General features: G+C 40.8%; 1 protein-coding gene across 3 annotated transcripts; it reads right to left on the bottom strand.

Annotated features, from left to right (window-relative positions):
- Nucleotides 1–56,705: 56,705 nt before the first annotated feature.
- Nucleotides 56,706–125,349, bottom strand: GPAT3 (glycerol-3-phosphate acyltransferase 3). Of its 3 annotated transcripts, none has more exons than XM_054484459.2 (13): nt 125,084–125,349; nt 124,210–124,469; nt 116,391–116,457; nt 80,673–80,943; nt 75,174–75,248; nt 74,225–74,314; nt 72,233–72,326; nt 67,573–67,688; nt 65,626–65,681; nt 65,025–65,110; nt 64,346–64,474; nt 63,801–63,880; nt 56,706–57,905 (listed from the first exon to the last, which is right to left on the bottom strand). In XM_054484459.2, the coding sequence occupies exons 1-13, from the start codon at nt 125,238–125,240 to the stop codon at nt 57,806–57,808; spliced, it is 1,581 nt and encodes a 526-aa protein (XP_054340434.1). In that variant the 5' UTR covers nt 125,241–125,349; the 3' UTR covers nt 56,706–57,805. The 3 variants fall into 3 exon arrangements, with proteins under 3 accessions (XP_054340434.1, XP_054340435.1, XP_054340436.1); XM_054484460.2 differs by lacking the exon at nt 125,084–125,349 and adding an exon at nt 124,767–125,057; XM_054484461.2 differs by lacking the exon at nt 125,084–125,349 and adding an exon at nt 124,618–124,758.
- Nucleotides 125,350–144,179: the final 18,830 nt, after the last annotated feature.

The raw sequence follows: 144,179 nt of genomic DNA, 5'->3' as shown, positions 1-144,179 counted from the left end.
ATGTTGACCTTTCTTGATTTAACCACAAGTATCAACTAAAGATTCTACACCACCCTAAGCACCTTGCCTGACCTAGTTCATGGACATTGTAAGATAATATTAGTTGCATGCTGTATCATGATTCCAGAAAGGTTAAAATAATAGTGGAGCACAATGTGAACCTTTAAAAACAGTGAAATACAGCAATATTTTCTCCTTAAATCAACTCTTTATTTTACTTAATAAATTTCTTTATAAAACTTTTTTTCAATCACAGTCCTAGAAACCAGTATCACTAGCATAAATAAAAGGAAACTGTGTAAATAAATGCAATGAGAATAAAGACATAAATTTAAATTCTAGCTAATATAATTAATCAAAGTGTACATTTTTATTTATGCCCCCTTCTGGTGTGTATATTATACTTCAATACAAAAAGCAGTCTAAGAAATTATTCTAGCCCCCAAGGCTTTGAGCCTGAAGCCTACACTTGCTTCATTTAAAAGGGAGACGAGCAATTTTCAAGGGTTAAAAACACACTAGCACCAAAATGAAACTTTATCCTTGACTGAATCAGAAAGACTTGAGAAGAAATTGAAAAGGAAATAATTTTCACTCTACGTGATTCAATGTTATGTAATGTCACGTTCATATGCCACCACCTAAAATGTTCTCCCCCACACCGCTAGTCCCACAGTGCCACTCAGTAACTAAGAGACACTGGAAAACTACCATTAACCCCTTTCGAATAAGTTTACAGAATTCATAAACTGTCATTTTGGAGTGCCAAGTAAAGGACCCTAGGCAATGGGTGAGAGGAAAGGTAAGTTCTGAGAGGTCTGTGAGGAAGGGGAAGCCCAAGCATAGAGGGACATCACAGAGAAAGCAGCCTGGGGGAAGGCACCAAAGAGAGCCAGCAGGAGGGCCCTGAACTGCCAGGAAGAGGCCACCTAAGTGCCCTGTGCATACGGGAAAGAGATGTCCTGGGGTGGGTCTGCGGGAAAAGGAGACAATTGAAGGCTAATTGGGAAGAATAGAAAACAAATCTTGCCAACTGAGCAATTCTGACATCACACCAGAATTCCCATTGAAATGGGCACCTGTTTATTAGAACTCTTACAGAAACATTGCCCTTCCACCGAGTTAAGGTACCGAGGGTTCTATGACAACACAGGTAAATAGTGTATACATAGGGACCCTGAGTTATTATGCTAAGGATTTGAGAGAAAACTAGCACTCAGTTCTGGTATTTAACCACTGTTAGTTTAGGGTTTGGGGATATTTTTTGTTGTTGTTGTTTTTCGTCTAACTCTCTTAATTCCAATATATACCAACTCCCTCCTATACAAAGAACAATTAGCCAGAATGGTTTTCACAATAATCTTTCTTATACACTAGCTGCCTCTTTTCCAAAAAGGAGCAAGCCCACTTCCTTTAACCTAAGGATATGGCTACTTAGACAGAGATCACTTAAAAGGCAAATTCTAGGCATTCTGAGTCAGTACGATCAGGAAGTTGGTACTCTTAACCAAGATAACATAAAAATGGAGAATTTAACTTTTTATCGCAGCCATTGGAATTCCTTACTTACTTTTTGTTTCATTCATCATTTTGTGATTCTCTTTTAATATACAGGGACCAAAATTGGTAATTATATTCTAAATAATGGTTGATCAATGCCAAGTATTCAAGAACATATCCTTGCCCTTTTCATGTCATACTCCTGTTAATCCATCTCTCAATAATGTTCCCTTTTTTAAATAACAGCGTTACTAACTGCTGACTCATATTCAATTTATGGTCCACAATACTTCAGCCAATTCTTTTCGTACCCTTGAATGCAAATCATCAGAGCCTGCACATTTACAGATCTCACTTATTTAAATTATCTCCCTCCAAGTCTTCGTTTTCCCTTTTCATTTTCCTAAAGTATGCATTACCCATTTCCAGAGCCCATTCACTTGATCATGCAGAAAGGTTTTTAAAAAAGACATTGAATGCCCTGTGGCCTTTTGATGTCATCAGTGAGTCTCTTTCTTTCCTATCTAATTAAAGGACAACACTCCATTCTAGTCTTTTCTTGTTCCTGATAGAGTAGAAAAAAAAAAGAAATACTCTATTTCGTCTTTGGAAGTTGCATCTCATTTCCTGCTTTAGTAATTCTGACCTTACTTCTATAAACCTTTCTACAGGTATTTGTCCTTGAAGCTTCAGCTTTTTCTAGAATTTTTTTCTATTTCAGAAGCTTATGTAGTTCTTTGACAAATCAATTGGATTTTTTCTGTCTTCTCAACTTTTTTAGACATGTATGTGAACCTATTCTTCCTTCGTACCCTTGACAAAGTTCTGATGACGTACTTTAAGAAATCTAATCTCATGTCTAAGTAATTAGTTAAAAAGGAGATGAAAGGAAGGAGCCCAAGTGAGCAGAAATTTTGCTAACAAAACATATCATTATAACATAAAACGTGAACCCTAATGTAAACTATGGTCTTTGGGTGACAATGATGTCTCAGTGTAGGTTCATCAGTGGTAAGAAATGTACCACTTTATTTGGAGACACAGGAAGCAGTAAATGCTATGCAGGTGCAGGTACAGGGGATACGTAGGAAATCTCTGTACCTTCCTCTCATTTGGCTGTGACCTAAAACTGCTCTAAAAAATAAAGTCTATTACAAAAAGAAAAAGAGAAATGGCATGTTGCTTTTTAACAACATGCCACTGGGATTTTTTTTAACACTGAAGAATATACAGTTACTTTTACTTGGAATATTTTCTTCCTTTAAATCCTCAATATTTCCTTTTTCTAGAATATCTCAGAAAGTTATTCCAACATTATCTCCATCTAGCCAATGCAGAATTTGTTCTCGCCACACTTTTTCCTGCTTTTAAACTAAATTCCTCTACTTACCCAAGTCCATTTCTTCCTATAATGTCCACAACATAGCAGGAATAAAAACCAGATTGTCACTATTTTTAATGTAAATCCAAATTTTATTGAGTATCATTCCACAGCCACTTTTCAACACCCCCACAGCCAGTGCTCTAGTGCAGATGATCAGCTAACTCCAACAGCCCTCAATTGTTTGTTTATTTATTGATTGATTTTTGGGACAGAGTCTTGCTCTGTCGCCCAGGATGGAGTGCAAGTGGTATAATCTCCGCTCACTGTAACCTCTGTCTCCTGAGTTCAAGCAATTCTCCTGCCTCAGTCTCCCAAGTAACTGGGATTACAGTCACCCGCCACCACACCCAACTAATTTTTGTATTTTTAGTAGATAAAGCGTTTTGCCATGTTGGCCAGGCTTGTCTCGAACTCCTCACCTCAGGTGATCCACGCCCCTCGGCCTCCCAAAGTGCTAGGATTACAGGCATGAGCCACCGCACCCAGCCAAGCCCCTAACTGTTGACTTGCTTCTACTTTACCTCACCTGCAGTGTATTTTCCATACAGTAGCAGAGAGATCCTTTCAACATATAAATTAGATCATGTTGAGCCCCTGCTGTTAGTACTCTATTGGCTTTTCATCACACAGTTACCTCCAAAAAAAGCCAAATTCCTTATCATGGCCTATCTTCCCCCCACCCCCACCCCCCAGCCATGCCCCTTCCTGCTGTTGCTTATTAAGTGGTGATTAGGGCCATGCTCATCTTGGTACCAGCGCCATTGCACTTGCTCCCCATTCCTGGAACACTCTCTTTCACATCATTGTCTGCTTAAATGTCATCCCTTACTACCTTGTGCTGCTTTATTTTTCTTCATTCCAATGACCAAACCTGACATCATATTTATTACATATGTATGTATTTATTGAATACATCTCCCTACTAGAATGTAAGTCCTGTGAGGACTTACAGGGATTTTGCCTGTTTTGTTCTCTGCTTATTTCCAGCCACTGAAACAGCTCCTGGGATGCAAGTGCTCAAAAATAATTTTGGAATGGGTAAGTGATGAAATAATTGCTGGTCTTTTTTACCTAGTAATCTATCACATTCCTTTAGGCACACAAATTACACAATGGTTTAACAATTACTTGATGAGAACAGAATGCTTGGAACTCACGTCTTTGCTCCTCAGAAGTCTCATACAAAAGAAAAGTATTTGACTTTATAATTATAATGCAGTCTGGAAATTCCTATCATGAAATACTATTCTGGGTCATTCGTTGCAGGCTCACTGGGAAAAATAATTTGCAGTTTATAATTTGTGGAGGAAAGTTTTGCTTTGCCTACTGCTCTTTGTAAACGTCAGAAAAGATAGCATTGATGAGGGTTCAGGAGAGGTGAGAAATGCTAAGGAAATAGTCATTCTGGGTTGAATGACGAGATCTAGGAATGCATGAGAAGTGTGCTAAGTGCTTGAAGAGAAGCCTAGAGTAAGAAAGCTCCTGGGAGAATGTGTTCCTTCTGCTGCGGCCACAGCAGCAAGGAAAGAGAAAACCAAGTTATAATCACCACGTGAATCTCATTTAAAATCAGATCTGGTCTGGAATAAAACCCTCAGGAGGAAAATAATTAACTATGATATCCAGGAACTGTTTTCATAAGCATTCTTATTTTTAAAATGTTAAATCAAAATGCTTTTCTTCCAAATGAGAAAACCCCTATTACATTTCCCATTGTTTCATCACAATTAAAAATGAACATGTGATCCATTTAGCAATTATGCATTCATGCATTTCATCATTCATTTAAAAAATAGTCAAACATTTGTTGCACACTTGCTATGTCTATGGTGCTAGAAAAACAGCATTAATTATGGCAGGGGGTTGGGGGCAAGAAGTGGTTGAAAGATGTCGTCCCTGACCTCACAGAAATTGCAGGCCATTGTATTGGTCAAATAGGCTTCAAACATGACTGCTGTCTGCTGCTCTTGTTAAAAAGAGAGTTGGTTATGATCCAAGCATCCAGCAGCAACCAAAGAGTCCAAGGAAAAACAATTCGGGCGCTTATTTGACCATGGCCACAAGAAAAGTGATGATTCTCTAAGTGTATTACAAAATAAACGGCTCCATTAAATTCAATGTTATTAAATATGCTTGTATGTGAGAGAGAATATGAGTTGTTATTTATTTCTTAATGGGGTTTTAATGGGTATGGGTTTTACAAACAGTTTTAAAAGACTGGGACTACATTTTCCAATGATATTCCAACATTTAAGTTAAGTTGCCTTCGCTCTCTAAGCATACTTGGTATTAGCAAAGGGCTGGACTTTACTAAAGTCCTAATAATTCAGGTTCTGTGTTATGGTTAACTGAAATTAGTCAGAGGATCAAGATAAGGTGAATGTTGTGTAGTTTCTGATTACAAACACTTATATTCTGTTCTTCCACTTACATACAACAGCACGCAGAACAGAAAAGAAGAACTGACACCATCCCAATCTTTTAATTTTCCACTGGGTAAACTATAGTAGTAGAAATCGTAGATGGATTTGCTCAACATCCACTCCAACACGTCTGGCACGCCTTCTGCACTGCAGAAGCTAGAAAAATACAAACCACATTTTTCCTAACTTATCTGAAGATGCACTTGAGCAAGACCCCAATTCAAGCTAGTGTAAGTGGGAAGGGAGATATTTATCTTGCTAGCGCAGCTTTAGCAGGCAAATCATGGCTCCAGAGTCCATCATGTTGGAGCCAGTTTCCTGATCCCTAGATTTCAGCCTGGGTGATATGTTTCTGAGCCAGCAGTGGAAGCAGTGATTTCCTGATTCCAGATGCACAGCTAAGGTAACATAACCCTGTACCCAACAATAGGCCCCATGACCTCCTGATCCTCCAACTTCCTGATTGTGCCCAGTTTGAGTTCCTTTGCCAGGCGGGGTTTGAATTGTCCTTCTGTTAGTAGCTGGGGGAGGGCCAGCCTGGGACCTGCTCCTCCAGTCCTTCCACCCTCATTCCATGATTTAATCTTCTTCTGCATGAAATAACTGAAGTGGTTTCTCCTGCATGCCACTGAACGCTGACTGACAGGACCTCTGAGCACAATTCTACCCCAGGGTTAACTGTCAAAACCAGGCTGCCTCTGCCTTCTCCATGTCTATAGAAAACCTTCCCTGAGTCTTATCTAAACAAGACATTGTGTGGCATTTTAAGGTTTTTTATTTTATGCTACTTTAATGACTCCTTTAAAAGAACATAAAATTCCTTTTATGTCTCTTTGTCCTCTCTTCTCCTCCATTTTTGGTCAGCCTCCATTTCCTGGGTCATGGTGAGCTCCTTGAAGTAGATCTGTTAATGCAGGGGTAATAAAAACAAGACGTGCCTAGAAAATATTGGAAGGGGATAGGGTAGGGCAGGATGGAAGTGAGAAATTCCATTTTTACTTTGGTACAAATTATTTTGTTGAAAAATTGTGCCTGAAAAAACATGAAAATCTAGGATTCCATACTTACTTTTAAGACAGAACATTAGGGATAATGTAGTCAAGCCTTCCAAAGTTGACTAAAAGAATGAGATATTTAGTTCTTCTTTGCAATTTTTAAGCCAACTATCACCTTCCAGCATGTAGAGAGAAATAATAGTAATAATGATAATAATAATAATAATAATAGCTTCTATTTACTGGGAGTTAAGGCTACACAAGACTATATGACTTACGCCACCCCTCAGTCATCATTTACTTTCTATAGATGAAAAAACCAAGGCCAGGAGAGAATAAGTAAATTGCCCAGGGTTTTAACTCTAAAAACAGTCCTTCTGGTAGGTTCATTTAATCCTTCATTACATTTCTCTCTGCGTGCTTCAAAGGGACTCTGCTTCCCCAGGAACCAGGTAGGGGGCTAGAGTAGGAGATGTAGCTGTGAATAGATTAGACACAGTTCTACATCATGCCCACTTCAAGCAGAGGACAGCTGGTCATGCCCACTGCCATTGCTTGAGAAACCTTATGTGACCAGTTCTCAAGGCATCAGGGACCATCTCTTTTAAAGAACAATTTGCTTTGATTCTAACCTTTTCCCTTTTGCTTTTCATGCCTGAGTTTGCAACCTAGCACTGCTACCTATTGGCGATGTAGCCATGGGAGAGTGATTTCAACTCCCTGTATCCCAGTTTCCTCATCTTGAGAGTGAGTGTAATAAAATGACCTATGTCATAGGGGTTATGGTAGGATTTGGGTGGCACAGCACCATCTATTACAAAGGGATTTGACCTTCAAATATATAATTGTAAGCAAAGCATTTAGAAGAGTGCTGGCACACAGTACCACTCAATAAATGTTGCTTATTGTTGTAATTATTCTTACTGTTATTATGACTGTAGCACGATACAACCTTAGAAGTACAGAGTACTTACTATTTACCAGAGTATGAAAAAAAGGAACACTCTTCTCAGAATGGAAAAAAAAAAAAAAAAAAACAACTGTAGCTCATTCATTTTAGTCTGACTTGGTTTAAGTTTGGTAGCATGGCCCTGTAACCAACAGTGGGCCCTGTGACCTCCTGATTCTCCAACTTCTGGAGAAGGCATATTCCTCCTAACAGCTTACTTAAGCTTCATTTGAGGATTGGGCTTATAAAGCCTGCTTGCTACTTCACTTAAGCTTTAAACCAAGGCAGTCCCTTATGGGCAAATGTGTGGGTTACTATAGTTTGCTTTGAAAATCCACACTGATGTCTATTTCCCCAAGTCAGCAGTACTTCAGTACATTTTACTAGTCTCTCAAAAGATAAGTCCTTTTGTAATAGACAGTGCTGTGCCACCCAAATCCCAGCTTCAGGGCTGGAGAAGTCATTCCCACTGCTGCTGGGCACCCTGCCCTCCAACAACCCTCAGCTCTCAGCCCTTTGGGAACTGCCCTCAGCTGGCTAAAGACAACCATCTCAGCCAAGATCTTGCCCACTTTCCAGGGTCATTGAATGCAGATTGACCCTGGGAAGTGGGCAAGACCTTGGTTGAGATGGTTGTCTTTAGCCAGCTGAGGGCTGTTCCCAATCTGCATTCAATGACTGGTGGATATAGGAGTATAAAACTCTAGCCTCCAAGCCCAAGTGGGGACAACTCCAAAGGGCTGGGCCAGCTGCAAAGCTCCTAGGAGGTCAGCCACATCACAGCTCAACTTCTTCTTCTGCCCAATCCTTCCCCAGTAGGCGTTCATCCCAAAAGCATTAACTTTGGGGTTTGTGGACAAAAACTTAGCCTTTTGGGATTGACGCCTACTGGGGAAGGATTGGGCAGAAGGAGAAGTTGAGCTGTGATGTGGCTGGCTACTTCCCAAAGAATCCAACCCACGACATTCATTCTGTGGCTGTGAACTCCAAGTTTGCTACATGTCAAAACTGCTCTTCTCAAAACTACCAACCACAATTCAACTGTACCCACATCTCAACTGTAAATATTGAGCAGTTCCCCAGCTCCTGGGCTTCCCCTTCAGTAGAATGGTCCATAGTGAGTTATATTGGAATAGCGACTTTGTCAGCTTTTTTCTAGCTCTTTGTTTTATTTTGTTCATCCATCTGTGCATTTGAGGTAGAATGTGTTCAAGGCATGTTCCTCCTAACAACTTACTTGAGCTTCATTTGAGGATTAGGCTCATGAGGCTGGTTCCTACCTCACTTAAGGGGAGTCCTCGCCCATGAGGCTCCCTAGCACCTTATGCAAATAGACTTCTGTCAGGCCCCTTGAACCCCAGCTGTAAACACAGCTGACGTTCACATGGCTTGTCCAGGACACTTGATTTACTATTAACTGCTTAATGTTGTTTTCTGGGAGGAGGCAAGCATAAATATTTGCCTTATTCTTTTTTTTTTTTTTTTTTTTTTGAGACGTAGTCTCACTCTGTCCCCCAGGCTGGAGTGCAGTGGCGCGATCTCGGCGCTCACTGCAAGCTCCGCCTCCAGGGTTCATGCCATTCTCCTGCCTCAGCCTCCCAAGTAGCTGGGACTACAGGCGCCCGCCACCACGCCCGGCTAATTTTTTGTATTTTTAGTAGAGACGGGGTTTCACTGTGTTAGCCAGGATGATCTCGATCTCCTGACTTCGTGATCTGCCCGCCTCGGCTTCCCAAAGTGCTGGGATTACAGGTGTGAGCCACTGCGCCCAGCCAGTATTGGCCTTCTAACAGAGAAGAGTCAAACTCAGCCCAGTTGGAAGTTGTCATTTTAAAAAGACTGAACAAGGCGGGGCACAGTGGCTCAATGCCTATAATCCCAGCATTTAGGGAGGCCGCCACGGGCGGATCACAAGGTCAGGAGTTCGAGACTAGCCTGGCCTACATAGTGAAACCCCATCTCTACTAAAAATACAAAAATTAGACTGGCATGGTGGCATGCGCCTGTAGTCCCAGCTACTCGGGAGGCTGAGGCAGGAGAATCGCTTCAACCTGGGAGGCAGAGGTTGTGGTGAGCCAGAATCATGCCACTGCACTCCAGCCTGGGCAACAGAGTGAGATTCCATCTCAAAAAATAAATAAATAAATAAATAATAAAAATAAAAAGACTGAACGATTGCTAGTTTTCTTTGAAACCAAAAGAATTGTCTTAGCAGCAGAATTCATCCCTATGAGGGTGAATTCAGGACATTTACTGTCTGACTGGTGTATAATTTCCGGCTTCCTAATAAGGAGGACATGACATAAATTTGCTTTGCAGCCCAGGGCAGGTACTTCAAATGTGTCTTTCTTCTCCTTGAGCACAGACTTAGCCTTAGTGGTATCTGCTTCTTGCTCTCATCACTACCAGAGCCCTTGAGGAGGATTAATCCCCAATACTAGGATGACTTTACCTAGTGCAGAAAAGTCAGTGGAACGGCTGCCGAAGAGGAAAGAGCAAAACAAATCGGGTGGTGTGGGTTTGTGGACAAGGGTGATTCTGTTTCAGCTGCTCCCATTGTCGGTCACTCTTTCACGTGTCCCGATTGCTATCCACGGCTCTCATTCCAAGTGCAGTGAGCAGGCCTCCCACTTTCCATCCTGATTCTCAGCCCAGAAGAGCAGATGGCACAGGGTGCACCTATGCCCATGAAGGAGAGGAAAAACTATATCCCAGGGGAAACCCAGGCCCCCTCTCAGAAAAATAATAAGCCTGTTACTTCTGAAGAAATCCTGGATCAGCCGTTTTAAACATAGGTCAAATTTTAATCCTAAGAGATTTATCAAATGGATATTTTATGCCTTAAATCTATGCATCCACTAGAAAATGGCTCTTATAATTACAGTACATATCAATAAAAGAATGATTTTAGTTCAGGGGGAAAAATGATTGCATAAACTGACAAGAGAAAGAACTCACACATGTTAATCCATCACAGCAATCGAGTGAAATGCCTATCCTATTATGGATAATGATAATATGCATAGCTACTATGTATTGGGCACCTGTACCAGGAATTACGCTAAATTGTTTTACATCATTTCATTTAATCCTGATGACTAAACTACAGTGAAGGAATTGTGCCCCGGATTACAGATAAGAAAATGGGATTTTAGAGGGAGGAAGTAGACTGCCCCAGATTACACAATAGAGAGTAGTGGGAAAAGGATTCCAATCGGGACTGCCTGGCTCTGCCCTTAACCTCTACTTACTGGCCATTGCCAGCTTTTCACACCTTTGTGACAAAAACCAGGATAGAGGTTCTGCACTGAGCCATTCTCTCTCCTTCTGTTAGTAACAACATCAGGGCCTGCCTGTCCTGAAACTAAACCAAGGGACTCCACGGTTTGGTTCCTGAGGCTTCCTGTCTAAAGGCATGCACAGGCTGGGCACAGTGGCTCACGCCTGTAATCCCAGCACTTTGGAAGGCCAAGGCAGACAGATCACCTGAGATCAGGAGTTCGAGACGAGCCTGGCCAACATGGTGAAACCCCGTCTCTACTAAAAATATCAAAAAATTAGCCAGGCATGTTGGTGCGCACATATAGTCCCAGCTACTTGGGAAGCTGAGGCACGAGAATTGCTTGAACATGGAAGGCGGAGGTTGCAGTAGGCTGAGACTGCACCACTGCACAGCCTGGGTGACAGAGCAAAACTCCATCTCATAAATAAATAAATAAATAAATAAATAATAAAATCCATGCACTCTACCACCCTGGCTTCTCTTCACTGTGGTCAAATTCATAGTTCTCTTTCCTCGCATTCAAATCTGCTTGAACCTGGACCCATTCTCAGATGTTACAGACGTTGTTTCCTCAAGCTACTACACAGTCTTGGTACTGAAGACAAATATATTAGAGATGCCAACTTGCTTCCATCTTCAAAGTTTTCAATAAAGCTTTCGATAAAGCCCAAGATTCATCTTGAATGCAGTGGACAAACTACTTCTGACTAAGGGCTTACTCATATATTTTTGTCTTCTGAGATACATAAGAAACACTGAGCTATTTGCATGGCATTACTGAGCTTTAGATACTTTTGTATTAATTTTTTTGAGACAGTCTCACTCTGTCATCCAGGCACTCTGTCATGCCAGAACTAAACTGTGACATGATCTTGGCTCACTGCAGACTCAAACTCCCAGACTCAAGTGATCCTCCCACCTTAGCCTCGAAGCAGGCGGGACCACAGCCATGGCCACCATGCCCAGCTAAAAGGGTGTTTTATTTTCAATTCAAAACGAAATGCCAGAGAGCAGCTTATTCATTTGGAAAGGACCATTCCTTCCTTTGATTCTCCCAGCCTATGTAAGGGCTCCAGTAGCTCTTAGCTTGGGTCACCTCGACCTGCAGCTATCTGAGGACTTGATTCGCCAGTTAGTCCAAGGAGAAAACTCTCTGAGAAGAAGAGATTTGTTTTGCTGATCTTCTGTTCTTAGAGGCCCTTTATGTCCTCAAAAAAAACAGTTGTTGAGTTTAATTTTACCTGTAATTCACACTGAAACAAAGTCCAAAGAAAACCCATCTAATAGAGTGATCCACTCATCCTGGTTTGCCAGGGACTTTCCCAGGTTGGGCACTGAAAGTTTTATGTCCTGGGAGCATCCTCAGTTTGGGGCAAACCAGGAAATTGGTCCCCTCTGGCATATGTATACCGACTTAAAAGTCAGCCTCCTACCCAGGAAAAAAACAAAAAATATCTTACATAAACATTTGGCCTTTTCCAAAAACCAAAATGGAACCTAATATGACAGCTTTGGAGACACTGTAAGCTACACAATAAACTTAAAAAGAAAACAAGATTTTATCCCTAAAGATATTTCTTTTCTACACTCTCTTAAAGAACTTTATAATTACATCACAACTATCAAAAGATACAAGAGAAGGGGTCAGATGATGGCAGGAAGAGGCCAGATCCTCAGTGTGTGTTTCAGCTCTTAGAACTCCAAGTTAATGTGAACTAAATTGTACCTGTGTCATTTCAGCAGCATACTGTTGCACATGGTTTTTGGTTTTAAGTCAATGTTTCTTAAGGGCCAAAGGGTTAAGAAGAGGTTGCAGGCACAATTGGAGAACCTAAAAACCAGATATCATTCTTGAGAGACTATAATAGCCTGGTGATCAGTTCAAGAAAATCACAGTCATTCAAGATGATGTCTTACATGCACTGGCTTCTCTGTAAAATGAATTTACCTTTTCATTATTATTTACTGAGTGAGCCAGTATTTCATTTGTATGGATTTTATCCAGCAACTGGGGGGGAAGAAAACACAGAAAATCTAATAAAAAAATGAAGCTGCTGTACAATATTTGGAGTCTGTATCCTGCCTTTGTAGGTCATGTTGCTGTTTTTATGATGTTCATTTTAGAAAATGAAAAATATGTATACATACAGAGATATGCATTTTATGTATTTCAATTGACAGCAGATTTGACCTGACAAGTGTGGAGACATACTTATGAGGAATGACAGCAACCAAATAGTGGCAAAAATAAAATCACAACCTCACAAGCAGGTTGGCCTCATAGGTTTGTCATTTCAGTAATAATGTGAAATCTTGTCTGCCCAGCACAGACGTTTCAGCTCCACCATCTCGGGATGGGTGGTGGAATACAATACAGTTAGATTTGGCACTGGGTGCCATTCCGCATGGAGAAAGTTGAACTTTTAGAAAGCATGTTCATTAGCAAGTATCCTCCTCTTAAAAGGGACCTTCACTAAACCTTCAACCTTTCCATTTCTCATCATCTGTTGTTAACTCCTGGGAGGCAGGAAGCTTCACAATCAAGCATATTGTTTATAGTATCACTGCATTGTGCTGCACGGTACCATCCAGGCCAGAGTTCACTCAAAAGCCTTTAGAAATTAAAATATCTTGTGCAATAATTTTCCAACTGGACCCTGGTATATCATCACGTGACAGATAGCAGACCCTGAAGAAAATCAAAATATTTTACCCCCAAATATATACATATATATAGAGAGAGAGAGAGAGAAAAAATATATATATAATATATATTTCTCAAATATATATATATGTAATATATATATTTCTCAAAAATATATATAGAGAGAGAAAGAGACAGAGTCTCACTCTGTCACCCAGGCTGGAGTGCAATAGCATGATCTCAGCTCACTACGACTGCTGCCTCCCGGGTTCAAGCAATTCTCCTGCCTCAGTGATCCCTAGTAGCTGGGATCACAGATGCGTGCCACCATGCCCAGCTAATTTTTTGTATTTTTAGTAGAGAAGGGGTTTCACCATGTTGGCAGGCTGGTCTTGAACTCCTGACCTCAAGTGATCTGCCCACCTCAGCCTCCCAAAGTTCTGGGATTACAAGTGTGAGACACCGCGCCCAGCCCCGAAACATATTTATTTGACATATTTTGAAATACCCCTGCAAAGCCATCTTTTGTGGGAAAAGTTTGCATCTTTAGAGAATCTCCATTAATGCAGCCAGACCTTCCTTTTCCAGGCCTTCTAGGCTCAGCTGACTTCAAGTCTTTAGACAAAGCTGAAGTCTTTCAACCACGTGCCAATCGGAAAAGTCTTTGAATCCACCTGCGGCCTGTAAGCACCACCCTCTATTCAAGATTTCTCACCTTTTTGGGCCAAACCAATACATACCTCCCATGTATTGATTTTATGTCTTTGCCCATAACTCCTGGTCTCCCTAAAATGTATAAAACCAAACTGTAACCCAACCACCTCAGGCACACTTTCTCAGGACCTCTTGATACAGTTCCCCAGGCCACAGTCACTCATATTGGCTCAGAATATACCTCTTTAAGTGTTTTACAGAGTGTTTCATGAACAGGAATATTCATTCCCATTCTATCTCTGATTGTTAATACTTGACCACATTTTGTTTCCCCAACTCTTCGGCTGCTCTGACAGTGGTAGAAAGTTCACCTGTCGAGCATTGCTTACAGTATCCAAATACAGGAAGTGGCATTCCCTTTTCATCAGTGAAGCATCTGGGTGTCTCTACCAATATCCAGAGCCATAGGAGCAGCTCCAAACCTTCTGGGTCCTCCAGGAGAGAGTCCACAGTCACTCATCCAGTGCTCAGAGCCTGCCAGAGTAGAGGTATCAGCTGGGTCATCCATCAGCAGGATAGGAGGTGCAAGAGGCGTCAGCTTGTTTCCACACAGGCTATTACAACATCTCCAGGCCCCATATTCATTGCAGATTGCCCCTAATTTGAGAACTCAAGGTAAATCTTAAATCTTTGCTTGAGCTGAAAACCAAAATTCAAGCTAAAATTAACAGTAAAACCTGCAGTAATTCTGAATAATGATGGTCTCTGTGACAATACAGCACCAGAAATTAAATACTAAAAACCTATTTGAAACAACAGTTCTGTGGCCCACTTTGATGGACACAAAATAACACTTTTGTTGTTTGTATGAAGTAACATTAAAGAGGAAAAGGGGAATACAAAATGGCATTGTTAGGACAATGTAATAGATTGGTTATCATGATGCAGAATATTTATATGTACATTAGTAAAGATAGAAGATTATTTTGAGTAATAAAGTGGCTTAATAATTATTTTTGGTAAATCTGTTTACACTTGGAAAGAAATTTGAATGGAAGAGAGAGAGATGTGCAGAAAGAGTTAATATAATTTTAAATGGAACTGCTTTTAAACAAGTGACTCTGTGCTGCTGTCCCACAAAACGCTCCCTTAGAAACCTCTGGCATCCCTCAGGGTCAAATGTGCATAACTTAGTGACCATTTCATCCTCTAAATCTGTAGGTGCCATCCAAGTCACACATTACACTATCACCTTTAACTTTGTCCTTCTTCACTCTGCCTAGACCAGAGCAGGCTTTTAGAGAATCAAAAGTACAGCCCCACTGGAAATGAGTAAAACCCTACCCCCCAAATAAATGTTTGGTCAGATGGTGTTATCCATCAGAGCTGAATGGACATGAGGCCAGCCAAGAGAAGATTCTGGGCTGTATGTTAATGCTGACCTTCTCTGGAGCAACGTGTTCTCTTTAGCTTCCACACATGTCTAATCGCTAGGGAGTTGTCTAGCTACATGAATTTTTCACATTTGTCAGCTAAATCAGCGCTCCAAATGCACAATGCAGCACTTAGAAACATTATGTGAATTTATTAAATTCTCTGGAGGACTTTGGGTCCATAAAGCAGTAAATTGATTACAGAGAACTGAGGCCATAATATTTTCATCAGCAGCAAAAGCTGCCGTGCTCCCATATTGTGTGTGGCATATGAAGAGAAACTGTTCCTCACTTCACTTGAGCTGGCAGGCTGAGAATCACACAGGAAACAAGGGGAAGGCTCTGGAATGCATCAAAATGATGCGTCATTTAATCAGTTTCTTTCAGAATGCCAGCTTTCAGGTATGCCTCTTATAAGAAAACTAAGGAAAAATATAAATAGCCTCTTCCTGCTTTGGATTTGCCTAGGAATGCTTTCAGAATTAGCCCTCATGATCATAGCTGTTCATTGACTTTACCATGAAAGAGCATATTGACATTATTATCAAAATGAGGGGCATTAGTAGCAGGCCAGGAGGAGATGATGGGTCTATGTTGATGACATGGCTTGGATACTAAACATGCTTACATGTGGTTTGATGATCACATAACTGATGACCAATATCCCCTCCAAAGAAGGAAGGGAGAATCCCAGCACTTTCTGGGATGCCCACCACTCCAGGAATTATTATAGGTGCTTTTCCATAGATTATCCTATTTCAAACTTTGCAACAATCTTAAGAGCTGGGAATGATAATTACTGTTTTTAAGTGAGAAAGCCAAGGCTTAGTAAATTGCCCAAAATCACAGGGCTGAAAAATTAGGTTGGAATCCAAACCAGGACTGTGTGTTTCCAAAGACACCCTTCTTCTTTGACCCCATTTCAACATCTTTGATGTTCTTGTCTTCTAAAAGTTTTCACTTCTCCAGAAAGTAATTGGATAGCTTTCTGCTGCTGCATGGGAAAACTTTTGTCATCTCAAATGTTTCTGGAGGGAGAGGAAGGGGTAAATCTGGGGGCAGTCATGTTAGTGTCCTGGCACTAGAGCTGTCATTTTAGAACCTGCTAGAAGACCAGAATATTCTAGGCTAGTCCTAGAATATTATTTTGGCCATTTCACTGTGTCTTTGAGCCTTCTTCAGGCATCCTGGAAAAGGGAGTGATTATGACATTTACGTATGATTAATGATAATCTTTTTTAAATCTATTAATTGGATTTTGATAAACATCTAAAATGACCATAGTTCTTCCCTCTGCATTGAAAAGAGTGATGCAAGAGGAATAACCAGTGTGTTGGCAATTCTTACTTCTTGGTTGCCTCCAGACTAAACAAGGTCTTCGTATAGAGGAGCAGAGACCTTGCTACAGGAAGACCACGAAGGCAGGGAGCAACCACTCCTCTCCTTGCACCACAGCTCTTGGACTGAGTTCTTTGGCTGTGATGGAAAAGAAGCAGTGTCTCTATAAGGCCTAAAAACCCCTGGCTAAAGGCTAACCTCGAAGGGAGGGCTCTGTCTTACTAAAATTTGTGGATTCCCAGTGCTTGGCAGACTGCCTGGTACACAGTAGACCCCCAATAAGTGTTTATTAGATTCAATTGAAATATTAAGACAGCTCAGCAGTTTGTCAAGTTATAAATACAGGAGTATGAGAATTACATTGTGAGCTGTTTTTAAATATAGTAATTTGTGAGCATAATTGTATTTCATATGTGGTAATTCACAAAGTTAAGCCCAGCACTTCCCAGTTCATCTTAAAGCTATCTGTTCAAGCAACTCTTGTCTCTATAACAAAAACTATCCACTATCCATTATATCTGAATTTTTCTCAGCATATGTGCCCATCCAGAATAGTCTTTCAAAACTGCAATTATCCAGGCCACACTGGAGCATATCATCAACTTGGAATTAGCCATTTTTTTCTATTTTATTATTTCTTCCCCATATTGGCTGCAGTTGTATGAATTACAGATTTTTATCTCCCTCAGACTTTTTTGCTTATGGAGTGGGGTGACTGATTTTGGCGCTTTCTCTTTTATTGCCTCTCTGACGTTAAAAATTCTATCAATCGTTCAGAAACTAATCTAATTCATTTGGAGAATAATGTGAACTCTACAGAATCCAAAGCCATAAAGCTTCTAATGCTACGTGAAACAGCACCACCTACTGGCAATGTTGTCACATTACATCATCATATCCTCAACCCTGAAATCCATCTCTCTCTCTCCTGTTGAGAAACTTTGACAAGTAACTTCACAAACAGAACCTATTTAAAATACTTCGAATAGAACAAATCTCTTACTCTGTTTTACCTTCATGGAAACTATTCCTTGCTAACAATTTTTGCTAGGAAAGGAAAATATCTGATCTCCCTTTTTCTAAGACCATAAAGTTGTAAAAGGCAAGTTTCCTCCAAACTTAACATCAGGTGGGTCCAAACCATGCACTTCATGTCTCTGTGTTAAACGGGTTCAGCAGTACAATTCTTCGTATAGCAAATGTACGTTCTTACAAAACACCAAAACTAGCTTTAAAAATAATTGCATATGATTTTTTCACTGTGACCATTTATTCATTCCTGACCACAGCATTCATTCAACAAGTAATTTTTTTGTTTTTTTTTTTTTTTTTGAGATGGAGTCTCACTCTGTTGCCCAGGCTGGAGTGCAGTGGTGTGATCTCAGCTCACTGCAACCTCCACCTCCTGGGTTCAAGCGATTCTCTTGCCTCAGCCTCCCAAGTAGCTGGGATTACAGACACGTGCCACCACGCCAGGCTAAAATATATATATATATTTTGTGTATTTTTTGTGGAGACAGGGTTTCACCATGTTGGCCAGGCTGATCTTGAACTCCTGACCTCAAGTGATTTGCCTGCCTCTGCCTCCCAAATTGCTGGGGTTAGAGGCGGGAGCCCCTGCACCTGGCTACATTTAACAAATATTTACTGATCACCTAGGCTTGAGAATACCACAGTGAGCAGCATGCATCTGGTCCCTGCCCGCATAGAGCTTACAGCTGAGGTGACAGAATAAACCCATCCAATGCTGGATTTGACTAAGGAAACAGCTGTGGAATCACAGAGCAAGGGTACTAGCATAGCCAACGTGAATTCAGAGACAAACTTATCGCTGGCACTGTGAGTGTCCCAACCATTCCCCAGGACACACTGAGAGTTACTTGGCACTTCGGTAGATTGTTCTCATCTTACTCTTGGTTTCCTGCATCAAACACCTGCATTTCTCTGGCTGAGGACTTCTGCTAGCCACAAAATAGGCAAGCTAAAAGTACCAGGGAATTAAGCAACCCTCAGCCAGTGAGGGACAGGAGTTGGTGGATAGACACCCTAGCTCCCTTGCCCTTCAATAGATAATCCTGAAGTGTATTCCACTCAGGCTCTTAGAAAGTCCCCGGCCAGGTGCAGTGGCTCACACCTGTAATCCCACCACTTTGGGAGGCCAAGGCGGGCAGATCATGAGGTCAGGAGTTTGAGACCAGTCTGGCCAACATAGTGAACCCCGTCTCTACAAAAAATACAAAAATTAGCTGGGTGTGGTGGTGTGTGCCTGTAATCCTAGCTACTCAAGAGGATGAGACAGGAGAACCACATGAACCGGGAGGCGGAGGTTGCAGTGAGCCGAGATTGCGCCACTGCACTCCAGCCCAGGTGACAGTGCGAGACTCGGGAAAGAAAGAAGAAAAGAGAAGAGAAGGGAAAGAGAAAGAGAGAGAGAAGGAAGGAGGAATGAAGAAAGGAAGGAAGGAAGGAAGGAAAGAAGGAAGGAAGGAAAGGAAGGAAAGGAAGGAAAGGAAGGAAAGAAAGTCCCCAGTAGAATGTGCACAATTCATTGTTAACAGGACTGCTGGGATTTCAACAGGCTTGGTAAATGACATCCATCTTTCTCACAAATGTTGTGAGGCAATTAAGAAATCTGACCAAAGAATAAGGCAGCTAGGAGAGTAGACATCACATTGTTAATATTGAAAAATGGGGCTACGTCTCTAGGCAAGTAGATCACATTGCACTCAAGAATTAAACTGCTGGTCTTTTTAAATTTTTGTTTATTTTTTTGAGACCTGGTTATAAGACTGGCTAATTTTTGTATTTTTCATAGAGATGGGGTTTCACCATGTTGCCCAGGCTGGTCTCAAACTCCTGAGCTCAAGCAATCCATTTCCCTCAGCTTCCCAAAGCGCTGAGATTACAGGCCTGAGCCACCACACCCAGCCACTGCTTATCTTTTGAATCCCAAGTAGCACGGACTGGGGCAAGCCTCTGAAAAACAGGGCCTGCCTGGTGCATTTATGACAAGGAGGATCAGAGTGGAATGCAAGCTTCCAGAAGACAGGCTCCTCCCAAGAGAAAAAGGGAAGAGGCTGAGCTATTTGGTCACAGTTATTCCTTCCACATTCGCCAGTCAGATAAGTGACTTATCCTCCAGAAAGGAGCAAGGAAGGGGCACAAAAACACCAAGGAAGGGACCTAGAGAAGACACTATGTCTGAGCCTAAGAGGAACACATATCATCCAGAAATTCCAGACTAGTGGAGCTCCTTCCACAAGAATAAAACCTCAACAGTGGGAAAAAGGGTCCCCACCACCACACACTCCATCCCATGTCAAAACTTTAAGAGAGTTTTGCTAGTCCAGTGATTCCCTCATACCACCATTCAACATAGTAAATAAAAACAACATCTTTTGTAATTTCCATGCTGTCAACACTCTTTCTGAGTGACGTTGGTCCCCAATTAAGAGAGCAGTAATCAATTATATGAACAAATAATAATCAATTATATGAACAATAATCAAGTCTCTATAGCATTAATAAATGGATTTTAGCCATGTAGTGCCTATTTTTAAAAGGCACTTAAGAAAGGCTTCACTTTTTTCTAATTATTCTTTCAACATGTATATAGACCTTACTATATGCTAATACTGTGACATATTTATTTAACACTCACAATGACCTTACAAGTTGAGTACTAGTACAAGTTGAGTACCACTACTTAAATGAGAAAACTAAGAAAGCTAAGACTCTTACTGAAGGTCACAGAGCTAATAAGAGTGAAGCCAGGACTAAACATTGGTGACTTTTTTTTTTTTTTTTTTTTTTTTTGAGACAGAGTTTCGCTCTTGTTGCCCAGGCTAGAGTGCAATGGTGCAATCTCGACTTACCACAACCTCCGCCTCCCAGGTTCAAGTGATTCTCTTGCCTCAGCCTCCCGAGTAGCTGAGATTACAGGCGCCCACCACCACGCCCAGCTAATTTTGTATTTTTAGTAGGGACAAGGTTTCTCCATGTTGGTCAGGCTGGTCTCGAACTCCTGACCTCAGGTGATCCGCTTGCCTCAGCTTCCCAAAGTGCTGGGATTACAGGTGTGAGCCACTGCACCCAGCCCACCTTGGTGACACTTATGTCAAAACTTATGCTCTGAAGTACTATCCAGTCCTTCCCTCTAATCATTAAGCTAGATGTTTGTCTTAGGAAGTCATTCAATGTGTTTTAAATTAGAAATGCCAGTAGGATAACCAGTTAGTGAATAAAGCAAATTGATTCAAATATTCTGCTTCATGAGTAATTGGCCCTCAAATGCACAAACCAAAATTTGCTAGAACAAAAGGCCACATAAACTAGGAAAAGGAAGAAAATGGTTCCATCATTTTTGACAAACTGTTGCCAAGTATCTTCCAACTTAAAATTGGTCCTAATAATAACTCTAACTCTTTGAGGTTCTATTTATCCCTATTCTCTGTATCAATGAGATTCTCTTATTTCTGTGGTTTCAATTTTTCATAAATACCACCTGTAAAATACGTACAATTCTGTAAACACGGTACAAATAGAACATACATGCAATTCATACTGCAATTATAGCCCCTTACTGCTTAGTTATTTGCTCATGTCTTTAAGTTCAGAGAAATGAGGGACATACTCCTAGCACCTAAAATGATGTCTGACAAATGTTAGGGGCTCATATAAACACTTACTCAAAATACTGATTTAAATGAATAAATAGCTTTCAAGTGTTTGACTCAATAAAAGAAGACACAGGATTTGTCTCTTTTGGAAATCTTAAAAGGTATGTTAAGTGAATCCGAAATAGATTAAATAACTGGCTTTGTGGTCAAGTTTTTTTCTTAATGGAAATAGATTATTGGACCTGGAATAGACACTACCTCTGAACCTAAGAGGAACACACATCATCCAGAAATCCTAGACGTGGTGTTGAACACATCAATTCAGTGTATCTTTAATTCCTCCTGGGAAGAAAATGAGTTTGTACTGTGTCTACTCAGGAAAGTTACAGCATTTAGGCACTTTGGGAACTGCACGCATGGGGAGAAGGGTATGGATGTGTTCTGCTGTCTCAGTAGCAGAATGCAGTAGGTTGTGGTTGCTCTTTTTTGTTTGCTCATTTGCCCAGCAAGCCTTCCCACTCTCTTCCTAAGGTAACATATTCTGCCTCTTCTTCTCCATCCCCCAACCACCGAGGATGATCACCCAACTCAAGCTGGCTGTTCATGGTGTCCCATTCCCCAGAAAACATGATTGGTACAAGGCTTGGCATGAGACCCAATCAGGCCAGGGTCCTTCCTTGAGATTCTTCTGCTTGTAGCTAGCTGAGTCATAATGTGGAAAATTATTCAAAATCTGCATTTCTGATAACAACCTTCCTTGAAGCAAGATGGAATAAAACCAAAGGCCCTGGTTCTTACAGCAATTCCTTCTTCTGTGAGAAAACCCCTTCTTGCTGAAGCCAGTTTGAAATAGGTTTCTGTCACCTGAAGCTGAAAAAGACATGACTAATATACCAAGTCTTTGCCATAGTAGTTTTATGCCAAGTCTTTACATAGTAGGATAATGTAACCTCCCTTTGTGACATTGTTTCTATGGAGAAATGTATTCAAGCCTCAACAGCCCAAAAGCCGTCATGAACTTTGTACACGGTCTCCAGCAAGTTGAGGATGAGTTGAATTCAATGCATTCATAATGCTGACCACAAGATGGCGCCTAAGGCATTCTTTCAAAGGCCACTCATGCCCTACGTAAAGAATCCTAGATTCTATTAAGTTGCAAAATCCTTCCATTCTAAATTATTCCATAAGCACTCTGGTAGTTACAATGTAGCCTTCAGAGTATCATGCACATAATGGTCTTCAGTGAATGGTCAAATCACCAAAACACTGAACAAATATGAAAAGATGATGTCTGGAATTTTCTTACAGGATAACAAATCAACCAGCAACATGTTCAGGAAATTTAGTCAAATAAAAATGCTCTATGACAGCTGAGATCAGCAAACCCCTATTATGCATTCATTAAATTAACCTGATTATCCTCCCTGTCTTCAAGGGCAAACAGAACTTTACACTATTTTTAAGTTGTTTTCCCTATTGACAACTTAAGGTCACAAGTTCATGTCCCTGTCTCTCAACCAGGTTTAATGTCCATCAACTGGCCCAAGAAGTCTCCTCAAAGCTTGCCTTCAGTTTCCAGATACAACCTACAACACATAAAGTCAAAACCAAAATACGTTACATCTTACAGATTCTTTGAATTACGTTTTAAGGTGAGCTCATGAAAATGGAAGGAAAACGCCTCTTGGGTAAAGTACAAGGCTCCTACTACCATAATAAGTTTTGTGAACTTTCTTTATGAAGAAAAGTTTTTCCCTCTTGTCTCTCCTTTGGTAGTAAAACACCATCACATGTTACATTCTATTCAAAGCCAGCAATTTTCCTTTTGAGCACTTGGCACACGTTTTGTAATTATATATTTGTACTTAATTGTTTATTTTTCTATCCTCCACAGTTATCTATCTCCATGAGGGAGGAACTATATTTTGTACTACTATGTACTTAGCACCAACAGCAATGACCAGCACTCAATAAATATTTATGTAGGCACCCAATAAAGTTATTGAATGAATAAACAAATGAGAGTGTCAAAAGTATGTCAATACAGAGAATTACTATAAAACAAGTGCAACTATTTATCAAGATACAATCCATGTCTTGATAAATAATGGAAGGTACAGAAAACAGTCTCACATGCCAACACTTTTGGGTTGGTAGAAAAGCCTTAGTCAGTCTATTAGTCTGTTCTTGCATTGCTATAAAGAAATACCTGACAGTGGGTAATTTATAAAGAAAGAGGTTTCACTTGCTCCTGGCTCTGCAGGCTGTATAGGAAGCAAGACGGGGAGGTCTCAGGAAACTTACAATCATGGCAAAAGGCAGAGGGGAAGCAGCATGTCTTACATGGCCAGATGAGGAGGAAGACACTGGGAGGTGCGACACACTTTTCAACAACCAGATCTCATAAGAACTCATTCCCTATCATAAGAACAGCACCCAGGGGAAATCCACCCCCATGTTTCACTCACCTCCCACCAGGCCCCACCTCCAACACTGGGAATTGCAATTCAACACAAGATTTGAGCAGGGACACAGACCCTAACCATATTGGTCAGAGAGCCCAGGATCACTGGTATCCAACTCATCTCCAGCATATCCTCTCCTCTAACTAATACAGAGGCTGACTATGAACTTCTGGATCTATTTCTATCCCCACCAGAGTTCTTCCTAAACTCTTGGCCATACATAGATGAAACCTACCCCAGTCTCCAACCCTAAACAGGGTTCTTGTCCAGTCAACATATTTCTAGCCACCCTCTCATTTGTCTTTTTCTCTCCTTGTTCTATTCACTGTTTCCTGGTCATCTCTGTCAGATTTTCCTATTTTGATTAACTGTTTAGCCAAGTTCCAGCTTGTCTTCTGTCTAAAATGTCCTTTTTTCCCACAAATTAGTATACATGCAGAAATATCTGCATAGAAGATGAAAACTGCCCACAACAAAGGGGACATTGAACAACGCTTTACTGCCTCTGTACCTGTTAGGGTAATTTAACTTTAAGGAACAAAAATTAACTCTGGCTGATTTAAACTAGAAAGTAACAGAAGTAATTCATAGAATCAAAATTTTTAAAAAGGCTAAAAGCAGTGGCTCACACCTGTAATCCCAGCACTTTTGGAGGCGTAGGCAGGTGGATTGCTTGAGCTCAGGAGTTCAAAACCAGCTTGGGTAACATAGCAAGAGCCTATCTCTACGAAAACAAAAACAAAAAATTAGCTGGACATGGTGGCGCACACCTGTGGTCCCAGCTACTCGGGAGGCTGAAGCAGGATGATGGCCTGAGCCCAGGAGGTCTGGGGTGCAGTGAGTGGAGATCGCACCACTGCACCCCAGCCTGGGCAACAGAGCGAGACCCTGTTTCAAAAAAAAAAAAAAAGAAAGAAAATGAAAGGAAAGGAAAAAAAAAAGGCATAGAAGCAGGCTTCAGGGAGGATAGAAATAACCACTAATGAACACGTTCTCTCTTCAAGATGCCTTCCACAAAGGCAATGAGTTCAGTCCATGTTCAGTCCTTATGGACAATTCACTCCAGGTGCCAGTTTCACAGAGAGTATCTGATTGGCCTAGAGTAGATCATTGGACCAACCCTTGACTGGAGGTGGGTCACCTAGATTGACAGGCATCCTGTACAGTGCAGATACAACGACGTCATGGGGCAGAATTGCTATCCCACCCTGCACTGTCTGCCTTCACATTAAGTGAGCGGGGCATAAATTTTACCTTGTTTAATCCACCGTCATTTTAGGTCTCCGCCGCTTGCAGACGAATCCCAACAGATGCACCCATCTGAACCTTACTTATGGTTAGAACACAAGCAAGGATAGAAGCCAGCTGTGTCGAGGGGAAAGTAATCCCTCCTCATGGAAATCAGGAGAGGAAAAGAGGCATTCTTCTCTAATTAGTAATAATTTCTGCCTGATCTGGCATAGGTATTGAATAATACCTACTTCATTCATTCTCTAGGGCCTAAGGACCATGGAATTCAAAGGATCCATTGTCTCGCGCGTCCGTGTGAAGAGACCGCCAAACAGGCTTTGTGTGAGCAACAAGGCTGTTTATTTCACCTGGATGCAGGCGGGCTGAGTCCGAAAAGAGAGTCAGCAAAGGGTGGTGGGAATATCACTAGTTCTTACAGGTTTTGGGATAGGCAGTGGAGTTAGGAGCAATGTTTTGCGGGCAGGGGGTGGATCTCACAAAGTACATTCTCAAGGGTGGGGAGAATTACAAAGAACCTTCTTAGGGGTGGGGGAGATTACAAAGAACCTTCTTAAGGGTGGGGGAGATTACAAAGTACATTGATCAGTTAGGGTGGGGCAGAAACAAATCACAATGGTGGAATGTCATCAGTTAAGGCTATTTTCACTTCTTTTGTGGATCTTCAGTTGCTTCAGGCCATCTGGATGTATACGTGCAGGTCACAGGGTATATGATGGCTTAGCCTGGCCTCAGAGGCCTGATATCCATGAACTTAAATGGGGGAAAAAAGTTACATCTTGATTTTCACTAACCTCTTAACTGAAATTTAAAATTTGTTTCAGTTAAGAATTTACGGCCGGGCACAGTGTTTCATGCCTGTAATCCAGCATTTTGAGAGGCCAAGGCAGGGGCGGATCACCTGAGATCAGGAGTTCGAGACCAGCCTGGCCAACGTCGTGAAACCAGCTAACAAAAAATTAGCTGGGCGTGGTGGCAGGCGCCTGTAATCCCAACCACTCGGGAGGCTGAGGCAGGAGAATCGCTTGAACCTGGGAGGCGGAGGTTGCGGTGAACCGAGGTCACACCACTGCACTCCAGCCTGAGTGACAAGAGCGAAACTCCGTCTCAAAAAAAAGGAATTTAGGCAACAGCCAGGACAGGACGGAGTGTTTACAACTAATTGATTACAACCAGTTACAGATTTCTTTGTTTCTTCTCCACCCCCACTGCTTCCTTTGACTAGTCTTCATTTCTTTTTCTGCTTTTTTTAGACGGAGTCTCACTGTCTCACCCAGGCAATCTTGGCTCACTGCAACTTCCACCTCCCAGGTTCAAGCAGTTCTCCTGCCTCAGCTTCCCAAGTAGCTAGGATTACAGGTGTGAGCCACCACACCCAGCTAATTTTTTGTATTTTTAGTAGAGACAGGGTTTCACCACCCTGGCCAGGTTGGTCTCAAACTCCTGGCCTCAAACGACCTGCCCACTTCAGCCCCGAAAATTGCTGGGATTACAGGCATGAGCCACCACGCCCAGCCGACTAAACTTTAAAAAACAAAACCAAAACAAAGAATTTAGGCAATGAACCAAGTATTATAGTACTGGCCAGAACCTGTTGCTTACTCAACCAAGTAATATCATAGTTTTTTTTGTAATAGTTTATAGTTGCTGCAGATATCATAAAATATATACACTCATCATTACTTTCAAATTACAGTAGTTCTTAGACCTACCTGTGGAGGTTAACATGTTGCTAAGAAGCACACGTGTTACAAATTTTCTCTTTTAAAATAACTGTATTTCAATATAATTGGTTTCTTTAGTGATGCTATTTATTTTATGTTACGCATGGAAAAATATTCCTCTGAGCTTTACTGGACTAGTCTACGAACATGTGGTACAACAAAGGTTTCACCATGTTGCCCAAGCTGCTAATTTTTTATTGTGTAGAGACAAGGTCTCCCTACATTGCCCAGGCTGGTCTGGAACTCCTGGGCTCAAGTGATTCACTCACCTTGGCCTCCCAGTGTATTTCAATCCCTATTCTACAAATAACCCCATAAAAAAGGAGCAAAGGACATGAACAGGCACTTCTCAAGAGAAAACATCCATGCAGCCAACAATCATATGAAAAAAAAAATTCTCATTATCACTAATCAGTGTCTCACTAAACCACAATGAGATAGTTTCTCACACCAGTCAATATGGCTATTATTAAAAAGTCAAATAATAACAGATGCTGGCAAGGCTGCAAAGAATAAAGAATGCTCATACTCTTGGTGAGAATATAAGTTAGTTCAGCCACTGCAGAAAACAGTTTGGAGATTTTCAAATAATTTAGAACTACCATTCAACCCAGCAATCCCATTACTGGGTATGTGCCCAAAAGAAAATAAATCATTCTACCAACAAAAGACGCATGTACTCACTCATATGTTTATTGCAGCACTACTCACATTAGCAGAGACTGGAATCAACCTAGGTGTCAATCAATGATGGATTGGATAAAGAAAATGTAGTACATGTACACCATGGAATACTTTGCAGCAACACAGGTGCAGCTGGAGCCATTATCCTAAGTGACACAAGAACAGAAAACCAAACACCGGCAGGGAGTGGTGGCTCACGCCTGTAATCCCATTAGTTTGAGAGGCTGAAGTGGGCAGATCATTTGAGGCAGGAAGTTCAAGATCAGCCTGGACACCATGACAAAACCCTGTCTCTACAAAAAAAAACACACACACACACACAAAGTAGCCAGGCGTGGTTGTGTGCACCTATAGTCCTAGCTACTCAGGAGGCTGAGGTGGGAGGATTGCTTGAACCTGGGAGGTCAAGGCTGCAGTGAGCCATGATTGCACCACTGCACTCTCCAGCCTGGGTGACAGAGTGAGGATCTGTCTCAGAAAACCACACACATACACACACACACACACAAACCACATGTTCTCACTTATAAGTGGGAGCTAAACATGAGGTACTCATGGACATAAAGATGAAACAATAGACACCAGGGACTACTGGGCAGGGGAAGAAGGGGGGAAGTAGGGGGGAGGGGATGGGTTTTGAAAACTACCTACTGGGTACTGTGCTCACTACCTGTATGAATGACGGGATCATTTGCACCCCAAACCTCAGCATCACACAATATATCCATGTAACAAACCTGCCCATGTGCCCCTGTATCTAAAATAAAAGTTGAAAATATTAAAAACCCTTTAAGGAATAAAATACATTGTTATTAACTATTTTTTTAAAAAAAAGAATTTCTACTTTTATTTATTTATTTATTTATTTTTTTTTTTTTTTGAGACAAGCCCTCATTCTGTTGCCCTGATTGGAGTGCAGTGGCACCGTCACAGCTCAGGCTCACTGTAGCCTCTATCTTCCAAGCCCAAGGGATCCTCCCACCTCAGCCTCCAGAGTAGCTGGGACTACAAGCACCTGCCACCATGCCTGGTTACTTTCTGGTTTTGGGGTGTTTTTGTTTTTGTTTTTGTAGAGACAGAGTTTCACCATGTTTCCCAGGCTGGTAATTTTTTATTTTGTAGAGATGAGGTCTCCCTATGTTGCCCAGGCTGGTCTGGAACTCCTGGGCTCAAGCAATCTACCCATCATGGCCACCCAATGTATTTCAATATATTTGGTTTCCTTTGTGATCTTATTTATTTTATGTTATGCATTGAAAAATATTTTTTCTGAGCCTGAGCCTCTGCACTCAGCCAAGAATCCCTGTTCTAAGGGAAGTCAATACAAGACTTTTAGCTAAATGACATGATCATATTTGTCTTTCATAAAGAGAACTCTGGAAACCTTTATAGAAAGATCTAGAGTTGGGGGAAATTAACATGTCATACAAGGCTCTCTGCAGGCTGGCCTCCACATCCCTGTCCTGCCTCTTGTCCTGCCTTTCTCTCACTTGTATCTGACCTTCTAGACATCTGGGCTTCTCACTGTCTGCCATATGTTTCATGCTCTTGACCTCTCTGGGACTCTGAACATGTTCCCTCTCCTCTGAATGACTTCCTCCCTCTTTCCCACAGCATGAGCTTCTTTAAAACCCAGCACACGTCATCCTTTCTTTGGGGCTGCTTACTCCCTCTGTCATATTCCCATAGCCACAGCACCTTGAATGTAATCCAGAATAATACACAACACATGGTATCCCTTGTCATTCTGAGTACCTGTCTCCCAGCTAAGCTGTTCCTTCCACTGTCCTGGGGTCTGTAGGAATCATAGGCCAGCCCTCCTTGATCCATCTCCTCTCATGCTGGTTTTGTTGCTGACACAATTCATCCCCTCTTTCTTTGATTACCAAGACTCAGTCACCACTACATGCAGATGTGTCTTATCCCTGTCCCCTTTTGCTTCAGTCACCAAGCCCTAGCGAGAGAGCCTGGGTCCTCCTCATTCTGACTGCAAGGCACCCCCACCCCAAGTTCTCTAGTCAGGGTCCCGGTCAATTTTATGCCCCTGTGGGGAACTCTTCCGTGCAGCTTCATGTGCAGGTGGGTGGATGGGCCGGGGGACATGCTTGCTACACCTGCCACGCTACCACTTATGCCCTTCTTCAGCTGCACCATATTGGCAAGTGGGCTAGTATAGAAGGGCTTCTTGTCCTTCTGCCATGTTTATGCTCATTTCATAAATGAGTAAGTGGAACTTACAAAGGCCAGTTTACTGGCCCAATGTCATGTAGCTACTAAATGGAAAGCCAGTTTTCAGCCTAATGGTGTTTAAGGCCAGAGCCCAAGCTCCTAACATGGACCTACTATGTGTCAGACACCATGCCATGGGCTGGGAATACAAGGAAAAATAAGATACAATAGCTGGTCCTGTGTTGCTGGGTCTGCTAATGATACAAACTACTATTTGTCTGCTGCTGCTGCCTGCAGTGATATTTCTGCAAGGTGAGAACAATGATTTATCCTTTGAAATCTACTTAATAACTACTTACTCATCAGCAATGTCATTTACTGCAAAGATCACAGGACTTAGGGTCTAAAGCTTCTGGTTCTAGCCTTCTCTGCTACCTATTAGTAATCAGTTCAGTATGGGCCTCCATTTCCAATCTGAAAAAGAATAAAATATGTGCACTGATAAGCTCACAGGGATATTGTGAATTTCACGGACTTGAAAACATAAGGCCAGGCTCAGTGGCTCACACCTGTAATCCCTTTTGCATCTCTACAAAAAATACAAAAATTAGCCGGGCATGATGGCACACGCCTGTAGTCTCAGCTACTCGGGAGGCTGAGGTGGGAGGATCACTTGAGCCAGGGAAGTTGAAGCTGCAGTGAGCCACGATTGCACCACTGCATTCCAGCCTGGGTGACAGTAAGACCCTGTCTCAAAAAAAAAAAAAAAAAAGAAGAAGAAAAAAACAGACTTGAAAGCCTTCAATATAAGGTTGAGGATTATTGTTAATACCAATCTGAAGTCACCTTGCATATTCTCCCACTAAGATTTTCAAACCTTTTCATAAATAGTTATAATCAGTTCATAATAATTTTTAAAAGTAAAGCACAGTAGTGGTTCCTAGTGGGAGGGGAATGACAGGAGAAGCAAGGAACTGAGCAGATGAATACAATGCCATTGTTATTGTTCTGGCTCTTAAGTTGATCAGTGGTTCCACAGGTGTCCAATTTATTAGTATGCTTGTTAACTTATATCTGTGTTATAAGTATTCTTTTTCATATATTAAATATTGAATAATAAGTGTTTGGATTTTTAATTTTAAAAGTAAGGCTTTATTGGAGGAAAAAAGCTGCAAAGCAAGAGGTTAGAAATATGGAAACAATCTGCAGGAGAATTCTTGTGTTTGGGATTCTTGCATGAAGGGAACTTAAAACCACACAGATTTTATGGGTGGAGGGGAATGAAAGCAACACATCTGCCTATTAATTTTTAAAACTCAGATCCTACCAAATTTCAGGCTTAGAAGGGCTGAGTTTCATGCCCACTTTATACTGAAAAATCTATCCCTCTTTGAATTGTAGGAAACCATTTATTTCTTTTTCCAAAAAAGAACTCTCAGCTAATCTAGAGAGATAACACATTTGTTGTAGCTATAAATTTATTTGGAAGAACAACTGGGCTTTACACAGGCCATCTGGAGAAGACAAATGTTTCATGGAAGCATGTGGGAAATTTCACTGACAACATATGTAGCTAAATGAACTGTCTTTGGCATTGCCAAAAGGAGAAAATTCCATTACACACAAGGAAGGTATTTCAACAATCACCTCAAAGTAAATATACATTAATCTACTAATTTAACTAAAACATATGTAAGGTGAAGCTATGCTTCTCTTCCATGTACTGACAGCTAAACATACAGCCTCTGCAGAGAGAGGCATTTGGTTCAACTGCACAGGGACACCTTTGAAATCACTGTATTCTTCTGCACATGTTTAAAGAAATGTGTCTTCCTGAAACTCCCCCTTCCTCTGCACACCTTCCACTCCCCTGAACCCTTATGTGATGTCATGGAAGTGTGGAAGAATATTAGGTAGGGAATCAAGAGAGATAGTCCTACCCCGTCACTAATTCAGAGACCTCAGACCAGCCACATAGCTGAAAACTACATTTCATGTAGTTTTATCACCTATAAAATGAAGGAATAATTCCTTCTCTAGTTACATCACAGGGGTTTTGTGAAGACACTATGAACACCTCATGTTAGGATAATAGTTTACAATTTGATAAGTGTTTTAAACAGATTGTTTCATTCATGTCACAACTTTATCCCCATTTTATAGATGAGAAAATTAATGCTACATTAGGGAAACAGTAATTGCTACAATAAACAAAACAGTCAGTACTTAACACAATAGGGTTATTTCCTGCTCATGTAACTGTGTACTGAGGGTGTTCCTGGTCAGGGCACAGTTTTCCTCCATGAAGTAATTGAGCCCTGGCTCCTTCTGTCTTGTGGCCCCACCAGATCCTACAGCCTTGGAGTCTCCTGCCTCGAGCTGGCAGACAGGCAGAGAGGTTGGATAAAGCACACCTACTTTTTAACAACCTCATGCTGGAAGTGACCCAAATGACTTTCACTTACATCTCATTGGTGAGAACAGTCAATGCCTCCACCCAGATGCAAGGGGTATTGTGAAATGTAGGCTCTCGCTGGGTGGCTGCTTCCCAGTGATACTGCTGTTCTGTGGAAGAGGAAGCATAACTTTATGGTGAACAGTTAATCACCTCTGCCATGACAAAGCAGTTATGCTATTAACTCAAGGCCGCACAACTAGTAGATAGTCTATTAGCTATCTATTTCTGCATAGAAAATTACCATGAACTGAGTAACTTAAAATAACACACAGTCTGAGCCAGGAGTCTGGACATGGTTTAGCTGGGTTCTCTGCTTCAGTCTCACAAGGCTGTAGTCAAGGTGTCGGCCTGGGCTAAGTTCTCACCTGAAGGCTTGCCTGGAGAAGAATCCATTTTCCCACTTAAATGGTTCTTGGCAACATTAAGTTCCTTGCAGCTACAAGATTCATGACAGCTTTCTTCTTCAAAATCAGCAATGGAGATGGTAGAGGGGGTGAGGGAGCAAGAGGCTCTGGAGTGATATATAATATAATGAAATTTTAAGGGCAGCATCTCCTCACCTTTGCTATAGTCTACTGATTAGAAGTAATTCACAGGTCTGCCTACATGCAAAAGAAGAGGATTATATAAAAACATAAACACCAGGAGAGGAATCATGGGGGCCGCCTTAAAGTTTGCCCATCACAATAAAAAACTCAAACCCAGAATTTCTGATTACAAATCCAATGTCCTTTCCATTTAATCATTTGTCCATCTTTGGACTCCACAGTTCTAATCTGTAAAATGAAGACAATATTTGCATATAACATACCCAGTTATTATGAGGAACAAATAAAATAGTGGATGTGAATTCACTCTATAAGCTGTAAAGTACCTGTAAAATTTAATGGTTTTTTATTTTTATTTTATCCCCTTGCCTATGATGTTTCCCTACTCTTCCTAACCATCTAAATCCTATTCTTCCCTCAAGGACCATCTCAATGCTACCTCCTCCATGAAGCATGTGTATCATTTGGGATGAAGTTCAAATGATGGCTCAAATAATTTTGAAGCCAGAGCTGATAATCCACAAAATCACTGAGGATCAAGACATCTTCCAGATCTCTAACCTAGAGTGTGGTCTCTATTCTCAAGGCCCAAGATGGCTGCTAGAGCTCCAACCATCACATTCCCAAACCAGACAGCTAAAAAGAAAAAATACTTTTTATAGATACTTCCCAAAAGTCCTACTTAAGACTTGGATTCAAGTCCTTTTGACAAGAACTAAGTCCCATTCCTATACCTGGTTGCAACAGAGCCTGAGAAATACAGTTTCTAGTTGGGTATGCTAGTATCTTGAGTAAATGTAGGGTTCTGTTACTAAGACAGAAGAGAGAATGAATTTGGAGAGAATGAATTTGGAGAGAGTAAATATTCTCAGCCATAAGATGTTATTTATTTATTTATTTATTTATTTATTTATTTATTTTTGATACAGAGTCTTACTGTGTTACCCAGGCTGGAGTACAACGGTGCAATCTCAGCTCACTGCAACCTCCGCCTCCCAGATTCAAGCCATTCTCCTGCCTCACCTGTAGCTGGAACTACAGGTGCACACCACCATGCCCAGCTAATTTTTGTATTTCTGGTAGAGTCAGAGTTTTACCATGTTGGCCAGGCTGGTCTCAAACTCCTGACCTCACATGATTCACCCACCCCAGCCTCCCAAAGTGCTAGGATTACAGGCATGAGCCACCGCACCAGGCCTCATAAGATGTTTTAGAAATACCAAGTATACACATCTACCTAGAGGAAAGGGGATAAATAGGAATATCAATAATTTGGAAATACATTTGTAGAGAGCCTAGAATTGCAAGCTAGGGAATTAGATTTCACTTGGTATCTAATAAGGAAAAGTGACACGATGAAAGGTGTGAGTTAGGAAGCTGAATGTAACTGTGGCTTCAGGCTTAGGAATATTAGTTCTAAGACTGTTATGATCTAGCAAGAGATGAAAAGATCTGAATGTTACCTGAATAGGGATGACAGGGAAGAATGAAATTAGAGAGCTATTTTAAAGAAAAAAATCCAATTATATATAGATGGCAGAAGAGAGAACAAAGAAGCCAAGCTGGTGGAGAGAAAATGAGACAGGAAAACCTAAGGAGGTACCATGTCAATAGAACAGGAGGAGCAAGGAGAACTCCGTGGCTGACTGCTAGAGTTAAGGAAGGAAAATGATGGGCCTGATAGCAAATATGAGAGCCATAGCAGTGAAATATTTATAAGAGAAATAACTTAAGTGGCTCCATCTCCCACAACTTAGGCAAGCCTTGGCTGGCCAAGATGCTCAGGCTCTGTGGAACTCAATTCTCCTCATTTGAAAATGGGGATAATGATCCCTACCTCGCAAGATGAGAGTTCCTGGTACGCAGAGTAAACAATGTCCATTACACCTAATTTTGCAACTAGAAGGGGGAATAGAGGCATACCTGGCACTTCACGGCATGCCCAGCTTTGTGGCCTAAACACATCCACCTGTTAAAGCAGCAAGTAGATGAAGTTCCTTTCTCTTCCAGAAAATTACATGAATCTACTAGCTTTAATATAATAGAAAGCCCAATCATGGGGGACAAGCAAAAAGTAACAAAAAGTTTCCTTATTTGAACTCAGTATTCTCGAAATGCCATCCACCTTTACCAGCCATCTGCCAATCTGAGACATGTGCATGCACCAGCCCGGGGCTGCATCCCACTCTACCCACCACTCCTCTTGAGGAACACCAGTAGCCAGCCTCGGGAGCCAGCCTAACTCACCAGTTATGCCCCTGGCCTGGCCCCATACCTCAAGAGGCTAGGGAGAGCTAGTCCAAGCCTAGAGAAGGGTCTGCAGATAACAGATCCTGCCCCAAGACCACACCAGCAGACAATCTGAGGTTGCCCCAGACAAGCCACCGTACAGATAGGCAAGGCACCCAATGTGGAAAAACAACATTCATTCCTGCCCAGGTAGCAGGTTGTTGGGAAAGGCTCTGCTTCAGTGAGCACTGATTAAATAAATGAATGAATATCCCTCAAGCTTGCATTAAGAAAGATGGGCTACAGAACAGATTTATCTGTGAAATATTTTGAACTGCTGCCACCAGATCCACTCTCTTAATTTCATCCATAAATATAATGTGACAATAGCAGAACAAGATCCTCAGAGTTGGAATTTATCAGAAAGTGTAGAGAAAGAAATTTAAACATGTAACCATGTAGCAATGCTTTGCAATTTCCCATTACAGAGAAAAGCTGTTAAGAGGACATTGTTTTACTTTGTTAGTAGAAGTTGAACTTCTGGCCTAAGACTTAACGTTTTATGAAAACCTAAGTTTTCATAAACTTAAAACTTTCCTAAAAACTTCAGTTTTTAGGAAAACTGAATTTTCTTTTAATGATGTAACCAATTACATGATGAGACCACTTTAGAAGGAAATAATATCAGTACTAGGAAAGAAAATGCTTCTTGCTCCAAAGTAAATCTGATAAGAATTCACAGATCTACTCGGAAATTCTACACTTAAAAAAAAAAAAAAAAAAAAGTCTAATTTGGATGTCGCCTCAGTAATGATTATGCCTTTGTTAGTTCAGTGACTTGTGCTGCCCAGATACATGACTTTGATCCCAAACTACCTCCACACAGTGTTTAAAAATAGCAAACCCAGATGAACTGAGCATAGGTAACCCAAGCCAGACATGCGCTAGAGCCACACTACAAATAGAAGGAAAGACGATCCAGAGAAAACAAGGTCAAAGAAACAGCCAAAATGCTTTTTAAATACCGACTGATTCTCTTTCCCAGAGACAATAAGAAAATGGGTTACTTCCTACATTGTTTTATTGAAGGCTGACATGGTTTACGCAAGCTCCTGAATTCTAAGAGCAGTGTTTCTGTGAAACAGTATCACCTCCAAACAGCGGTGTATGTTCACGGAGGAAATGCACTGCTGGAATTTTCACCTGCTCGCCTCCCCCTAAAAGAGGGACTGCAGCATTGCAGAACCTCTAACTACCAGTATTTATAAATCCCTTCATAATTCTGTTAGAGTTAATTTTCCCTTTTATGTTCAGATTTGAGAGTGGTGTGTTCTATGCCAGAATTAACCACTCTGCAACACTAAACAAATGTGTGTGTTAGCGTTGAATTTGGGGATTTCTTTTGGGCTATAGGGAGTAGAATCAGGTGTAAATTAGCAATAAGAGATATTGACAGCCTCAAATGCTCTGTTTTTCTCTATCTCACTCATAAATTGGGAATGAGGATTCTGGAAAGTCTTCCTCCGGTTCCTGTAAGTTCGCAAGACTCTCCCTGGCTGTCTTTCCTGGCACTCACCAAAGAACGTGTGCTCTACAGCTCCTGGAAGAACTCGTGCACTTTTGAGGCCTCTATTGTCTGGGCAGCACCCAACAGTGGCTTCTCTGCCTCAGACATGAGTGTAGCAGCAGGTGGGAAACTTCCAAAGGCTTCTGTGCACAATTGCCTATCTCAGCTAGTGTCCAGTTTAATTAAGTTAATATTTAATTTAGCTCAATAGACATTAGATTCAATAAGCATTCAACAAAGTCTGTTGTGAATATTTTATATTTAAATCAGTAAAATTAGGTCCTACAATAGAGAGGGGAAGAATCTCTTAAAGTAACATATTTCTTGCTCTAAGGCTGTGTTTTAATGTTTGCTTTGCAGAGCCTCAGGGTTTAATAAGGTGCATTAGAGACTATCAATAGAAGCAGAAGGATGAGGTCAGGAGTTTAAGACCAGCCTGGCCAACATGGTGAAATCCCATCTTTACTAAAAATACAAAATTAGCCAGGTATGGTGGCGGGCGCCTGTAATCCCAGCTACTCGGGAGGCTGAGGCAGGAGAATCGCTTAAACCTGGGAGGTTGCAGTGAGCAGAGATCATGCCACTGCACTCCAGCCTGGGCGACAGACCAAGACTCCGTCTCAAAAAAAAGAAAGAAAAGAGAAAAAAAAAAGAAACAGAAGGAGACCAAGGGAATGGGGCTCTGAGTCTTTGGAACCTCATCACTGATTCAATCAAAGCATTATGTAAGATTTCACTGAGGAAAAACTTCTATAGGTAAAAAAAGAAAATGTATGTGTGTGTGTGCACACACATGCAGACATAACACACATATGTATGTATAGATATGCACACATATATACTATACGTATATGCTTATAAAACTCTTCATTTTAGGACTATTTCATTTGCAACTCAATATAGCTGTAAATTCAATTAGCTAATTGCAAACCCAGTTTGCTCTAGCTGAAGTATGTGGAAAAGATTGGATTAACTGTTATATCTGGAAAGTCAAAGGGTTTTCTGGCTTCAAGCATTGATGAATGAAGGGTATCAAGCTATATCATCAGGATGAGTCTCTCTCTTTTTTCTCCACTTTCCTCTGTGCTGGCTTCATTCTCAGAAGGTACTTTCCTTGTGGCAGCAAAGATGACTCCCATGATCTCTGGATCTGCATAGTTCTTACTATTTGCAATCTAAGAACCTATCTCTTTGTGTCCTTATTGCGCTTTCAGGAGGACTCTGCTTGACACTCTTAGATAATGTGTCCACCCTTGAGTCAAAAGAAGTTCTCTAACCAGCCAGTGTGGGGGCATGTGCCAACCTCTATGGAAGGAGAAGATGCCAAATAATATAACATATCAACAAAAGAAAAGAATACATGGAAGATAAAAGGTAACACTTACCCCTTACATCACTGAAATAAGGTAGGACAACTTTGTTTCATGGTAATATCAGACCTCAATTTTCAAAATGAAATTTGACGGCATAGCCCAAAATATACTAACATTCTTTGTTTACTAAAGCCAAATTGAAATTCACTCAGTGTATTAGTTCTGCTCTCACACTGCTATGAAGAAATACCCAAGACTGGGTGATTTATAAAGGAAAGAGCTTTAATTGACTTACAGTTGTGCAGGTCTGGGGAAGCTTCAGGAAACTTATAATCATGGTGTAAGGGGAAGCATGGTGGCAGCTTCACAGGGTGGCAACAAGGAGAAGTACAGAGCAAAGTAGGGGGGAAGTCCTAATAAAATCTTCAGATCTCGGCCAGGCTTGGTGGCTCGTGCCTGTAATCCCAGCACTTTGGGAGGCTGCAGTCAGGAGTCGGAGAACAGCCTGGCCAAAATGGTGAAAAGCTGTCTCTACTAAAAATACAAAATTAGCCAGGTGTGGTGGCACACATCTGTAATCCCAGCTACTTGGGAGGCTGAGGCAGGAGAATTGCTTGAGCCCAGGAGCAGAGGTTGCAGTGAGATGAGATCACACCATTGCACTCCAGCCTGTGCAACAAGAGCAAAACCCTGTCTCCAAAAAAGATAATAAAGTAAAATAAAAAATAAAACCATCAGATCTCATAAGAACTCACTAATCATGAGAACAGCATAGGGGTAACCGTCCCCATGATTCAATTACCTGCCACTGTGTCCTTCCCACGACACATGGGGATTGTGGGAACTACAGTTCAGGATGAGATTTGGGTGGGGACACAGCCATATCATATTATTCTATACCTGGCCCTCCCAAATCTTATGTCCTCACATTTCAAAACACAATCATGCCTTTCCAACAGTCCCTGAAAGTTTGAACTCATTCCAGCATTAACTCAAGAGTCTTAGTCCAAAGTCTCATCTGAGACAAGGCAAGTCCCTTCCACTTATGAGCCTGTAAAATTAAAAGCAAGTTAGTTACTTCCTAGATACAATGGGGGTACAGGCATTGGGTAAATACACCTGTTCCAAATGGGAGAAATTGGCCAAAACAAAGGGACTACAGACCCCATGCAAGCCCAAAATCCAACAAGGCAGTAATTAAATCTTAAAGCTTTAAAATAATCTCCTTTGACTCCATGTCTCACATCCAGGTCATGCTGATGCAAGAGATGGGCTTCCACAGCCTTGGGCAGCTCTGCCTCTGTGGCTTTGTAGGGTACAGCCCCCATCCTGGCTGCTTTCACAGGCTGTTTTTGAGTTCCTGTGCCTTTTCCAGGTGCAAGCTGTCAGTGGATCTACCATTCTGACTTCTGGAGGATGGTGGCCCTCTTCTCACAGTTCCACAAGGCAGTGCCCCAATGGGGACTTTGTATGGGGGTTCCAAATTCACATTTCCCCTCCACACTGCCCTAGCAGAGGTTCTCCATGAGGGCTCCACCCCTGCAGCAAACTCCTGCCTGGACATCCAGGCATTTCCATACATCCTCTGAAATCAAGGAAGAGGTTTCCAAATCTCAATTCTTGACTTCTGCATACCCACAGGCCCAACACCACGTGGAAGCTGCCGAGGATTGGGTCTTGCAGCCTCTGAAGCCACAGCCTGAGATCTACCTTGATCCCTTTTAGCCACAGCTGGAGAGTCTGGACACAAGGCACCAAGTCCCTAGGTCACACGCAGCAGAGGAGCCCTGGGCCCAGCCCATGAAATCATTTTCTCCTCCTAGGTCTCTAGGCCTGTGATGGGAGGGGCTGCCAGGAAGGTCTCTGACATGCCCTAGAGACATTATCCCTATTGTCTTGGTGATTAACATTCAGCTCCTTGTTACTTATGCAACTTTCTGTAGTAGGCTTGAATTTATCCCCAGAAAATGGTTTTTTTCTTTTTATTGTATTGTCAGGCTGCAAATTTTCCAAACTTTTATGTTCTGCTTCCTCTTGAACACTTTGCTGCTCAGAAATTTCTTCCACCAGATACACTAAATCATCTCTCTTAAGTTCAAATTTCCACAGATCTCTAAGGCAGGGGCAAAACATGCCAGTCTGCCAGTCTCTTTGCTAAAGTATAACCAGAGTCATCTGTGCTCCAGTTCCCAAAACTTTCCTCATCTCCATCTGAGACCACCTCAGCCCAGACTTTATTGTCCATATCACTATCAGCATTTTGGTTAAAGCCATTCAACAAGTTTCTAGGAAGTTCCAAACTTTCCCACATCTTCCTGTCTTCTGAGCCCTCCAAGTATCTAGGAAGTGTCAAACTTTCCCACATTTTTCTGTCTTCTTCTGAGCCCTCCAAACTATTCTAGCCTCTTCCTGTTACCCAGTTCCAAAGTTGCTTTTACATTTTCAGGTATCTTTATAGCAGCACCCCACTCCTGGTACCAAGTTACTGTATTAATTCCGTTCTCATGCTTCTATGAAGAAATACCCAAGACTGGGTAATTCACAAAGGAAAAATGTTTAATTGACTTACAGTCAATTACAGGGCTTGGGAGGCTTCAGAAAACTTACAAACATGGCAAAAGGGGAAGCAAACATGTTCTTCTTCACATGGCAGCAGCAAGGAGAAGTGCAGAGTAAAGGTGAATGGGAAAACCCCTATAAAATTGTCAGATCTCATGAGAACTCACTCACTAGCAAAAGAACAGCATAGAGGTAACTGCCCCCATGATTCAATTACCTCCCTCTGGGTCTCTCCCCCAACACATGGGCATTATAGGCACTACAGTTCAAGATGAGATTTGGGTAGGGACGTAGCCAAACTATATCATTCAGGAAAGTGAACTGGTTATTAAAAGAGACTATGTCTTAAATATGCATGCTTATCTATGTGTAATTTAAAGAAACATGCAAGAGATGGGCTTCCACAGCCTTGGGCAGCTCTGCCTCTGTGGCTTTGTAGGGTACAGCCCCCATCCTGGCTGCTTTCACAGGCTGTTTTTGAGTGCCTGTGCCTTTTCCAGGTGCAAGCTGTCAGTGGATCTACCATTCTGACTTCTGGAGGATGGTGGCCCTCTTCTCACATCTCCACAAGACAGTAAAGGTTGAATAAAAGGTTGAAAGTACAGGTTGAACAAAAGATATACTCTGTAACCACAAATCAAAAACAAAAATAAAAGCCATGCATGGTGGCTCCCACCTGCAATCTCAGCACTTTGGGAGGCTGAGGCAGGCATGGTGGCTCCTACCTGCAGTCTCAGCACTTTGGGAGGCTGAGGCAGGCAGATCATTTGAGCCCAGGAGTTCCAGACCAGCCTGGGCAACAGAACGAGATCCCATCTCTACAAAAAATATAAAAATTAGCCAGGCATGGCAGCACATGCCTGTGGTCCCAATTACTCAGGAGGCTGAGGCAGGAGGATTACCTGAGCTCAAGAAGTAAAGGCTGCAAGTGAGCCAAGACAGTGCCAGTGCCCACTCCAGCCTGGGCAACAGCCAGTGGCATGATCTCTTTTTCCCCTTCCTTGAATACTTCAGTCCTAAAGCCATAGGTGGGCAGAGCAAGGTGGGCCTCCACACTGGTGATGGGAAGCACTGGTGGCCCAGAACATGGTCTGTGCATGGTGGAGCCTGTGTATGGTGAGAACATCCTCAGAAGAAGGCTGCCCAACGTAGGGCATTGGAACCCAAACAGGTGAGGTGACAGAGCCTGCATTAAGTGAGGAGGATATCTTCATTGGGAGGGGACAGCCTGGTGTAGGGAGGCAAGCCTAGAGCAGTAATGGGAGGATCCACAGGAGGGAGTGGCCCCTCCTATGCAGGGTAAGAAAGGCATTCATGGAAGGAAGTGGTCCTCCATAAAGCAGACACTAAGTGAGGTGAGGAAGGCATCTATATGGGGAGAGTGCAAAGCCATTGAGACTGGTTACAAATAAGTAAATATATCAAAGATAGGGAACCAGGCTCCTCACTATTTGAGAGGGGACTTACCAATATAAAGAAGGAGAAAATTAAAATGAACCTGTAATCTTGGATTGGAAATGGACAGTATGGGGGAAACCACTCCTATGATTAAATTATCTCCCACGAGTTCCCTCCCACAACACGTAGAAATTATGGGAGCTAGAATTCAAGATGAGATTTGGGCAGGGACACAGCCAAACCATATCAGATACTTGTATAGTTTCAAAGTATCTCCCTCAAAAAGACTCATTCACTAATGAAGGAGAAAAGAGTAAGTTTACCATGGAAAAGCCAGGCAGACACCCCCTATTATGTGCTGGATTGTGTACCCCAAAAAATGTGTATGTTGAGGTCCTAATTCCCAGTACCTCAAACTGTCACTGTTTGGAGATAGGGCCTTTAAGATGGTGATTAAGGTAGAATGAGGTCATATGCATGGGCCCTGATCCAATATGACTGGTGTTCTTGTAAAAAAAGGAGATTAGAACCCAGAAAACACACAGACTGGGGGACAAACTTATAAGGACACAACAAGAAGATGAAGTGAAAGGGAAAACCCTTTTTAAAACCATAAGATCTCATGAGACTTACTACCAATCCAGTCACCTCCCACCAGGCCCTACCTCCAACATTGAGGATTACAATTGAATATGAGATTTGGGGTATGGGACACAGCTCCAAACCATATCACCACCTTAATCAAGCACCCAGAGTACTGTGCTTCAGTCATGGAGCAAATCAAAAGTATGCACCTCCTGATAGGAAACAATGAAAAGGGCACTGAGCATCAATCACTTCTTGTTTTTCCTGTCAAAGATGCATAACCTGGAACTAACCATGAGAAAACATCAGAAACATCAAATTAAAGGAACTACTAAAAAAAATGCCTGGCCTGTAATTCTCAAAATTGTTAAGGGCATGAAAGTCAAGGAAGAACTGAGGAATGATCACAAATTTACCTGTTCTTTGGCAAATATTGATCAAGCTTATAGTGTGGCGGGGGTGTGTAAAACTAACAAATAATGTTCAAAAATAAGTACTCATGGGAAAAAAGCAGGATAGGGGGATAGGGAGTGGCAGGGGCTGCTCTTTTAGGTGGGATGGCCAGAGAAGTCCTGTGAGGAGGGGACATTTTGGCAGACAAATGAAGAAAAATGAGCTTTGCAAATATGTAGGAGATCATTCCAAGCTGAAGTAGCAAGTGCCAAGGCCCTGAGCATAAAAATTCATAGTGGTTTCAAAAAAAGAACAAAAAGGCCAGAGTACTGCAGGAGGTTGAGCCAGGGAAAGCATGATAGAAATCAGGCTAGAAGACTGATCAGTGGTCAGATTGTTTCAAGGCTTCAAACACTGGGGTAAGGAATGTAATCTTTATCCTCTGTGTAATGGGAAGCCACTGAAGAATTCTGATAGTGGGAGCAACATGATTCAATTTATGAGTTGAAATTATCACACTAGCTTCTATTTACCAAATAGACTATTTGGGGAACAAGAGAAGAGGCAGGGAGATCCATTAGAAGAGTTACTATAGCCCAGTAAGAAATGATGATGGCTTGGGCTAGGGTAGTGATGCTGGGGAAGTGGTAAATGGCTCCAAAATAAGACCATGGGGCATTTCGGAGTCAAAAAGGTCTGCGATTATAAACAACCCTCTCCTATTCGGTTTTGTTTTGCTTTGTTTTCTCCAGGGTATGGGGATTGGGAAGGACGGTACATGTACAGGACAAGGAATCACCTGCACGTTTCCTGACTTCACTGGAGAGCACTTAGTCTTCTCCAAGGCACACTCATGTCCTCCCTTCTACACACCCTTCCACTCAACATTAATCACTTCTCCACACTCCCACAGCAATTTGTTCCTGGGCTGGAAAACAGGGCCTCGCCACTTCCTCCCGTGGTTAGTGGTGTTTGTCTCCACTTCCAGATTTTTCTAAGCTCCTGAACGGCAAGTTCCTGTCTTGGGCAGCAAAGAGCCTCAGGACTAACACAGCCTGAATTATAGTATGTATTTTATAAAATATGTGTAAATGTCTAAACATGATAACTGTTAAACAGAAGCAGTTTCCAAAGAGAGCTATTGGACCAAGGAATTTACTAGGTGAAGCTATGGTATTTCATTCATCGCTCCATTGGTTAACCAAAAATCTGGAGAACGGACTGGATAGAACAGGATTTCCAAAGTCATTTCTCTGCCTGTCCTAAAAAAAATTCTGGTTCTGCAGGAACAATTTCAGAACCTGCCTTACAAACAACCAGCACTGAAAATTCCTTCCAGTTAGGAAGTTTGACAGGTTCACTTGTGCTTAATTTAGCAACAGACATCAGGGCTGCCTGTATCAAAGAATGATTGCAATGAAAAACAGGCTTTGAACCAAGGTCAACCCCACAGGTGACTCAGCACATGAGCACTGTCACGTGTGCATTCCATAGATGTCAGCTCCACTCCCGGCTCCTAGTCACAGAGCGTGATTCCATTGACACTATACTTTAGTTGTAAAGGAAGTATACTTTTCTGTAAACTCTTTCAAAAGAGTGCTTAGGCATTTACTATCCCAAACTTACATGAAAAATGTTCAAAGCCACTCTAAATCCCCTATGATGTTTTCATCCAAACATGTTTCTTGATTTTGTTTTTATTTTCCACCTGCTTCAGTGGATTTCCATAGCCCAGAGTTTTTGTCTTTGTCATTGCTGTGTCCTCAGACCCAGAACAGTATAGGAATTGTAAGCACCAAATATAGGTGTTTTCCTTTATAAAGCTAGAGAAACAATGATTTGAAAACTTGCCCAACTCTAACCTGTGATCCCTAATTGATTTGTGTAATCAGCAAGGATATATCTTAACTAAGCCAAGACATACGATTGTCAAAGGTTCTCAAAAAAGTTTAAATTCACCTATTTGTATAAGAAATATATATATTTCACCTTGAGAGGAGACTAACTGTTTCTGCTCTTTCAGCTATCCACTCCCTGATCACAGCATAGAGGGAAAACGGATTTGAAATGTTTTAGGTCACCAAGATAGAGTATACATTTTTTATTCTCAGAGTTCTCCAAGACATCTTTCCGGACATAGAGCCAAGAGGCCAGCAAGTGGCCAGAATTACTATATGCATCTCGCAACAGCAGGGAGTGCTCATAACAGGAATTTATGACCATGGAGGGCCATCAAAACCTTGATGGGATCCTCAGCCTAGGCTGTAACATGTGCAGCCAGAAAACTCACCACCCACCCACAATGCCAAGAACACCAACGACCTGGTGGCTTCTTTCAGCTGACTTCCTGCTGTCGGGTTCTTGTATTCTCCACCAACACCAAAATCTTCCAGTTTTCCCTGTGTTAGTCCAGATCTCCTATAAATCACTTTATCTTACAAAAACTTTCAGCAAAACATTTAATTTGCAAATGAACTGTAATGATTCTAAAGGAGAGGCTTTTCTCCTTATATTTAAATAATGGCTTTAATCTAGAGTAAAACACTCAGAGAAACTTCTTTTTAAATTTAAAGTTGTCTCCTTCTAGAACTTTTATTTTTAGCAACAAGTACTCACTCTCTTCCTATATGATAAAAGAAAATGATTTTGAATGCTTTCGTAACTAGCAAGAAAGTTAGGACTACTCAAGTCAAAGACTAAAGGAAGATCAATTCCCAGAGAAAAAAGCAGAGCAGAGAGCTCAGCAGTTGTCATTTACTTTGCAGGCATTGGCTGAACCAGGCAAACTCTAGCATTGGTTTCTAGAGCCTTAAGGGCCTAAGGGACAAAAAACAAAATTGAAGTCCTGCCCAAGATGGAAAGTCTAACTAGAGTCTTCCTTTGAAGGTGAAATATCAAAGGACTATAACCTCTGTGTAAGAGTAAAGTAGAAAGGGCTAGGTGCAGTGGCTCATGCCTGTAATCCCAGCACTTTGGGAGGCCGAGGCAGGTGGATCACCTGAGGTCAAGAGTTTGAGACCAGCCTGACCAACAAGGAGAAACCCCGTCTCTACCCAAAAAAAATACAAAATTAGCTGGGCATGGTGGTGCACGCTTGTAATCCCAGCTACTCTGGAGGCTGAGGCAGGAGAATCGCTTGAATCTGGGAGGCAGAGGTTCCGGCAAGCCGAGATCACACCATTGCACTCCAGCCTGGGCAACAAGAGCGAAACTCCATCTCAAAAAAAAAAAAAGAAATCATCCATCCTCCACTCTCAAATGTAAGCAAGGTAAATTGCTTGTGTCAAACCTTACTGCTAAGTGAAAGGGAAAAATAACTTTCCCCTAAAGATTTAAAACTACTTGGCAATTAAAAAGAATGAATTACTTATAAATACAATGTGTATTTATCTAAAAATAGTACACAGATCATTTAAAACCACAATGGCTCACATTTGGATTTACAGGCTGAATTCTCACTATTTCCATAGCCCAATAACCTCAAGCCAATAATATAGTTTAAAGTAGTACCAGATTGATAGTGCCCTAGAGCTGGGGTGGGCAAACCATATCAGATGAAGAAACAAATAGTAAACATTTTAGGCTTTGTGGGCCATGCAGGTCACTATAGCAACTACTCAACTTTGCTTTTGTCATGCAAAAGCAGCTATAGGCAATATATAAACAAATGCTGTCTTCCAATAAAATTGTATTTACAAAAACAGACAGAGGGCAGGATTTGGCCTACAAGCTTTGGTTTGCTGATCCCTGCTCTCCAGGTCTAAGAGAGGATAAAATTCCAAAGATGATAATTATGAAAATTCTCTAAACACACAAAGACTCTATGAAAAAGAAGCAGCAGAAAATATAGACCCAGACCCTCAAAAGATATGAGATTTTGGAGTTGTTGGGAAAAACATAAAATCAATAAGCATAAGGTACTTCAAAACTATGTGAGAGTAATCACATTTGAAAAAGAATTAGATATAACTCTTACAAATGAGAAATAAGGCTGGGCGCAGTGGCTCACGCCTGTAATCCCAACACTTTGAGAGGCTGATGCAGGCAGATCACCTGAGGTCAGGAGTTTGAGACCAGTCTGGTCAATGGCGAAACCCTGTCTCTACTAAAAATACAAAAAAAAAATAGCTGGGGGTGGTGGTGCACTCCTGTAATCCCAGCTACTCAGGAGGCTGAGGCAGGAGAATCGCTTGAACCCAGGAGGCAGAGGTTGCAGTGAGCCAAGATTGTGCCACTGCACTCCAGCCTGGGTGACAGACGGAGACTCAGTCTCATAAAAAAAACAAAGGGAAATAAAGGACATCAACAAAATGGCTGACTAGAGTTGCCTGGCACATATCCCTCCCAACAAAAAACAACCAAAACAACAAATAAACAACTAACATTCAACTCTAGTGTCTGAGGGACAGCACTGGAGTGCAGAAAGGAACTGGTGAAATCCCTGTGGAGAACAGAAGCCCAGGATGTCAGCAAAAAGAGGGGAGCAAGGCACCCTGCCCCTGCCACCCCATCTCTCCCATTGAGATTGGCTCAGATCCAGGAGGGACTTCTCCATATGGGGAAAAGGTAAGCAGAAGGCCCCCACCTGCCTGAACTGCCATTGCAGATTCCTGTAGTACTTACTATAGGAGAATCTCACAGTCCTCAAAAGCCCTTAGCCCAGTTTGGGGAGCTGCTTGGAATTAACATAGCTGCATTACTCCAGAGTAAGAACACAAGGTGTGCACTCCCCACCCCAATCAAACCCTGTGAGCCAAGCTACTGCAGCACTGTGCCATCTTGAAATTGGAACCACTGCTAGAGTCCACCCTGCTCTGGGGTCCAGCAGCCACTGCATGTCTCCAGCCTTGAGTCACTGCCATTATTTTACCAAGTCCACACAGGTGGATGCAATACCACAGCGCTGTCTGCTTGGAGCATGGGGCCAGGAACAGCCATGACTTCAGCACTGCACAGTAGGAAAGTCAACCCTTGGCTGGCTGAACTAAATAGTCCAATGGACCTTCCCCCAGAAAGTCTCCCTTCTTGGCACTCACTACCAAAGAAACAGCCTGACAAACCTGCCCCTGAGACAAACCACCGAACTACTGCACACCCATGTCCCAGCTGGAGAAGCAACAAGGTGAACCCACCTCCAGCAGAAACATTCCTGGTGGACCCACCCCCAGGTCCACCAAGCATCTGTATCCCCACACCCATGGCCAGCAAAACTGCATGGAAAATTCACCCCCAGCAAGCCAGTCAACAAACCAACCCACCCACTGCACACTTATGCCTCTGGCCAGAGAAAAAGCTCAATGGTCCCATCCCTGCAAAGATGCACCACTGCCACTATAGATTCTACAGCCTAGGCCACTGAGGTACTCGCAAAGATCATTAATGTGGATTATAGCCAAACAATCTTAACAGATTAACAGACTACACTACTGTGTCCACCCAGAACCAAGGCCAACTCAACTTACCCATTGACACCATATGACTCACCTACAGGAATGACTCTCCCTACCAAAGGTACTCCATAAAATTGGAAGAGGCAATTGTTTCAGCAGATACACAAGTATCAACATAGAGATACAAGAAAATGAAAATGCAAGGAAACATGACACTTCCAAAGGAACATAATAATTCTCCAATACCAGTGCCCACCCCAAAAAATTTACAAGATGCCAAAAAAGAAATTCAAAATAATGAGTTTAAGAAAATTTGGTGAGATGCAAGAGGATACATACAGACAATTCAACAAAATCAGGAAAACACTTCGTGATCTGAATAAGAAATTTAACAAAGAGACAGATAGAATAAAAGAAACAAACAGAAATCTTGGAGCTTAAGAATTCAATGAATGAAATAAAAAATACAACCGAGACCTTCAACCAAAGACCAGAGCAAGCAGAAGAGTTTCTAAACTTGAAGACAGGTCTTTTGATATGACCCAGGCAGACAACAACAAAAACAAAAGAATAAAACAGAATGAAGAAAGACTACAGGATTTACAGGGCATCATAAAGCAAAACAAAAATTCACATTATGAGAATCTCAAAAGGAGAAGTGTGTAAGTCCATTTTGCGTTGCTATAAAGAAATACCTGCAGCTGGGTCATTTATAAAGAAAGGGGGTTTATTGCTGTACAAGAAGCATGATACCTGCATCTACTTCTGGTGACAACCTCCAGAAGCTTTTACTAATGATGGAAGGCAAAGGGAACCAGCATGTCACATGGTGAGAGAGGGAGCAAGAGAGCAATGGGAGGAGTGCCATGCCTTAAACAACCAGCTCTTGTATGAACTAATAGAGTAAGAACTCATTCATTACCATGGGAAGGGGACCAAGCCATCATTCATTACCATGGGAAGGGGACGAAGCCGTTCATGAGGGATCACTCCCACTAACCAGACACCTTCCAATAGGCCCCACCTCCAACATTAGTGGGGATGGGTCACATTGCAACATGAAATTTGGGGAAGACAAATATCCAAACTATAGCAAGAACAGATGGGAAAATACATAGAAAACCTATTTCATAAATTAATAGCTGAAAACTTCCAAGGTCTTGGGAGGGATAGAGACATCCAGATCCAAGGAACTCAGAGACTCCCAAATAGATTCAACCCAAAATGGTCCTCTGCAAGGTGCATATAGTCAAACTGTCTAAAGTCAAAGACAAAGAAAATTCTAAAAACAGCAAGAGAAAAATATCAAGTCACATATAAGGGAATTTCCATTAGACTAATAGCATAGTTATCAGCAGAAACCTTACAGGGCAAAGAGAATGAGGCAACATAGTTAAAGTGCATTAAGAAAAAAAAAAAATGCCAGCCAAGAATACTATACCCAGGAAAGCTATCCTTGAAAAATGAAGTCCACAAACCCTTTCCCAGACAAGCAAAAACTGAGGGAATTCATCAACACTAGGCTTGCCTTAAAGTAAATGCTTAAGGGAGTTCTACATCTGGAAGCAAAAGAACAATAACTACCATCATGAAAACACATGAAAGAACATGAAAGCATAAAACTCACTGATACACCAGATATACAAAGGAGAAAGAAAAATAAATCAAATCTTATCACCACATAAAACCACCAAACTTCAAAGATAAATGATAAGAGAGAAAGAAAAGAACAGGGGCTATACAAAGCAATTAGAAAACAATTGACAAGATGACAGGAATAAAGTCCTCACCTGTCAATAATAATCTTGACCTTAAACAGATTAAATCCCCTACTCAAAAGATATACAGTGGCTGAATGGATTTTTTTAAAAGACCCAACCATATACTGTCTACAAGAAACTCACTTCACCTGTAAAATACACATAAACCAAAAGTGAAGGGATAGAAAAAGATATTCCACACAGAAACTGAAAGTGGGCAGGAATAGCTACAGTTATATCTGATAAAATAGGCATTAGGTAAAAAAACTATTTTAAAAAAAGGGACAAAGGGCCAGTCATGGTGGCTCACGCCTGTAATCCCAGCACTTTGGGAGGCTGAGGCAGGTGGATCACGAGGTCAGGAGATCAAGACCATCCTGGCCAACATGGTGAAACCCCGTTTCTACTAAAAATACAAAAATTAGCTGGGCATGGTGGCACGTGCTTGTAATCCCAGCTACTCAGGAAGCTGAGGCAGGAGAATCGCTTGAATCTGGGAGTCAAAGGTTGCAATGAGCCAAACGCACCACTGCACACCAGCCTGGCAACAGAGTGAGACTCTGTCTGAAAAAAAAGAAGGTTATTATTTACTGATAAATGGATAAATTTTGCAACAAGATATAACAATTGTAAATGGATATGTACCCAACACTAGAGTACCCAGATATACAAAGCAAATATTATTAGATCTAAAAGGAGAGATAGACTCCAATAAAATAATAGTTGGGGACTTCAAGACCCCACTCTCAGCGTTGAAGAGATCATCTAGGCAGAAAATCAACAAAGAAACATCCAATTTAAACATACTACAACCAAAAGACTTAACAGACATTAACAACATTTCATTCAACAGCTGTAAAATACACATTCTTCTCATCAGCACATGGAACTTTCTCTATGACTGACCATACATTAGGCCACCAAAAAAGTCTCAAAAGATTTTTAAAAACCAAAATCTCATCTAGTATCTTTTCTGACCACAACGGAATAAAACTAAAAATCAACAACAAGAGGAATTTTAGAAGCTGTACAAATATATGGAAATTAAACAACATGCACCTGAATGACCAATGAGTGAATGATGAAATTGAGGAGAAAATTTAAAAATTTATTTAAACAAATAAAAATGGAAACACAACACCCAAAACCTATAGGATACAGCAAAAGCAGTATTAAGAGGGAAGTTTACATCAGTAAACACATAAATCGAAAAAAGTAGAAAGATTTCAAACAAATAACAATGCACCCCAAGGAACTAGAAAAGCAAGAACAAACCAAACCCAAAATTAGTAGAGGAAAATAAATAATAATATCAGAGCAAATATAGATGAAATTAAGACCAAAAAATGCAAAAACAAAAGATGAAACAAAGAGCTGCTTTTTTGAAACAATAAACAAAATTTGAAAAGGAATAGCTAGACTAAGAAAAAAGAGAAAAAACCCAAATATATAAAATCGGAAGTGAAAAAAAAAGACATTACAACTGATAGCACAGAAATACAAGGGATAATTAGAAACTATTATGAACAACTCTACTTCCTAATTTCTGTTAGAAAAACCTAACAGAAGTGGATAAATTTCTGGACACATACCACCTACTGAGACTGAACCAAGAAGAAATGAAAAACCTAAACAGAATAATTACAAGTAACCAGATTGAACCAGTAATAAAATATCTCCCAATAAAGAAAAGACCAGGCACAAATGACTTCACTCCTGAATCCTACAAAATTATTTAAAAAGAACTAATATCACTGCTTCTCAAACTATTCCAAAAAGTTAAAATGGAGAGAATTCTTCCAAAATCATTGTATGAGGCCAGCATTGCTCTGATAATAAAACCAGACAAAGTCACAATAAAAAATAGAAAAGTATAGTCCAAAATATCTGATGAACAAAGACCCAAAAATCCTCAACAAATACTAGCAAACCAAATTCAACAGCACATAAAAAATACACACCATGATCAAATTGGATTTATCCCAGGAATGCAAAGATGGCTTAATATATGCAAATTCAAAAATGTGATACATCACATCAACAGAATGAAAAACAAAAACCGTATGATTTTTGAGCAAAAAGAACAAAGCTGTAGGCATCACACTACCTGACTTCAAAATATGCTACAAAACTATCTTAACCAAAACAGCATGATACTGGCATAAAAAGAAAAATAGACCAATGAAACAGAATAGACAATGCAGAAATAAATCCATGTACTTAAAGCCAACTGATTTTTTACAAAGGTGTCAAAAACATTCAATGAGAAAAGGACAGTATCTTCAATAAATGGTAATGGAAAAACTAGATATCCATGTGCAGAAAAATGAGACTAGATCCTTAGTATAAAAATCAATTCAACACAGATTAAAGACTTAAATGAAAAACCCAAAACAATGAAACTACTAGAAGAAAATAGAGGGAATGTTTCAGGATATTGGTCTTCTTTAAAAACCCAAAACTATGAAACTACTAGAAGAAAATAGGAGAAATGCTTCAGGACATTGTTCTGAGCAAAAAATTTATGAATTAGACCTTAAAAGCACAGGAAACAAAAGCAAAAATAAACAAATGGAATCATATATAACTAAAATGCTTCTGCACAGCACAGAAAACAATAAATGGATTAAAGAGACAACCTGCAGAATGGGAAAAGACTTTTGCAGACTAATCATTTGACAAGGGAATTTTTTTTTTTTTTTTGAGCAGGGTTTCACTGTCACCCAGGCTAGAGTGCAGTGATCATAGCTCACTGCAGCTTCAAATTTCTGAGCTCAAGTGATCCTTCTGCTTCAGCCTTACAAATAGCTAGAACTACATATATGCACCACCATACCCAGCTGATATAAAAAAAAATTGTAGAGACGGGGTCTCACTGTGTTGCCCAGGCTGATCTCAAATTCCTGGCCGCAAGCTATTCTCTCACCTCCACCTCTCAAAATGCTGGGATTACAGGCGTGAGCCACTGCACCTAGCCACTGACAAGAGATTAATATCCAGAACATACAAGGAACTAAAAAAACTCCATAGCAAAATAATAATAATAATCTGATTTTAAAATGGGCAAATGATCTGAATAGACGTCTCTCAAAAGAAGACATGCAAATGATCAAGTTTACAAAAAATGTTCAGCATCATTAATCATCAAGTAAATGCAAATCAAACCCACAATAAGATAGCATCTCACCCCAGTTAGAATGGCTGTTATCAAAAAGACAACAAATAACAAATGCTGGCAAAGGTCCAGAGAAAGGGGGACTCATACACTGTTGGTGAAGATGTAAATTAGCACAGCTATTATAGAAAACAGTATGGATGTTCCTCAAAAACTAAAAATAGAACCACCATATGACACAGCAATCCCAGTGCTGAGTATTTTTCCATAGGAAAGAAAATCAGAATGTCAAAGAGATATCTGCATTGCCATGTTTATTACAGCACTATTCACAGTAGCCAAGATATGGAATAAACCTGTGTCTATCAACAGATGGATGGATAAAGTAAATGTGGTGTATATACACAATGGAATACTATTCTGCCATAAAAAGAATGAAATCCTGTCACTCACAGCAACACGGCTAAGGCTGGAGGACATTAATGGTTAGCCAAGCACAAAAAGATAAATACCACATGTTCTCACTCATATGTCGACGCTAAAAAAGTTGATCTCATAGGAGTAGAAAGTAGAATAGTGATTACTAAAGGCTGAGAAGGGTAGGAGGGAGGGGGGTATAGGCAGAGATTGGTTTACAGATACACAATTATAGACAGATAAGTGGAATAAATTCTAGTGTTCTATATAGCATTGTAGGTGGCTAGAGTTAACAATTTATTGTATATTTTCTTTTCTTTTTTTTTTTTTTGAGACAGTCTCACTCTGCCACCCAGGCTGGAGTGCAGTGGTGCAATCTCGGCTCACTGCAACCTCCGCCTCCTGGGTTCAAGTAAGTGATTCTCCTGCCTCAGCCTCCCAGGTAGCTGGAATTACAGGTGTACGGCATCATGCCCAGCTAATTTTTGTATTTTTAGTAGAGCCGGCGTTTCACCATGTTGGCCGGGCTGGTCTCGAACTCCTGATCTCCGGTGATCCGCCCACCTCAGCCTCCCAAAGGGTTAGGATTACAGGCATGAGCCACAATGCTCGGCTTATTGTATATTTTCAAATCGCTAGAAGACAGGATTTTGATTGTTTCCAATATAAAGAAACTGTAAACGTTTAAGGTGATGGATTTGCTAATTATCTTGATTTGATCACTACACATTGTACACATGTATAAAAATACCACACTGTACCTCATAAATATGTACAATATCTATCAATTAATAATAATTTAAAAATAGATATGCTAAGGCTGATGTTGCAAATATCAACAGAGTCTAATTAAAACTTTCAGAAATTATGTGCCATTAGTTCATTATATAAGCTTCCAAAGTTTTTACAAGCCACAAATTAATTTAAATATTACTTAATGTTTTACATTTAATATGAATAGCCTGATGATATATTTTGCAATTTCTTGATTTTCCTTACATTTTGGGCACAGCCACTATACATGAGGAAAGAAAACAACAAAACCAAAGGAAAGCCCTTTCCCTAGACTGCCCAATTTTGAAAAATAGGGCTGCAGGATAGTGTTGTGGATGACTGAAACTATTTTATCTGGGAATAAGTGCTGATTCTGAAGGAAAAGACACAGGATTGAGAAGTTACAATCTATCACCTATAAAAAGGGGTATGAATATGAACTGAGCTAATAAAGACATATGGCAAGTAGAAGACATTATGAGCCAATCACCAATGCTTGCTTACAGAAGTAGTAATCATAATAAATATTTACTGAGCATTAAAAAAGGAATGTGTAATAAAAAAATAGAATTGGCCATGTGCAGTGGCTCACATCTGTAATCCCAGGACTTTGGGAGGCCAAGGTGGGTGGATCACCTGAGGTCAGAGATCTGAGACCAGCTTGGCCAACATGTTGAAACCTCGTCTCTACTAAAAATACAAAAATTAGCCGGGCATGGTGGCGCATGTCTGTAATCCCAGCTACTCAGGAGGCCGAGGCAGGAGAATCACTCGAACCTGGGAGGCGGAGGTTGCAGTGAGCTGAGATTGCACCACTGCACCCCAGCCTGGACAACAGAATGAGAGTCCATCTCAAAAAATAAAGAAAATATTTTGTTTTATGACTCTGTATCCCATTAATCCCATTATCTTAACCATTTTTTTTAAAATCATTGCTAGTATCAATCCACTAGAAACAGCTGTTAAAAAACAAAAGCAAACACACAGCTTTTGTGAAGATACTTATTAGGGCCCCTAGCAGTATCAATCCCAGATCCCAGCCTTGCCCCCCACACCCCCAACACCCTTCCCCACTTCCCTCCACCCCACCTCCACCCCCAGCCTATCCTCCTATCATAACCTACCCTTTTCTATCATGAAGCAGTTTAGGTTAATAGTGCCACATTGAAGGAAAAAAAAAAAACCTGAGAGCAGCTTTGGCCAAGAGGCAGTCCTCATGACTACAATACATTATTTGTACTCACAAGAAACCAACAACCCTTATCATGTAGGTTAAAATAGCAACATGGCACATGTATACATAAGTAACAAACCTGCACGTTGTGCACATGTGCCCTAGAACTTAAAGTATAATAAAAAAAATCAACAGAATGTGCAAACTGCAACATATGCACTGAGATCATGCAAATCACCAAGACAAAGATGACTATGTCTTGGAAAGTCTGTTGACGCAAGAAAACTTCCCGAGACTGTTCTTTGCCCCAGAGTGGCATCTGAAACTATTTCCCCTGTGCTCCGGGTATATTTACTGTTTCACACATGGCTGCTCATCCAGTCCCAGAATGTGGCATGTTTTAGAAACCCTTGGCATTCCTAGAACCTGCTGTCTATAAATATGACTGCAGGACAAATAATTGAAATAAAAATAGGGCAACCTTGAGGTTCAATGAATGAATGTATGCAAGAGTTCGATGAAAGGTCTTACTTATTGGATGAGATTTTTCTACCAAATCCTGCCTTCCCTTTATATTGCCTCACAATTAGGGAAGACTCAGGCATACTAAACTCTGGACATAATATCTCCAAAGTGGGTATGGAATAATATTAGGGAAAACAAACATAAAAGGAGTTCTAAGGAGCATACACTAAATCTGAGCAATATCAGCTTTCCAAAAACATGGTTTCAACAACATGGCAATTCCTCAAGCAACCTGAAGTCTAGTTGTGTAAATGAGACCTACAAGACAAAAGTTCAGATTGAGATACTATTAGGTTATCTAGTGAATACATGATAGCATTGTTATTTTTATAGTGCTCTTGGAAAGACACACTTGTCTGAGAACTGGGCTAATGAAATTGATTTATTAATTCAAGTCATAATTAACATAGAATTTTAAAAAATGGTACTCCTTTTTCTGAGGAAAAAAAATAAGACAAAAAGTCACCCAACATACATATTTAGATTTGCTAATTTTCAGTCAAGATCACTACTAATAGAGTTTGTGGGGCAAAATTTCACCAAACAACGAAGGGAAAGTGAGGAGAGTGAGAACAGAGAGGTGGATGGCCATGAGAGTAACCTATTTGCAAGTTTTCTTTTGGGATGAAATCCAACTAGCTAGATAGATAAGAAGAGTATATACTGATAGTGCTATGTTAGGCCTACCTAGATAGTTAGATATAATTGCCTTAATTCACCTGCAAAATAACTGTAGTCTGTGACATTGCTCAAGGTGGAGTTCACAGGGCCAGAGTCCAAATAACTAGACTGAAAAAAAGATTTAAGCGGGGGAGGGGAGGGGGAGAATCAGTGGCTCATGTTCTTGTTTCCCATTTGTTCCAGTCCAATAAAATCTAACTATGTCACTGAAATGAAAAACAAACAACCCTTGTTTGTAATAGGAAAGAATTTAACTTACTCAAAACCAGAAAAGGGGGGAAGAGAAGGGGGAATAATGCAACACACATTTAGAAATATAGAATTTATTTATATTCATAAGACAGTTTCACATTCTGTACATGGTTACCAGAACAGATACAATACTCTCAGTAGTTTACAACGGCATTATATTGCTGTCAAACATTGCTTATGCTGTGTGAGTTGGGGAATACTTATTTCCCCCTCTAAAAAAAATTAAGGCTCAGTTTCCAAAAGGTAATTATATCAGTCATTTTTCTGTTTAAGAGATTGGGAAAATTCGGGAATAAACCACAAAGGGGTGGAGTGTGAGGGGTAGCTCCACACACTCTCATTCACTCATACTGAAGTTACTCAATGTGATTTTTTTTTAAGGCTCCTTCTATCTGAAAATGTGTTTGGTTACAAAAACAAACAAATCAGTAGATGGGAGGGGTACTAGGTATAGATCTACAGCATTCAAACAAGGAAAACTAAGCTCTTTGTTACCAGTTGCTGGCTAAAATGTGGTCTACGAGCTGCCTACATATAAATGCACACACACATTAACTTTGACATACTTTTCTCTGGCGAAGCTTACTGAATAGTATTTCTCTTCCAACACACTAATAACACTAATTTACATTTCCTTTTGACTTTCAGAGCAGGTGGCCATAAAGTTGTCCCTTTTCCTAAATACAATCCTCCGTTTTTCCTTTCAACCTTGCAGTAGACCATAACCATAATGGTCATCTTGCACTGATGTGTAATCTCACCATTTAAGTGACTGAAGAAAGTGACAAGGCTAATTACAGAAAGAGAGTTTGGGCATTTTTGGAGAATTACCCTATCAATGAGTTCCAAACACACTTTACAAGCACTTTTTCTATACAAATATTTCATTCAGTCCACAGTGACGCCATCATTTTACAAATGCAGAATCTGTTTTAACTCAGTAAACCACCTTACAATCCATGGGGCTAATGTTACAACAACAACAAAAGCCAAAAAGGGCACCTGTAGGTTCTGCCTCTGGCATAAAGAGGTAGAGACAATCATTCTGTAGAAAAGATTAACAATAATAAAAACAAAACAATAAAACAAAACAAAAAATAAAGCCATTCCATTTCTAAGGGCTAGTTCTAGATCTAAAGGCTGTCATCCGTCCTCTTAGCTGAGAGATCCATTGCCCACAATCATCTTGCTGTAATTTTTCTGCTGCTCTTCCTTAAAGATGTCCTTCACCTTTGCTCTCTTTAGTCCTCCATCCCTGCGAACAGAAAGACAAATACATAAAAGATACTTTACAGCGGTGATTTAAAAGAGTTAACTTAGTAATTACATGCTGCATGATACCATGACACTTAGGCAGCTGGGATGAAATAAGGGAAAGAACACTGGATTTGGAAACAGGAAGACCCAGGTTTCAGTCTCTGCCCTACCGCTTGCCAAATATATATTACTTTGAGGAAGGAACAATCTCTCTGATGTTTGGTTAAAATAAGTAACAATATCCCCAACTCAGTTTCTTTAGAAGTTAAGGGGTGGTGTATTAAATATTTGGATTGGCCAGGCACAATGGTTCACATCTGTAATCCCAGCACTTTGGGAGGCCGAGGTGGATGGATCATCTGAGATCAGGAGTTCGAGACCAGCCTGGCCAACATGGTGAAACCCTGTCTCTACTAAAAATACAAAATTAGCTGGGCATGGTGGTGCATGCCTGTAATCCCAGCTACTTGGGAGGCTGAGGCAGGAGAATCACTTGAACTCGGGAGGCGGAGGTTGCAGTGAGCCGAGATCACGCCATTGCACTCCAGCCTGGGCAACAAGAGCGAAACTTCATCTCAAAAACAAACAAACACACAAAAATTGGATTGAAACAAGGATTATTAAAACTAGGATTATTTCTCTATATTGTTGCTTAAGGAAAACAAAATACTGGTTTTTCATCTACCTATGTCTTACTAGAAAACCACAGGAAAATTTAAAATATACACAGAAGAAACGGTAAGGGTACTGTATATGTGTGGGTAAATTTCTTAAAGATAAATGATTATTCAAAAAAGATAAATCATTGTTCAAATATAACCCTATCTATGTTTAACAAGTTGTATTTTCTTTTTTTTTTTTTTTTTTTTTTTTTGAGACAGAGTTTTGCTCTTGTTGTCCAGGCTGGAGTGTAATGGCACAATCTTGGCTCACCACAACCTCCACCTCCTGAGTTCAAGTGATTCTCCTGTCTCAGCCTCCTGAGTAGCTGGGATTACAGGCATGCACCACCACGCCCGGCTAATTTCGTATTTTTAGTAGAGACAGGGTTTTTCCATGTTTGCCAGGCTGGTCTCGAACTCCCAACCCCAGGTGATCTGCCTGCCTCGGCCTCCCAAAGTGCTAGAATTACAGGCGTGAGCCACCGTGCTCGGTCTAACAAGTTGTATTTTCATTCAAACCACTACATTTCCAGCATTTATAATCTTTTGTATTCCAAAACAGACTCAGAATAAAACAACAAAATCATAAGTTGCATTCAACCAGAAGTGCCTATGTAAGCAGCATTCCTTCATTCAGAGCCTGTAAATCTTTGAACTCTCTCCAGGGTGCCTGCCTGGGTATAAGAACTCTGCATGCTTTTCCTTCTTTGGACTACACATAAAGAAACAACAAACTAGAGTTGCTGGGAGTAGTTTGGACTATCATAGGTCACTATCTGGCTCCTAGTCTAAAGTTTTAGATTTTAACTGCTAGGAGAGCATGGACTGAGAACTTGCTTACTTTATACCCTGACTGTTTAATTTTAACCCAGTTAAGCACGCATGTTTGCCAAATGCTTTCTGATGATGATGAATGATCATAGGTTAGCCAGTGAACTCAATGCCATGTGGACAGAACTTGACCTCCATAGAGACACTGGCTTGAGACAAATGCAATGTTCTGGCTTCTAGAGTCAAATCTAAGACATAGCAATAAGTCCTCAACTTAAAAACAAACTGTGATCCACAAATTATCCAGGGGGTCAGTTGTGGGAGGTTTTCATGAAACAAGATTATAAATTGTTGTTAGGTCCACAGAATTGTCCACATAAGCCTCTTTTATCCAAATGAGCTTCTTCTATTAACAGCACTTACCTGAATTCTGAATAGTGAGAACTAAGGAAACTAAAGAAGTAAGAAAGGCCTTTCTCCTTTCACAAGATCCAAGCCCAAAACAGGCAAAAATTTAAGTCTTGAGCAATCTGACATAATTTTGTACAATTCTCCTTCCCAAGCACCCAGTAAACCTCATGCTGCTCTAAGCACTTAAACTGTGACTTGCCACCCCTAGAGACTTCAAAATTTTATCCAGTTCCCCTTTGTAATGGCAGCAGGTCTTAGTTCTTAAGAAAGGGAGCATCCATATATAAGAGCCAGTTTAAGATCATAAAATTATATTTTCACTCAATCTATGAAAAAATAATCTAGATATGTTAATTCATAACCAATAGGTACATGACAAATATATCTAGAAAGGCAATGAGGCCACTTTCTTTTTTTTAAGAGGCTAGGTAATTAAAAGTAATTTTATTATACAATTGCATATGGCCTGAAAAAAGGAAACTGGACAATTCTGAGGATCATTTTTGACGGATTTAGTTCACCCACTCTGATGGAGAGTCTGTACTTGGCTGACTCCCCTAGGTTGTTCTTGTCTCTCAAGGCTTTCTTCCCTTCCTCTGTGTCTGAGACTACAGACACTGACTTCAGGGTAGGAGCAGGTGGGCTGAGTGTCAGGTAAGATAAAGAGTGAGTAAGGAGTTTTAAATAAGGAAAAGGAACCCAGTTGCACATATGACCGTGGGTTACAGGACATTTGTGGACCAAGGTTGTTTTATATAGTTTTGTGATGCTATGATTCTGTCATTTAGTTTAACATATTCCAATGTAGACAGTGTAATACAAATGTTTAGTCTTAACCTATACCTTAGGACTAGTCAGTTTCATACTCCAGGGTGTATGGAACTCAAGTCATACACCTTGTTAGTCAAGAACTCATACTCCAGGGTGGTCAGCTACCATTTAATCAGAAGGCCGCCTTTCAGAGATGCCACTAATGGCTTCAGCTATCTTTATTGCCTATCGATTTCTCAAGCTTTGTTAATTAGCATAACAAATTTTATTTATTTGTTTATTCATTTATTTGAGACAAGGTCTCGCTCTGTCACCCAGGCTGTAGTGCAGTGAAACAATCTCAGCTCACTGCAGCCTCCACCTCCTGGGTTCAAGGATTCTCAGGCCTCAGCCTCCCGAGTAGCTGGGACTACAGGTGCGCACCATGGCGCCCGGCTAATTTTTGTATTCTTTTTGTAGAGACAGGGTTTCGCCATGTTGCCCAGGCTGGTCTCGAACTCTTAAACTCAGGTGATCTACCCACCTCAGCCTCCCAAAGTGCTGGGATTACAGGCATGAGCCACTGCACCAGGCCCTTGCATAACAAATTTTAGAAATGAGTTTTCACTGTAGAAATTAGTGGTTTGTTAATTTGCATAATGGATATCAGAAACTGGTTTACCTGGATACAATTTGTTGTATTCACGCTATGTGAATGGATAAACATTTTAGTGATATTCCCCACCCTTGCATAATGGAGTACAGTAAGTCCTCCCTGAACATTGTTGATAGGTTCTTAGAAACTGCAACTTTAAACAAAATGATGCATAAAAAACTCAATATTTTTTCTCATCAACATTATAAAGAAACAACATTGAACAAAATGATGTTATTTATTCAAGAACCTACTATAAAGTCATTTTGCTTAAAGTCACAGCCTACAAGAACCTATCAATGATGTGAAGTGAATGCTTACTGTGTAATATCTAGCCAGCCCTTCTTCGAGAGGCAGACACCTTAAACTATCCTCTGCTGGTTCAGGAGGGTTCTTGGTATCCTGGCTGACAGCCTAACTCAGTTGGCCAAATCCTGCTCCTAGAAACATTGCTACAATTGTCTCAAATAAACTTTTCTTGCAAAGTGTTTTTGAAACACCAAAAAACACAGCAGGGAGTTTATTAACTGTGTAGGACTTGAAGTATAGACTGTTTTGTGACAGCCTGCTAATTTAACATCCTGTATGTAAATAAGAATCCAACCTCCCGGCCAGGCTCGGTGGCTCATGCCTGTAATCCTAGCACTCTGGGAGGCTGAGGTGGATCACCTGAGGTCAGGAGTTGGAGGGCAGCCTGGCCAACATAGTGAAACTCCGTCTTTACTAAAAATACAAAAAAAATTAGCCAGGCATGGTGGTGCATGCCTGTAGTCCCAGCTACTCAGGAAGCTGAGGCAGGAGAATTGCTTGAACCCAGGAGACAGAAGTTGCAGTGACCCAGATTGCACCACTGCACTCCAGCCTGGGTGACAGAGAGGACTCCATCTCAAAAAATAATAATAATAATTCAATCCCCCATTATAATGTAGGTATAGTTAACCTTCACTGAGATAGACTGAATGTTTTTTCCCCCCCAAAATTCATATGTTAAAGCCCTAACTACCAATGTGGTGCTATTTGGAGATGGATCCTTTGGGAGGTAATTAGGGTTAGATGAGGTCATGAGGGTGGGGCACTCATGATGGGATTAGTGCCCTTATAAAAAGAAACACTAGAGAACTTGCACTCTCTCTTCATGCCTGCACAAAGAAGAGATCATGTAAGCACACAGGAGAATGCAGCTATCTGCAACACAAGAGGAGAGACCTTATCAAAAACTGACCATGCTGCACCCTGATCTCAAACTTCCAGCCTTTAGAACTGTGGGAAAATAAATTTCTGTTGTTTAAGCCACCTAGTCTGTGGTACAATAACTCCCCCCTTATCCAAGGTTTTGCTTTCCATGGTTTCAGTTACCCACAGTCAACCATGGTCTGAAAATATTAAGATATTTTGAGAAAGAGAGAGACCACATTCACATAACTTTTATTAGTCAGTGTATTATTATAATTGTTCTAATTTATCAGTTGTTATTGTTGTTAATCTCTATTACTAATTTATAAATTAAGCTTCATCATAGCTATGTACATATAGAAAAAAACATAGTCTATATAGGATTTGTACTATCTATGGTATTAGGAATTTACTAGGGCACTTGGAACATATCCCCCATTATCTAGAGGGGACCGCTGTATTTTGTCTGGCAGCCCAAGCAGACTAATACATTCACCTACATTCAATCTTCCTCAAACAAACAAAAACTAAAGGCATAGTGGTCCATAACTAAAATATTTCACTTATTTCCCTTCTTTGAAGTTGTTCAGTTTTCTTACAATATAGTTATAGCTAGAGTTAAATATGAATGAGCCTGTAAGTAGCCCCTTGCCTCCCAATGCCCACCCCACTCACAAATCCATCCCCCCTTTCTTCATCAGAAAAAGAACCCTAAATGTGAGATAGGCATATGGCCACCCAGAACAAAGACTACATTGCCCAGCTTCCTTTGCAGCTAGGTGTTATCACATGACTTGAGTACTAGCCAATGGATACAAGTATAAGTGGGATATACAACTCTCAGCTTGTGCTCTTAGAGATGGGTGTGTCCTTTTTAAAATTCTTTCCTCATAGCCATTTGCTGTACACACTGAGTAGAGTTGGAACAGCCATCTTAGACCATAAGAGAAGCACAAATTGAGGAGAGTAAAGCAACACAGATTGAGCTGTTACCAGCCTTGACTGGTTATGTTTAAGTGAGAAATAAACTTCTATCTTACTTAAGCCATTGTTATATATAAACCACTATTACTTTCAGCTAAACCTATAACCGACTAGAATGATAAATGACATTATTACCAGTGATTTTTTTAATTAAAAAAAAAAAAAGGTCAGGAACAGTAGCTCATGACTGTAATCCCAGCACTTTGGGAGGCTTAGGCAGGAGTTCAAGCCCAGGAGTTTGAGACCAGCCTGAGCAACACAGGGATACCCCATCTCTACAAAAAATTTTAAAATAGCTGGGCATAGTGGCAAGCACTTGTAGTCCCAGCTACTCAGGAGGCTGAGATGGGAGGATCCCTTGAGCCCAGGTGGTCAAGGCTACAGTGAACTATGATTACGCTACTGCACTCCAGCCTGGGTAAAAGAGTGAGGCATTCTCTCAAAAAAAAAAAAAAAAAAGTGATAGTACTTCTGAAAGATCTCTTACCAGGGAAGTTCAGTCAGGCCTCCTTGTATAGCAATAGCAGACTTAACCCTGTTAGCAAACTGGACTGCATCTTCTCCTTCCTGGTTTAAAAAAAAAAAAAAAATTGCAAGAATATCTTAGTTATCGAGTTTTTAATACCATCTCATAATCATTTGTATTTGTTTTAAAATATAAGATTCATATTTCAGCTCAAATGCTTTCTATTCTTAATCAATCATAGCAAATATCATTTGTTCTATCAAGAAAATGCAGTGCTGTATTGTTTAATTTTTTACCATGTGCATATATTTATTACACTCTTTATTAGTCTTACCCAAGATAATATCTGTAGGTTCAATAAACCAACAGCAATTATAAAACCATCGTGGAAAATAATCTCTCAATATAAAATGGTCGATTTAAAGTGAGCTAAATACATTATTAAAAAAATGACCCATTTGCTGAGAAAGCAGAAAAGCATGACATGGAGAAGGGAGACACCCAGATTTTCAGGTGAAGGTCTCCTTGCCTCTACCTGATTAGATAAAGTGTTAGCTAAGGAATACCTCTCTGGTCATGGGGGGCATGTACCACACGTCACAGACGATTGCCCAGCTGGTCATCATTCGAAGCAGGTAGCTCACCATGTTGTATTTACTACTGTTCCAAAATGCATCACCAAACTGAGGGTTATACTGAGAAAAAAGAAAAGAAAATACATCTCAGTTATGAACTAAGGGTGGTTTCTCATCCGTGCCCAATGTTTTAAAGGTGGTAGGCCAAACAGCTTTATCAGACTCTAAGAAAAAGAGAAGTTATTTCACTTGATAGACTTTATCAAAAAAAAAAAAAAAAAAGTAAACAGGGCCAGCTAACACATCTGACTAGAGCTGACTGCTTTTCTAAATAGAACCAAAGAGCACACCAAAAAGAGTTATTTACATGTCTATAAAATATCTGTCTCCACACTTAACTAGAAGGTTGATGAAAGCAGGAATAGAATCTGTTTCACTTAACACTACGAGCAAATACAACGCCTGGCACAGAGTCACCCAGTACACATCTATCTACAGATAGAGACCGAGCGCATGAGAAAGCAGGGGAGGCAAAGTGCAGAGGACTGGTGCATCCAAAAACTGGTGTTCCTCGTTCTTGCAAATTTTAAGTTTGAAATGCTACCAAAATAAAATTACCAATCCAATATCTTTATAATAATTATTATTCTTATTATGGTATCTGTTTTACCTTAATTGCAACTGGATGTATGGTTCCTCCAATTTCAAAGCTCCCCTTTTTAAACATCATGACTGAAGTATTATTGATGCAAGTTCCTGCAAGGGGGTGAGTAGGAGCGTGAATATTTTTAAAGGCAGTCATTTTAAAAATAAATTTGAAAAGAAATTATTTTGATATAAAATAATTTAAAATATCAAAATTACAGGCATCATACTACCATATCACAAACAAACCCCTGCCAAGGTAGTAATCCGATAGTTCTAACTAAGCAGGTTTAACAACAAGCTTTTACTTTTCTACTGAACACTGTGGGCCTACGGGAACAACTTCTTCTCAACAGGTGAAATTTCAATACATGCAACCCTTAAAGTCATGGACAATTCTGCTCTCAGTTCACTACCCAGAAATGACTTTTGAATTAAAAAGGTAACATGACTTCTATCAAGTCTCAAAAGAAAGCAAGGAATTAATAACTCAGAGAATGCCATCCCATTCCTCTAAGGGCAGAGATCTGGGCTAAGGTTGCCAATTCTATGGCAATTCTATTCCTTACACACTTTTGATGGTTTGTTGTTATCAACTATAGCTCGGTAGGCAGGCCCATTCTTACCTTCAGGAAAAATTAGTATGGGTAATTTCTTCTTATCAGCAATATGTTCTTTTAGTCTATGGAAAAAAAAGGATCAAAATTCTGCCTTTATAAAGAGAGAGGTGGATGTCCTTTTTGATATTCTTTGCACTTTACTGGCACAATTGTGAAGCAATAAGGAGAAAATAATTGAGATACAGGTAAAAGAAAGAAATCTGAGTTGTTTCCTTTCCAAAAAAGTATAAGAAGATCTGCACCATTATAATTTCTCTAATTTCAAAGTAAGTCTTTTTTTTTTTTTTTTTTGAGATGGGCTGGAGTGCCAGTGGCATGATCCAGGCTGGAGTGCAGTGGCATGATCTCGGCTCACTGCAGCCTCCACACCCTGAGCTCAAGCAATCCTCCCTCCTCAGCCTCCCAAGTAGCTGGAACCACAGATATGCACCACCACGCCCTGCTAAGTTTTTGTATTTTTTGTAGTGATGGCATTTCACCATATTGCCCAGGCTGGTCTCGAACTCCTGAGCTCAAGCGACCCACCCACCTCAACCTCCCCAAGTGCTGGGATTACAGGCATGAGCCAATGTGCCTGGACCAAAGTAAGTGATTTTCAGTGTCTTCGCCTATTCTTAAAAAAGAATATTAGACAGTCATTTGACATGGACTCTGGAGCCTCTGTGTCATGAGCTTTGTGCTCTTCTCCATGTACTTAGGTTTCCTCATCCGAAAAATGGGAATATTGGGTTGCTGGACCTACCTGCATTATGGCCATTAAGTACAAGACAATCCTTAAATGATTCAGGTTGAACTTTCCATTTGCATACCATGAAGCTGAGAAAGACTGACATTCTTCCAGGTTTAGGTCCTGTCCTCCCTGCAACCAACCCTGTATTCCCAACTCTTCTCTCCAGAGCTGGTAAGGGCTGAGGTAGCCAGATTGCAGCTGCCAGAGTATCCCACTGCCAAATCATCTCAAGATAGGGAATCGTTTTTCTAACTTGAAGCAGATTCAGCAAGTACTTTTCATTATATTCTTAAGAGTAATGGACCACCTTTGTGTTTATAGAAGCGATAACCAATGTGCCTTCAGCTAAAGGCCTCAGGCCAAAAGCTGTTTCCTAACAAAGGTTTCTGGTAGCTCATCTCTACCCTTAACCCCAGAGGTTCCTTCTCCCATTCCTCTGTCTCTAGCTGGATCTTCTTGTTTTTTTTTTTAAGACAAGGTCTCCTCCCCCTGTTGCCCAAGCTGGAGGGCAATAATGTAATCTCAACTCACTGCAGCCTCAACCTCATGGTCTCAAGCGATCCTTCCTCCCAAGTAGCTGGAACCACAGGCATATGCCACCACATTTGGCTAATTTTATTTATTTATTGTAGAGATGAGGTCTCACTATATTGCTCAGGCTGGTCTTGAACTCCTAGGTTCAAGCCATTCTCCTACCTTGGTCTCCCAAAGTGCTAGGATTACAGATGTCAGCCACCATGCCCAGCTTCTAGCTGGATTTAAGTGATAACAATCATTCAGCAAACACTTAATCAATCATATATTTAGCAAGTAGTTATCAAATATTTAACCTTCAAGGTGGTTTTTTTTTCTTTTTTATATATTTTTTATTGAGGTAAAGTATACATATTTATTTTTTTTTAACTGCTAATACTCAACTGAGATCATATCTAATTTAAAGGTGGTAATTTTTATCTGTGAAAATTCAGTGACTGGACTGTATCTAAGTCACAGCAATATAAATACATTGGCCTTCTAATCCCATCGTATATCCCACCATGACTATAGAATTACATTTTTTAAAAATCTGGCTAAGACAGGTGATTTGCCAGAAAAATCCAACAGCAAACAGAGCTCTGTTTTAGTTTTGAGACTCAGTGCTGCTCTGTCCTCTTTGGTAGCAAGGCCAAGACTGGTCAGCTTTTATGCTACTCCAGTGAATGCTGAGTAATTTCACTGCTTACCTCTTAGTAACCAGGTGTCGATCCTTCATTTCTGAGCGTTCAAACCAGACATGAGGACAAGCCTTGACCATAGCTCTCTGAATAATTCCCATCAAGCCGCCATGAACCTGGCCAACCTAGAAGTACCATAACAAAAGGAAAAAATGTAAAAGGCACAGTTGTCCAAAGAAAGTTTTTTAAGTACCAACAAATTTCTATTCTTCACTTAAAAATAAGATTGGCCTTCTACTGACTGAAGTTCTTAGTCTGATCATATAGTCTGAAAGGCCAAATGTAAGCAAAAAGGTATTCTTTCGTAGCACCTTTGAATTTTAAGTTATGTTGCTGTGCTAGCAATCCTCTAACTTCAAAAAGTAGAGGTTTTTCAACTTGGTCAAGATAGAGAAATGCAAATTAAAACTACACTGAAATACCTTTTCAAACCCATCATACTGACAAAGATTTAAAAGCTTGACAATACACTCTGACATAAGTCTATGGATAACTTTCACACATTGCTTGGTGGAAGGGAGCAGATTATAACACAAATGGAAAGAAATTTGGCAACATCTACAAAATTGCATATACACTCATCTTTCATTTCAATAATTCCTCTCCTAGAAATTTACCCTGAAGATATACTTCCAATAAAATGAAAATATATATGCACAAAGCTATTAACTACAGCATTACTTGTTATGGCAAAATATTAGAAACTACCTAAATGTCCAAATATAAGAAATTAGATAAATAGATAATGGTACATACAAATAATGGAGTACTATGCAGCTGAGAACAGAGCAAGGTTGATCTCTATGACTAATAAAGAGTAATTTCCAGGAGATATTGTTAAATGAAAAAGACAAAAGAACAAATACAGTATGCTACCTTTTGTATAAGACTAAAGGGGAAATAATACACATACACGTGTTTATCTCTACAAAAAGAAATACAGAAAGGATAACCAAAGTCAATGAACCTACAAGAGTAGGAAGGAATGGGATAGAATGAACATGGAAGGTAGTGGCACTTCAATGAGTATAACTTTTCTGTTTAGTTTTGACATTTGGAAGTATATTGATACCCTACATATTAAAAAAAAATTAAATCAGTAAGGAGCGAATGACAAACTAAAGCAAACTGAAGCCAATGAACCCAATTGTATTTTAAATGAATAAAAGAACAGCATTAAAGGAAGGGGGAAACATCCAAGAAACTTACAAAGACAGTATCTGACCACATACCCTCCATCTTGGATGGCATTGTAAGAACCGCAAAACATCCTGAACTCTTTTTACTACCTTTTTTTTTGTAGTAGTGAAGCAATTCTGAAATAATTTTAGATGTATCATAGAATTGAGAAAATGAGTAAACATATTGATATTGTTGGGAAACAGGATTTTCACTATGAAAACAGGAGATACAAATATGAATTGAAGGAAAGCAAGAAAGAACCTTAAGAGTTGGACATATTCAGATTTCCAATGTAAATATTAGAAATAAACAGTAAATATAGGCCAGACATGGTGGTTCACACCTGTATTCCCAGCACTTTGGGAGGCTGAGGTGGGAGGATTACTTGAGGTCAGGAGTTCAAGGCCAGCCTGGCCAACATGGTGAAATCCCATCTCTACTATAAACTACAAAAATTAGCTGGGTGTGGTGACGGGCACCTGTAATCCCAGCTACTTGGGAGGCTGAGGCAGGAGAATCACTTGAACCTGGGAGGCGGAGGTTGCAGTGAGCCGAGATCACACCACTGCACTCCAGCCTGGATGACACAGGAGGACTATGTTTCCAAAAAAAAAAGGCCTGGCTCAGTGGCTCACACCTGTAATCCCAGCACTTTGGGAGGCCAAGGTGGGTGGATCACCTGAGGTCAGGAGTTTGAGACCAGCCTGGCCAACATGGCAAAACCCCGTCTCTACTAAAAATACAAAAATTAACTGGGCATGGTGATGGGCACCTGTAATCCCAGCTACTAGGGAGGCTAAGGCAGGAGAATCACTTGAACCTGGGAGGCGGAGGTTGCAGTGAGCCGGGATCACACCACTGCACTCCAGCCTGGGCAACAGAGTGAGGTGCTGTCTCAAAAAAAAAGAAATTTTAAATATAAATATATTAAAAATACAAACATTTTACCCACATTTTTATAGGGAGAGACAGAACAAGAGAGCTTTTCCCAGTACCTGAGAAAGCAAATGACAAAGCAAATGAGGCACAATGTTACCAATAGGTAAATGTGGATAAAGGGCATATAAGAGTGCTCTAATGTGATTTTCTTATTATTACAACTTTTCTGTAAGCTTGAAAATATTTCTAAATTTAAAAAAGTAGAGGTCTTTGTCTAGAAGGAAAAACAAGACTAGAAAAGTCACTGAGTGAGGTAATGGATATGTTAATTAGCTTGATTTAGCCATTCTACAATGTATACATCTATCAAAACATCTGTTGTATACTATACATATATATAATTTTTATTTGTCAATTAAACAATAGATTTCGTTTAATAAAAGGAGAGTCACTGAGAAGAGATCTTTGATGTTCTTTCAATACAGAGTTTATGTTTAGTCAAAAGAGGCCAATTATGATGTCTGGAGGCTAATGGCATGGTATCATCCCACATCTGCCTTATGCCACCTCCAATTTAAATTCAATCAGCTTTAGTTTTCTACACTCAACCCACTGGACAGTTTACAGTTACTATGCTTTTTTGGCTAATATATTGTAATTGCAGTTATACATGATCCAAAAGTAAAGAAAATGCCAACAAAGTTCTGAGGTCCTTGGTTACAAATGGGTTATACTCAACTCTTTTTGACCAGAATACAGGAGGAATATGATTTCTGAAACACAAAACCGTGACCAAGGAGTGTTATGGTTTGCAACAGCTTTGGGAGGTGGGGCATAACAGGAGATACTGAGGCCATGAGGGTGCTCTCCTCATGGATGGATTAATGCCCTTATAAAACAGCTCTGGGAGTAGGTTTGCTTTCTTGGGCTTTTGGCCCTTCTGCCTTATACCATGTGATGACTCAGCAGGAAGGCCATGGCCAGATGCTGGCACCTTGATATTGGACTTCCCAGCCTCCAGAACTGTTAGTCAATAAATTTCTGTTCATTATAAGTTACAGTCTGTGGTATTCTGTTATAGCAGCACAAAATCAACTTAGACAGGCAGATTGGTTGCCTAAGCCTCTGCTTCCTCATCTGTAATAAAATCTCAGACCTAACCTGATTGGATTACAGAGAAAGTCAAATATAATGCATGAAAGTGTCCGCATAAATACAAGGATTATTACATACACTCAGAACTGTGCTGGGGGGTCTAGGGTGTTAACATGAGGGTCCTTGGATGGTCTTTAGGGAGACCCATAAACATCTTGAAATTATACATAAAATTGTTGTTTATATGATGCAGATATGGTTAGTTTTTTCTTTAAAAAGGTACATAACTATCAACTAATTCCTAACCTAAGAAAAGATTAAGAACTACCAATTCCCATAAGTCTTTTCATAAAGGTGGCTAACGCTTTCTTAGATTCAGAAAGAGCTCCATTATTTAGAGAAATTTAATAACGTGTTAAAATGTAGTATCCAAGAGTTATATATCTGGCCATGTATTTTAGACAGATTAAACACATGGCAATAAGGAGAAATTTTTGCAAAGGTCTTCAAAATCCCCTTAATGATTGTGTAACCCATGCAGAGTCAAATACTTGCACATGTGCCAATACTCTCCACCTTCCTACTTGCGGCGACATTTAATCAAAAATGGCTCCCTTCAAATTACTTCTCAGAAAAACACACCAAACCATGACTGTCAATCCCTGGAACTGGTAAGTGAAATAAAACCCATCTACTCTCCCTGAAGCCCAACCCACCACCTGAAAATATGAAAAGGCGATCCCCTAGGACCCTCATCCAGGCATTCTATGCCAAACACCAACTGAAGGCATATTTAACCACCATGCAGCTTCAATTATCCTGCAGAATTTACCTGACACAGAAAGGAGGTGCAGGAAATCTTGACAAATTTGCAAGGGCAACAGAAAACACAGATTTGAAAAAAACAAACAAAAAAAAAAGTATATGATTCCTGTATTCATCCCCAAGAAAGGCTGTTTTGAGGTGTACAGTTTTACTGTGGGCTTTGTAGTTTGTTCTTGGGTTTGTTTCATTTTCTTTTCTTTTGGGGCTATAGGCAAGGACTGAGAAAGACAACCTGATATAAATATTTGCCTTTCTTGCTAGATCCTCATTAAAGAGCCAGATTTCTTTTAATTGCATATAAGTCCCTGAAGGAAGAAATAACTAATTGGCTGGCTAGGGGATATGTGCAACTGTAAAAAGAAAGAATTCAATGTTGCAAACATTATTAAACACTGGCAGGGATTTTACAAGGAAAATGGAATCAACTTTACAAGGTCCTATTAAGCTCAAGAATGTCTGCATTTCAGTGAGTTAATTTTTTACCATCTTAAATATAATGGCTATTTTCCTTCCTTTTCTTGCACTACATATTCCTCATGTAAATATATTACATAACTTATATAGCTACTACAGTATAACGCAGTCAAATTTCTAACATAAAACCAACTTGCTAATTTGTGCCAAAATAAAAAGTTTGATCAATCCATAAAACATGCAACTACTTGAAACATCAATGAGCTGCTCTTACCATAGCATAACATCCATCCGTTGTCAAGATTAAAACATCAATTGGGGAAGTATGGTTGGCAACACAAATGCCTCCCTTCTGGGGTCTGTACTGCCTGCAATTACAAACAATGGAAAATTCGAAGTCTTCTAAAATAGCCACAGCATGTAAATACTCATCTTATTTTTTTAAGTGTGTGTGTGTATGTATATATAATTTTTTTTTTCACGTCTCACTCTGTTGCCCAGGCTGGAGTGCATTGGTGCAATCTTGGCTCACTGCAACCTCCGCCTCCGGGGGTTCAAGCAATCCTCCTGCCTCAGCCAAGTAGCTGGAATTACAGGTATGTGCTATCAGGCCCGGCTAATTTTTATATTTTTAGCAGAGACAGGGTTTCCCCATGTTGGCCAGGCTGTTCTCAAACCCCTGACCTCAAGTGATCTGCCCCACTCGGCTTCCCAAAGTGCTGGGATCACAGGCATGAGCCACCGTGCCTGGTCTTTTTTAAGTATATTTTTAAAAATTAAGTTTGGAGGTACACAGGCCCATCTTTAAAAGGTGATCTCTAGGTAGTGTGACGAGAGTGTGGTAGGGGGCCCATGATTTTTCCATTGATAATACATAGCTTTCACTTATTTAATCTGAAGTATTTTCACATTATTTTGATCTTCATATACATCACTTTTAGTGGTTTCATGGTAATCCACGGAGAAAATTCACCATAATTTCCTCCCTCCTATCCTCCCAGAGCAGAGGTTGGCAAACTTTTCTTATCAAGGGCCAGACAGCAAATACTTTAAGCTTTGCAAGCCAGACAATGCCTGTCACAATTACTTGACTCTGCTGTTGTGACACAAAAGCGGCCATGGCTGTGAATGAGCACGGCTGTGTTCCAATAAAACGTTATTTACAGAAAACAGCTGGTGGGCCAGATTTGGCCTATAGGCTCCCAGTTCAGTTTGTTGATCTCTACCCTAGAGCGAAACCAGTATTTGACACCAATAAAGCAAAGTAGTTTTGTTTGGGCCTATACAGAGAAGAAAAAGAACCAAATACACAATTATTTAGCATATTTTCTTCAAAATGAGAAGCAATTCTATAAGAACTTAGGGACTCCTCTTTATGTAATAAGTGTGCCTTTTCTACAGGTGTTTCTTCTGACTGCACCTCTGCCAGAGTGTTTTCTTTTACTCTTCACTTTAAAACTCATAGTCCAATTGCAACATCATATAATTTAAAATGTTTAAAGGGTCTTTTATGTTGGTACCACATGGTAAAGCCAAATGGCAAAATGTTTCTCTTCTACAAATGAGAAAGAAAGACCAAATCAGTAAAAAAGAGAGGCTTGGGCTAGAACTTTTAAAATGATGTCAAATCTAAAAAAAATTAAGATAATAGAAAAGTAGTTCAAATGCAATCAAAATCACTTTCACTTAACTAATTACTTTCCTTTGCTACCTTCATTCTCTACAATTCTGGGAGAGAAAAGCAGAATTTTGTTTTAAGGCTCAATTATGGAATTTTAGAAGTAGCAGGACTAAGAATAGAGACCACATTTCCAGACTCCACGTCTAGTCCTATTTCCACCACAGTACAGACCTGTCAACTTCATTGTTTTTAAAATCAGAGAGACATGGCTCAAAACCTGATTCCATTGTTTATTCACTATGACCCTAAACAACAAATCCCAAAGCTTACATTTCTTCCCCTATAAAATGCGTTAACAGTGCCTATCTCATAGGGATGAGCTACAAGAAACATAGGGTCTGGCCTGCACACCATAAATGCCCAATTATTGAGCACAACTACATGTTTATTATTATATTCTTTCTGCAAACACTGCTATTTAGTGTTTTTGTGCATTATGCCTGTGCCACACTGAGAAGTAGAGATGAACACATTGGAAGCACTCTGACTCCACCCACTTCTTCCCAACCACTTCCAATGCTTCCTTGTCAATCTCATGCTGAATTGACCTAGAAAAAGACAGGCACATTGGCAGCAGATACTCACTTGTTATGATAATGAATGGTACCAGAGAGGGCTCGCACACAGATCCGGCAGCAAGTCAGATGGACCAGTTCACTCAGCCAGTTTTTGAGGCTGAAGGAAATAGAAACATTTTATTGTGCCATTCTGGGCACTCTTAAGAAACAATATAATAAAAGTTTTAATGTGCTTTTTCACAACAGCATACCGCATTCTATTCTGGTGAACCAGTACAGTTCAATTCTTATAGTCTCATTGGCGCATGTAGTATTAGATCACAAAAGTCTACCAAAAAAACTGGACATAACTCTAATGAAAAGTAGCTCAAAACCACTACACTATTATGACAAATTCCTGAACAAGATAAAGTGAAGCTTCTTTGGTCTCGGTCTTATGAGCTTGCCAATATATAAGACTCTCTTAGGTAACTCAGTTCATTTTCTTTCTTCAATTCTCTTTTGAAAAAACAACTTCTTTCAATTAATATGGAAGTATGATTTTAAAAAATCAAAGACTATGAAGATGAAGTGAGCAGGATTCTAATAAATGAGTAGAGAACATAAATTTAATGCAATACGGCCTGGTGCGGTGGCTCGCAGCTGTAATCCCAGCACTTTGGGAGGCTGAGGCAGGCAAATCACAAGGACAGGAGTTCGAGACCCCCCTGGCCAACATGGTGAAACCCTGTCTCTGCTAAAAATACAAAGAATTAGCTGGGCATGGTGGTGGGTGACTGTACTCCCAGCTACTCGGGAGGCTGAGGCAGGAGAATGGCGTGAACCCAGGAGGCAGAGGTTGCAGTGAGCCAAGATCACGCCACTACATTCCAGCCCGGGTGACAGTATGAGACTCCATCTCAAAAATAATAATAATAATAATGCAATACATAGGAATCAAACAAATATTCTCTTTGTGGACATGGCTAAGAAAAAAGACAGTCCTATGTATGGCTGGATGGAAGGAAACATTTCACCTGCTGTCTGGCAGCTGCCCAACCAGTGTAGTTCCTATAACCAGCAAACTGATCCCAATGAAAGCCAAGGTAACCCTGAAAAAGAAAAGAGAGGGTCATATAAGATTTTGACACATAGTATGGAAGTAACCAAAAAGTTCATAAATAATAAAATTGTAAATAAGTTATACAGAGTATCCACATGATGAAATATGATGCAGCCACTAAAATAACTGGGTAAATCTATATAGATCTAACATGGAAGAATGTTCCACGACACATTTTAAGAGGCAAAAAGCAAAGTAAGTTTCAGAATAAAGTACAGAATATGATGCCATCTGCAAAACAACAACAAATACATGTGTAACAAGTCTGTATATGCATAGAGAAGGCCTGGAAATTTTCACAAAACTATCAAGTTAAATCTATATAATCACCAAAGGGTTAAGAGGGCTAGTGAAGGGAATATATTTAAAGGTGCTTTCATAATAAGAACACCAAAATATATCACCATGTAGACATCTTTTAATGCAAATCTAACTGTTGTCCTTTTGCATGCTTCAAGATAACTCAGAACTTAGCAAACAAGGTGACTGACAGTACCTCTAACCTCCATATAGACATTGCCTTCTTTTTGAAAAGTGCTTTTAATATACATTCCAATGACTTCAAAAGGAAAGTAGTAATTTCTAGAAATGTAAATAGAATTATTCAAAAAGGAAAGTTAAGACTTAAAATCTTTCAAAATAAATAGGATTTAGTTAAAAGAGAAGAAAAATCAATAGATTAATCACATTTTACTAATAAGATACTTTAAATCATCTTACTTTGTCAAATGGAGAAAGCAGAAACTTTAGATTATCTCATTACTCTCTCAAATCAAACCAGAGGCCTATCTATGTCTTCCTGTTCCCAGAAGAGCACACACGTGTTGCTGAATGCATGAGGTGTTCAGTAAGCAGACTGAAGGGGACCACCACTGCAGTATCAGAAGGACCCTGTGTGCCTGGGGAAGCTACAGTGGCTGCCTAAGGTCAAGGGTCAGGAACAGTAACCCTCTCCAGGGTGAAGCTCATTTACTGCTGACACGTAGCTATCTTTACTTTTTGATCAGGTATTTGGAGCATAAAATCGTTTGTCTTAACCAATCCCAGGTTTTACATTAGATGTTGATGAAGCAACAGCTAGCACTATATGCCAGGCAATATTCTAAGTACCTTTTATATTTAACACATTTAATCATCCCCAAGACTCTATGAGGCAATAATATTATCATTATCCCCATTCTACAGGTGAAAAAATTGGAGCATAGAAAGGCTAAATAACTTACCCAAAGTTACACAGAAAATAAGCAGCAGAGCCAGGATTTGAACCCAGGGAGTCTGGCTCCAGAATTCATTTTCATAAGCATTATGTTATTCTGTCTTTCAGGAGATTATTATTTAACATAGCAGTTTAGCATTATTTAAAACAAGAGAAATAAACAGTGTCTCACGGCTATAATCCCAGCAGTTTGGGAGGCCCAGGCGAGTGGATCACTTGAGGTGAGGAGTTTGAGACCAGCCTGGCCAACATGGTGAAACCCTGTCTCTATTAAAAATACAAAAATTAGGCAGGCATGGTGATACATCCCTGTAACGAGAATCGCTTGAACCCAGGAGGCAGGGGTTGGTTGCAGTGAGCCAAGATTGTGCCACTGCACTTCAGCCTGGGCAACAAAGTGAGACTGTCTCAAAAAAAAAAAAGAAACAGCATAAAAGGCAGCAGTCTTAACCCAGTTGGAGAAACACTCCATCAATAACACATCAGAACATGCACCCCAATATGTTTAAGAATAATGCGCATATGCTGTACTGATATAATGTACATTATAAAACATCTGGAAACATAAAGAATGCAAAAAAAATTATAAATATTTTTATTTAAAAATATAGTATTTTGAAATTATATTAATGTTGCAATTTGTCCTCACTCAAAATAGGATAATACAGTAATACATTAATATATATTATTAATTTTATAATTATAATTATCAATTGTATAATTATAACTTAATAACATGATATATTACTATAGCTAATAAATATAATTAATACTATTACAATTTTGAGCAAGAAGAAAGCTTTTTGAATATGCTTTCCTTAAATACCTTGATAAATAAGGTGTTAAATCTTGGTAAAGATTTGACATAGCAATTTGAAGGTCAGGTTCTTTTTTCTTGTCAGTTACTGATGCAATAACTAAATTATTGTTTAATCTCATCATCAATTATGCAAAACTTCTAAAATACTGTTTTGTCATCTTGCCCCAATGAGAATCACTTGTTCCTGTCCATTAAATCAGAAGGAGTTTCATTTTAACATGTTTAACAATTGGGTTCAAAACTACTGAAACTTTTTATTTGCTAGATTAACAGGCCAGAACATTATGTATCCCAGTTTAAGTGAGCCAATGTTAGAGTTCTCATAGATGACATAAGTTTTCAGCCACAGTCTGTTTTTTAAGAGCTTTATTGACATACAATTCACATGCCATACAATTCAACCCATTAAAATGTGCAATTCAGTTCAGGCGCTGGCTCACGCCTGTAATCCCAGCACTTTGGGAAGCCAAGGCAGGCGGATCACTTCAGGTCAGGAATTTGAGACCAGCCTGGCCAACATGGCGAAACCCCATCTCTATTAAAAATACAAAAATTAGCCAGGCATGGAGGCACACACCTGTAATTCTAGCTACTCGAGAGGCTGAGGCATAAGAATCGCTTGAACTCAGCGGGCAGAGGATGCAGTGACCCAAGATTGTGCCTGAGTGATGGAGTGAGACTCTATCTCATCATAAAAACAAATAAATAAAATAAAGTATGCAATTCAATAGTTTTTGGCATATTCACAGAGTTGTGCAACCATCACCACAATGTATCTTAATACAATCTGGTTTTTGAAAAGCTCATTTTGTAGTAGGTGCTTCTTTTAAAAAGCATTTACAAAGCAATTCTTCCACACTGAAGAGTATCTACTAAGAGTAGGAGTCTGAACTCTGCATTTTCTTTTTGTTCTTGGATGCTTATATCACTGCACTTGATCTTAGCCCAAAGGCCGAGAAGTAATAAATGTTTACATGGCTTTATTATCTTAAATCATAGTTTCTTTGCAAAAATATTTTAAGTCACTTATCTATTTTGTGAGTATTTGTTCAGTAGATAAGGGAATCATAACAGCATTTTCTGGGCCCCCACAGCATGGTGAAAGCTAACCAACAACAAACAAGGGCATCTCAAGCACTGTGCTGTAGAATTCCTCATTCTTCCTTCAGGTTACCTTGGATACGAACCAATCCATATATTAAACTTGACTAAAGCTTCATGTGTTTTTTTGGTGTTTTTTTTTTTTTGAAATGGAGCCTCACCTCACTCTGTCACCCAGGCTGGAATACAGTGTCTCACTGCAACCTCCACCTCTCGGGTTCAAGTGATTTCTCCTGCTTCAGCCTCCCAAGTAGCTGGGACTACAGGCATGTGCCACCACATCTGGCTAATTTTTGTATTTTTAGTAGAGATGGAGTTTAACCATGTTGGCCAGGCTGATATAGAACTCCTGACCTCAACCGATCTACCCACCTCGGCCTCCCAAAGGGCTGGGATTACAGGCAAGAGTCACTATGCCCGGCTAAGTTTCATTTTTTTTTTTTTTTTTTTGAGACAAGAGTCTCACTCTGTCACCCAGGCTGGAGTGTAGTGGCATGATCCTGGTTCACTGCAACCTCTGCCTCCTGGGTTCAAGCAATTCTCTGCCTCAGCCTCCCAAGTAGCTGGGACTACAGGTGCACATCACCACACCTGGCTAATTTTTGTATTTTTGGTGGAGATGGGGTTTCACCATGTTGTCCAGGCCAGTCGAACTCCTGGCCTCAAGTGATCTGCCCACCTCAGCCTCCCAAAGTGCTAGTATTACAGATGTGAGCCACCATGCCCCTGGCCTTTTTCTTTTAAGAATGAAAACAGAATAAATGGAAGCTCTAGTTAGAAAGCGAACAGAAGCTTTTTCCTTTCTTTCTTTTTTTTTTTTTGGTACGGAGTCTCGCTCTGTTGCCAGGCTAGAGTGCAGTGGCGCGATCACAGCTCACTGCGACCTCTGCCTCCCAGGTTCAAGCGATTCTCCTGCCTCAGCCTCCCGAGTAGCTGAGAATAGGTGTGCTCCACCACACCCAGCTAATTTTTGTATTTTTAGTAGAGATGAGGTTTCACCATGTTGGCCAAGATGGTCTCAATCTCTTGATCTCGTGATCCGCCCGCCTCGGCCTCCCAAAGTGCTGGGATTACACGTGTGAGCCACTGCGCCCAGCCAGAACAGAAGCTTTTAGTAAATAAGAGCTCTAATATTTCCTTCCTGCATGCCAATGGATAGTCTTGTACACTCCCAGAGTACACGAACCCTGCTTTGGGGGCACTAGTTTAAGGTTCAAGCAAAAGCATATGTGAAATCTTGAATTTCGCTTCATTATCACAGCTGAAATGATTCCCAAAAGACATACTATGCCCCAATGTCTGAACTAGCAATATGGGCAAAAAAAAAAACAAACCCAGAAATAATTTCTTAGAAATCTGTATTTCCCTGTAGTTAAGCAATACTTTCCCTGGTAATAAATCTGAATGAGGCAAGCATAGGCCGCCCCACCCTGGGGGTGGTAAAAAGATTTCAATTCATGTGCCAAGTTTAGTTGGCAGGTAGCCACTGCCTGGAAAGCTCTGCTGAGAGGATGCCAAGGCCATGTCCAGGGAAATGAAGCAAGATGATCAACAATAATGTTGTGGCTGGTATACGTGCCTACTACTGCTACCACCATATGCTAATCAGATCTCAGCCACTTACAGCTTCATCCCACCACGCAGTGCCTTCTATTCACGTTCCACATCGTGCTTTCCATAAACTAGGCTTGACACTGCCTCCTCACCAGGTGGCACTCAAGCTCAGAAGCAGAAGGGGACCCAGGTGGGGACGCTTTAATAAGAACAGTCCGTGATCACAATGAATTGGATGGAACAAACACACTTCGAAATGGCTCTCTCCCACGTGTAACCACACAAGAATTTTTTCTCTCTTATGCAATTATGAAGTGCTATGGACTGCAAAGAAAGGCAGTGGGTTCTGGTCAGCTCTTACAGTTTGGATGCTCTAGTGAATATGAAACTGTTAATGATCTCTTTTCTTCATCTTCCTCTTCCTCTTCTTCTTCTTCACTTCCCTTTTCTCTCCATCCTCAAGTTAGCTCAGATGCTAATAGCAAAGTGGATCCAGATTCTAAGATATACATTGGATTCTGAATATACAAGTTCATTTGGGGAAAAATTGTGAAAGGAAAATGGATACTTAATACATTCCTGCAGAGGTCATGTTTGGTGGCATTTCCTACGTGAGAATGGGTGGAATAAGCACCACACAACACTTACGTGGCCATTATGTACATGATTCAAAAAGAAAGCTGAGTTAAGTGTATCATCAAATTACCAGGCATATGACTTACCTCAGAGGCAGTAGGACACAATAGCGCACTATGACGCCCAGCACCCACACCATAGTAAGCCGCAGACTGATGTACTGGAAATTTACATTGGTTCTTGTGAGGAGATTCCATGACACTAGCTCCTCTGAGGAAAACCTCTGGGTCACTTCATCTTCCACAATGGCTTCCAATCCCTTCTTGGAGAAATAAAACACGTCAGACAGCTCAAAGTCCCTTCCTCGTAGACCAGAGAGCCCTTTTTCCATGGGTGACTCATCTCTTTGGATAATACCTTAAAAGAAAGCATCAGGACATGAGAAAATGCCATAGGACAGAAGAATTGACCAAAGGGCAACTTTAACTGTGTAGAAGTTAAATACGCCAAACAAGTAAATAAGTTTAATGGGTGACATCAGCCATCTCCAGAAGTAAGAGACAAACAATTGCAGTGGGAAAAGAGGTGAAATCACTGTGTCTGCATGAAATGGCCTCTACCCCATGATCTTTGTTAATTATAAAGAGGGGTTTTTGGTCCTCCATAATCCTCTTGTTTGGATTTCTTCCCTGCATACCATTAGACAAAGAACTAACACACACACACACACAAAATTCTCCCCAAGTATAACTCTAGATTGTGTAAAAACAAAGACTTCTGTTCTCCCTGACAAAAACCATAAAATCAAAAAGCAAGCAAAATGGCAAAAGATTCACCATAAATGGCAAAAAGTTGATTTTTTTTTTTTTTTTTTTTTTTTTTTTTTTGAGACGGAGTCTTGCTCCATCTCCCAGGCTGGAGTGCAGTGGCGTGATCTCAGCTCACTGCAAGCTCCACCTCCCGGGTTCACACCAATCTCCTGCCTCAGCCTCCCAAGCAGCTGGGACTACAGGCACCCGCCACCATACTCGGCTAATTTTTTGTGTTTTTAACGGAGACAGGGTTTCACCGTGTTAGCCAGGATGGTCTCGATCTCCTGACCTCGTGATCTGCCTGCCTCGGCCTCCCAAAGTGCTGGGATTACAGGCGTGAGCCACCGCGCCCGGCTGATTTTTTAATATATGAAAATTATTTAATAAGAAAAACACAGCCTCCCGCATAAAAGCAAAGTTCACAGAAACAACATGAATATTAATAGTTAATATCATACAACTTTTCACTAGTGAAAAAAGAAATGTGAATTAGACAAAGGCCTATTTACAGTATCAAATCAGCAGCATTTTATTCAATGATAAAATTCAATGACTTGAAATGACACAGGTACTCTCATATTCAACTTGTACAAGTAAGGAAGTAGTAGCAACTTTGTCAAAGTTGGTTTGGCATGAAAAGACTGAAGATAGTTTTGCTGATGATCAATAACTCCAATTCAAGGAATCTGTCATCAGAAAATAATTAGAAATGTAGGCAAATGTAGGCAAGGGTGTTCACTGTAGCATTCTTCATTATAATTAATCCAAACAATGATATAAAATGCATCCATTAATAAATACTATAATGTTAATCAAGAAAAGATGGAATCTAAAACTATAGTTTCACTCTATGAAATACATATATACAGAAAAATGTAAAAATGAAAACATTAAGTAGCTATTTCTAGACAATAGGATTAGGTTTTCCTCTCTGTGCTGTTATTGTATTTTCCATCAAGAAAATAATTAAATGATTTTTAAAGCAGCATAAATTTTTATGAATTGAAAAATGACTACTGTCATTCAATTCTAACTACTAAATACAAAAAATGAGAAAGTCTTCAAAGAATAAAGAGTAGCTATATACACAGTCATATGATCATTCATTGGTTCCTTTGGGGTGTATCACAAAAGGTTACTTCTGACATTAGACTACAAAGAAAAATATTTTCTTTTGAGATAGTAATTAAGATGTTAAATTCCCTGAAAGAAGATCTGTTTTGATCACCTCATTTTCCAGTTTACTAGGAAATCAATAAGGAAAATGGACAGTGCTGTATTACCTATCCCGGGAAGAGTTATATGTGTATTAGTAGAAAGAGCTGTAATAGTTCAGTTTTTGGAAGGACTAATACTACACTAGAGGAGAAAGGAAAGATGACCTGGAGTCAAAAGCCAAGTCCTGTTTAGGACAACCACCAGCTCCATGACTGATGTCTTTTATAAACTGAGAGAATGGAAACAATTTAGTTTTCTTACAGGGCTAATGTTTTATGATTTTAGGTTTGGGATATATGGGTATTTTGGAGTTTTTGTCCTATGTGCAAAGTTTATGCCTAGTCACCTTAAGAATTAAAGCAATAGGGGCTTGGCATGGGGGCTTATGCCTGTAATCCCAACACTTTGGGAGGTCAAGGTGAGCGGATCACTTGAGCCCAAGAGTTTGAGACCAACCTGGGAAACATGGTGAAACCCGTCTCCACAAAAAATACAATAACTAGCTGGGCATGGTGGCATGTGCCTGTAGTCCCAGCTACTTGGGAGGCTGAGGCAGGGGGATCACTTGAGCCCAGAAGATGGAGGCTGCAGTGAGCCGTGATCATGCCACTGCACTCCAGCCTGGATGACAAAATGAGATGGAAAGGGAAGAGGAGGGGAGGGGAAGGGGAAGGGGAAGGGGAAGGGAAGGGAAGGTAAAGGGAAGGGAAGGGAAAGGGAGAAAAGAGGGAGAGAAGGAAGGAAGGAAGGAAGGAAGGACAGAGAGAGAGAAAGAAAAATTAAAAAACGAAAGAAAGAGAAAGAGAGAGAGAAAGAAAGAGAGAGAGAGGGAGGAAGGGAGAGAAAGAAAGAAAGAAAGAAAGAGAGAGAAAGAAAGAAAGAAAAGAAAAGAAAAGAAAGAGGGAGGGAGGGAGGGAAGGGAGGGAAGGGAGGGAAGGATGGAAGGAAGGAAGGAAGGAAGGAAAAAATTAACTTCTTGAATGATTATTAGGTTCTCTTTTTCAGAAGTCAAGTCTAAGTGTTTTAACCTTTTTTCACCATCTCCAAAAGAGGTTTAATTAGTATTAGAGGATGAACCATGATAGTGTGCCTACTGAATTACCCTTTTGCTCTACAGGCACTGCAATACCACTCAAAGCCCATTACTCAATCCAAGTACTGGCCAGTATTTAGCAGTGCAACAGTTTCATTACAGCAGGAGGGAAGAATACCTTCTTCAGCAAATTTCTGAATGAAATACACTGGGGACAATAGACAGCCTTCCTAAAAATAACCTTTTTCAGAGGGGCCAGAGATAAGAATGCAAGTTCAAGTTGCCCCATATTATTTGACTGAGCCAAGAGAGAAGAGATCTGCAAACAATGCCAGCCCTCCAGCCCCTACACACTTGCTGTGCAATGTTTTCTCTGCCTTCTTACCTAGTTTATTCTGTGTAACTTAAATAAAATATAACTCAATTTTATATTTTAGTTAAGCATTTTTCAAAAGTATGTAGGTAACTGCAATGTATCTAGCCGACAAAGGATTAATTTCCCAAAGGATTAATTTCCAGAATATATTAAGACATACAAAAAATTAATTTAAAAATGTCAAAGAACTCTGTTTTAAAAATGGCTAAGAATATAGCAAGCAATTCATAAAAGAGTAGCCTTATTGATGAAACATTTGAAAAGATGTTCTGCTTCACTATAATGAAAGAAATGCAAACTCAAACCACAGTGAGGCCAGGCATGGTGGCTCACACCTGTAATCCCAGCACTTTGGGAGGCCGAGGTGGGCAGATCACTTGAGGTCAGGAGTTTGAGACCAGCCTGGCCAACATGATGAAACCCCGTCTCTACTAAAAATACAAAAAATTAGCCAGGCGTGGCAGCACACGCCTGTAATCCCGGCTACTGGGGAGGCTGAGGCAGTAGAATCACTTGAATCCGGGAGGTGAGGGTTGCAGTGAGCTGAGATTGCACCACTGCACTACTCCAGCCTGGGCAACAGAACGAGACCCTGTCTCAAAAAAAAAAAAAAAAAGAAAAAAGCCACAATGACATACTCCTTCATACCCATAAGCCTGATAAAGATGTTTAACCTGATAATGTGAAGTACTGGTAAAAATGTGGAACAATGGAATATAATTAGTCAACCATACTGGAAAACCACTTGGCACTATCTAGTAAATTCAAAGACATTCAGAGCCTATGACCTAGCAATTCCACTCCCAGGTATAACTTAGGAAGATCTTTTTAAAAAATAATTTCAAACGTACAGAGAAGTTGCAACAATAGGTCACTTCACCCAGATTCACTAATTGCCAACATCTTGCCACATTTGCTTTATTGTTCTATCTTTATATGTATATAAAAAAATTTTCCTGAGCCACTTAGAATATGTGGTAAACATCATACCCATTACCCCCAAATACTTCAGCATATGTTTCCTTAGGACACAGAGATTCACTTATTTAACCAAATTATAATTATCAAAATCAAGGAGGTTGACATTAATGCAATATGAGAATCTAATCTACAGACTGTATTCAAATTTTGACAATTGTCTCACTAACATCCTTTACAGCAATTTTTTTTCTGGTCCAGGATTGCACCTTACATTTACATGTCAAGTCATTTTAGTTTCTTTAAATGTGGAAAGGTTCCTCAGCCTTCCTTTGTCTTTCAAGACACTGACATTTCTTAAAAGTATGAGCCATTTATTTCGTAGAGTAGCTCTTAATTTGGATTTGCCTAACGTTTCTTCATGATTAGATGCAGATTGTATATTTTGGGAAGTAATACAATGTAAGGAATGTGGTGTTCTCAGTGCATCTCATCAGGAGAGAGTTTGTCATGACTGGTGATGTGTGACTTTGATCACTTGGCTAAAAGTGGTGCTTCCAGGTTTCTCCATGTAACATTAGTATTTTTTCTCTTTATGATTAATAAGTAAGTACTTACTACGTACAAACATCTATAAAGGGGAGATACTTTGAGACTATATAAATAACCTGCTCCCCATGGATATTTAGGATATCAAACTTTGTATATTCAAACTTTCACCCACGGCATTACCATCTATTGATGACTCTGGCCTTAATGAGTAAGTACTATGTGTCTTTTAAAATGATATTTTCTCACTCCCTTGGGCATAATGGTTCACACCTGTAATCCCAGTACTTTGGGAGGCAGAGGCGGGCGGATCACTTGAGGTCAGGAGTTCGAGACCAACCTGGCCAACATGCGAAATCCCATCTCTACTAAAAATACAAAAAAATTAGCTGGGCATGGTGCCACACACCTGTAATCCCAGCTACTCGGGAGGCTGAGGCATGAGAATCGCTTGAACCAGGGAAGCAGAGGTTACAATGAGCCAAGATCACACCACTGCACTCCAGCCTGGGTGACAGAGTGAGACTCTGTCTCAAAAGAAAATAAATAAGTAAATAAATAAAACGATATTTTCTCACTCCTTCAATCCTTCCACATTTATTATTCCACATTTATTATTTGGCATTCCACCTTAACGAGCTTTTTCTCTTATTCTCCAGAGAGATTCTTATAAAACTGTGCACAAGGAGACATATACAAGAACACTTTGCCACATTGTTTGCTTTAGCAAAATAGTGGAAACAATCTAAAGTCCATTAAGGGAGACTAGATAAGAGACTTGATAGATATATACAGTAAATACTATATAAGAGTTAAAATAAATTAGCTAGAACATGTACTAATTTAGATAATTCTGAAACATCAGAATGAGCAAAAGTCAGAATGAACACAAAATGACATGTGGAAGACAACATTTTTATCATTTGAATAATGCAAAACAATAAATACTATGTATGAAGGATATATACATATGTAAGGGAAGTATGAAAATATGCATCAAGATAAGCATGAAAGTCAGAGTAGTAGTTCCAAGGAGTAGCAGGGTAAGGGATCAGGAAAGGATACCTAGAAGAATTCCATTGTTTCTGTAATGTTGTATTTATTAAATGAGGTGGCAAGTACACATGTGATATAACCAAAAAATAAAGTGCTACATGGAACTGACAGTTGTCCCTAAGATGAAGATCTGTACTGTAAAAGAGCAGGTACCACACTATGAGTGCTCTAATATTAGGCACACAATATCTGAAAATGGGTACTATTATAAAATTAGGTGTCGGCCGGGTGCAATGGCTCATGCCTGTAATCCCAGCACTTTGGGAAGCTGAGGCGGGTGGATCACGAGGTCAGGAGATCGAGACCATCCTGGCTAACACAGTGAAACCCCGTCTCTACTAAAAATACAAAAAAATTAGCCAGGCATGGTGGTGGACCCCTGTAGTCCCAGCTACTCGGGAGGCTGAGGCAGGAGAATGGCGTGAACCTGGAGGCAGAGCTTGCAGTGAGCCGAGATCACGCCACTGCACTCCAGCCTGGGCGACAGAGCAAGACTCCTTCTCAAAAAAAATAAATAAAATAAAATAAAATTAGGTGTCAAAAGGAGCATGACTGAAAACATAATGTTACTTTCTCCTGAGATATGTTGACTATTGAGGGTCTGAGTTACAGATCCAATTTACCTAAATATAAGCTCTGACAGGAAAAAATATTCAATTCAATCAACATATAGGGAACATTCACTATGCGTCAGGCCTCAAATTACAGATTAGAAAGGAAGAGAGGAAATATTTGTTTTGGCACCAAGAAATGTTCGTGAGTAGACCAAAAGTCTTCAAAATACACAGAAATAAACACATATCAGATTAGCTGACACAGATTCAATTATTATATCAGTTTTGTTATCATTAAAGCAATCTCATTATTTTTAATAAGTTAATCCTGATCCTTCAAAGCAGCCCACAGTTCTTAAATTGGTAAAACTCTAATTCTAAAAAAAAAAAATTCCTTTTACTTTACAAGTCAGCTTTAAAAGGGTAAAGCCATAAACGTTTGAACTTTGTTCTTACACCAAATGCTTTCACCAAGCCAACATAGTCCATGCTTGGATGAAGATAAAATTACAACTGTCTCTCTATCTCACGCAAGCGATTAATTGCACAAGCTGCCCTGTGCCCCTGTGCCTTTAGCAAGTCACTTGTACATAAATAATACCAGATACGAAAGGCCTGTGGAAATGAAGGCAGAAGTTGAAACCATCTCAAACATAATTAACTCTAAATTAGCTGAGTGAACTCTTAGAATAACAGTCCATTTATAAATCACACTAGTTTTTCTGTCCTCCAGTTGTAAAGCAAACTTCCTAAGCAAGCAGTTAAGAAAATCAGGGTCTGCTGCAGACCAAAGAAGATACAGTAGCTTATATACAGAAGTAGACCCTTAATCTACCAATGGCCTGTATTCCAAACACAGCAGCAAAACATTCAGCATTCAAAACACTTTCTCATGGAAGCCTTGATTGAAGTGGTCTGTGTGAGCAAGAACCCTACCCAGTCATAAGCCCAACTCACTTAAAAACAGGTGATCACAGAGCAGTAATAGCATGAAATAGAAAGTCTCTCTTAACACTGTTTCTATAGGAAATTTTTAAATTAAATCTAGTTTGGAATTGACAAAAATATACTCCTAAATCCCATAGAGACTGGAAGGGGACCTTGGGGGAATGTTCTGGGGTACTGGTAATGTTCTGGGGTACTGGTAATGTTCAATTTATTGACCTAGATGAGAGGTATACGAGCAAGTTCATTTTGGAAAATGCATGAAGTTGTATACTTATTTCACACTCCTGTCTATGTATGTTATTATTTTAAAATTGGGCAGGGAGGAGTTTACCTGTTCCAGCACCAATTATTGGTGGTAGTGTCCTTTTCCAGGCATGAGAAGCTCCTCTGAGGGGCTCAGATCCTTGGCAAAGAAGCCAGGCCTAGGTCTTTCCCTACCATCCCCAACTTCCTTCCTGACCCATAAATGTGATTAGTGTGATTAAAGAAGAGACCACGATAAGGTAGTATAATGACCAATGTATGTATACATTGGGGAATGAGATGGACCAGTGCTACTGGGATTAAAGAACAGAAATATTCAATGTCAAGGAAGAGGCCTGGCCCATGCTCAAGCAATTACCTAGATGTAAAGACTAAAAAGATCATTAAGGCCAGGTGCAGTGGCTCATGCCTGTAATCCTAGCACTTTGGGAGGCTGAGGCGGGCAGATCACCTGAGGTGAGGAACTTGGACCCAGCCTGGCCAATGTAGTGAAACCCCATCTCTACTACAAATACAAAAATTAGCCAGGCATAGTGGCGTGTACCTGTAGTCCCAGCTACTCAGGAGGCTGCGGTAGGGAATCACTTGAACTCAGGAAGAGGAGGTTGCAGTGAACCAAACCAAGATCATGCCACTGCACTCCAGCCTGGGTGACAGAGTGAAACTCCATCTCAAAATAAATAAATAAATAAAATAAAATAAAAGATCATTATACCATCTTAACAAGCTAGTACCAAGGACAGATCCCAGGAATATACAACTGATCTCCATCTTGTCCTTCTACAGTTCATTAATCACTAGGTATGTTAATATGTTAATTACTGCATCAACAACATAGTCACCTAACTGCACAGATTTCCAGTCCATGTTTTGCCACCTTTTCTCACAATAACGTAGCTGTAACACTGCAAGGCTAACCTCTAGATATACCAAATCCAAACCATTCCCTGAGCCATTAGTCAAGTTAGGATTTCCAGGACATAAGTTAGGCCACTTGGCTAAGCTCATTTCACAGTGACTCCTTTGTGATCCTGATTATCACTGCTTCCCTTCCCAAACATTTTTAAATTTTTTTATTGTTATTAATTTAGTTAAGCATAATAATGGCATTAGGGTTACATTTTTCAAAAAGTCTTATTTTTTGAGATGTATCCTGAAGTATGTAAAAGGATATGATATCTGTAACTTTAAAATACTTTCATAAAAGGATATACATGAAGATGAGACTATGGTATTTCTAATTACTTACTGGTGTTCTCTACCTTTCTACATTGCTCATATATTGCCTCTGTAATTAATTTTTTTAATTGAAAAATACTTACACAAAGGAAAACCTGAAAAAAAAGGATAGATGTAGAAAATTCTTGATAACTGTTGAATTTGGGTGATGGGTATAAGGTGACTAATTGTACTATTCTTTCTACTTTTAAAAAATTAATACTATGCTTAAAAATGCACTTAAGAAATTTGTTGGAGATATCAGCTTAGCTGAGGATCAATTTCCTTATCTAAATTTAAAAAAATCATTCACTCATTCATTCAGTTAGTCAATATATAAAGAGTGACAGGCACCAGACAAGATACTAAGTTATAAGGGAAAGGGAGAAAAAAGGGTTGAGCTAACTCAGTGGTTCTCAAGCATGGCTGCATTCCATAATTCTCTGTGGAATCTTTTAAAAAACAGACACCAGGGCCCACTCCCAGATATAGCAAACTAAAATGTCAGTTACATTTTAAAATATATATATGAAGCCAAGCGCAGTGGCTCACGTCTATAATCCCAGCACTTTGGGAGGCCGAAGTGGGTGGATTACCTGAGGTCAGGAGTCTGAGACCAGCCTGGCCAACATAGTGAAACACTGTCTCTACGAAAAACACAAAAATTAGTCGGTGTGGTGGCAGGCATCTGTACTCACAGCTACTTGGGAGGCTGACACAGGAGAATTGCTTGAACCCAGGAGGCAGAGATTGCAGTGAGCCAAGATGGCACCACTGCACTCCAGCCTGGATAAAAGAGAGAGACTCCATCTCAAACAACAACAGCAACAAAACTATATATATATGGGGGAACTATAAGGAAACACATAAAAATATTAGGCTTTTTCTGATTAATAAGTATTTCATATGGCTGATTTTTAACTTTCTTATTTATATTTCTGCAATGTCTAATTTTTCAATAAAGTATATAGATTAATTTACATTGAGAAGAATACTTAAGATGTTATTTTTAAAACTATAATGAGATACTACTACACACCCACAAGAATGGCTAAAATTTTAAAAGGCCAAAAATACCAAGTGCTGGAGATGCTAAGGACCAACTGGAACTCTCAAACATTGCTGCTGAGAGTGTACAAACATTTTAGAACACCATGTAGCAGTTTCTAATAAAGTTCAACAAATACTTGCTTACCCTATGGCACAGACAGTCATAAGAATGTCTGTACAATGTTTATAGCAGCTTTATTCCTAATGGCTAAAAACTGGAATTAACTCAATTATCAATCGACATTATAATAAATAAACAAACTATTGGTATTATATAAAGGAATACTCCAGAGCAATTATTTTTAAAAATCCACTGATTCATGCAACATGGAGAAATCTCACAAATATTATACAGAGTGGGAACCAAAACAGACACAAAGAATATATAATGTATGATTTCATTTATATAAATGTCAAAAACAGGAAAAACAGATGATGACAGAAATCAGAAGAGAGAGTACCACTGGGACTGAGCGATGAAGGGCAGATACTGAGCAGGGACTTAAGAGAACTTTGAGATCATAAATGTGTTCTTTAGCTCAATTGGGGTAATCACATGAGCCTACGAATATGTAAAAAATCATGTATCTGAACACTTAATATGTGCTTTGTAACAGATGTAAATTATACCTCAATTTTTTTTAATCAGAAAAAAAGGTTACCTTTAAGAGTTCTCCCAAGCCAGGCACAGTGGCTCACGCCTGTAATCCCAACACTTTGGGAGGCCAAGGCAGGTGGATCACCTAAGGTCAGGAGTTCGAGACCACCCTGGCCAACATAGTAAAACCCTGTCTCCACTAAAAATACGAAAATTAGCCAGGCGTGGTGGTGCACATCTGTAGTGCCGGCTACTCAGGAGGCTGAGGCAGGAGAACCGCTTGAACCCAGGGGGCGGAGGTTGCAGTGAGCTGAGATCGTGCCACTGCACTCCAGCCTGAGTGACTGAGCAAGACTCCGTCTCAAAAAAAAAAAAGAGTGCTCCCAAATTTCTAGCTATAGTTTCAATTAAAGGCTCTAGCCAATCCTATCTTCCCATGTATGTTTTAAAATCTTCCTTCCTAAACTAGAAGGCAGCTGACATTGACTGAGTGTTTCCTGATGCCAGGCTGTATATAAAACCCTTGACACCTACACTTTTGTAGTCTTCACAATCCTATGAGGTATTCTGTATTATCTCCAACTTATACATGAGGAAATTAAAGTTCAGAGGGGTTGAGTAACTTGCCTGGGGCCAGAGAGAAGAAGGAACTGAGCCAGGATTTGCAACCAAGTCGGTGACTCCAAAACCAAGTGCTTCCTCATATGTTATTGCCTCAAGTTTCACATCACTCTAACCAATACCTGCCCACTGACGAATCCCAAATATGTAAGATATTTCCCGTCAATACCACACCACCCCCAGTTCTTCCTTGCTAAACAGAAAGCCCTGAGTAGCAGCTCTTCCTAGCATTTCTCCTACCTTTGAGGGAAGAAAGAGAACTTTAACTGATACAAGAAAATCTATATATGGCCCCTATCTAACATTAATCTAGACATGCACTTACAATTCACTTACACGTGATCATTCTTCCCAGAAAGTTGTGACTCAATTCACCCTTTTTTTTTTAACTGAGGCAGGAATCTTTTACAGCTTGAAACCCACTTAAATTCCTCTCATTTAGAATCTCTGGGCCATCCTACAATAAGCCAAACAAACAAACAAACAAAACCATGCCCTGGGCAGTGGTGCACCCAGTGGTCCCCCAGTGCTGTAGTTCTGCCAGGTCCACGTTGTCCAAGGAGACCATTCTGCCCTCTGCTAAGACTCTGTAACATCAGTGCACAGGCATCCTGCCAGTATCCTTACTCTTCAAGGCCTCTACACGGCAGAAGCAGCTTCCCTACACATCTTACAGATTAGTCAAGGTTTAGAAAGGATAATCACCCTTGATTTGTTGTTGGTGTTATTTTTCTTAGATATAGTCTCACACCTTCTACCATTTTTACATCTTTATTAACCTGGACTGTCAGCCAGGCAAGGTTTATAGAAAATGGTCTCCCTTTTTTGGTCCAAAGACCCAAGCAGCCCTGCTATATTCTCAGTCATCACTCCAGGTTTGAGTTCAAGGTCTTTGAGCAAAAGACAGATTGACCATGAAGCCAGTAAGGTTAAACTTCAGGGTCCAAACTTGCATAGGCCCCTTCCAAGGTCCTGTACTTACTTTTGCGTGGATCACTTTGTATTCCTTATTAAAGAAGGCCTCCAAATTGCATAAGCTTTAAGCCCCCATAAGACCTGGACTTGCCCCTACCTCTGAATAACATTATCATTTTGTTGATACAAACAACAGATCTATGTTAAACCATTCACCTTACAAATGAAGCTGATTTAGGAGAAATACTTAAGATGAGAGAACCAACTTATTACCAGTAAGTATTAGAACACTGGGAGGTCACAGACACACATAACATCTTTCCACTTAATTTCACATATTATGAATAGTATTTTATCTATTTAATGGTTACATTAACAATGTACTAGTAAGAGGGGTTGCTCCTTGTTAGGCAGTTTTGTTGTTATTTTAAGGTTTTAAGTTTCTCAGTTATTGGAAGTGGGGGAATTGAAGAGGATGACAAATGAAAAATGTGAATACAGGCCGGGCGTGGTGGCTTATACCTGTAATCCCAGCACTTTGGAGGCTGAGGTGGGTGGATCACCTGTCAGGAGATCGAGCCCATCCTGGCTAACAGGTGAAACCCCGTCTCTAGTAAAAATACAAAAAGTTAGCCGTGCGTGGTGGCGGGCGCCTGTAGTCCCAGCTACTCAGGAGGCTGAGGCTGGAGAATGGTGTGAACATGGGAGGCGGAGCTTGCAGTGAGCCGAGATCGCGCCACAGCACTCCAGCCTGGGCGACAGAGCGAGACTCTGTCTCAAAAAAAAAAAAAGTGAATACAAATGAAAAATGAAAAAACACTACATAAAAGTTTCACAGGTTTCCTGGTAGCAATAACCCTGCCTTAGAAGAAATAGATTACGATATACCATACAATAGGTCCATAAAATGAAAAGGGGAAGAAGTCATCACAACTATGATGACCTTTAATATACATGAAATGTGCTCAAAATAAATGCATCTCCTTTGGTTTTCCTAAGCACTACTCAATGATGATGACTCAATCACAATTGCCTATTTTTTAAAAAAAGCATTCGAGTTATGAAACTACTCACGCTCCCCCTAGTAATGTGGCCTGGGTTGGCACATTTAAAGATACAAGTTACAATCAATTTTTTTTAATGTGAAACAGGGTAAAGTTTACTTTAAGCACCTGCACACCCCACTACTTAATCCAATTAAGAAAAATAAAATAAGGGCAGGAGAGAAAGCCCACATATAATACAAAATAAAAATGTGCAAAGAAAAAAACAGAAAATCATAAAAATCATAAGAAAGAATTCTACACAAAGTCTTCTGCAAATAACTTTAATAAAAATCTGGGTAAATAGATAATTTTCTATTTAAAAAAAATTGTTCAAAGCTTTACTGACACCAAGAGATGAACATGCTAAAGAGAACCATTTGCACAGATGAAATAATGTTGCAGGCAGCAAAAAAATACCTGCATATGCACCCCTAACCAACCAATAAGCACCAGACCCAGGCTTTTTTTGTTGTTGCTGTTTTTAAATAGAGACAGGATTTTGCCATGTTGCCCAGGCTGGTCTTGAACTCCCGAGCTCAATGATCCACCCACCTCAGCCTCCCAAAGTGCTAGGATTACAGGCATAAGCCACCACTCCTGGCCCAGACCTTTTTTTAAGGAATTCTACCAAACATTTAAACTGACAAGAGAGGGAGAAATAAAGGAAGATAGGTAAGTAATACACTAATCACAAGTATAAGAATCAACTGTAAAAATCCTAACTTCAATTTTGGCAGACAACTTCCAGCATCATATTATGACCAGGTAATGTTTATTCCATAAATGCAAAGATAATTCAAATATTTTTAAAGTTATTAATAAAATTCACTACAATGGGTCTAAGGGGGGTAATCTATCTTCACCATCAGACATGCCTTAAAAGCATGAAAATTCAACATTCACTCTTAATTTAAAGTAACAAAACAAGAATCAGCAACTATTTAACATGAGATGGAAAAATAGATCAAAGCTGACATGATCCTTATTGGGAAGACCCTAAAGGCACTGAAGACCATCCACATAGGAATGCCAACTTGCCAACTAGCACCACTACTGTTTAGCACTGCAGGGAGTATCAGCCAGCACAACCAGACCAGAGAAAAAAAATGAAGTACAAACTGGGAAAGAAATAACATTCAAACCAAAGTTGAATAAGAAATAGCAAGCCTATCAATATCTGAAGATAAAATAATTACATATCTGAACAAAAGGAAATTCCTGAAAACCATATACAGTATGAGAATTCTTAATTTTATATTCTTCTACCTTACTAAAGTAGAAAGTTTTCCTATACATGAACAACAATTATTTAGAAAATATAACGGAAGAACACATCCTATTTATAATAGCAACTAAAATATAAAACTAAGAGGAAATGTGCAATACCTATCTGAGGAAAATTTTAAAACATCTCTTAAGGATACAGAAGAAAACCTAACAAATGGGGGGAAAAAAAAGGAAAGAAAAGCTAAACAAATGGGAGGAAAAAAAGAAAATCTAAATAAATGGAAAGATATAATGTCCTCAGAAAGTAAGACCCAACATAGATAATGTCAAACCTTCCTCAATAAATTTACAAACTTAATACAACTCTAATAAAAATGGGTTGTTGTATTTCCTTGTATCATAGAAAGCTGAATCTCAAGATCATATGGAAAAATAAGTAAACAAGAATAAATACGAGGCCGGGCATGGTGGCTCACACCTGTAATCTCAGTAATTTGGGAGGCTGAGGCAGGTGGATCACTTAAGGTCAGGACTTCCAGATCAGCCTGGCCAACCTGGTGAAACCCTGTCTCTATTAAAAATAATAATAATAATAATAAATAAATTTTTAAAAAAGAATAAATAGGAAAAGCAATAAGAACAACTATTCCTACCAGACACTAAAACAACTATTGGCCAGGTTTGGTGGCTCACGCCTATAATCCCAGTACTTTGGGAGGCCAAGGCAGGTGGGTCACCTGAGGTCAGGAGTTCCAGACCAGCCTGACCAACATGGTGAAATCCCATCTCTACAAAAATACAAAAATGTGGGAAAGAGAGTTTCTGGGATGCCAGATGAGTTGGTCTCCCCTGTGTGAGACAGCCAAGGGGAGCCATGAGTGGCCTCTGAGGAGAAAAGTCTCCTTATTGCCTTCATGTCTTTATGTCCCGAGAGCATAACAGCTCGGCGGCATTCCACAGGTTGCTCGGGGAAATAACACTCCCTTGAAGCAGTGGAGTATAATCAAACATCTTGGTTTCTCCTGAAACCCACTCCCACCCATGTCAGTTAAAGATCTTAAGTAGTTTAGACACACGCCTTTGCTCAAGGAAATTCACAGAGTTCCCCTTCACTGATGAATCCTTTTCTTCATCCCTTCCTACCCCTCCCATTTTCCCTAAGAACAAAGAGCTTGTAAACGAATAAATTGGGTGGAGGCCGAGAGCTCAGGGCATGAGCAAGCCTCTGATGCTCCGGTCCCCCGGGATCCGCCTTATAAACTCTTATTCTGTCTCTTTCTAATTCCTTTGTCCCCACTGGACTCAGGGTACCCACCGGGTGGTGTGGGGCTGGTTTCCCCAACACAAAAATTAGCCTGGCATGATGGCAGGTGCCTGTAATCCCAGCTACTAGGGAGGCTGAAGCAGGAGAATTGCTTGAGCCCTAGAGGCGGAAGTTGTGGTGAGCCGAGAGCGCACTACTGCACTCCACCCTGGGCAACAGAGCGAGATTCTGTCTCAAAAAAAAAAAAAAAAAAAAAAAATCAATAATTAAGATAATATGATAACAGTGCATGAGAAAACAAGTACACAAATTAAATAAAATAGCTCAGAAACAGATCCAAACGTATAAACTGGAGGCTGGGCGTGGTGGCTCACACCTGTAATCCCAGCAATTTGGGAGGCTGAGACGGGAGGATCACTTGAGGTCAGGAGTTCGAGACCAGCCTGGTCAACATAACCCCATCTCTACTAAAAATACAAAAATTAGCCAGGCATAGTGGTGGGCACCTGTAATCCCAGCTACTTGGGAGGCTGAGGCAGGAGAATCACTTGAACCCAGGAGGCGGAGGTTGCAGTGAGTTGAGATTGCGCCAGTGTGCTCCAGCCTGGGCAACACAGCAAGACTCCATCTCAAAAAAATATAAATAAATAAATAAATAAATAAATAAATAAATAAATACGTATAATGGAATTCTGGAAATTATTGAAGATGCATCTCAAATCAGTTGGTTAAAGGATTTTTTCACAGAGTGTTGAGACAACTAGATAGACATCTGGAAAAACACACAAGAATAAATGAATCAAAGATTTTAACATAAAAAATAAAACCATAAAAGTAATCAAAGAAAACTTTGGAGAATTCCCTTAAATCTTGGCAGAGGAAAAAAAAATGTTTCTACTAAATCCAGAAGTTAGAAAAAGAAAATATTGATAAATTAGACTATATATAAATGAAAAATGTCTGCACAGTAAGAAGTATGATAAGCAGAGGTAAAAATACAAATTGCAAACTGAAACAAATATTTGTCTCTCACCACAGACAAAAGCTAATCCTTTTTTTTTCTTCTTTTGTGACAGAGTCTTGCTCTGTTGCCCAGGCTAGAGTTCAGTGGTGTAATCGCAGCTCACTGTAGCCACAACCACCTGAGCTCATGTGATCCACCCACCTCAGCCTGCCAAGTAGCCGGGACCACAGGTATGCACCACCACGCCTGGCTAATTTTTTGAGTTTTTGTAGAGAGAAGGTCTTGCTATGTTGTCCAGGCTGGTCTTGAACTCCTGGGGTCTAGCTATCCTCCCGCCTCAGCCTCTCAAACTGCTAGGATTATGGGCATGAACTACCACACCCACCATTAATCATTTTAATACATGAGAAGGTCCTAGAAAACAAACAGAATAGCCTGACAGAATAATGGTCAAAAAACATGAGTAGATAGTTCCCAGAAAAATTAATGCAACTGACCCTTAAACATGAAAACATGTTCAAATGCTTTATCAGAGAAATACTAATTAGAACCGAACTGCATTTCCACTTTTTGTCTATCGGATTGGCACAAATCCAAAAGTTAGACATATATTTACAACATTGGTGAAGCTGTGGGGAGACAGGCACTTGCATACACTCCTAGTGGGAACTCATAGCCCCACTAGCCTCCATAATAGAGGCCATTATGGAGGGCAGTTTGACACTATCAATCCAAATCACACATGTTCTCTGACAGAGCAGTCCTATTGAAAGAATTCATGTTACAGATATATTTACTTCAGCATCATTTTTTTAGCAGCAAAGGTTGGGAACTACAGGTAAATTGAACTATTTGCATTCATATAATGAAATTTCTTACAACTCTTAAAAAAGAAGAAACTTTCTAAGTAATAATAGAGAAAGGTTTATGGGATATATTATAAGTGAAGAACACAAGGCTCAGAATACTGTTTATAGGACATCATGTTTGGTGTTAGCAAGTCAAGAAAATAATAAATACTTGGCCGGGCACAGTGGCTCACGCCTGTAATCCTAACACTTTGGGAGGCCAAAGCGGGTGGGTCACCTGAAGTCAGGAGTTCGAGACCAGCCTGGCCAACATGGCAAAACCCATCTCTACTAAAAACACAAAAATTAGCTGGTTATGGTGGTGCATGCCTGTAATCCCAACTATTCAGGAGGCTAAGGCAGGAGAATCACTTGGACCTGGGAGGAGGAGGCTGCAGTGAACTGAGATCGCACCAATGCATTCCAGCCTGGGAGACAGAGTGAGACTCCATCTCAAAAAAAAAAAGAAAGAAAAAATAAAATAATAAAGACTTGCATTAGAATAACATATTTGTAATGTAATACCATAAAGAAACAATGGAGAGATACATAAGAAACTAACTTGGGATAGAGGTAGGCAGTAACAGGAGTGGAAGCTACATTTATTAAAGCGTATGTTTTTAAATTGCTATAATTTTTGACCCATGTGAGTTTATTATTTATGCAAAAAATTAAAACGTTTTTAAAACGAGTAAAACCCAAATTTAAAGTGTTTACACAATAACTTGCACACACATATCCTTTGCATGTTTGTCCACTAGCACTAGCCCTCCCAGAATAACATCAGTCTGATGTTTCAGCATGTCCTCAGAATTGTAAAGATGAAACAAAGTAAAACTAGATTATGGTGCTTTCCACATAACTAATGCTACCCTTTCATTCCAAATCTTACATGAAATACTTAATTTCTGTGTTAGCTTTAGAAGTCCCTAATAATCTCCCACCTCATGTGTGTTATTAATTCACAGAAAAGCACAGTTTACAGATAACACATTCAATGCTTTTGTTTCTGAAGAGGAGTTGGTAGACAAATTCTATTATTCTTGGGAGAAAAATATAGCCCACAAGAGTAGCAGTGGACAGAAGAATGAGGAGAGAGAGAATATATATATATATAGTTAGAAGTCTCTATCTATCTATCTATCTATATTTCTTTCTCTCCATCTCTCTCTGTTTCCATTTTCTCTGCTCTTATTCTCTTACCAGGTTGATCTTTGTCTTGTTCATTCATCTCTTCCTGCCCTTTTTCTATGAATTTTTCTCCAGCCCTTGTAAATGTCTTTCACTTTCTGTGAGTTCATTAAATCTACTATTTCAACTTTCACCCCCTGCAAATAATTCCCAAATATGCATCTATAGTCCTGACTTCTTCCCCAGGCTCACATTATTATATGGCTGCTAGGAAATTCCACCACTCCCACTGCTCTGGTTCAAGCCCCCATTATCTTCCAGAATGGCCTCCTGTCTACTACGCCTCCTTTCTCCACTTCCCCCACACACATCCTGTCTAATCCCACTCATAAAACTGCCAGATTCATCTTTTCAAAACTTTGAGATCTCCTCCTCTAAGGAATGAATTTCCTAGCCTGGCATTCACTTAAAGCCTTTTAGGATTTGATGTAAACCTGCATATTCAGTCTCAAGTCCATCCATGCCCAACTCATCTTCATGCATTCTAGCTGCAGCCAAACTATATAATATATATATATATATATATATAAAATAACTAGAAATTAGTTATTGGGTGCCTAATATCTCCTAGGCTCTCCTAACCTCCTGCCTTTGCTTACAATTTCTTCTACTAAGATGTCCCTTTTCCTGAAATCATTCTGAGTTTTCACATCAGTAGAACTCTGTTTCCTTGTTTCTTATTTTCCTTGAGCTCATGACTCCATTCATTACATAAGGCATTGTCTTAAATGATTACAAGCAAAGATCAAAAAATGACCAATTATATCAAACTTATGAAATATCATTTCCAAATTTCTAAAATTAAATCAGGCTTGTACTAAAGAACATGATAGATGCCTGTCCTATGGAGATAAGGATGGAATGGCAAGGCAATTCTCTCTCTTTTTTTTTTTTTTTACCCAAAAAGGGGGGAAAAAGGACATTAGTTTTGTTATCTTCCTCAATTACAAAATGCCTGTTTTTTACTCTCCGTCACACAAACCCTGATAAACATGCTTCTTTATCAATTAGCACAGTTGGGCTTATACTTTTTGTACAGGATGCCAGTGGAACATCAGATGCTGAACACCAGCACATGCTGTAATTTTGCAATCCCTGCCCACTTCACACACTTGATATCATTTGTGGGAGGTCATGTGGGTTGGCCTACACACTGACAAGTAAACTCATTGATTTGGACAATGAGTCACTGAAAATGAGGATGTTATTTTATTTTAGCAGATTTGCGCCAACGTCATTGCAGAGGCAAGAAGAAGAAGGGATATGAATGATACACTGACAGATACCAACTTAATAAATAAAAAGCTTGCCAATCTTGAAAAAAAAGGAACATGGACTTACACCTTGCAAAGATTTTAAGTATTTTACATATTCTACCAAGCATGTTATATAGCCAAAGCCTGTAATCTCTTTCTGGCATTAATCTCCTTTTTTTAAAAATTCTGTTTTGTTTTTGTTTTATTAAAATGATGGCCTCTGGAATTCATTATCAGTTTCTCTCCACTTAAACCAAGAGAATACTGCTGGTTGCAAAAAGATGTTAGAAATCATCCCCCATTGTGCTGTTTTCTCTACTAATGTGAAGAAGGGTGTTATTTGCTATTTGTATACACTGTCTCCAAAATACATTAACTCCTTATAAAGGCCTGATGCCAGTTGTATTAGTCTGTTCTCACATTGTTATAAAGAAATACCTGAGATTGGGTAATTTATAAGAAAAGAGGTTTAATTGTCTCACGGGTCTGCAGGTTGTACAGGAAGCATGGCAGCATCTGCTTCTGGGGAGGCCTGGGGAAACTTACAATCATGGCAGAGGGCAAAAGTGGGGACAGGCACACCACATGGCCAGAGCAGGAGCAAGAGAGAGAGAGGGAGGGGAGGTACCACACGCTTAAATAACTACATCTTACGAGAACTCACTCACTGTCATGAGGACAGTACCATGGGGATGGTGCTGAACCATTCATAAGAACATACCCCTGTGATCTAATCATCTCCCTGCAGGCCCCACCTCCAACACTGGGGATTATATTTCAACATGAGATTTGAGCAGGAGGACACATCCAAACTGTATCACCAGTATTCCTCCAAGTGGCTGTCCTCTGCATAGAGTGCTTTTTCCCAGATACTTAAAGGTAAAGGGGCCAAAGTATCCCACCCACAAAATCTGTCCTCAGTATCCCCTGCATCCTCATGCTTCAGAGTCACTCCTATTTCTCAGGTGAAATGAGCAGGTACGTATGACTGTGATGTCACTTAAATACAAAAAAAATACAAAAAAAAAGTTCAAACAAAAATAAATAAGAAATGAGAGGTACGGCTGCCTGGGCACCATACCAGAGAAGCTCGGAGGCAAGGTCCACCCACCCCAGGGAGAAACGCTGAGGCTCAAACTGGTGAAGAGCAGGCCACATCGCACTTTCCTCTTGCTCTTGTTCACCAGCTGTTCCTCAGAAATTACAGGAGATGTAAAGGTCTACTGGTTTACTCCCTGAGAGACCTTCTGGAAACTTCATGGGCCTCTAGGCAATCAAAGCTCTTCTTTCACCAGTCCAATCTTTGGAGAAAACAGAGCTTTGAGGAAGAGAAGCAGGAAAACCAGGTACCTGGTCTAGAAAAGTCAGTGAAGGGGGTCCACAGTGGAGCTTCCACCATACTATTTTGAGGCTGCTTCACAAAGACCAAAGCTCCTACCTAAAGGTTTTGCCTGCTCCCCGGGCATCCAGACATCACTGGATTTTTCCTACTCCAACCCAAGAAAAGGATTCTGTCTAATCACAAGTCCAATTGGCTGTCTCTCTTCTCTGAGCCCAAAATCCTGTTCTCGCCAAACAGAAGCACTGCTATCTACTTCCATCTCCCCAGCCTTCTGTGTACAAAGCATGCCTTGCCACCTGCCCCCCTCATCTTTTTGTTCATGTGAGAACGCATGGGTCCCAGGAGCTTCAGTGAGAGGACAGAGAAAAATGGGAAATTCCATTACCAAAACACTTTAGAGAAAGAAGAAAAGGCAAAGGAGAATGGAAGGATTGTTGCTAGTTGCTGGCAGATTAAAAGAACTGATGAAGAACTTTCCTGCTTTCTCCAGGTGCACTGGCTCACGCTTGTAATCCCACACTTTGGGGGGCCGAGGCAAGCAGATTGCCTGAGCTCAGGAGTTCGAGACCAGCCAGGGCAACACAGTGAAACCCCATCTCTACTAAAATACAAAAAATTAGCCAGGCGTGGCAGCATGCACCTATAATCCCAGCTACTTGGGAGGCTGAGGCAGGAGAATCGCTTGAACCTGGGAGGCAGAGGTTGCAGTGAGCAAAGACTGGGTCACTTGCCTGGGTGACAGAGCAAGATTCCAACTCCAAAAATAAAAAAAAACCTTTCCTGCTTTCTCTGCCTATATACTAAGTAATCCATATGAGATAGTCCCACGATTATAAACACTGCCTAAAGAAGGATTTAAAAATAAACAGACATTTAAAATTTTTATAGAGAACTTTTTACAACCAAGATGACCAGGCACTGTTAAGAAAAGGAAAAGATTTTTGTTATGTGACTTATAATAACTTATATCTCTCCCAAAATTCTAATCTATTTATCCTACTTGTAAAAGATCTCATATAATCTACTTGCTAGTCTGGTCCAGTTTTCTAATCATTTTTTGCTAATAAGAAGTGTTTTCTTATATACAATATAATTCTTTTATTTCCATTTAAGCCAATCTTTTTGTTCCATCTCTTAAGAATTTGAGAAAACGTGGGTTTGCTTCCTCTTTCCAACTTAGTTAACCAACTTAATATGAGTCATCCCTTGGTTTTTCTCTAAATTCAGTAATCAGCCTTCACAGATCTCACTTAACAGATTCACAGATCTCTTAACCGTTTTTCAGGCTTCAGAATTTCCTCTTTACCACCCTTAATATGAACAGTTAACCTGGGTTTATCTATGCTTTTACATCAAATCCAAACTGCTTTGTTTTTAGGGCCTCCAGAACCCAATCTTGCTTTCCTACAACCTTATTTCTATGTTTTGTCCCTTCTATAAACTAAATACACGCCCATTGCTAATTAAGCTATTCCCTCATCCCTCCAGTTTAGACAGTCTTCTCACTTTATTTAATCCCAATCCATCTCCACATGGCCACTTCAACACCAATATATCCACCAAAAACCATTTGCCAATGTCCCCCATCCAGAATGATCTCCTTTCATATTGCAGGCAGAAACCAGGGTAAGTGGTTCAGTCATGGATGTGTAGTTGAATGTGCTGCTTCTGTTAGCAGTGCAGCATTTTTTAGGTTCTGTTTTGCCTTGTTTTTCACTGGTTGTCTAAACCTCTGCCTCTGCCATTCTATGGCACACCTTTGTCAGGTAACCCGGCCCAGTTTTTTTAATCCCATTTTAGAGCATCATCTATGGGTAAACAATCTTGAAAGGAGTCCCGGTCTCTGACGGCTCGTTCATCAAACCTGTCAAGATGACTTTTTTTTTTTTTTTTGAGACAGAGGCTTGCTCTGTTGCCTAGGCTGGAGTGCAGTGGTATGATCTTGCCTCACTGCAACCTCCGCCTCCCCAATTCAAGTGATTCTCCTACCTCAATCTCCCTAGTAGCTGGGATTACAGGCATGCACCACCATGCCCGGCTAATTTTGTGTATTTTTAGTAGAGATGGGATTTCACCATGTTGGCCAGGCTGGTCTCGAACTCCTAACCTCAGGTGATCCACTCGCCTCGGCCTCCCAAAGTGCTGGGATCACAGGCATAAGCCACCACACCCAGTTAAGATGACTTTAAATTCTATTCCGGTTTCCTACATTGTTTAAAACTCTGAGTCTCCAATCAACTTCATTGCCCTTTACGTTATGTCAAATTCATCAATACTACCTCAAACAATAAAATCAAATGCATGCCAAAACCCAGCTACTCAACATGTTCCCCAACTCTCAGTTAGTGACCCTCTCTGGTACACAGCATGAGAACCCCTATCTATCCTCCAGACCAGAGGTGGTGCAAAGGCCAACTCCAAAACAGTGAGACATGCGTAGCTGTCTGCTGGATTGCATGAAAGAGTTCTGAGGACATATCATGGTTTAGGGCATCTTGTCCAACCCATGGCCTGTGGGCTGCATATAAATTTGTGTTGGGCCACATTCAACATTAAAACATTATGAAATTTTTTTGCAATTTGTTTTAAGCTCATCAGCTATTGTTAGTGTCAGTGTATTTTACGTGTGGCCCAAGACAATGCTTCTTCCAATGTGGCCCGGGGAAGCCACAAGACTGGATACCCCTGAGTTAGAGTCAGACTTCATCAACTAGTGATGTCTGCCAGGATGATGGCAAGGGAACAGGCAGAATGGATTTGCTGACCTGTTATTTGGGATTAGAATAGAATCAAAAGCTTTACTAAAATAAAGGTAACTTCAATATTCCCATTTCTACATGGTTTGCATATTTGTAATAGAATAATTTGTACCCCTCCCCTTTTTTATAACTGAGTACTTTTCTGCTAGCATCTCTCAGTTATCAAAACCAAGTTAAATGTACTGCCATAGACTAAATGTTTGCATCTGCCAAGACTAATGTGTTGAAACCTAATCCCCAATGTCAGAGTATTTGGAGGTGGGAACTCTGGGAGGTAATTAGATCATGAGGGTGGAGCCCTCATGAACGGGACTATTGCCCTTATAAGAAAGGTCCTAAAAAGATCCCTCACTCCTCCCATCATGTGAGGTTACAGCAAAAGGACAGCCCTGTACAAACCAGGAAGCTGGGCCTTGATCTTGGGCTTTCCAGCCTCCGGAACTGTGAAAAAAATCAATGTTTGTTGTTTATAAGCCACCCACTCTATGGTATTTTGTTATAGCAGCCTGAGTGGACTAAGACAAATACTAGGCTAGAAGCAATAGATTTACCTTTTTTTTTTTTTTGAGAAAGGTAGATGAGAAAAAATCTATTTCTTTTTTCATCATTACATATTCCAGTAGTTCTCCAAAAACTTACAAAATTAATCAATGCTGATTATAAAATAGGAAAATTTTAACCCCAAACATAAATATTAGCCACATCATTAACGGAATTTTGATGCATAAATGGGGATGGGGTGGAGCTGAGGACACTAATCAGTTGTCAGTTAGCACTGAAAAAAGAAAAGCAGTGTTGAGAATAACAGGCAGAGTTCCCTTTTTTGTTTGTTTGTTTCTTTTTCTTTTTTTTTTTTTTCTTGAGACTGAGTCTCACTGTGTCACCCAGGCTGGAGTGCAGTGGTGCAATCTCAACTCACTGCAACCTCCACCTCCTGGGTTGAAGTGATTCTCATGCCTAAGCCTCCCAAGTAGCTGGGATTACAGCTGTGCACCACCACATCTGGCTATTTTTTTGTATTTTAGTCAAGACAGCGTTTCACCATGTTGGCCAGAATGGTCTTAACAGAGTTCCATTTTAACAACTAACATTTAAACAACCCACTCAACACACAGTTGAACCACATCTTGGCTGGCAGCCCACATTAACTCTGTTGATTGGATACAGCTAATTTGATTAAACAAGAAATCCCACAACACAGAAGCATTCATAAAACTCCACTGTCAAATGAACCATTAATTCACTTAAAATGTCAGCCTTGTGGTTTGGCATTTATGTATGGTACCTTTGATTGTAATGCTAAATATTCTTAATAGATTTGTTTCTTCAAAAATTTAATTGATGACTTGAGGAGCTCCCTGGTAAGTGACTATATAATAAGAAAAAAACAAACTGACTTTTCTTCTACTATACTCTCACCAAAACACAGAACACTCCTGTGACCCCAGATGTGTGGGTTTTTCTCCCACACCAAACAATTCTTCAACACCAGCTAGATGTCCCATAATTCAATTAAATTTTGACACTATCTACCTGGAGTTAGAGTCAAATTCCACAAATGAAGGGCTCAGTTCTACAAGACCGCCTCCACTTCAGGTGCCAATTGCAAGCCCAAGCCTTTGGTACTTCTGATCTACCAGCTATAAATTGAACGTTCCCATAGTCCCTTCCTCAGGTTCAGTCATTTGCTAGAATGGCTCACAGAACTCAGGGAAACACTTTACTTACTAGTGCTGATGTATTACAAAGGATATTTTAAAGCACACAAATGAACAGCCAGATGAAGACTGCACAGACGACAAGGTTCAGAAGGGTCCCTAGCACAGAAGCCTCTGTTCCCATGAAGCTGGGGTACACCTCCCACCAGGCACCTGGATGTGTTCAACAACCTGGAAGTTCTGTAAACCCCGTCTTTTTGAGTTTTTACGGAAGCTTCATGACATCAGCATGATCGATTAAATAATTGCCCTTTGGGGAGCAATATGGAGAGGAGCTGAAAGTTCAAACCCTGTAATCACATGTTTGGCTCCCCTGGCAATCAGCCACCATCCTGAGGCTATCCAGGAGCTCCCAGCCACCAGTCATCTCATCAGCATACACAGACACTATCACTTATCACTGCAGAGATGCCAAAGGTTTTAGGACCTATGTGCCAGGAAAGGGAGAGGGAGCAGAAGTCCAATACATATTTCTTATTATGTCACAGTGAGAAAGCCAACTCTCAGAAGAGGAGGCCAGGCGCAGTGGCTCACACCTGTAATCCCAGCACTTTGGGAGGCCAAGGCAGGTGGATCACCTGAGGTCAGGAGTTCTAGACCAGCCTGGCCAACATGGCAAAACCCAGTCTCTACTAAAAATACAAAAATTGGCCGGGCATGGTGGCGTACACCTATAGTCCTGGCTACTCAGGAGGCTGAGGCTGGAGAATCACTTGAACCTGGGAGGCAAAGGTTATAGTGATCCAAGATCACGCCACTGAACTCCAGCCTAGGTGACAGAGCAAGACTCCATCTCAAAAAAAAAAAGAGGGAGCTTCTATTCCATTCCATGTGTGGAAGAGGAGTCACCTTAAACATGAAGAGGAGAATCAGAAAGTATGGACCAGAGGAGCTAGTAAGGAAGGCATAGTAAGACAGTAGTAGAAAGTGGTAACAGGGGCTTTTGAGTAGAACAGACAAACTGGGATTCTTTTCAAGCTGCCTTTGACCAGTCATGCAATGTAGAGCAAGTAAAATCATGATTAACAAGACCCCCTCATATATAATAAATAATTTGGAACAGTGGGGCCAATGTTTAACAAATGGTGGTGATTATTATTATTATTATTGACAGGTTCTTGCCTAAAAGATAGAAACAAAATAAAGAAGCTTTGGAGTTTTGATTGGGATTTTTCTCTGGGGAATAAAGAGACCAGGAGATATGCAGAGGGTGGGGAGCCTGGTTTGGGGAATACTTCTAAAATGACAAGCTGGATTTTCAATGTGGTAGATACCAGCTAAGAGGTCTGCTCCTATCAACAGTGAAGAGAACTTCCCTAAATAAATAAGGCAGCCAGCCTTTAATCTGAGCACTCTGGGAGGCCAAGGCAAGAGGATCACTTGAGCCCAGGAGTTCAAGACCAGGCTGGACAACATAATGAGACCCCGCCTCTACAAAAAGGAAAAAATTAGCCAGGCTTGGTAGTACATACCTGTAGTCTCCCAGCTATTTAGGAAGATGAGGTGGGAGGACAGATTGAGCCTGGGAGGTCAAGGCTACAGTGAGCAGTGATCCTTACCACTGCACTCTAGCCTAGGCAACTGAGGGAAACCCTGTCTCCCTAAATAAATAAATAAAAGGCTATGTATTCTTGAGTTGACTGTAAGGGACTATTGTCTGATCCTATTATCTTCTCCCTCTCAAATAATTTATTTTATTTTATTTTATTTATTTTTTTTTTTATTTACTTATTTTTTTTGAGACAGGTTCTCACTGTGTCACCTAGGCTGGAGTGCAGTGGTGCCATCTCAGCTCTCTGCACCCTTGACCTCCTGGGCTCAAGAGATCTACCCACCTCAGACTCCTGAGTCACCATCTCTGACTATTTTTTGTAGTTTTTGTAGAGACAGGGTTTCACCATGTTGCCCAGGCTGGTCTTGAACCACTGGGCTCAAGCAATCCACCTGCCTCGGCCTCCCAAAGTGCTGGGATTACAGGTGTGAGCCACCGTGCCCGGCCTCAAATAATCTTTGAATCTCACTCAACTTTTTCAAACCTCCACAACTCTGAGATGCAGGTACCCTCTTCCAAGCTGCTGAGGGGTTTTGGACTAATGCAGCTAAATCACCAACCAGACCTTCAGCAGTTAGTGCTAGAGACAGAAAATTTTAAGACTGCTTAGTTACATTTTTTTTAACTAGTTTCACTGAAAATCGAGGTAAGGCATAGGAATACTATCCACGTTGTTACTACTATTCAAAAAGAAAAACAATCTAAAAAATAATTCAAGACATTTTATGAATGTCCTAGCTAGTTTCCTTAGATGGGAGCCTTCCTTTCTGTGATTCAAGGCTTAATTCCCTCTCTTCACACCCATCACTTCGCAATGCAGTTACAAGACCATAGCTCTGATCTGACCTTTTACCTTCTCATTTCCTGCCAGAACCACTTCATCCTGCTCATTCATCAGTGGTCAAAGTTAAATGCTAAGTCATTTACTTTCAGAGGTTTAGAGCACCGCCTTAGTCACTTCAGGCTGCAATAACAAAGTGCCATAGCCTGGGTAGCTTACAAAAAACAGAAATTTATTTTCCCACAGGTCTGGAGGCTGGAAGTCCAAGATCAGGGGGGCCAGTGGGGTCAGGTTCTGGTGAGGGCTCTCTTTCTGATTTCCAGATGGCTATCTTCTCACTGTGTCTTCACATGGTGGAAGGGGCTAGACAACTCCCTGGGGCCAGAATTTATAAGGGCACTAATCCCACTCATTATGGTTCTACCTTCATGACTTAATTACCTCCCAAAGGCCCCACCTCCTAATACCATCACTTTGGGTGTTAGGATATCAACATATCAACATATCAATTTGGGAAGGGGGGGACATAGACATTCAGTCCATAAAGCACAGTTATATGCCAATCTCTAATCCACTTTAAAATAAGTCTCCCTCCAAAATAGACCACTATATTCTCATTAGATTATGAGGCAAAGTTTGAAGGAAGATTTCTTTGTCTGCTTTCTACCTTTCCTTAAGGAACCTGCCTCCTCTTCCACCATCTGCTAATCCTGTTGCTCATCTAAGCACCCCCACATATGCCTTACTTTGTCATTCCATTCTTCCCCAAATCAACCACCAAAAACTGTAGAATCAAATTCTTCTCCTTCAAGGGCCTATTTGTTAGAAAACTAAAATCATGCTAACGATAGTGGGGACCAATACACTAATGCATTCTTCTCTAGGAGCAGTGATTCACAAATGAGCAGGGGTGGGGTAAGGGAAGGAGAGAGAAGTGCCCCCAGGGGACAACTGGCAATGTCTGCACACATTGTTGGTTGTCACGAATGGGAGTGTGCTACTGTCTGTCATCTACTGGGTAGAGGCCAGAGATGCTGCTAAACATCTCACATTGTACAGGACTGTTGCCTACGACAAAGAATTACCCAATCCAAAGTATCAGTAGTGCTGAGGTTGAGAAAGCCAGCTCTAAGAGGTAATGTATTTTTATTAAAAACTCCTTTGTTCCATAGGTTTAAGTTTATATACCAGGCACTGGTCAGGCTGAATGGAGCTGTGTTTTGCAGCAGATAACCATCAAATCACACCCCAAGAAGGTACCTATCTTCCATTCATATATAACTAGTTCTGTTGTCAGAATAAACATTAGCTGAATGACTACTGATGTTTTATTTGGTTGGGGTTTTCTGTTTTTTATGTTTATAATATAAATTTAACCCCCCAAAAATGAGTTTAACAAGCAAAAAAATACTCATTGCCATATTTGCTTCAGATAGATAGATAGATAGATAGATAGATAGATTTTTTTTTTTTTTTTTTTTTTTTTTTTTTGAGATGGAGTCTCACTCTGTCTCCCAGGCTGGAGTGCAGTGGCGCAATCTCGGCTCACTACAACCTCCGCCTCCCAGGTTCAAGCGATTCTCCTGCCTCAGCCTCCAGAGTAGCTGGGACTATAGGTGCACACCACCACGCCCAGCTAATTTTTGTATTTTTAGTAGAGACCGGGTTTCACCATGTTGGCCAGGATGGTCTCGATCTCTTGACCTCGTGATCCGCCCGCCTCGGCCTCCTAAAGTGCTGGGATTACAGGTGTGAGCCACTGCGCCCAGCCCAGGTATATTTTAAAGAAAACAAATTATAAATACAGTTAAAGCCCCTCCTCACCACCTCTTGCCCTCCCTCCTGAAGATAACCTGTCCCAGCCAGGCACAATATACTGCCCTGTAGTATATATAATTTCCATGCATATATTATATATTCAGATAAATGTATAGTATCTATTTGTGATTCTAAATTTTAAATAAATGTTATTATACTATATATTTTCTTTTCTCTCAATATGGTTTGAAATTCATCTCCTTTTTCTTTCCATGTAAGTCCAGTTAATTCAGTTTAACTGCTGTACAGTATAAATAAACCAGCTTACATATTAACTTTCCTTCTGATGGATTGTCTCCACATTTTCACTGGTTGTAAACACTTGTAACATGTCATCTAATACGTATATGCTGAGGCTCTGGGTACATTTGATATTTTAGGAGATGTAGAATTGTGGGGTTGTTATGTAGTTTTCTGGTCTTTAACTTTCCTAGGTATTGCCAAATTGCTCTCCAAAGTGATTGAACTAAATTTTTACAATATTGTACATAAAAGAAATACAGATGACTAACCTAACAATCAAACTTTTGCCTTCTACAGAGCTATGTTAAGATGTAAAGATTAAAATGCACGGTACTCTAGTGAGTTTTATCAGAATCAGTTGCTATTAAGTAATTTTTGTTCCAAGAAATAAAACTGCACCCCTGCCCCCACAAAAACTTTCATATTTCCAACTTAAAGCACTGCAAAAAATTAAAAAATAAAGGTTTTTGTGAACCATGACTGAAATTCATTTCAAACAAATCAATTATAAAAACATTTTGAGACTGTTAGGGAAATCTAAATATGGACAATACATTAGATGATATTAAGAAATTATTGTTTGCTAAAGGGATAATAGCATTGTGGTTATTTGAAAAAGTCCTTTATGCATTAAAAGACATGAGATTTTGTATCTAAATTTTAAAACTTTACCAAAAAAATGAGAGGGTTGATAAATGAATCAAGCATGGCAAAATCTTGACAAATGTTGAATCTCGTGATATGGGGCTCATTTACTATTTTCTCTACTTTTGTGTGTGTTTGAAAATTGTCATCATCATCATCATCATCAGACACAATATTCACAAATAGGGATAGACTAATGCAAGCAGGGGGACATTTGGCCATGCTAAAGAAAAACTCAGCTGGGTGTGGGGGCTCATGGCTGTAATCCCAGCACTTTGGGGGACGGATGCAGATGGATTGCTTGAGCCCAGGAGTTCAAGACCAGCCTGGGCAACATGGTGAAACCTATCTGTATATTTTTTTAATTATTTAAAATATATTTGAAAAAAAAGAAAAAGAAAAACTCAGCTGGGCACGGTGGCTCACACCTGCAATCCTAGCACCTAGGGGGCCAAGGCAGGAGAATCACTTAAGACCATCCTGAGGAGTTCAAGACCATCCTGGTCAACATAGTGAGACCTCATCTCTATTTAAAAATTAAAAAATGGTCTAGGCGTGGTGGCTCACACCTGTAATCCCAACACTTTGGGAGGCTGAGGCAGGTGGATCATTTGAGGTCAGGAGTTTGAGACCAGCCTGGCCAACATGGTGAAACCCCAACTCTACTAAAAATACAAAAATTAGCCAGGTGTGGTGGTGCATGCCTGTAATCCCAGACACTCAGGAGACTGAGGTGGGGGAATCTCTTGAACCCAGGAGGCAGAGGTTTCAGTGAGCCGAAATCACACCACTGCACTCCAGCCTGGGCAACAGAGCCAGACTCCATCTCAAAAATAATAATAATAATAATAATAAATATATACAAAAATTAGCCAGGTGTGGTGGCACACCCTGTAATTCCAGCTACTCAGGAGGTTGAGGCAGGAGAATTGCTGGAACTCGGGAGGCAGAGGTTGCAGTGAGCCAAGATTGCCCCACTGCACTCTAGCCTGGGTGATAGAGTGAGAACCTGTCTTAAAAATAATAATAATATATATTATGTATTAATAATATATATTTCACATACTAATACATAATATTTCATATATATATATATATATACACACACACACACACGCAAAATAAAAAAGAAAGCCCCAACCTATAATCCTTCCAACCCCATAACTGGATTATGTTGCTCTCTACAAGTAGCTAGACAAGTTCCTGTATTTTAGCAATAAGATAACCCCATTAGACGTATTACACTTCATATTCTTGAGGGCAACACATACTGGTTTGTATTCAGAGTTTATACCATTAAATCAAGTTAGCTAATTTAAACTATCAAAAATGGCCTGCCCAAAACAAAATAAGTATATAAAAATATTCCTCAATTTTCTTTCTTTTTTTTTTTTCTTTTTAAGATGGGCCTCACTATTTTGCCCTGACTACGCTCAAACTTCAGATCCTCCCCCTTCAGCCTCCCAAGTATCTGGGAGTACAAGCATGCATGACCCCACCTGACTTGATATTTCTCAAACTTCTGTCACAAAATATGATCCCATATTTTCTGTGAATGTATAAGATTTTATTAATGTTCATATAACCAATGTATACAGGATTTCAAGTAGTTAGTCAATTGCCTCACAGAAAAAAATTCCCAAAGTAAAATTAGAGGGCCATGTTAGGCAACCTGAATTCTCTCCGAATAGGTATAGCAACCAAAATTTTACCTTAGTACCTTCTCCTTTCTGAGTGTTTAGGTGGGCAAAGGGGCAGAGACTTGGGGGCATGAGATACAAGGCAGAGAGAAATTTAGCACAGGGGCTAAATCAACAGCAGGCCATGCGACCACAGTCTTCGTGTGTGGTGCCGCTGGAGCAGGGCACGGTGTAAGACTTGCAGTGGTTGTGTGCACTTTGTGGCCAACAATGCTGAGTCATGCCAGCATCAGCCTCTAAGGGAACAATGCCAAAAGGACAAGCCACCGCCTCTATGTATTTGTGGTGTTTATGACTCACTCCCAGGTAAATGCAGGCCTTTATTCATGCTTGGTGACTTTTCATGGTAATCATTTAAAATGTCCTAGTGTCATAATGCAATTAGAGTAGAATTCATCTTGAGTCACTAAAATTACATAATTACTAATATTAATCACAATTACTATCAAAGCTATGAGCCGATTCAAACTCCAACCTAACAGCATCATAATCCCTGGAAATCAGATGCCCGAAGAGTAAGGCTGGTGCCTCTTAAAAGTCAAACGATCCTTTGTATATTTAAAACAGGCTAAAATAAAAGTTGCTAAGATCTCAGTCAGACCAAGTCCCAGGGTCCAAGGAGATGCATTTGTCCTATGGCTGGAGCAACCAAAGCACAGCTGATAAAAAGAAGCAAACGAGCCATTATTCCTGTATTTTCTTGTCCTAGCCTTCTTGTCCTAGCCTTCTATGCTGTGGCTCTAGCACTCCTGCTTTCAGGAGACAAAACTAGGGTAGAAGGGTAACTATATTCTCCACTGAAGTTTAATGCTCAGAATAAAAGAGTTACTTGAAGTGGGGAAAAAGATTTACCTTTTTCTTTGTGTTAACAATGAGGAAAAGTGCTGAAGCTTAGAAGAGTAAGGTATGGCCCAGCACTATGGCTCGTGGCTGTAATCCCAGCACTTTGGGAGGCTGAGGCAGGAGGATTGCTTGAGGCCAGGAATTTGGCACAATACAGCCAGACCCCATCTCAAAAAAAAAAAAGGAAGAAGAAGAAGAGGAAGGTGAAAGTGCAATAACAGAGCTTCTTAACGAGATTTACCCATAATCATATCTGAAGCTCAACAAATTAAATAGCTTTTAAATAAAAGACACAGCAGAATATGGCTAAAGACAGAAGAGAATTATTTAACCACAAAGATAATAATTTGCCTAGGCTCAGCTTTCAGTTGGCTTATTCAATAAAAGCACAGAAGAAATACAATGCAAGAGGGATTTAACTGGGAAGGGAGACTTGAAATGCATTTCAAAAAAAACAAATGTGTTTCACTAAATGAAAGAGCAGCAGAGTCCAGGCGCGGTAGCTCATGCCTGTAATCCCAGCACTTTGGGAGGCCAAGGCGGGTGGATCACGAGGTCAGAAGATCGAGACCATCCTGGCTAAGATGGTGAAACCCCGTCTCTACTAAAAATACAAAAATTTAGCTGGGAGTGGTGGCAGGCACCTGTAGTCCCAGCTATTCGGGAGGCTGAGGCAGGAGAATGGCATGAACCTGGGAGGCGGAGCTTGCAATGAGCCGAGATTCTGCCACTGCACTCCAGCCTGGGTGACAGAGCAAGACTCCATCTCAAAAAAAAAAAAAGAGCAGTAGAAGGAAGTTTTTCAGTGCAGAAAATAAGCATAACTCTCCCTCTCAGCTCCTCAAAATCGATTTTCAGGACTATATCATTCAGACACATCTCAAAATTGTACCCACACTCATGGGGTCCTTGGCCTGCCTATGACCCTTGCCTAAACTTTGCTACAGAGACATGGTGCTCTCAAGGCCAAAAGCTGCACCAGCCAAGCACACAAGTACTCAATGTTTCATCATCACCCTCTATCAGTCTGTCTAGGATTGTGACACTACTTCTCAGATGACTCCAAATACTAGTATGTATCAACAGGGAACACACCCCTTACTTAATACCCCTGGTACTAAGTACCCCTGGATACCCAAGCACGAAGTCAGGAGGGGAACAGAGTTGCATACCATGCACAGTTGTGGGATTAGCAGAGACGAAAGCAGTACATATCAGAGCCAAAATTAGATCTCACACTATCCTTTGCTTATGCACCTATTTCAGTATTTATCACAGTGGTCTGTCCAATGCCTATCTCCCCACAAGGACCATGTCTTAATCAACTTTGGATCCTTTGTCAACCCTACGTTGTTCAATAACTGCGAGAGTCAATTTCCAATTTCACAGGCTACAAGGAAGGATAGACACTCTGAATGAAATATGACAAATTTTGTGGGCATCAGCATTACTCTAAAATATTATGATTTCTATTTTCTCCTCCTGTTCACTTCCATTCTTTCCTGGAGACACCATGGAAAAGACAAAGATCAAAAACAGAAAAAGCAGATATTTGACAAAGATTATAATAAAAATGGTAATCCAACAAGTGTAAATATTCAAAAAGTTCTCATTTCTGTATAGGCAAGCAAAAAAAAAAAAAAAAAAACTAAACCCATGCTACTGGACCCTCTCATCTACTGATTTTTTAATCTTATCACCTGCCAAATTGAAATACTTTGTGTCCTTTAAAACTCATGGCCCAGCCGGGTGCAATTGCTGATGCCTGTAATCACAGCACTTTGGGAGGCCGAGGTGGGAGGATCGCTTGAGGTCAGGAGTTTGAGACCAGCCTGAACAACATGGTGAAACCCCGTCTCTACTAAAAATACAAAAATTAGCCAGGCATGGTGGCAAACGCCTGTAATCCCAGCTACTCAGGAGGCTGAGGCAGGAAAATCACTTGAACCTGGGAGGCAGAGGTTACAGTGAGCCGAGATCTCGCCACCGCACTCCAGCCTGGGGGACAGAGTGAGACTTTGTCTCAAAAGCAGAAAATTTAATTAATTTGATCTAATTTAAATAAGAAAATTAAATTAAATTAAAATTCATGGCCCAAAACATGTACCGCAATCACCCCAATCTATTAAGTCCCACTGATTTTCTCTCAAGATCAACAACTCAAAGTCTCACCAAGCACTACAGAAAACCAGCAACAAACATTGTTCTTTCCTTAAATCATAAGGACATACCTTTTTAAATGAACCCACAATAATTTTTTAAATGATAGATCTGCTATATCTCAGAGAAGGTAGCTAGCAATTTAAAAAAGGATAAAATATAGCCAGAAATATCCAGACTTGGTAAAAATGCGATTGGTGATAATATTTGGGTGAATATTTTGGAATAAAATTTTGGGATAAAATTGGTGAAAAAATTATGAAAGATCCAAACCCTATAGAACACACTGCTCTCTGCATATTTCAAGCTCAAATTGGGTAGGTTTACATCTACCCAATTTGAATATGGTAACAATCATAATGAAAAGGAAAACTCACCAACAGAAGCAGAGTTTTTAAGAATCGACTCCTTTGGGGTTCCTTTTTCAATTCGTATTGTGGCCCACTGTTCAAAAACAAGAAATATTAATTTAAACTGTCCCACAGACACAACATAAAATACTTCAACCATGATTATACAGAAGTGAAATTACACATCAAGCTCTGGCAGTGTCTGAACTAAAGAGCTAACCCCAGGGAATCTCTGATATAGCAATATTCCAAGTCCCAAGTATACTTTTATATCACTTAGTGATAATGCCCTAATAAAATGTGGAAAGGACAATATTTACCCGTTCTCAACCACCTCACATGCATTGGTGTCTTGATAAATTACTCCTTGAAAAGGCTGTGAAGCATGGGGGGCTTGAGTACAGGTCACAGCATCAAGAACATCTGGGTTTGAAATTACTTATTCCCTATAGGCCTCCGTTTCCTCATTGTAAAATAAGGACAATAGATCCTATCCCATAGGGTTGCTGTCACATTAAACAAGATGACACATGTAAGGGCCTAAACATAGGGCGTAAAGTGTAACAGTTATTTTCGCAACAAATTAGACATTCGGGGTAGGACACACTCAAAGATGCATCAGAAATAAGCTTGCAGAAAGAGGCAGCACAGACTTGGAAAGCTGGAAAGGACTCGATGAAATCATTAACTAAGGCACGATTGGCTCACGCCTGTAATCCCAGCACTTTGGGAGGCCGAGGAGGGTGGATCATTTGAGGTCAGGAGTTCAAGACTAGCCTGGCCAACATGGCGAAACCCCATCTCTACTAAAAATACAAAAATTAGCCAGGCATGGTGACGCATGCCTGTAATCCCAGCTACTCTGGAGGCTGAAACAGAATTGCTTGAACCGGGGAGGAAAGAAGGTGCAGTGAGCAGAGATTGGGCACCTTCACTCCAGCCTAGGCAACAGAGTGAGACTCTCTCAAAAAAAAAAAGAAAAAAAAGAATGAAAATGAAATCATTAACTACAGAAAATCATCTGTCCACATGGTTACTTACGAAGATGCATAGGAAAATGTTATAATTATGAAGATCTACAGATTTGAGGGAATTTAAGAACTGGAAAACAACTCTCACTTTGTTTTGAATGTACCTAGGAGTATAAACAAATGTACCCAGATGTGATATTTTGTATTTTTTTCTTTATACATTTTTTACACATATCCCAAATTATTCACTATTAACATCAGAATTCAAAAACTGCTAGTGAACTTTTCAAGTCTCTCATTCTAGAGAATCCCAAGGGCTTTTATACTAAAAAGTATTCTAATAATTATAATTGAACATAAGCACCCTTGAAGGGGCAGAGACAAAATTTTTTTTTTTTTTTTTTTGAGACAGGGGCTTGCTGCAGCCTTGACCTCCTGGGCTCAAGCAATCCTCCCACCTCAGCCTCCTGAGTAGCTGGGACCACAGGCCCGCATCATCACTCCCAGCTAATTTTTGTATTTTTTGTAAAAACCAGGTTTCACCTTGTCAACCAGACTGTACTCGAACTCCTGAGCTCAGCAATCTACTGGCCTCAGCCTCCCAAAGTGCTGGGATTGCAGGCGTGAGCTACCATTTTATATTTTATTTTATTTTACTTTTTGAGAAGGAGTTTTCACTCTTGTTGCCCAGGCTGGTGTCCAATGGTGTGATCTCGGCTCACTGCCATCTCCACCTCCCGGGTTCAAGCGATTCTCCTGCCTCAGCCTCCCAAGTAGCTGGGACAACAGGCACCCACCACCGGGCCTGGCTAATTTTTGTATTTTTAGTAGAGATGGGGTTTCACTATGTTGGCCAGTGTGGTCTCGAACTGCTGACCTCAGGTGAGCCATCTGCCTCGGCCTCCCAAAGTGCTGGGATTATAGGTGTGACCCACTGCACCCAGCCCAGAGACAGATTTATTAATATGCCAAGTCAAAAACTTCAGTTATTGCTAGGCTCAAAAGAATTTGTTGACTAGACAGGTTTAAAAAATTTTCAAATAAATAAGAACATAACTGATAGAGAATAAATAACCTAAAACCTACATCAAGGTCAGGGAGTAACGCATGATATCTGACTACGTCAGGACCCCTTCAAAACAACCCACAGAGCCAAACAAGAACATGCCATTTGCACTTAGAGAACAGCCTATTAATAGAGGCCAATCTCCCAGCTTCTAGTGACAAGTGACTAAATCATAAGACTCGGTCTTAATCTGATTGCATCCTGTTGTCTTTTGCAGATTTAGTGCAGGAGTTCTCAAACTCTGGACTAATACCACTCAGCTTTTCTCAACTGAGGTAACTGTTTCCATAGTTTTTTACTTAAAGCTTTAGTGCCTATTATCATTTGTAAGTAAACCAAAGATATGATTAAAATAAAATTTTGTAAACAATCAAGCATTGTTAATCTCAGACTCACTTTTTTTCATTGTGGGTGAGTGATTTTATATTTTATACAAATAGTAGTTATCTTAGACTAGAACTGTTATTCCATGCTCATATGATGGAAAATGCTGGTATTCTGTGCCTGTTATGGGCTGAATTATGTCCCTCCGAAATTCATATGTTGAAGCTCTGACCCCCAGTACTTCAGAATGTAACTATATTTACAGATAGGGTCTTTAAAGAGTGACTAAGTTAAAAAGAAGCCCTTAGGGTGGGCCCTAATCCAATCTGACTGATGTCCTTGTAAGAAGAGAAAACTTGGACATGCAAGTAGACACAAGGATGTGAGCACAGAAAGAAAGGGCCATGTGAGGATACTACACCTTCTTGCTGGAAGGCGGCCACATCCAAGCCTAGGAGAGAGGCCTCAGAATGAGGCTAAACCTGCCGACATCTAGATCTTGAACCTCTAGCTACAAGAACTGAGAAAATAAATTTCTGTTGTTCAGGCCACCAGTCTGTGGTACTTTGTTATGGCAGCTCTAGAAAACTAATACAGTGACATCCCTCAAACAGCATGATCTGCTCAAAAGCACTCCATGTTTTGGCACCAGACAAGTTTCAGAATGCATTCCATCTCCTGAAATGATAGCTCTAAAGGTCTACCCTGCATAACACAATTACTGTGTTAAGATAAGCAAATTTTAGGCCAGACACTGTGGCTCATGCCTATAATCACAATACTTTGGGAGGCCAAGGCAGGAAAATCGCTTGAGTCCAGGAGTTCAAACCAATCTGGGCATCAGGGTGAAACCGTGTCTCTACAAAAAAAAAAAAAAAAAATGTTTTAAATTAGTTGGGCATGGTGGTACACATCTGTGGGCCCAGCCACTCAGGAGGATTGCTTGAGCTCAGGAGGTCAAGGCTACAGTGAGCTGTGATCATGGGACTGCACTCCAGGCTAGGTGACAGAGAGACCCTGCCTCAAAAAAAAAAAAAAAAAAAAAGATATGCAAAGTTTAAGTTTAAGGTTGAAAACGCAGACATTTAGTGCCTAAGGGAATTTGCACTAGAAAACGCTTTTCTTCTGTAGGTTGATCCTCCGGTGAAAGTAAAAACATGCCTGTGCCTTGCAGCTAGATAGATATACATTTGAATTGCAGTTCTGCCACTTCCTGGCTGTAATCATCTCAGACATCAGACAAGAGACTTTAACGTCTTGGGGCATCCATTTCATCATCTCTAAAACAGGGACAAGGCCAGGCGTGGTGGCTCACACCTGTAATCCCAGCACTTTAGGAGGCCAAGGCGGGCAGATCACTTCAGGACAAGAGTCGGAGACCAGCCTGATCAACACAGTGAAACCCCATCTCTATTGAAAATACAGAAATTAGCTAGGCGTGGTGGCTCCCGCCTGTAATTCCAGCTACTTAGGAGGCTGAGGCAGGAGAATCGCTTGAATCCGGGAGGGGGAGGTTGCAGTGAGCCAAAATTGTGCCACTGCACTCCATCCAGCCTGGGTGACAGAGCGAGGCTCTGTCTCACAAAAAGAAATAAAATAAAAATAAAACAGGGACAATACCAAGTGTGGCTGTAAAGGCTAAAAGAGATAATGTAGCTGCTGCCTACCACACAGTAGGTGACAAAGTAGCCTCCTCCTCCCTATATTCCATATTTTAGGCCTCTGAAATGGCCAGTTTTTTCCAGACTGTCCAGTGCTTCTCCTCATAAATAGCTATTTCTCTTTTACCATGCCAGCTTCTCTAGCCAATCAGATCAACCCAAATACAAAGACAGAATATTTCTTTCAGATGTTCTGAGTCTCTTACAGGGGTATCTCAGAACATATCTGTCTCAAGGCATCACAAAAGAGGCAGCTCTGTCACCAAAATGGTCCTAAAGTACAAAAGTGGCTTCTAACAACCCACATTCTCTGCCCCCCAAGGAAAGTTGAAAGATACTTATCAACCAAGTTCTCTTTCCACCTAATTTCCAAATCCTCTTGGAGGGAAAAAGGTAGCTGTCCAAAATTCACCAAAAAGAAATGGCTTTAAGTCTGATTTTTTTTTTTTTTTTTTAGATGGAGTCTCGCTCTGTCACCCAGGCTGGAGTGCAGTGGCGTGATCTTGGCTCACTGTAGCCTCTGCCTCCCGGGTTCAAGTGATTCTCAGCCTCAGCCTCCTGAGCAGCTGGGATTACAGGTGCACACCACCATGCTTGGCTAATTTTTGTATTTTTAGTAGAGATGGGGTTTTACCATGTTGGCCAGGCTGGTCTCAAATTCCTCATCTCAAGTGATCCACTCGCCTCAGCTTCCCGAAGTGCTGGGATTACAGGCGTGAGCCACCGCACCTAGCCAAGTTTTACTTTTCATAATTTGTATTCCTAAAACAATTTTCTCGAATATAAAGCTGTAATATTAACATACATATCCAACAAATTATCATATATCCCTTGAAAATCACTGGCTTGGAGAATCACTAAACAGTCCAAGCTAAGTATTCAAGGCTTATCCTCAAGTATCTTGCCATATCAGTGACTTATGCATACATCTAGAGATACCCAGCAATGCAGAAGAAAATAGAAGTAGGTGCTCAATAAATGATTATTACTGGAACCAGTAGATTAAGAAGGGGTCAGAGAAGAGCATAAAGCTCAGTGAGTTAACAAGTAACAATTACCAAAATCAGCAATTTAGAGGGTACGCTACACACATTTCAACTTCTAGAATTTGAGTTTATTGTCATGAGAAAGTCACCCATTGACAGTAAAACTTGTCAAAGTAAACATATAATAGACAAAACTAAATGATCTTTTTAAATGGTACATAAATTATAAGCAAAGAAACTTGAGAAATATCCAATTATGATCAGAGCCCAAAGAATATTCTTGGGAATGAAATGCAAAGAAAGAAACAACTAAATCAATTAAGAATTTACCAAGCAGTGATACAAGGGCTGGGCCTTGAATGCAATCTACAGAAAGGCAGGGTATTTGTCCAGCACTGAAGATGTTCTAATGCTAAACATCAGCATAATCCCTTAAGGAATTATTCCTATAGTTGAGAAAAGCAATCCACCGTATTAACCCCAGTCTAACAGAAATGTCTTTGAAACATCTAACACTGTTCTAGTTGAAGGATGGAGGATCCTGGGTTACTGTTCTCCTGCACCTAAAGCAGAAATCACTATGGGATCACAGCTCTCTTTCCTGATGAGCTCAGATGCTCCCAAACATAGGAGTTCCAGGCAGCCGCAACCAACAAATCAGAGCTGGCTCACACAATGAATCTGTATTCAAATTCCACATATATCAAGCATCTCTTTGACCTAATAACTTAGTCTCAGCAGACAGGGTGGGTTCCTGATGTGTCACCTACCTAGTTTCCAAGCTATCTGGTTTCTCCCACCAGAATTAGAAAACTGGCATTCTTGACAGTTTGATTGACAAGGAGTTCAGCTCTGGAGTTGTCCAGAAGGACAAAAATTAAAATCTCTGGCCTGTCAAACTGAAAGTCAGATCCTGGACTGCAGATCATCCTATCAGGTATAATAATTTGCCAGGCTGACAGCAACTAGCTGGCCTCCGCCCTTAGCTGACCTTGAGTTACTAAAGAAAAACAGACAGGAGTGAGCCCCTGGAAGCCAGTGGATGTGATTTACCTTTACACCATTCTTACACAGGGTATAAATTCCAAAAGACATTGCTGTATGGGAGAGCAGTTCAATCATTTCAGAGTTCAGAGAAAGAGGGAACACCAGCTGAAGAGGATCATCTGCTATGGGAGAGGATTCTGAAGGTCTAACAGTAGGAAGCAGTTAAGAAATTCACGGCATAATGTGACCAAGCTCAGAATGTAAAGTAAATAAGAAGAGTTCAAAACTGAGAAATAGCCCCCAAGTAGAAACAATAGAACTTTAAAAACATGAGCACTGAGGATGAAGAATCACATACAACTTCAAAGTCTAGGCAAAGAAATAGCCACAAACAAGAGTCTAGGGCAATACAGGAGGCTAGCAAGTACAAGACAATGTCCAGTGGATTAGAGATGTGTATACCTGGGAGCCACCCAATTAGCTGAGAAAGAAGAGCAGATAAAGCCACGTCCTGAGGGCAGAGAGAAAATAGGTCACAAAAATGGGAACCAAACTTATTAGAAGGCACTGTGGAATGCTAGAATCTCAGTAATCATATTATTCTTTGAATAGCAACAAGCATTCGTATAGTAGGTGCAGGCAGCCTTCTAAGGTGCTTGATACATTTTAACTCATTTGAACAACCCTATGGAAATAGGAGTTATTGTTACTCCTATTTTATAGATACAGAAAATGAGGCACAAGAGTAGATGACCTCCCTAAGGTCACATTTTGAGAAACAGAGCTACAATTTTGGTACCAAATCTAAGCAAACCTGTATCCAGGGTCTCTACTAACCACTAGGCTGCAGGGCCTCTTCTCAGTTGAGATGCCTGTTTCTGGCCAGGCGTGGGGCTCACACCTGTAATCCCAGCACTTTGGGAGGTGACGGCAGGAAGATTGCTTGAGGCCAGGAGTTCAAGACCAGCCTAGCCAAGATAGCAAGACCCTGTCTCTTATGTCAAATATATATATATATACACACACACATATTATATATATAATTAAATTTTTTTTAAAAAAAGACTCCTGCTTCTAACACTTAATTCAAACAAACCACTGATCTCTGACTCTCAGTTTCCCTCTCTGTAAAAGGGGGATAGCACTTGCCCTCCCTACCCTATCCAGCCTTTTGACACTTAATAAAACCCTAAGAGTAAGCTGTAGTTGTTCTCTACCAGGTCCACTTCCATCTATCATTTTTCTTTGCAGAATTAGAAACAGGAAGGTAGGAAGACCTGAGGTCAAAGAATATATACCTTTTCAATGGCATTTCAAGTACTGTTGGTTAGATAAAATTTCCATGACTCCACTAAAATAAAATAAGATTTCTTTCTGCCATCCAGCAATTGGTCTCTTATCTTGGGCATAAAGAAGAACATGATGCCTTTCTGAACAGGACGCCTTAGTACACAAAAGGACCTCTGAAACCTGGGGCTGTAAAAATAAGTGGGTGAAACGGAAACTGCACTGCATAATGGATATAAGCAAATCCTCTGATACAAAAAGTTGGTCGCATTGTTATTCTAATCAGTAAAATAATAACGATGCTCAGGGAGTGGAGTGACTTTTTGCCTTCGACCAGAGAAACAACAGAGTGGTCCAGTGGTTCCAGCCTAGATCCCTCCAGCTCCGCGAAAGAAGCTGAGATGCTGACTTTCGCACTGCTGCGGGCAAGGAACAGAAATGCACGCACGCATGCACACGCGCGCACACACATCCCTGACCCGCGACCACTGACCTTGAGAACTGGACCCCTGGGTTCTCAGCCCGCAGCGGTGTGGGGCTGGCTGCATCCCTCCCGGCACTCACCTCTAAAGTTTTCACTAGGATCTTCATGTAGATCTCGGAGATGCCCAGAGACACTCCGAAGACCGAAGGTAGAAGGATGAAGCCGAGAACCAGCGTCAGCCAGGTGGAAAGGATCTTCCCGGCCAGCTCTGCGCCCTCCATGACTCGGCGCACCCACTCAGGAGAGGTCCGCAGTGGAGGCCCGAGCGCCACAGCAGTCCCTGTCCCCAGGCAGTCCCGCGGGAGCTCCAGGAGCAGAGCGCCGAGCCCGGCACTCACCTCTGCGAAGGGAAGAGAGGAAGGAAAAAAACTTTCAGAATTACCGCAATATCCTTCCTTCCTCCCTGGGCTCCTCCTCGCCCCTGCCAGTTAACTCTTTCTCCGCTGGCGGCCCAGGTCTGAGCTGAAGCCACCGCGGCGTGCGGAGACCTGGGTAGCGCGAGCCAGTGGTCGGAGCTGCGGGTAAGCGGAGGCACAACGCGGCGCGGGCAGAGCGCGCGAGCGCAGCCAGGAACCGGCCCCGCCCGGTGCCTGATTTCCTCTGGGTGGCGATTGCGACAACTCAGCAGATGACTCACGGAGGCCCTCCCCGAGCCAGGTTCCCTGCGGGAGCACCGCACTTTGGCACACCGGTCGCCGGCGGAGCTGGCACCAGGCCGCGGGCTGTGATGGAAGCTGGCTGCGCTCGGGCGCCCAGCGCCCTATTTCTGCCCGCTGCCCTCGCCCCACCTCCTCCGTCACCCAACGGGGGAGCTCCCTGGCAGGACTTAGCCCAGGAGTGCCGCAGCCTCCTGGGCGGTCTCCGTTCTTCCCCGCGCCCCGCCTCCCCCAGCACTCAGCAAAGGTCCTTTCAGGAGGAGAGTTTTCATCTGAAAAATGTCAATATTTTCTTCACCCGCAGAATGAACTGCTGACGTATCTGGGACGCTTGAGGTCTTGTTTGTGTGGGTGTAAAACGAACTCTTGGAAAGGGCTTCCAAGGACAGGAAAACGCAGAGCGCACCAAGCAGCCGTGTACGCCGCTTCAGGCTTCCACACCTCCTTCCCCACATGGCCTACAGCTGTGGGGCTCAATCTTGCTTATCCCGAGAGTAGGAAGCTCTCTCCACGCGTTCCTAGCCCACTGAACCGCCATCTCCCTGGCACAGAAATCCCGCGGCTAAGTATCTGTCACTCCCTTCCTGGGGGAAGATTCCAACCACACCTTCCCCTACCATTCAGCCAATACTATCCGCGCTTAGGCGTAGCAGAAATGCCAGGCCGGCGCAAGCCGTCATTCACCAAGCTGACACGTGTCTCCTGGGTGTTCAGGCTCCGCGCTTCTACCGCGCCAGCCCCTATCAGAGCAACGAAGGGCAAAACCCTGTATGTTATTTACTACATTGCTGTTCTCTTAGAGACCTGAACTATTTTTAAGAATGAGCAGAAGGGATTTTGAGAAGGGATTTTCCAGATTGCCGCTGAAATCGACCAAAATCTCTTACAGGTACTTTTCAGGTGTTGTTTCAAGCTGGAAAAAACTGAGAGGGCCAGCAAACTGAATTGAAACAGCGCTGATAGCAAATATTGCAGAGAAAATGGTCCCTGCCCAGGGTGTGGAGGAAGTGGGGAGACAAGGAAGTGAGAAGCCCCTCTGTAAAGAATGTAGATGTGTGCCTTAAGTACTTACTGCCAGATAGCTGTCACAAGCCCCCTCCCACATTAAGAACGGAAGAAATTATAACTTGATGATTAAAACCAAGTTATGGACCGGGCGCGGTGGCTCACGCCTGTAATCCCAGCACTCTGGGAGGCGAGGCGGGCAGCTCATCTGAGGTCAGCAGTTCAAGACCAGCCTGGCCAACATGGCGAAACCCCCATCTCTACTAAAAATACAAAAAAAATTAACCCCGCGTGGTGTCGCACGACTGTAGTCCCAGCTACTCCGGAGGCTGAGGCAGGAGAATCACTTGAACCCGGGAGGCGGAGGTTGCAGTGAGCCGAGATCGTGCCACTGCACTGCAGCCTGGGAGACAGAGTGAGACTCAGTCTAAAAAAAAAAAAAACAGGTTATGAATGAAGAAGTGTTAGGAGCTTGGTTTCTCAAAATTAAACCTCTGTATGGTTGGCTAGTTTAGAAAAATACGGAAAACACAACTACCGAAAGCTGCCCAAAGTCCTTGCTTTCAAACACTATATATAGTGTGCAAAACTTCAAATATTATATTGGTATATTTAACACCATATGTTCAGGCAAAATTCTTATTTTCCTTTTATTTCCTCAAACCAAGATAACTAAGGAAGGCTAAATCCTTGTACCAAAGTTTACCCCACAAGGGAGATAATACACACAATTTTGCATGTGCCGAGTGCACACACTCTCCAGTGATTTTTGGTGCTCATGAACAAACGCCACAAAATGGTTTTGGTTTGGTTTTGTTTTAACCTTTATGGAAGAATTATCCATCCACAACTGTATGGTGCAATGGTAATAAAATGGAATTTGGAGTCTTCGATTGACAGCAGCACGGACACATATAAGTTTGAGCAAGTGCTTCGGTGCTTCACCTTTCTCATCAGTAAGATGGGTTCTTCTCAGGGTTGAAAGTGATTGTGAGCATGAAACTGCATGATAAATGACAAAGCTCTATGCAGAGATCAGCAGGCAGCCTGGTGCAAGGGCAAAAACTCTTCATCTTTTTCTTGCCTAAAAGGCAGGAGAGCCAGTACAGGCTCCCCAGGGTTACAAAGGCTCATCTTTGCAGTGATGGAGGAGGGTGAGGGAAGAGAAGAAATGTAGGGTGATCCTGACCCTGTCTCAAGTCGGGGAAAGGTGGCCCTGACTTGCCGCTCTCCTTGTCTCTCTTTCACTCTCCTCACCTCTCCTCCCTCCTCCATTCCCTGAGACTTAAACCTAGGTAGGAACCTACTTACTCCGTCCCTGAAGTCAAGACCCCCTTTACTTACTGTATTTGTTTCCTAGGGATGCCTTAACAAATCACCACAAATTTAAGGACTTAACACAACAGAAATTGATTCTCTCAGTTCTGGAGACCAGAAGTGTGAAATCAAGGTGTCTGTCTGTGAGGCCACACTCCCTCCAAAAACTGTAGAGGAGAATCTTCCAGCTTCTGGTGGATCCCAGCATTCTTTGGTTTGTGGCAGCACACACATCTCTGCCTCAGTCTTCACATGGCCTTCCTGTGTCTCTTCTTCCCTTCTTTTCTTTTACGAAGACACATTATTCTGGATTTATGGCCCACCCTCATCCAGGATGATCTAATCTTGAAAGTCTTCCCTGAATTAAACTTAATCTGCAAAGACCCTTTTTCCAAATAAGGTCATATCCATAGTTAGGGGTGTTAGGACTTGGACATACCTTTGGGGAAGGTGCAATTCAACCCATTATAATTACCATCTCTGTAAAATGAGGATAATAACACCTACCTGGAGAGGTTGTTATTGGGATTGGAGAGTATGTATTAAATGGTAGTTGATAGTCAATGCTCAATAATGAAGTTATCCATAATCCTGTTTTTTTACCTATTAATCCAGGCATGTATATATATACATGCCTCCCCAAAAGATATGTCCAAGTCCTAACACCCGTAACTATGAATATATATACACACCTGAATATATATACACTTACACACCTGTGTATATATATACACTTACATACCTGTGTATATACATATATACACACATATATATACATATATGTGTATGTGTATGTATATATATACACAAGATATATGTGTATATATATATATACACACACAGCTGATCTCTACATATATATGTATATACAGGTGTGTATGTATATATATATATACAGGAGTGTATCTATATATACATATATACATATATAATAATACACACATATTATATATACAACATATACTATATATACAGTATACACACATACATTGTATATATACTGTATATATAGTATGTATGTATATATACAGTTATATATAGTGTATATTTAAGTGTGTATATATATACAGTATACTGTATATATGCAAAGCTGTATGCAGAGATCAGCCTGGTGCAAGGGCAAAAACTCTCCATCTTTTTCTTGCCTTAATCTACAAAGACCCTTTTTCCAAATAAGGTCATATCCATAGGTCATATCCATAGCAGGGAGAGCACCCGCCTCGGCCTCCCAAAGTGCTAGGATTATAGGCTACGTGTGTGTGTGTGTGTGTATACATATATATATATATATATTTTTTTTTTTTTTTTCATGACAGCCTCAGGAGGTCCTGACGACATGTACCCTACTGCACTCCAGCATGGGCAACAGAAGAAGACCCTGTCTAAAAAGAAAAAAAAAACCCATTGAGGTCCAGCTAAGTGTATGGATATCAAAGCAAAAATAATTGATCCCAAACAGCTGCCCTTACCTGTTAACTCATTGTGTTATTCAAGTCTTCTTCAAGCCTCTGCTTTTACAGCAATTGTGGCCAATGTGAACAGAATTTAGGCTAAAAAACTTTGAGCAATTGTCAATATTGTCACAAAGACTATTCGTTCAATTTCAAAGGTATGGTAGAACTCAGAAGTCTGGGGGTGAAGCAGACTTTTGAAGTACTTTATTCAACAGACAAGTTGCATTGCTTATCTCCAGTATCTTTACAAAATCTTTCTTTTCTCTGGTTTTATTTCACACGTTTCTTGAGCTTTCATTATATCCTGCCTTGGTTTGTGTATTAGATGAATTTTCCTACTGTGAACTCATTGCTTGATATCAGAAGCTACAGCATTCATCATACCTTTCTGCCTGTTATTTTACCCCTTTTCCACCTGCACAGAATTTCACTTCTTGACACACTCTTGTTCAAAGCAAGCGGCAACTTCTGTAAAAGAAAAACTTCAGCCAAATTAAATTTAAAGGAGTTTAATTGAGCAAAGAACAATTCATGAATCGGGCAGCTCCCAGAATCACAGCAGATTCACAGAGACTCCAGGGGTGCCTCATGGTCAGAACAAATTCATAGACAAAAAAAGTAAAGTGATGTACAGGAACAGAACAGCTAGATTGGTTACAGGTTGGTGTTTGCCTTATTTGAACACAGTTTGAACACTCAGCAGTCTATGAGTGGTTGAAGTATGACTCCTGGGATTGGCCAACACTCAGCTATTGTTAGAGGCACATACTCTTTTGTTTTTTGTTTTCTGTTTTTTTTTTTTTTTTTTAGAGACGGTGTCTTGCTCTGTTGCCCAGGGTGGAGTGCAGTGGCGTGATCTCAGCTCACTGCAACCTCCACCTCCCGGGTTCCAATGATTCTCCTGCCTCAGCCTCCCAGGTAGCTGGGATTACAGGCAGGCACCACCACGCCCAGCTAATTTTTGTATTTTTGATACAGACGGGGTTTCACCATGTTGGTCAGGCTGATCTCAAACTCCTGACCTCAGGTGATCTGCCTGCCTTAGCCTCCCAAAGTACTGGGATTACAGGTGTGAGCCACCGTGCTGGCCAGGTGCATACTCTTAAGTTAGGTTTTTCGATCTTGTCTGCCTATTAAGTTAGGTTGCAGTTCATCCACAGGACTCAAATATAGAAGCACAGAGTCCTTCTCAGACCACATTTAGTTACTTTAACACTCCCTAATAGCCAGAAGTTAAAGCTGAAATATTGAACATCTTAGGTTAGATCTGGAAGCATTCCACAGTCTGCATCCAACCCAATGTTCATCACATGCCAAAAAAAATCTTTCCCACCTTCTGGTTTATGCAGGGTTTCTTCTTCTCTGGGTCTTTGATCACATCCCAGTGCTTCCCCCAGTGCACATACACACACACCTGTCTCCTGTTCTCATCCACATCCCTCACTTCACAGGTCAGGGATCCATCATGGAGATCCTACCAGTTGCTGAGTATGTCTATTCCAATTTTGCATTCCAGGACCGGGAAAATAACCACAGGATGGGTTCAAAGATTCATTGGGCCCAATATAAGATGGACCTGAGATAAAACTCCATTGATCACCTGCCCTACATAAGCTCCTAGTTTTACTTGTGAACCAGGATGACATGCTCCCACTTCCTTCATGTCATTCCCACACAATTCTCCAGATTTCTTTCAGCATACATTGCAAAAAAATATGCAGTTCTTTGGCCAGGCACAGTGGCTCACCCCTGTAATCCTAGCACTTTGGGAGGCCGAGGTGGGTGGATCACCTGAGGTCAGGAGTTCGAGACCAGCCTGACCAACAGGCGTAACCCCGTCTCTACTAAAAATACAAAAATTAGCCGGGCGTGGTGGCACATGCCTGTAGTCCCAGCTACTTGGGAGGCTGAGGCAGAGAATCACTTAAACCCAGAAGGCAGAGGTTGCAATGAGCCGAGATCACACCACTGCACCAGCCTGGGTGACAGAGTGAGAAACTGTCTCAAAAAATTTAAAAAAAAAAAAAAAAAGCAGTTCTTTTGGAGTACAGTATACCTTCTCCTAGGACATACTTTGGAGTATAGTATACCTCACCTTTCATGACCTGCTAGGACTGGAGTCTAGTTCTAGTCTAGAACCAGACAGGAGTGATGGAGGCAGGTCCTGAGGAGCATGAGCAAGGCAAATGCCTCAGGGAAGGCCATGACACATTCTTCAGGCAAAGGAGGGCTAACTTCTTCAGGCAGTGGTGGAAAGCACCTACAACTGGCAAAGGAGATGCATCAGAACTTAGGGATTCTGTAGCCTCAGCTTCATCAAGATCTGCCTTGTTCCCATACCAAATTTCAGGATCCTGTTCCTTCTCAATCAAGGACTCACTTTTGTATTTAATTCAGCCCTTGGCAGAGGGAGACTCAGGGGCTGGTTTTCAGAAATCTTTGCCACGTGGCTACAGGAGATGAGGGTTTATTTGAGGGCAGACATAGAAGCTTTCAGGTGTTTTATGTGGAGTATGACCTGAGAATTTGAAGGCTTGAGCTCATCCATTTCTTTTCCTACTACTCAGTGAAGTTAGGAAAAATCAGCCAATCTTATTATATTCCGTAGTTTGACTAAAAGCAAATACTTGGCCACCCAGAACCTTGCCTCCAGTAGATATTTTATTAGAAGTATCCAATGGCCATGCCTTGCATCTCTCTTACCATATCATAATGTGGACTACCTGTGCCCTCTTTACCACTGAAAATAGAGGCATTGGTGCCTTCAAATCTAATCAGATTAGAAAACCAACTCCAAAAACTCATTCTTATGATTCTGTTTCTCTATAACCACTTCCACTACCAAAATTTCTATCAGTCAAAATCTTTTTTTTTTTTTTTTGAGATGGAATCTCACTTTGTCACCTAGGCTGGTATGCAGTGGCATGATGTCCACTCACTGCAACCTCCATCTCCCGGATTCAAACTATTCTCATGCCTCAGCCTCCCAAGTAGTTAGGATTACAGGTGAGTGCCACCACTCCCGGCTAATTTTTGTATTTTTGGTAGAGACGGGGTTTCACCATGTTGGCCAAGCTGGTCTCGAACTCCTGACCTCAAGTGATCCACCTGCCTCAGCCTCCCAAAGTGCTGGAATTACAGGTGTGAGCCACCATGCCTGGCCTCTATCAGTCAAAATCTTAATCAGAACAGAAGGAAATATGTATTAAGAGATTTACTGTAAACAATCATTTATGCAATTGTGGGGACAGGCAAGGCAAGTCTGAAATCCACAGGACAAGCTATCAGATGGAGCTGACTGAAATTCTAAGGCACAAGAAGCTATCAATAAAATATCAATATCAATAAAAATAACTTCACAGTAACACCTAGATTGTAACTAGAGGACTATAGCCCTTGAATAACTGGAGACTATATCCTGGCCAGGTTGATGCATCAAAAATATAATAAATCACATGTATGAGAGAATGAGGCTAAAAAAGGAAAATAACATCTCAGTATTAAAAAAAAAAGATAGTTTTGACCTCATGGACCCTCTGAAAGATTTTTTTTTTCCAGATATGGTCTCACTTTGTCACCCAGGCTGGAGCACAGTAGCATGACCACAGCTCACTACAGCCTTAACCTACTGGTCTCAAATGATCCTCCCACTTCAGCCTCCAGAGTGGCTGGACTACAGATGCACACCACCATACCCACCATACCAAAATGGAGTTTCTTTATTCGCAGGCTGGTCTTGAACTTCCAGGCTCAAGCAATCCTGCTGCCTCAACTTCCCAAAGTCTTGGGATTACAGGGATGAGCCACAGTGCCCAGTCCCCCTGAAAGGTGGCAAAGACTTCCAGGAGTAGCTGGGCTACACTTGGAAAAATGCTGGATTACATGAAAGTAAGTATCCAACAAAAAATAATGCTACTTGGAGGTCCATTATTTACAGTGGAATTGCCTAATACCCCATGCCCTATTTAACATATGTGAATTAAATTATATGACTAAAATAATGTAAAGAACAAAAATTAAAATAGTGGTCATTCCACTCAGAGAGCTTTTTGAAATGGGGAATATAAATGTGCTTTTCCTTTTAGAACTCTCAGTTCCTGGGGGAGGGTCTCTCAAAATGTGAACATTTTCTCCATGGAGTGCAATCCTAGTGTTTAAAGCTATAGTTTATATTTTCAAACTGCTCAGCCCTAAAAGCCACATAAGTACTTCATTTGTGCTCAGCCCAAGAAGCAATGAATCTATTCCAATAATGGAAGCGTAACTGCCCAACAGATTCTTCTTGCCCACTGCCCAAATAAAGCCAATTTATTAAGACAAGAGAATTGCAATAGAGAGTTTAGGCCAGGCGCGGTGGCTCACACCTGTAATCCCTGCACTTTGGAAGGTCAAGGTGGGCGAATCACCCGAGATCAGGAGTTTGAGAGCAGCCTGGCCAACATGGTGAAACCCGATCTCTACTAAAAATACAAAATTTAGCCGGGCATAGTGGCAGGCACCTGTAATTCCAGGTACTCAGGAGGATGAGGCAGGAGAATCGCTTGAACCTTTGTTATCCCAGCTATCGTCTTTGTTTCAAAGTTAAATGATAAACTAAATTCCTCCTGTAGTTAGCTTGGCCTACACCCAGGAATGGACAAGGGCAGCTTGGAGGTTAAAGGCAAGATGGAGTCAGTTAGGTCAGATTTCTTTCACTGTCATAATTTTTCCATGTCAGATTTTTTTTTACTGTCATAATTTTTGCAAAAGTCAGTTTCAGAAGGAAAACTAACATTTCTAGGGAACTTTTCAAAGATGATATTGATACATCCAACTTTTTCTTTATGAGTGGGCTTAGAGCCTAATCCTTGGATCTACTGTTAAAAACTTTAGAAGAATTAAACAGAGTTTAATTGAGCAAAGAATGATTCATGAATCAGACAGCCCACCTTCCAAAACCAGAAATAGATTCAGAGCAACTCTGGCACTACTGTCTGGTCAGAGAAGATTTATAGACAGAAGAAAGAGTGACACACAAAAAATGGAAGTGAGGTATAGAAAGAGCTGGATTGGTTACAGCTCAGTGTTTGTCTTGCTTAAATAGTTGGCCACCTGTGAATGATTGAAGTATGGCTGCTGTCTTGAGAGTTGGCTTCTTGCTGTTGCTACAAGAGTAGGTTATAGTCGGTTTATACATCCATTTACACATCCAGTTTGCTATGTACAGATAAAACTTTAGGCCAAACTTAAAATATGTAAGGAGGTAGCTTTAGGCTAAACTTTATTTATTTGTTTGTTTATTTATTTAAAGAGAAACTCGCTCTGTTGCCCAGGCTTGAGTGCAGTGGCGCCATCTCAGCTCATTGCAACCTCTGCCTCGAGGGTTCAAATGACTCTCCTGCCTCAGCCTACCAAGTAGCTGGGATTGCAGGCATGCACCACCACACCTGGTTAATTTTTGTATTTTTAGTAGAGACTGGGTTTCACCATATTAGCCAGGCTGGTCTTGAACTCCTGACCTCAGGTGATCTGCCCGCCTTGGCCTCCCAAAGTGCTGAGACTTAACCTAGTCTTATTGGAACCACTGTCATAGTATCTGATACCTGAGCCTACTATATCAAGTCTTCAAAGTAGTAGTGAGAGCTAGAGGTGAGAATTTTCATCCCAGGGCAAACGATCTTGTCATTACACACTTGCTGAATTGAACGGAGGGTCTCACAGGGGCAAGTATGAAGCTTGGAGGAGTGGGTACACAGGGAAAGAGAAATCTCTGAAAAGAAAGCCCAGGCTCTCCTCTTCCCAACTCATTTATACACTGGTTATATGTAAATCGGCAGTCACAAGCCAGAGAACCACAGGCCAGATGCCCTTTACAAAGGTCTCATAAAATGTTCTCTAAAAACTTTGAATTGGCCGGGCAGTGTTTCCCACCTGCAATCCCAGCACTTTGAGAGGCTGAGGTGGGAAGAATGCTTGAGCCCAGGAGTTTGGACCAGCCTGGGCAACACAGTGAGACCCCATCTCTACAAAAACTAAATTTTAAAAATTAGCCAGGCCAAGTGTTATACGCCTGTAGTCCCTGCTGCTCAGGAGGCTGGGGTGAGAGGATTGCTTGAGCCTGGGAGATAGAGGGTGCAGTTGAAAAATTGCCATTGCAAAATTATGACAGTAAGAGAAATCTGACATAGTTGACTCCATCTTGCTTCTAACCTCCAAGCTATCCTTGCTCATTCCTGGGTGCATGCCAAGCTAACTTTGGGAGAAATTTGTAGTTTAAATGATAGTAACCCTTCCCAAAACTAAACTGCCTTTCTAAAACTAAAGAAAGTCCAACAGGTTAGAAGGATGACAGGTGCCCGAATTCTGCTAAAATGTAGGCTTAAACAGTTACCAGCCATTATTCTGGAGGTCACAAGACTTGCAATTTCTCCAATTCACTATTTTAGGACCTAAGATTGGCCTTTTGGGACATCTCTTTAGACTTTTGCATTTCTGACAACTAGATGGCTCCACCACCCAGACCCTCAACTCTTAGTTCAACTGATCCTGTAGCCCCTACCCAGAAGCAGACTCAGTACACAAGGACCATTGTCCGCAGCCCTATGATTTCATCTCCAACCAATCAGCAGCACCCATTCCCCTAGCCTACTGTGCACCAAACTATCCCTGAAAGATCCTAGCCTCTGAATTGTCAGGAAGATTGATTTGAGTAATAACTCCATCTCCCTATGTGGTGTGGCCAGCCTTATGTCAATTAAACTCTTTCCTTACTACAATGTCATGATCTCAGTGAATTGATTTTGTCTGTGCAGCCCACAGGAAGAACCTGTTATGTGATTACACAGTAAGCCATGATCATGTCACCGCACCCCAGCCTGGGCAACAGAGTGACACCCTGTTTCAATAAATAAATGGCCAGGCTCAGTGGCTCATGCCTATAATCCCAGCACTTTGGGAAGCCAAGGCAGGTGGATCACTTGAGGTCAGGAGTTCGAGACCAGACTGGCCAACATGGTGAAACCCCGTCTCTACTAAAAATACAAAAATTAGCCAGGTGTGGTGGTGGGTGCCTGTAATGCCAGCTACTTGGCAGGCTGAGGCAGGAGAATCACTTGAACCTGGAAGGCAGAGGCTGCAGTGAGCTGAGATCACACCACTGCCCTCCAGCTTGGGCAACAGAGGGAGACTTCATCTCAAAAAAGTAAATAAATACATTTTAAAAATTTGAATTGATTGCCCACATATTAAAATATTGACACTAAAATTAAAATGCCTATATTATTCTAAAATCAGGTGTTGGAGAGGGAAAAAATGACTTCCCTCCACCCTTCTCAGTTCTCTTATATCTCTTTTGGCTGGGCTATAAATTAAATTGACATAAAGCAGATTAACAGGAGAAAAAACATACTGAATTACATATATATATGTACAAGAGTCCCACAAAATACGGAACTTGAAAAGGGTCTGGGTGATTAAAGCTTTCATAGCACTCTGAGCTACTGAAGGGAATACGGGCTTGGAGCTTCTGGGGTGTGGTAAAGACAACTTATGAGAGGGTGAGGGGGAAAGCTGTCTTGTTTAGGGGGGTTTTGTTTGTTTGTTTTTGTTTTTGTTTTTGAGACGGAGTCTCGCTCTGTCACCCAGGCTGGAGTGCAGTGGCATGATCTCGGCTCACTGCAACCTCTGCCTTCCGAGTTCAAGCAATTCTCCCACCTCAGCCTCCCAAGTAACTGGGACTATAGGCGTGCACCACCACACCTGGCTAATTTTTGTATTTTTAGTAGAGACGGGGTTTCACTGCGTTGGCCAGGCTAGTCTCGAACTCCTGACATCAGGTGATCTGCCTGCCTCAGCCTCCCAAAATTCTGGGATTACAAGCATGAGCAAACACACGCGGCCAAAAGCTATCTTGTTATGCAGATGAAGTCTCTCAGGTAATAAAAGTAATCTGAAGTAGCCCTCTTTCTGATACAGATACTTTTACGAATGTAGATTTCCTTTATAGATCTAAATTTCTTTTATAAAACGAGTTTTTCAGAGCTTCCTGATACAGATACTTTTACTAATGTAGACTTCCTTTATAGATCTAAATTTCTTTTATAAAACAAGATTTTTTTCAGAGTTCCCTGATACAGACACTTTTACTAATGTAGATTTCATTTATAGATCTAAATTTCTTTTACAAAACAAGAGATTTTCAGAGCTACTCCTGTGTCTGCAGTTCCTTAGAATAACCAGCTTGAAATATGCCAAAGAAGTATATTTTGAGGTGTCATAGTCTGGTCTCCTATAGTCATATTTTGGGGTGGTTGGTCCTGAGCCCCAACACAGGCAACCCTGAGCTCACATGTCTGCGGAATGTAACCTCTTCAGTGTGTCCTCTCTCCATCTCTCCCACGGTCTTTTGTCATCACCCTGGCATTGATATATCTCTTATATCAAGCAGTGGCTCACACCTGTAATCCCAGCACTTTGGGAGGCCGAGGTGGGTGGATCACCTGAGGTCAGGGGTTCAAGACCAGCCTGGCCAACACAATGAAACCCAATCTCTACTAAAAATAGAAAAATCAGCCAGATGTGGTGCACCTGTAACCCCAGCTACTAAGGAGGCTGAGGCAAGAGAATTGCTTGAACCTGGGAGGCAGAGGTTGCAGTGAGCTGAGATCACAGCACTGCACTCCAACCTGGGTGACAGAGTGAGACTCTGTCTCAAAAAAAAAAAAAAAAAAGAAAAAGAAAAAAAAAAGAAGAAGAAGAAGAACAAAATGACATGTACTTTGTACCTAGGTACTTATCAAAATGTCTTAACCCCAGCTTACTTTCTGCTTTTCATCACCTGTCCAGCCTCTTTCAGTAGGCATTTGAATTTAACTGTTGATAAACTTCAGTTAGTGCCAGTTAATCAGAACCTCTTCCCCTGGGACTTCTAATACCCCCATCACTACGAAGCTTTAGATTTTCAGTATTCCTAAGGAAAGGTGTGATACCTTTCCTCACTCATCACCAGGGTCACAGCCAACAGCCCTATAACAAAAGACAGGTTAACAAGAGAAAAGAATGACAAATTTATTTAATCAAAGTTTAACACGACATAGGAGCCTGCAGAAATGAAGACCTCAAGCCCCAAGGAAAACTGTCTATTTTTATGCTTCACTTCGATGAAGAATGGACAGGTATGTGGAACTGTGATTGGACAAAAGGCTATGGCCTAATGGTAATAGACTGAGGGCAGACACCCAGCAAGGCCTGTCCATTCAGATTCTTCTTGGCCTTTCTGTGTAGCATTCTTTCCTCCCAGATAAGGCAGGACTGTTACAGGAAAAGGGTCCAGATCCAGACCCCAAGAGAGGGTTCCTGGATCTCACACAAGAAAGAATTCAGGATGAGTCCATAAAGTGAAAGCAAGTTATTAGGAAAGTAAAGCAATAAAAGAATGGCAACTCCATAGACACAGCAACCCTGAGAGCTTCTGGTTGCCCATTTTTGTGGTTATTTCTTGATGATATGCTAAACAAGGAGTGGATTATTCATGCTTCCCCTTTTCAGACCATATAGGGTAACTTCCTGATGTTGCCACATCATTTGTAAATTGTCACGGTGCTGGTGGGAGTATAGCAGTGAGGACGACCAGAGCTCCCTATTGTTGCCATCCTGGTTTTGGTGTGTTTTAGCCAGCTTCTTTACTGCAACCTGTTTTATCAGCAAGGTCTTGACGACCTTGTGCTGACTTCCTGTCTCATCCTGTGACTTAGAATGCCTGACCATCTGGGAATGCAGTCCATAAATAAGTCTCAGCCTCATTTTACCTAGCCCCTATTCAAGATGGAGTTGCTCTGGTTCAAACACCTCTCACAGAATCCCTCTGGAATAACGGTGTTCAAGGAAGAAAGGCAAAGGAATAGAGAGTGAATGTTCTAGGTTTTATGGCTTGCTTTGGGGCAGAGAGGTTCTAGTGTCTATGACCCACCTTGGAAAAGAGGAATTGCTTCCGGGGAGAAAGACAGGCAGAGTAGGGAGACAGGAGAATTGGGGAAAGTCAGAAAGACCTTGCTTCTGGCTGGGCATGGTGGCTCACACCTGTAATCCCAGCACTTTGGGAGGCCAAGGCGGGCTGATCACCTGAGGTTGGGAGTTCAAGACCAGCCTGGCCAACATGGAGAAACCCTGTCTCTACTAAAAACACAAAAATTAGCCAGGTGTGGTGGCAGGTTCCTGTAATCCCAGCCACTCAGGAGACTGAGGCTGGAGAATCACCTGAACCCAGGAGGCAGAGGTTGCAGTGAGCTGAGATCGCACCACTGCACTCTAGCGTGGGCGACGAGAGCAAAACTCCACCTCAAAAAAAAAAAAAAAAGAAAGAAAGTCCTTGCTTCTGAGGCCTTCCAATATCCTTTAGTTCAATGTACTCAAAATGCCAAAGCTGGGCACAGTGGCTCACACCTGTAATCCCAACACTTTGGGAGTCCAAGGTGGAAGGATTGCTTGAGGCCAGGAGTTCCAGACTATCCTGGGACTAGTGAGACCCCATCTCTACAAAAATTTAAAAATTAGCTGAGCATGGTGGCACATGCCTATAGTACCAGCTACTCGGATGTCTGGGATGGGAGGATCCCTTGGGCCCAAGAGTTCAAGGCTGCAGTCAGCCATGATTACACCAACACATTCCAGCCTGGACAACAGATCGAGACCCTATCTCTAAAAAGGAAAGAGGGCCAAGCGAGGTGGCTCACGTCTATAATCCCAGCACTTTGCAGCCCTTTGGGAGGCCGAGGCGGGTGGATCACTTGAGGTCAGGGTTCGAGACCAGCCTGGCCAACGTAGTGAAACCCCATCTCTACTAAAAATACAAAAATTAGCCGGGCGTGGTGGAGAGCGCCTGTAATCCCAGCTACTTGGGAGGCTGAGGCACGAGAATTGCTTGAACCTGGGAGACAGAGGTTGCAGTGAGCCAGGGGCATGCCACTGCACTCCAGCCTGGGCAATAGAGCGAGACTCAGTCAAAAAAAAAAAGAAAGAAAGAAAGAGAGAGAGAGAGAAAGAGAAAGAGAGAAAGAAAGAAGAAAGAAAGAGAGTGAGTTGTATGTGTGGGAGAGAAAAGAAAGAAAGAAAAAGAAAGAAAGAAAGAAAGAAAGAAAGAAAGAAAGAAAAAAGAAAGAAAGAGAAAGAAAGAAAGAAAGAAAGAAAGAAAGAAAGAAAGAAAGAAAGAAAGAAAGAAAGAAAGAAAGAAGAAAGGAAGGAAGGAAGGAAAGAAAGAAAGGAAAAGAAAAAAAGAAAAGAAAAAAAAGAAAAACAAAAGACAATACTAGCATGCTGGCCAGGCACAGTGGCTCATGTCTGTAAGCCTAGCACTTTGGGAGGCTGAAGAGGGTAGATCACCTGAGGTCAGGAGTTTGAGACCAGCCTGGCCAACATGGTGAAACCCCGTCTCTACTAGAAATACAAAAATTATCCGGGCGTGGTGGTGGGCACCTGTAATCCCAGCTGTTTGGGAGGTTGAGGCAGAGAATCACTTGAACCCAGGAGGCGGAGGTGACAGTGAGCCGAGATTGTGCCATTGCACTTCAGCTGGGACAACAGAGCAAGACTCTGTCTCAAAACAACAACAAAAAAAAAACATTACTCAGCATGCCTTTACTTTGGGGTATCATGTTCTGAGCCCCAATAGCCAATTCCCATGAAGAAGTAAGTTTTTCCTTTTCTTTCCTTCCTTCCTTTCTTTTCTTTTCTTCTTTCTTTCCTTCTTTCCTTCTTTCTTTTAAAGAAAGATTAGAGAAGGAATTTGAGGGCCAAGTACCCTGTGTTGCCAGGATAATACTAGGACCAAAAACTCCACCATAGACTTTGACACCTCTGGGAAGTGAAGAAAGGTGATGAAGGAGAATAAAATGGAAAGATGATAAAAATGTTGTTAAAAGTTTCCACTAAAAAAAAACACTCACTCAGGGAAGGGCTTCTTCCTCAGGAAGTTTTAGCTACATTATCCCCAATAATATCCACCCAGAATATTTCTCTGATTTTAGAATTATTGTTATTATTATAACCATGAAAACATTTAACAGGCTTTTTAAATTCGGCTTTATATTAGAATTTTCTGGATGATAGCAACATTTTATCTAGATGCTGATACAATATCTAGCCTTCTGACCCTACCTGAGTGGGTAAGGCCCTCACCTCTTTAGAGAGAGTATTGCAATCACATCCACACACACACGTGCACACATACACATAGGCATATACATAATGTCCTAATGATTTGGTGACATCGAGCATGATTTATAAATCTCTAATGGTATAATCACACACCACCAAGAGACTTTCGTGATTAGAAAAGTCATAGAGATTGACTTTTCTGTCTTCAGTCCTTAAAGTCTTAACAGTTCAGGGAAAATAAAAATCTTTAAATCTTTTACTTTTTTTTTTTTTTAGACAAGGTCTCACCCCATCGCCCAGGCTGGAGTGCAGTGATGCAATCATGGCTCAGGGCAGCCTCAACTTCCCAGCCTCAAGCAATCCTCCCATATCAGCCTCCCAAGTAGCTGGGACTACAGGCACATGCCACCATGCCTGGCTAATTTTTTAAAAATTTTTGTAAAGACGGAGTTTCACTATGTTGCCCACACTGATCTCAAACCCCTGAACTCAAGCAATACTCCCAAAGTGCTGGGATTACAGGCATGAGCCACCATGCCGGGCCTAAAAAACTTAAAAATTAGATTAAAAAAAACAAAATGCAGCTGTGACTTAATTATTTAGACAGGCAGCCCAAACTAGAAACTGATATTTTAAATGTTATTAAGAGGCATACCCTCCCTTTACTAAAGCAGGATAAAAATAAGTAGATTGATAAAGAGAACAAATTTTTCCCAGAATTAGTCTTGAACTCTTTTATTCTACAAGTTCATAAGCTAAAAATCTGTTCAAATCAAGAGAGTTGTCTTTAATTAATGGACTGCTGTCACCACCCTGTAATATAAAGTGCTAAAGTTTATTTCTGCACTTTGAGCAGACAGCAACTAGCTGATGGCAACAATTAAAAAGAAAACAATTTACTGACTAATTAGTAGCTTCAATGTACCCTGGCCTCTGTTAAAAATAAAATCTTTTCAACTACGGTGATGGCTGTTATAACACATTTCTATTATTCATAATGCCTCAACCATTACTCTTTTTTTTTTTTTTTTTTTTTTTTTTCTGAGACGGAGTTTTGCTCTGTCCCCCAGGCTGGAGTACAGTGGCTCGATCTCAGCTCACTGCAACCTCCGCCTCCCGAGTTCAAGCAATTCTGCCTCAGCCTCCCAAGTAGCTGGGATTATAGGCACATGCCACCATGCCCAGCTAATTTTTGTATTTTTAGTAGAGACAAGGTTTCACTATGTTGGCCAGGCTGGTCTCGAACTCCTGACCTCGTGATCCACCTCCCAAAGTGCTGGGATTACAGGTGTGAGCCACCATGCCCAGCCACCATTACTCTTATTTATCCCCTCCTGGTATCTTCTTCCTAGAGTTCTGAAGGAAAAACACTCCCCATCAAAACAGAGTTTGAAACAGGTAATGGTGTCAAGGACCCTAATTTCCTAGCATGATTCCTATGCTTCACTTATTTCCACTATTCTTATTGTTATTTTAACAAAAACTTTTTTGTTTTACTTATATTTAAATCTATCGGATATTGTTTTCACTAGAAGACTGACAAAATTTGGGGCAAGATCTCAATATAAATGCAATGCATGAGTAAATAATCCTGTGAAAAGAATTCTCATTGGTTCTCAAAATGGGGTCCCTGGAACTTATGAGAGGCACAGACACATTCAAAGGCCTGTAAGCCACCTGTGAAAAATTTTTGTTTGGGTTTTCATTAATAGGATGACCTACAATTAACACATGCCTCATGAGTAACCATTTAGAGTTGTATATTGCCAAATCTGCACTTACAACATGGCTGACACCTATTCTTTAAATCCAATATTTCTTTTTAACAAAAAGATTTTTACAGCCTGGCCAACATGATAAAAACCCTGTCTCTAATAAAAATACAAAAATTAGCCAGGCGTGGTGGCACATGCCTGTAATCTCAGCTGCTCGGGAGGCTGAGGCAGGAGAATCGCCTGAACCTGGGAGGTAGAGGTTGCAATGAGCCGAGATTGCAGCACTGCACTCCATCCTGGGCAAAAGAGTGAAACTCTGTCTCAAAAAAAAAAAAAAAAGATTTTTAGAGATAGGGTCTCACTCTGTTGAGTGAGTGGTGTGATCATAACTCACTGCAGCATTGAACCCCTGGGCTTAAGTAATCCTCCCATCTCTGCCTCCCAAAGCACTGAGATTAATTACATGGATGAGCCACTGTGCCTAGCCTAATATTTATTAAGTTAGAGTATATAAACAACATCTCTGGGATCTGAGAATTCTCTTGTTTGAGCATCCTAGGAGAACGGTGATATGGTTCTGAATCTGATGAACTTGAAGCTAGAGGAAGTGTTTTTTGAAACCAGGAAAAGCCTAGCTTACGAGATTACTATAAAAGACCTTTAAAAAGCAGGTGATTCAGTTACCTACATGTGTTGAATGAATCAAGGAAAATATTTCTTTTCTTACTACGGACTGAAGTCTCAGCCTCTTAAATTTTCCTGTTGATCTGCCTTTTTGTGATGATAGATGTCAACTTGACGGGATTAAAGAATACCTAGAGAACTGATAAAGCATTACATCTGAATGTATCTGTGAGGATGTTCCTAGATGTGAAATTGTATACCATTTCATGGACTATAGCCAGTGGTTTGGCTGGATGGTCAGGGACGTGAAAGGAACATGATTAGAGAACTGGTGACAAAGCAATTTGGGAAGGAGTTACTGGCTAGACCTCTCTGAGTGGGCAAAAGACATGAAGATATTTGTGTCCCATGTGAATGCTCACCAAAGGGTCACTTCAGCACAGGAAAACTTTGGTAATCAAGTGGGTAGGATGACCTGTTCTGTGGATACCAATTGGCTTCTTACTGTAGTCACCCCTGTCAATGGCCAATGGGCTCACGAACAAAGTGGCCATGGTGGGAGGGATGAACAAGGCGGATTGGGTTCAGCATCATGGACTTTCACCCACCAAGATGGGCCTGGCTACAGCCACTGCTGAGTGTCCAATATGCCAGCAGCAGAGACCAGCACTGAGCCCTTGATATGGCATCATTCCCCAGAGTAGTCAACAAGTTACCTGGAACACTTCCATCACGGAAGGGGCAGCATTTTATCTTTACTGGAATAGACGCTCTGGATATGGCTGTGACTTCTTTGCACACGGTGCTTCTGCCAAAACTACCATCCATGTACTTACAGAATGCATTATCAGGCCGGGCGCAGTGGCTCACACCTATAATCCCAGCACTTTGGGAGGCTGAGGTGGGCAGATCACTTGAGGTTAAGGGTTTGAGACCAGCCTGGCCAACATGATGAAACCCCATCTCTACTAAAAATACAAAAATTAGCCAAGAGTGGTGGTGTGCACCTGTAATCCCAGCTACTCGGGAGGCTGAGGCAGGAGAATCGCTTGAACCCAGGTGGCAGAGGTTGCAGTGAGCCAAGATTGCACTACTGCACTCCAGTCTGGGTGACAAGAGTGAAACTCCATCTCAAAAACAAAAAAATACA

This window comes from Pongo pygmaeus, chromosome 3 (assembly GCF_028885625.2).
Source record: "Pongo pygmaeus isolate AG05252 chromosome 3, NHGRI_mPonPyg2-v2.0_pri, whole genome shotgun sequence".
Classification (NCBI taxonomy): Eukaryota; Metazoa; Chordata; class Mammalia; order Primates; family Hominidae; genus Pongo; species Pongo pygmaeus.
The sequence above is the reverse complement of the archived record's forward strand: the minus strand, read 5'-3'. Positions and strand labels throughout refer to the sequence as shown.

Bases quoted from the DNA above. Each gene is read 5' to 3' on its own strand.
- GPAT3 (XM_054484459.2), bottom strand. From the start codon at position 125,240: ATGTGGGGAAGGAGGTGTGGAAGCCTGAAGCGGCGTACACGGCTGCTT. The intron at 124,470-125,083 runs GTGAAGAAAATA...TTCCCTTCGCAG, and splicing joins GTCAGCAGTTCATTCTGCGG to AGGTGAGTGCCGGGCTCGGC. The intron at 74,315-75,173 runs GTGAAATGTTTC...TATTTCCTTCAG, and splicing joins GGGCAGCTGCCAGACAGCAG to CCTCAAAAACTGGCTGAGTG.